Source organism: Pleurodeles waltl, chromosome 5, assembly GCF_031143425.1.
Source record: "Pleurodeles waltl isolate 20211129_DDA chromosome 5, aPleWal1.hap1.20221129, whole genome shotgun sequence".
In the NCBI taxonomy this organism is placed as follows: domain Eukaryota; kingdom Metazoa; phylum Chordata; class Amphibia; order Caudata; family Salamandridae; genus Pleurodeles; species Pleurodeles waltl.
The window spans coordinates 1,758,570,949-1,758,715,127 of record NC_090444.1 but is presented as its reverse complement, the minus strand read 5'-3'; the positions used below and the strand labels follow the sequence as shown (position 1 = coordinate 1,758,715,127).

The window sequence follows — 144,179 nt, the reverse complement described above, 5'->3', positions numbered from 1 at the left end:
TTTCTTCTTCATACATTTTTGCATTTCCCCATACCAATTCTCTTCCTTTACATTCTCTTTCATATTTTCTTTTTCCTTTTAGCTTTTCTAAAATCACCATTTGCTATGCTACACTGCCTGGCCCACACAGCTCTGCCCTTTTTCTGCATGGGAAGAGTAAGCACAGATCCAAAACCCAGGGACCACAGGCAGGCAATTGTAAAAACAAGCATTGGCAAAGCCAGTAGGTCTTGCCTATACAAGAGCTATTGGCTTCGTCAGTGTTTTAAGCCATGTTGCACAGCAGCGCAATCTGCTCTGCAACATGCCTCAATGTCAAGAAAAAAATCACTATGACGGAGCTTCCTTTCACTGCGTCTTAATTTTTTTAAAATTAAACCATGTTATAAAGCAGCCCCAGCTCAGTCCACTATCTAAAAAAAAAGTGGAGGAGGGGCTCAACATTAGGCAGAGGGGTATGGAGAAGCAATAATGAACATGGGAGGAGGGGTGAATGAGGAAAATAAAACAAGGGAGGTGCTGGGGAAGAGGGACGGAGCACCAGATGGGGGGCATGGCAAGGGGAAGCAGAAATAGTACCTCAATCATCGCTCAACCAGCGGATGGACACTAATTAATTTGAATCGATCTGTGAGTGGTCCATACTCCACAGAAAGGAACGGAAGTGACACTTGGCCTGCGCTGGCCAATTAGGAGGCTGCAAAGAAGAGTGACACTGAAGCCAACAAATGATAAGCAATTGTTAGACTCCAAGCCCTGTACTGTAAACAATAGTGTCTCACAAGCAAGGGCCCATGCAGCACATATGCTGTCATAGGCTTGACATGAAAATTGAGTGGTCTTATTAAGTAAACTAGAACATATGCAAGGGGGTGGGCCTTAGAGCTAATGGGCCACTGAGCCACTGCACCAGCTGCGCCACTGATAGCTACGCCCCTGGTTATCAGCACATTATTCTCATATCAGAACTATTTATTCGGTCTATGGTAGTTGTCTTTGTTTTTAGAAATCTCGATCACTAAAAAGTGTACCAGCAACATATTGGTGATTTGCTTGTCTTGTCTTTGTTAGATTTGACTTCATGAAGTGTATGCCATTCTTCCCAAAATGGTATAATTCAGCTACAGTCTCCTCTGGGCACACTGTCAGAGAGAACTGAGGAGCGCTCTAGCTTCAGGGTTATCTGACACCCCTTGTCTGTCTGGCTCATGCTGGCAGGCAGCCAGCTATCAGCTACTGCCAACTGATGGCTCTCTACAGCTCAGACAGAGCACATTGATCAGGCTGCACAAGTTGGCCCTGGGCCAGGGGTAGCATTTCACTGCACTGTCCAACCACTGTTGTAACTCTCCACCCTGGTGGAAGTGTCCGAGTCGCACCAGAGCACTATCAGCGCTTGCCTTCAGCCTGCATGCCTGCACCTAGCAGCCATATCCAAATGATTGTAATTTATTTTTTCTTTATTTCATATGTTGCCTCTTTTAGTTTGTGTATAGTCCTGATGAAGACCGGCAAGATTTTAAGTGGCTCCTCTTCTTTTTGGGTCAAAACATCAACAATAATTTTGTGTCTTGCCTGTATTGGTTTCCTTTTCCAATGAGGGAGTACAACAACGGAAAGCTGTTACTCCCATCTTATGAATGGACAATACATTGATTATTAGAAATGTATACAGAAAGGCTACAAATGAATTCTAAATGATTTATTGGATGTTTTTATATCTTTGCACAAGCACTTGCTAATAGTCATTTCATATAACAAAGGAGCACCCATTGTATTTTCAAATGATGTATATTTATGATTGTTCTCAAATATAGCTGGAAGAATTTTGCATAGATCTGGTTCTGTTGTTTTTGATGCTCTTTCTCCTCTTTTTAGGATTCGCCTGCACAGTGCTTGCGCTGTGCTTGTGAAATCTATTGTATTTAATATAAATCTTAAAAGAGACTCACATTCTACCCCCTAGCTTTTCTTGCATTTCATTGGTTCCTGTGTCTGCCACTTACTTTTCCTCCGTTTCTATTGGCTGTAGCACTATTTTTTGCATTTACCAATGCTTGTTCCTCTGTGTTTGCTCTCATCAGTGTCCAGAGGCCCCAGTACTGTGTTCATCTGCTTTGGTTTCCTAACTTCCTTTCTTAATTGATTTGCTATTTACACATAGTGCAAATCCCAAAGAACGTATAGGAGCGCTTTACAGGCATGGAGAGATTAAGTTATATGCACAGAAACACTGGCTGTGGTGCCTCACATGGAGGCTGAACCCTGATCGCAACTGCACTCACCAGTCCCCCCAGGGCAACGTGCACTCACCAGTTCCCCCAGAGGTTGAAGCAGGTACCCACTGTAGTTTTACTTCACAGTGCTTGTTTATCGGCGGACGTATAATCACACACTCCATGATTTCGTCATTTTAACTTTTGTTTTGCTCTTATACACACAAGACACAGCTCTGTCCATGATGCCCATGCGCTAAGGTATGTAAGCATGACGTCTAGGGTCTGAGATTGCATAGGCAGATAAAGACAACGGCTATGCCGCCTTTCACATCCTGCATTGAAGTGGTTCATAATTCCCTAGATAGTTTATGGTATGTTGAGTTTTTGGGAGTCATTGTATGAAATTGAGTTTGTCTTGGTTACAGTTCCAGCTTGCTAGTTCATTTGCACTACACCCATTTGAAGTGTCTGTGTTATAGGAAATGCAGAATCTATGTGCAGCTGCATTTCCAAGGGGAATACTACTGGTGAAATAAAGTTAGGAAATGATGCTGTTAGTCACTAACACCTCATTGCATAATGTAGTTATCACAGAATGAACACATTCATATTTTTAACTGCTGCACCATGCATATATGTCAGCTAGTCTTACTTATTGGTGTCCTCTCCTTTTGTCCAAGCTACTGTGATATTAATCATCTATAATTTTGCCCTAATGAAATAACCTTCCTCCAATTCTCCTTTGCCACTGCAGAGCTTCACTTTCCATACGCTGGAATCTATGTATTTTTAGTTAAATTGCTACTGTTTCTCTGAATGTTTGCTCCAATTTCTCACAGGATAACTTTGTTTAAAAGCCACCTTTAAGGCTGTTGACGCCCCAGAGTTCAGGGGGACTCAGGCCCAACTCACCATGTGCACTTGAGAACACAGACACAGGAAGCTTGGGTTGCAGAAAGGATGGCACGGAATGTGTTGGTACTTTGACAATCTGCATACTCAGCAGGCAGCCAGGGGCTTAAAGGACAGATCATAACAGTACCACATGTGATATCTCTCCTAGCAGCACCACCAGGACTCCTCTGACTCACATGGACGTTCCCCAACAGAGGTCCATGTTTAATAAGGGTGTAAGTGGACCAATCCTCTACATTAAAACAAAAACAGCCGAACACAGTGGGCGACGTATAAATAAGGCTCCCTGTTTTCTGTTTTACTGATTTTTACAGATAAATACAGACAGAAAACAAAGGGCCTGATTACAACTTTGGAGGAGGTGTTAATCCGTCCCAAATGTGACGGATATACCACCAGCCGTATTACGAGCTCCATAGGATATAATGGACTCGTAATACGGCTGGTGGTATATCCGTCACTTTTGGGACAGATTAACACCTCCTCCAAAATTGTAATCAGGCCCAAAGTGTTTTCTGTCTATATTTATTTTTTTTAATGGAAAAATACAGAAAATATTGTCTACTTTTGAGTGACTTTCCATACTGTTTTCATCAGTTCCAAGCCAGCCGCTGGGCAGATAGATGGCATGGAGCGTTAAAAACAAGATGGGATTTCCTTACATAGCAACAAGTGTTGACATGCATTTGTTGTATAATGCTAATATTTGCATGTGAGTGTATTGTTATGTTAAATTTGGCTGCCTAATTTGCTAAAACACAACAGGCGTCAAAGTATAAGCGCACATTTATTAGTTAAATAAATGTGGAAATATATCATTTTACATCTTCATTTATTCACAGAACAGAAAATAAATATGGATGAATACTGATAAGATGGCCCAAAAAATAAATATGGATAAATGAAGACAGAAATGTTAAAACAATAAATACCATAACACTGGGAGCCCTACATAAGTGTTACAGAAATGCCGCAACAGAACCGTAGCCAGCAGTGTTTAAAAACAGAAGCAACTCTATGAGTTTCGGAATAATCTAGGCGACGTGAAAAAAACTAAAGGTTTCAGGGAGCAGTTAGGCGACCCCACCCCCCAATACACTAGTTTATTTGTTTTGTAGTTTTATATAGTATGAAGTTATTGGAGCGCTTTTCATGAGCATCAGTTACACAAGGACACATTCCTTTTTGATAGGCACGGGGAGATTGATTTGCCCAGAATCACAGGATTTTGAGCTGACGCCAAAAATCGAAGGTGGGTCCCTAGCTCCAAAGTTAGCACCTCTGGCTGTTAGGCCACATCCTCCCAGGAATATCTAATAGAGAATGTTGCTATGTTTACTCTGGGGGAAGTTTTGTTCTTTTCAAAGGATAGCGTAAACAAGAACACAAAGAGAGGCCGGAAGCAGTCTGTACGCAGGACATTTTTTTTTTACTTCAAAACGGATGAGGTGTGTGGGTTCTGTCCCTCTCTTCGACCTGTCAGCACCTTTTGATACACTGATGGGGCTTCTGTGGGGTAGAGCTTCCTAAGAAATGTGCTGCTGCACCTACCTACCTGTGCCGTTCCCCATGATTGGGTTCTGCAGAACGACAAAATATTAAATGCTAGCGTCAAATCCACATTTATAACAGTTGCCTAATTTTCCCGCACACAACACGTTTCAGAATTACAGCCAGAGTCATTGCTTTAATGTTTTACTTCATGATATTGTCTTTGATGCTTTTAACATGAACGCTTTTTCTGTGAGGAACGAATTGCTGTTTCTGCAAAATCAGGATTGTTTAATATGCTTTTATTTTGACTTACTAAATAGTTATAACTGTGTGGTAGCTCGTCCACAGCCTAATTCCAGATTGAATCCACTCTCCCCCATAGTTCAACTATTTGGCATTATACAGAAACCATTTCTTTGAAAACACTGGTGAGCATTATAATGTGTACTTACAGAGTATTTTTATAGGCAGAATTCTCTGTCGCAAGTTTCTAACATTTGTTTGCGTGGCACTTCTCTTATTTCTGGTTGTCTGACAAAATGTATGATGTTTTTTGTTTTTTTGGAAGTTTAAGTTCAGGCAAGGGGATAAGTTTAGTTCAAATTTCTTCTGAATCTTCTTTTTAGAGAGCACACTATATTGGTGGTATGCCTGTTGTCAGGGTGTAATTTTGTGGAAATGTAATTTTATCCATTTAAAGGAAACTAAATATATCTGCTTGACACTGTTTTAAAGAAGCAAGCAGCCATTACTGTTGTGAATGTGAGTGAATTACCTGCCCAACTAATACTAGTTAACGTTTGCCCTTGGTCTGTCAACTCTATAATTTTGTGTGGAAATCTACCATAGCAATTGGAGATGCTGGAATAGGGTGGAGTGGAATAGGGTGGAGTGGTGGAATAAGGTGGAGTGGTTTAGAGTGGATTGAATTAGTGGGGTGGATTGGATTGGAGTAGAATGGGGGGATTGGAATGGGGTGGCTTGAGTGGAGTGGGGTAGATTGATGTTGGATAGGATTGGGGTGGAGAACAGTGGTGTGGATTAGATTAGATTGGGTGGGTTGTTTGGACTGGAGTGATAAAGCAGAGGTGGGGTTGATCGGATTGGAGTGGGGTAGATTGTATTGTGGTGGGGTGTTTGTTGGATTGGATTGTAGTGGATTAGACTGGAGTGGATTGCATGTAGGGGGGTGGATTGCATGGAGGTGGGGTGGATTGAAGTGTGGTGCGGTGGATGGATTGGAGTCCGGTGGTCTGAACTGGAATAGGGTGAGATGGATTGTAGTGGGTGGATTATATTGGAGTGGGGTTTATTGGAGTGGGGTAGGCTGGATGGATTGGATTGTAGTTTGGTGGACTGAACGGGAATGGGGTGGGTTGGACTGTGGTAGAGTGGGGTGGACTGAAATGGATGGGGTGGGCTGGATTGTGGTAGAGTGCTGTGGACTAAACTGGGATGGGGTGGAGTTGGGTGGATTGTAGTAGAGTGCTGTGGACTGAACTGGGATGGGCTGGATTGTGGTAGAGTGCGGTGGACTGAACTGGGATGGGGTGGGATGGATTGTGGCAGAGGGTGGTGGATTGGAGTGGGCTGAGGTGAATTGAGGTGGACAGGAGGAGGTTGGTTTGAGGTGGATTGGATTGGATTGCGGTGGGGCTCGAGGGGGTGGACTGGGATGGATTGGACTGGGGTGGATTGCATTGAGGTGAGGTAGATTGGATTGGGGTGGAGTGGACTGAAGTGGGATAGACTGGAGTGAGGTGGGGTGGAGTATACTGGAGTGGGATGTAGTACACTAGAGTGGGGTGGAGTGGGGTAGACAGGAGTGGGGTAGACTTGAGGGGAGTAGACTGGTGTGGAGTGAGGTGGATTGGACTGAGTGGGGTAGATTAGGGTGTGATGGGGTGGATTGGATTGAGTGTTGTACGTTAGATTGGGGAAGATTGAATAGGGGTTGGGTGGACTGGATTCAGGTGGGGTGGACTGGATTGGGTTGGGGTGGATTTAGCTGGAGTAGGGTGGATTGGATTGGAGTGGGATAGATTGGTTTGGAGAGTGGTGTACTGGAAGGACATGGGGAAGATTAAGGTGGTTTGGACTGGGGTGGATTCAACTGGAGTAGGGTGGATTAATATACACTAGATTGGACTGAGTGGGGTGGATTAAAGTGGATGGTATTGGAGTGGGGTGGACTGTATTGGAGTGAGGTAGATTGGGTAGCTACGGACTTGATTAGAGTGGGATGGATTGGAATGGAGCGGTGGTTTGGATTGGAAGGGGTGGGATGATTGGAGTGGGGTGTGTTGGACTGGAGTGGGGTGGTTTGGGTTGGATTGGGTAGGGTGGATCGGACTGCAGTTGGGTGGAAAGGACTGGAGTGGGGTGAGGTGGACTGTACTGGGGTCTGGTGGATTGGGGTGTGATGTATTGGGTTGGAGTGAGGTAGATTGGACTGGGCTGGATTGGGGTGGATTGGATTGGTGTGGGGTGTTGGGTAGAAGTGGGGTAGATTGGAGTGAGGTGAATTGGAATGGAGTGGGTTGGACTGGGGAAGGGTGAGGTGGATTGGATTGGAATAGGGCAGATTGTTTTGGACTTCAGTGGGTTGTTTGCCATTGTAGTGGAGCAGGTTGGAGTGGGCCAGGTTGTTTTGGATTAAAGTGGGACAGAATGGAGTCGGGTAGGATGAAATGGATTAGAGTGGGGCAGGTTGTTTTGGATTGAAGTGGGCAGATTATTTTGGATTGAAGTGGGGCAGATTTTTTTGGGGTGGAGTGGATTGGGGCAGATTGTTTTGGATTGTAGAGGGACAGATTGGAGTCTGTCAGATTGTTCTGGATTAGAATGGGACAGATTGAAGTGGGCTGGATTGGAGTGGGACAGACTGTTTTGGATTGGAGTGGGCAGATTGTTCTGGTTTGGAGTGGGGCAGATTGTATTAGGGTGGATTAGAGTGGGGTGGTGTGGGGTTGATTGGATGGGAGTGGGGTGGTTTAGAGTGGGGTGAATTGGAATGGAGTTGGGTGGATTTGGGTGAGGTGGATTGGATTTGAGTGGGGCGGACTGTTTTTGAATAGAATGGAGCAGACTGGAGTGTGGTGCATTGGAGTGGAGCAGATTGTTTTGGATTGGAGTGGGGCAGATTGGTGTGGGGAGTGGAGCAGACTGGAGTGTGGCGCATTGGAATGGAGCAGATTGTTTTGGATTGGAGTGGGGCACATTGTTTTAGATTACAGTGGGGCAGATTGTTTTGGATTGCAGTGGGGCAGATTGGAGTGAGGCAGATTGTTTTCGCTTGGAGTGCAGCAGATTGCAGTGGGACAGATTGTTTTGGATTGGAGCAGATTGTTTTGAATTGAAGTGAGGCAGATGGGAATGGGGCAGACTGAAGTGTGGTGCATTGGAGTGGGCAGATTGTTTTGGATTGCAGTAGGGCGTATTCGAGTGGGGCAGACTGATTTGGATTGGAGTGCAGCAGATTGCAGTGGGGCAGATTGCTTTGGAGTGGTGCAGATTGTTTTTGATTTGAGAGGACGAATTGGAGTGGGACAGATTAGATTGTGGTGGGTTGGGAGGATTGAAATGGGGTGGGTTGGAGTGGACTGGATTGGGGTGGGGTAAAGTGGGTTGCAGTGGATAGTAGTGGGGTAGATTTGAGTGGGGTGGATTGGGGTGGATTGGGGTGTACTGTATGATTATGTGTTAAAGCATAATTTCAGAGATAACACATAATAAAGAAACACTGTTGCTTTGCTATATTTAGAACAAGTGAATTGTCATCTTTTGAGAACAGTGCATACCAGCAGAAACTACAGAAAACTTGAGCGGAAAGTGAGAAAAGATGACTTGGCAAAATAAAAGAAAGCTAGTTAAAAAAAATACAACTTTGCAATGTTGTTTGTCCTGCTGGGTATGTTTTTGCCAGTCACAAGCCTTCTGTTTGCGGGGCACTAGAAGTTAAAAAGAACAAAATAATACCTTGATCATGTCAGGAGCAGAGGTCGGGCACTAATTAAGTTGAAATAATTAGTGCATGATCCCTACTCCTCACAGAGGAACGGAAATGATGCCAGGCATGCCTTGACAAATTACGAGGCTGTTAGGAAGAGTGCCACGCAAACCAACAAATGGTGAGTGACAGGCAGGCTCCAAGCCCTTTACTGAACACAACAGAGTCTCGCAAGTGAGACGCATGCACTAACGCATGCACTCGCAGGCTCAACCCTAAACATATTAGTCACAAAGGCAAAACCTAATGCATTTACCATTGCTTGTTTTTCAAATGTTGATGTGTTCAATGTAAGGGAATGTAGTATATTAATTGAGTTATCTACTTTATATGTTTTCCTAGGACCACTTTGTTATATTTACTGCACTGGACAGCAGGCCTGGTCAATCATTGGTGCTCAGTAGGAAGGCATGCCACTCAGTGTTGGTCTGGCCTGACAGATGTGCCAGCCTGAAAGAGCTGGTGTGTAAGCTTTTTTTTGGTAATGTTGACTGTGGGACTAAACATAAATGGCATACACACTGACCCTTTCAAGCTGGCCCATCTGGCAGTGCCAGACTGCCCGACTGGTGAACCAAACACTGTTTCCACTGCAGACTGATTCCACTTGTCTGGTGGCATTGACGTTCTTTATTGCTGTGGGCCATTGTGATTTATCAATGGCTACTGTCATTAATGTGCATTACTGCTTTGGGCCGGATATGCTTATTACTGACTGAGGTCATGATGCTCATTATTGTTGGAACCCATTGAGCCTAACTACTACGGATGGCCATTAACATATATAACAGTGAACCTATATGCATAAAAGTATGATCTATTGCAATGAGTGCAGATTTTGGGTGTCTGTGTGCATGCAATATACAAAAGTAAACCCTATCAACTTTGATAATGCTTGTTTTCATTTTTCTTGGTTTGCAAACATCCTTTTTATAAGTGGAAGATCAACTGCATATGAGCCCTGCACCCCTGTGGAACACCAGAAAACAAATCGGATTGTGCACGTAAACAGGTATGGGAATATTGATGTGGACATTCCCTCTCTTAGTTGCATTGAACAGAAATGCAGATTTTGACATGGGTGTGAGAGTTGCATTACATCATATTTCTGCCTGGTAATACTTACTGGCTTCTCTGTGAGCTGCAGATCTAACTCTCATGCTTTTTTGGGTGGTGTTTTGATTTAAACCAGTCGATCACAAGATATCAGTAGCTCCCATACCCCTTCAGAGTAGAGTTCATTTTCAAGTAGGCACAGGTTATGAATTTTCTTTTATGGATCAAATCTGTTTATTGATTTTTCAATTATAAAACATTGCATATAAACCACATCTCAGTTTGCCAATAGGCTCATAGTTAACTTACTCCATGTGTAACAATAGGAAAGAAAAACAAACAAATATTAAGTACAAGGTACAACTATGTTTCCCCACGGCTGGCTATTAGTGCAAGAATCAAACAATCTCAGGCTCCTTTACACTATAGTCCTGGTCCTATATGTACCTCTCCTTAACAGTTCGCTCCCCTGCACTCAAGTCAAATTCAGAACCCTCAAATAGGTTGGGCATGTGAGTTCTGAAAACTCCCCGGATAGAATACGCAAGTATGGTTGCCAAAGTTCTTTAAAATCCCGCTCCGCTGCTGAGAAGTCAGGGTGAGCTTTTCCATAGCGAGAATAAACCAGAGCTTGTGCAGCCATGAAATCGTTGTCGGAATCTGTTCAGTCCCCCACACGGATAGCAACAATTGTATGGCGGCGTTTAAAGCTAAAGCCATCTGCCGTCCCTTCAATGATCTCAGGGGAAAAGTGAGAGGGTTGGGAAGGCCCAGCAAGACGTATGCAGGGAATCTAGGGATCTGAGTGTCAAAAGCCATGTCAACAGTATCTATTATGTTCTTCCAGGACCGGTGTAGTTTGGGACAGTGCCATAATAAATGCACAAGCGACCCCCCTTCCCCACACCCCTTCCTGCAAAGACTAGATTTATCATGATCCCAAGCATGGATCCTTGTTGGGGTGTAATACCAGGAGGTGGCCACTTTATAGGCTGTCTCTGTACCTGCTGCGTTATAAGCCGTGTGGTGCGCCCTATAAAAAACTCTCTCCCACTCGTCATCCGATAACTCTCTAGCTCCTTCTCCCATCTCAATTGACCCTTAGTCTTGGGCAGGCGGGCCTCTCCTCGCAAGAGGGCATAGAGTTCAGAAACCACTCGCTTATCGCCCTTTTTCATGAGAATCCATTTTTCAAACGGTGTTAACGGCCTGTCTATTAATACCCTATTAGCTGGAAGCAGGGCCCAATGTCGAATTTGATAGTACATCATCCTATCCGCCTCGGTTAGACCATATGTCTCCCTCAGCTGGTCAAAAGGGATAACCCCCTGCTCGTCGAATAAATATCCCACCCTTTTACAGCCCCCCTCATACCATCGACGCAGTGCTTCAGGCTGTAGGCCCGGACCAAAATCAGGGTTCGCACCCAAGGGAGTCATTGGGGACGGAAAGGTCGTCAAGCCCGCTCTGCCGGCCACCCGATCCCATACCCTCATCGAAACCTCCGTGACCGGGGATATATACAACCCAGCGCTCTGTGACGACGCCTAAGCCAGGGTTCCTTCCATATGTGAGAGCCAGCCACTGCCTGATCCATGAAGCACCAATGCTTCTCAGAAGACGGGCGGCTCTATTCCAGGAGGAAACGCAATTGTGAAGCTTGGAAGTAACGAAGGAGGCAAGGGACCGCCAACCCACCCTCCCGCTTAGGACGGTACAGCACCTGTTGCAGTAACCGCGCCGCCTTCCCCTCCCATATGAATCTTAGAACTGCCGTTTGGAGGGTCGCTATCGTTCCGGACGGAGGCTCCAGCGGAAGGGCCTGAAACGAATACAGTATACGTGGTAGGATGGTCATCTTCACTGCCGACACCCTGCCCAGCCAGGACAATTTGAGCCTCCCCCATGTCTCTAAGTCGCGCTGCACCTCCCGGGTTAGTTTCGCGTAGTTCAACGACACCGTGCGGGCGACTGTGGAGCCCAGCTCGATCCCCAGGTATGGAAGCCCCGAGGAAGACCATATAAAATGGAATCGGGCCCTCAGGTCCCTTTCATGCTCAGCACTGATAAACTTGCCCATAGCCTGCGATTTTAGCATGTTCATTCGGAACCCCGAGACCCGTCCAAATTCCTCTAAGACACCCATTAGCGCCGGCAATGAGGTCATAGGCTCCGCCAAGGTAAGGCTGACGTCATCCGCATATAACGATATTAGATGCTCATCCCCCCAAACTTCACACCCATAATCTGAGGGTCATCCCGGAGCCTCTGCACCATAGGCTCCATATAAAGCGCGAACAAGAGGGGCAAAAGCGGACACCCCTGCCTGGTCCCCCTTTGGACAGCAAAGGGTAAAGAGAGCGTCCCATTAACTCGCACCGCCGCCCGGGGCGCCTGATAAATACAGCAAATCCATGCCATGAAGCCCGGACCCAGTCCGAAGCGCTCAAGCACCTTGAACAGGTACGGCCAGTAAACCCTATTGAACGCCTTTTCAGCATCAATAGATAGGAAGAGTGCTTCCCTACGAGAGCGTTCTGTTTTATCCAGTAGATGGAGCAGTCTCTTGGTGTTATCGCTACACTGCCTGTGCGGTATAAATCCCGCTTGGTCAGCATCCACTAGCCCCGGCATATAATAGTTGAAACGGTGTGCCAAGATGCCAGTAAATAGTTTGGCATCAATATTCAGGAAGGAGATCGGCCTGTATGAGGCGCATTCCTCTGGGTCCTTCCCCGGTTTCGGGATAAGCACGATAGTAGCATCTAACATGCTAGGCGTAAGGGCGCCCGTTTGACGAAAGGAATTATAAAAGAGCACAGAAAAACCATCGGGCCGGGTGACTTCCCGGTCTGCAGCCGTGCGATTGCAGATATAACCTCCTCTGCCCTTATAGGTTGGTCTAACGAAGTTGCCTCTTTTACAGTCAAGGGAGCAATTGCTATACCCTCTAAGAAGGATTCTGGAGTTGAGGTGCCGGGCTCCTCAGCCCTATATAGGCCTCGATAAAATTCCGCAAAAGCCTCCGCTATTTGGTCGCTCGTATGCGCTTCTGCTCCCGAGGGGGAGCGGACCATTTTTATCATTGACGCTGCACGCTGCGCTCTCAACCTATGCGCCAGTAGCCTCCCGCACTTGTTACTTCCTAAATAATACTTTTGTTTAAGGCGGGCTATCGCATACTCTGCCCTGTCCCAGTCCAGCCTCCTCAGCTGCTTCCTCAGTTTCTCGAGCTCTTGCCATATTCTAGGAGCGCCAGTATGCTTGTGTGAATGCTCCAACACCCTCACTCGCTGCTCTAGGTTCTCCCTGAGTCGTCTCCTTGCCTTATTGTCCCTAGAGGAAAGCAACATCACCTCGCCCCTCAAGACAGCCTTCAGTGCCTCCCACAGTGTTGCAATGCTTATTGTCCCATCATCATTAAAGCTAAGGTAATCTGTTATTGGCCTTCGGATCGCCTCTAATGTTGCACCGTTCTGGAGCATCGAGTCCCTAAATCGCCACCCCGGTGTGCCTACCCGCTCCATGTCCATATGAATCTCAACTGAAACTGGGGCATGATCCGACAGGGCCCGTGGCTCAATTGCTGAATCTCTAACCCGGGGGAGAAGCTCCTGAGTTGCCAGAAAAAGGTCCAACCTAGCATACGTTTTAGTTGCTAATGAGTAAAAGGAATAGTCCTTCAACGAGGGGTGCACACTCCTCCACAAATCTACCAGGCCAGACTCACTCAGCCACTGCCGGCCAGCATCCGACAAAGACCCCGTCTGCCCATACGATGGCCTGAACGGTCCAGGTCCCTGTCCATCACCAAATTAAAGTCGCCCCCCAGCAGTATGGCTCCATCCGGGGATTGGAGCAGCGGAGTCAAAGCCTGTCGTAGGAGGGTTTCCTGTTGGGAGTTAGGCGCATATAGGGAAGCGATCGTGAAAGAAAACCCCCCCAATCTAATCCTCATGGCTAAAAGCCTCCCTGGAACCTCGTGCAATTGTGATATCAATTCCCCAGGGAATGAGCGTGAGAGAAGTATCTCCACCCCTGCATGCTTTGATGGTAGCAAAGACCAGAACTGCCTGGGGAACCACTTAGAGCGCATACGGTAGGTATCTTTGAAGACAAGATGCGTCTCCTGCAGGAGACATATATGACTCCCGGATCTCTCTATGGCAGACAGGATGGCTAGCCTCTTGGTTGGGTTATTAAGCCCCCTAACATTTAAGCTTATTCATTTAATGGTCATAACCTATGTTGAGGGGAGCAAGCAAAAGGGCAGGAGCACACCAGAGGACCTCCCCCCGCATAAGGATATAGACCACCTAAAACACCCAGGTCCAGGGGTGCCTCTACAAAGAGCAGTATTGCAGGGAAACCCAACAACAAACAACGAACAAACACAACAGGTGCATAGAACACAATAGTCCTCGGTCGTCGATCGTCTCGAGGTGAAGTCTCCACGGGGCAATATATCCAAACATACCAAGTAACCAGGTCCATCGCCCCCGCCGCCCTGACCCTCTTCGACGATCAGCATGCCATTAGCAGCACGGCCAAAAGCAAACCCGGGCACCCCGAGCGTCTTCCCTAGGCTGAAGTTCCGGCGGCCACACTGTTCAAAGCGGTTCTCTCTCCGACCTCAGCTCCGAGGCCGTCAGACGCTGAAGCTTCCTTCTCTTCTCTTTTCTCCGCCAACGAGGAGAACCCCCTGACGGCAGGGTCGCCCCCTCGCAAGCCTCCCGGCCTATATCCTCCAGGCCCAGGACACGGCTGGCCTACAGGACGGATTTCACCTGCCGAAGCTGCTCCTCCCAGCGGAAGACCAAGCGGAACGGAAGGCCCCAGGAATAAGACACAATGTGCACTCTCAAATGATCCGTGATCGGTCTGAATTCTCTCCGCCTCTGCAAGGTCCGCACAGATAGATCGTGGAATAGCTGGAGTTCATGCCCTCGAAAGTTTACTTGCTGAAGATTGCGGGCCCGCTGTAGAATCTTTTCTTTAAGAACAAAGTTATGGAGAGAGGCTAGAATATCTGGGGGGCGGTCTCCGGGGCCCCCAGCACACCCAACCCGGTGGACCCGATCCAGGACCACCTCCTGTGTCTCGTCCGGGCCCAGCAAGGAGCAGAACAAGTCCACCACGTAGTCTCCAATTCCCTCCTTTTCCGCACCAACCGGGGACCCTCTAATACGAATATTTTGTCACCTTGAGCGGTTTTCCAAGTCCTCGACCACCTCCTGTTGCAGTCCTGCCACCTCTTGACCACGAGGGATCTCACTATCTTCTATCTGCGATACACGTTCACCCAAGGAGATGTCTTTGCGCAGCTCTTGAATATCGCCCCGGAGCGAGTCAAACAAGGAGGTCAAAAAGCCCTTCGTAACGGGAGAGCTCTCCTCTGTGTCCATCTCCGCCCGACCCTCCAGGGCCCTCGTCCCAGGCACGTCCTCGGACATAGTCCCCGATGTCAGGCGCGTCCCCGCAAGCATGTCCCTCACTGAGTGCTCCAGAGTTTCCGTCCGATGCCACTCAACAACTGCCTCCCTGTCGGGGACCGCACCTGGGTCCAGCGGCTAGGAGCCACCGCTCACGGAAATACGCCACTGATGCCTCTTCCGCCGTGGGCGCGGGCCCGCACTTATTTAAAAGTCAAATAATAGCGAGCAGTAATATAGAGCCAGCAGCTGGGCCCTCAGCTTCTATCGGGGCCCCGCACTCCACTAGGCCCCAAACAGCTACGCCCAAGCGAAGAACACCGGCCTGCAGCCCCCAATCCAGAGGCACATGTTGGAGCGCCCCTCTCCACCAGGGCGCCCAGGCGTCTCGGGGCCAAGGCCCACGGCGCAATCCAGCCGTTCAGGGGCCCAGAGTGAGCCCCCAGTACCCCCGCTCTCTCGGCGCCAAACTCCCGTGGGCCGCCGGGGGAGAGCCCGTCTCGCGGCCCAGGCTGCCTCTCAGGTAGCTCCGCAGCCTCGCCCCAACTCCGGGGCCGAACTCCGCTCTCCCGCGGGAGCGGCACAACCCCACCCAGAGCAGCCGCCGAATGGCAAGGATCCCTCGAGGGTGCTCCGCGACTCGGGGGAGCCTCTAGGCTTCCCCCAGACGGGCTGCAAGGCGCTCTTGTGGATCAAGGCGGCAGATCGCTGGCGGACCCGTCCTAACGCTCCGCCATCTTGGACATGCCCCCCACTAATTTTCTTTTAAAGTTAAGGGAAGGCTGTGTTTATTTTACATTGTTATGATCAGGCTGCAGACAGCAGGCCTTGATAAGGAGCAGTCCTGGAGTCAGATTTAAGACCCAGGGCACAGAGGTGAAGAATTGAAATCTGACAAAATGAAAATGAAAAGTCGCAGTATATTTTAGTTTACTTTTCATTTTAATGTTCCCAATTTTTTTCAAAGCGTTGCATTTACAAACAGGAGACCTCTTTCTCCCAGTGGCCAGTAGAACACTGCCATATTTATATCTTAAAAATACAGTCCTTTTTTAAATGGTAGAAATTTAGAGTGCAGAAAAATGTTCCATTTTTGTTCCATACGACTGGACTGCTTTATTTCCTTTTCATCAAGTTTAGTAAATGATATTGCCCAAGTGCTGTACAAATCTATAGTACAAAAACAATAATTACACGAAAAACACAGGACAAAAGAGTACTGTCAAGCAATGAAAAAGAGAAGTGGTTCTTTAGAGAAAGTATGACATTTTGTAGATTGGGGTCAAGTACAAAGTAGCACATAAGATGATCCACTGCTTAGCAATAAGAAGTTAGAAGGCTTAGAAGTGAGATTAAGCACTTGGATGGTGGACTTTTCAACAGGACCTGAGAAGAGTAACAAAACTGAGAGGTAGAAACATATATGGAAATAAGACAAGACATACAATGAAGCAATAACATTTATGGAGTTCTAGAAGGTAGTAGTGAAACTAGAAGGTATAGGATGCCCAGCTGAAATCAAAGCCAGCGGAGATAGGCATGGAAGGTGAGAATAAAGGCTGTAGAAGAGAGGCGCAAAAGTAGTGTGATGGGTCATTGAAAATGGAGTTAAGGGTTGTGAGATACAAAGCAGGGAGCATAAGTAAGAGAGAACAGTAGTCCATATGGGGATGTATCACAATAAATTAGAATGTTAGTTTTATGGGAAGTGAAGAGAGACTGTATTTTTCAAAGTTTGTGGAATTGTAAACTAAAGCCGTGCACAGTGGCAACTTGTAAGTGCCAGAACAGGGATTTTTGCATCTTAAACGTTAGGTTTAGTCGTCAAATAACCCCTGCCATTGGTCATATGTCGACAAGTAGAGAGGATAAGGAGCTGTCATTCACCTTAGTTACCATAACAGTGAAGAATAACTGGGACTTCACAGGAAATGGCAAAGAGAACTAGAATGAGTTTAAATGGGATTTATGAACAAATTAGTTTGAATCAAATCGTTAGTTCAGTATGTAGTATTTTTTATCATACTTTTTACAAATTCAAATTGTCTACAGGTCAATATATTCTAAAATAATGTAAAACAGCACATTGGTAGGAATTGCAAATATAATGCAGAATAGCAAGTGTGTTCCATAAAGGAAAATCTCTAATCTAAGGGCATAATTGGCATTTATTTTAAGAAAATTAAGGTAAAGTGTAAGCTTTAGGAAACCAAAAGAAGGTTTCTGATGAGAGAATGGGAATGCAAAGGCATGGAGCCTTAACACTCAGGCAGTAGAGATTAGCAGAGGCTGGAAGAGTCTTCTCAGCTCAAAGTCAGCAAGCATCTCTCACATCTGCAACCTTAAATCTCATCTCTAGCCTAAGGAACACACACTAATATAACTAAACAAAACATTAGAAAACAATGGAACATACATATCCATGCCCTTGGCTTTTTACTATTAACAGAATTGTGTGGTTCAGACAACTCTTCCCACGAGTCTCTATTCGTGAAATCTCCTCTCTTCATGGTGAGAACCTCACTGTCAGTTGTTCTAGTGCATAACAAATGCCTATTAACTAGCTAGCAGAAGACCTCTGGGAAATTACAGTATCTGCAGGGGTAAGAAAGAGAAAAACATCTTGTGAAAAACAACAGTTTAAATGTGAAAACAAGCCTCTTAGCTCTAACGTGTAAAGTCAATATTCAAAATGGCATTAGCATTTCAGCTAACTTAACTAATTACAATATGTTAGCTCAAGTGTAATGGTTAAGTGTGATTACCTATTACAAATTTTGTTTTAAATGTGTATATAGAAGGGGTGTGTCCAACGTGGCACCCATGTAAGACGTGCCCTCATGGAGCTCCGCCACTGTGATCTTTATCAGCAGTGGTCCTGCCTCCCCAAGGGGCTCCTTACCCCGCTGCAGCATCTGGGGACATCCCCTGAACACAGGGGGAAGCAGAGGGAATGGCTTCCCCGGTGGATGGACGTGGCTGATGTGATTTCCCTCAGTGAGAAGCAAAGCACTACTGCGAGCAAGATGGCAGCAGTGACTGGGCCTTGACCGGGCATGGACACCCGTGAGGCCTTGCTGCATTGTGCATCCCCCACATCAGCACCATGGAGACCCGCTGCCACATGGACTTGGTGCCCGGCTGGACGCCTTGGGGGTTCTGTGGCTGCCTGGGGCTCTGTGAGGAGGATACGCCGACGACAATAGCATCAGGTGAGGGGCACCACTAGGCCCCATGGCCCACAGACGCAGCGGTAGTCCCTCATGAGTGCCGGATACCAGTTGCCCCCCTGTGAGGTCTGTGGGAGGATCTGGCAGCAGAGATTGGGGTGGTGACCCTTCGTGCATTGCTGAAGTCGAGGACTCCTCTGCGTGGTGGGAACTGGGTTCCACCTGGAGGAAGAAGCAGCATGGTCGCTGACTAGAGGGGCGGAGGAGCTGTTGACCCCTTTTTGACTGGACTTACCTCAGGTCATGGAATGGGCCTGCCAGCCCAGGCTAACGAGGGGATTGCCAGAGGGCTTCAAAGCTGAGTGATGAAAGTGGCGGGGAACCGTCAGGATGCATGAACTGCTGGGGGTAGGGAAAGGTACTCCACTACACGCCATACGCACTGCAGCCCATAGAATGTCACTCTCTTGACCTCCCTGTTCCTCTAGATCCCAACGCCATGCCTGGGGCCCCACGGGGGATATCGTGCAAAGGTGATCAATGGCCCTCAGCTGACGCCTGGCTGGGCTGGGGCATGAATTGTTAGCAGAAGACCCCTGAGGGCAGAGTGCAGGTTAAATCTCTGGTTACATCAATAACAAACAGACTGCAAGCCACTGATTGAGTACCAGATGGCCACGTTTGTGCCTTGCATTAACTGAGTTGCAGATCTCAGCTGAAGGGAGTGTTAGGCGAATACTCGCACAGGGAAGACCTGCAGTGGGGTGCCCCCAGAAAGAGGCATGCCTCAAACTGGGGCCTGAAGTACTCGGTGGTGTGGGGCTGTGGCACAATGTGGTGCCCCGCTGGACCCCCTTGGACCAGGGACCTCCCCTCTACTGCTGCATGTTCCTTGGGCTAAAGCACAGATGACAACTGGAGGACCGGTCCAGCATGGCCCACATTTTGCACTCCCCGGGGCCTGAACATAATTCCTAGCCATCATGTCAGCGGCCCACCAGGCTCAGAAGGACTCTTCCATTAAAGACCTGCTTAGAAAGCCCTCCATGAAGAAAAGCGACCAAGCGGGGAATGGATCGCCCTGAAATAGGAACTGGCAGCCGATGTTAAAGGCATTAGAAGGAATATGGGCAGACTGGAACAGAGGGTCAATGCCTTGAAACAAGTTTGTGACTCCCACGATGAAGAACTGGAGGAACACCGCTGCAAAATTCTCGCTCTCAGGGATAAAACGACTGATCTTAACTACCAACTGAAGGATTTAGAGAACTGGTTGAGGTGCTGTAACATACGCATAAAAGGCACCCCCCTGCAGGCAGATTCCGGGAAGATAGAAGACTATGTTCTCCGGCTATTCTGTTAGGTGGCACTGGCACTAGCGAATCAAGAAATTATTCTAGATCGCACACACATAGCGGGACATCCTGCTCAATCCCCAGAGCAGCTGCAGGACATTCTTACTTGTCTTCATGACTACAAACAGAAAGAAGCCATCATGGCTGCAGTGCAAGACAAAAGCGCTATTGACTTCGAAGGTACTGAGGTGTGGCTCTATCAAGGCTTGTCCTCTATTACCTTGCAGCGCCAAATGGCCTTCTGGCCCCTCACCAGTATTCTTCGAGAGAAAGGGATTGGATATAAATAGGGACACTTATTCTGCATCACATTCATATGGAATAAGGAAACACAGAGCCTTCCTACTTTGGAGGAAGCTCACTCACTATTGAGGGGATGGCTTGCAGATCCGTGACCGCTCACAAGCTCAACTCGGTCTCTCTCCTTCCCCATCTGTAACAGATACCCACATCCACAGCTTGAAGAAGAAACAACTCTGCAAACCCTCAGCCCAAGAATGTAGTCAGGAACCGTCTCCCCTATTGCAACAGCTCCAGAGGAGGGACAGCGCCTCCGAACCAATAATGACTAGTGGAGGGCCTGCTTGGTCACTTGGATTCTGCTCCCTTGCCCCCCTCCCAAGGGAGATGAATCCAAGTGACCCATCCCCTCTGCAGACTTGTGGGGCCAGGAGCATCATACCCTTATTTGCTGACTCTTGCCAATGGAAGCAGAGCCCCTTTCCTCCACCTTTTGGGTGCTTCAGATGAGCTTCGCTGACAACACGGACCCTCAAACTTCACTCCTCAAGAATGTTCCCAGGCGGCTAACTACCCAGTTATATTGTTTATTGTTTGTCCTGGTTTTTCCCACACTCAACGGCTCATACCAGGTCAGATGCTAGTGGCCACACACACATTCAGTTAAATAGCCCACTAGCTCCAACGGGGGCACTTGCCTACCCACACAGCAGTAGCTCCACACACCTCCTGTCAAACGATTAAGATTTTGGCCCTCATTACAACCCTGGTGGTTGGTGTAAAAGTGGTGGTAAGACGGCCAACAGACTGGCGGTAATTACCACCAAATTATGACCAAGGCGGATAGATCTCAGATAGATAGCCACTTTACCACACCGACTGCCAGGGTGGAACCAACAGGCACCACGGTGGTAGCCACCTACAACCAGGCGGAAGTCAATGTTCCGCCCACCGTATTAAGACATACCAATCCGCCACCTTTTCCAGGGCGGTACCAAGGACATCAAAAGCCTGGCAGAAACAGAGCTCTGAAGGGAATGGACTCACCATTGGAGACACAGGCAACAACCATGCCGCCATGGAGCCCGAGCTGCATGTCTTCCCCATGCTCTTATACCTGTTGCTATACCACGAACACAACGGTGAAGATGACTAGCACACAAGGAGGGGGGGAGGGAAAAGAGAGTGACATACACACGCACAACACTCACCCGACATACACACCCCATACACACAACCAGATACACAAGAAAACAAGTTATTCGCCCTAAATCGGCTGAATAATGCAAGGACAAAATTAATATACTGAAGTGAGTGTAATAATATCAACACAGTATATAAATAACTTAGCCAATGTTACAGATATTTGCATGGCCACAAGCCAAAGTCCAAGGCCCCACTTGTCACCTGCATCAACACGGAGAGAACACTGCAGGGGCATCAGTTGGTAAATAGGCAGGCACCTCAGGGGGACAGGGGATGGGGGGGCACTTCAGCCGGGAGATGGAACAAGATCACTGGTTCTGGAGGGGGCAACATGCCCTGTGCTTGGTCTTGAGGAGTGCAAGGCCCCAGTCTCTCGAGTGGGTGACTTGTCCACATGCTCTGGAGGGGGCAACATGCCATGTGCCTGGTCCTGGGGAGTGCAAGGCCCCAGTCTCTCGAGTGGGTGACTTGCCCACATGCTCTGGAGGGGGCAACATGCCCTGTGCTTGGTCCTGGGGAGTGCAAGGCCACAGTCTCTCGAGTGGGTGACTTGCCCACATGTTCTGGAGGGGGCAACATGCCCTGTGCTTGGTCCTGGGAGTGCAAGGCCCCAGTCTCTCGAGTGGGCGACTTGCCCACATGCTCTGGAGGGGGCAAAATGCCCTTTGCTTGGTCCTGGGGAGTGCAAGGCCACAGTCTCTCAAGTGGGTGACTTGCCCACATGCTCTCTAGGGGGCATCGTGCCCTGTGCTCATGATCCTGGGGGCTGGGGTTGGTGGGTGTCTTACCCACTAGTTCTGGAGGGGGCATTGTGCCCTGTGCTCTTGTTCCTGGGAGGCTGGGGTTGGTGGGTGTCTTACCCAGTGGTTTTGGAGGGAGCATCGTGCTCATAAACCTGGGGAGTGTAAGGTCACAGTCTCTCAGGTGGGTTTCATACCCACTGGATTTGCAGGGGGCAGGCCGCACAGCAGCCCATGGAGGCAGGACTACATACCGTCCACCAGTGGTGACTGCTGCTCAGTGGTGGTAGTGGTGCTGCTGCAGCCGCTGGTGGGGGGAAGCTCCAGCCCATCCCCTGCAGCCTCGTATGGCTGCCCACTGGTGGTGGTGCTGCTGCTGCTGGTGGGGGGAGGCTGCAACCCATCCCCTGCAGCCTCGGATGGCTGCACAACCATGGTTGGTGGTGGGGGCTCTGTCAGAGTTCCTGCCCCAGGCCCCTTGCCCTTCCTGTCTGCTGGTGCTGGCTCCTTGGTCTTCCTGGCAGCAGCTGGGGCAGGCTCCTTGGTCTCCCTGGCAGCAGCTTGGGCAGACTCCTTGGTCTTCCTGGCAGCAGCTGGTTCAGGCTCCCTACCCTTGAGGCTGCCTGGTGCAGGCTCCTTCACCCTCAGGACATGTGTCCTGGATCCTTTCCCACCACAAGTGGGTGTGGTGACTACTCGGCCTGTGGACTTGGTGGCTGAGGTGCTTGGCTGAGTTTATGCCACCCTGGCCAGTCGTGCAGGATGGGGGGGGTAGGGAAGAGGTCAATGGTGGATAGGAAAAGATTTTCAAGGATATTGGGGTGGAAAGAGAAAGAAGGTTTGGGAGTGGAGAAAGAGGGAATGGTTGTAGGAGGTGTCTGCTGATCTTGGGTGCAGGTGCATGGGCTGGATGCTGTTGTGAGGTGGATGGCTGTTGAGTGTCTGAGTGCTTGCATTTGTGTACTTTAGGAGGGGGCAGACACAGTGGGAGAGGACACAGGGGACATGTGCATGGCTGTTGTGGAGGTGTCTGGAAAGTGAGGTGTGTGTTCTGCTAGGTGTGGTGGTTATGCTGGTAGTGGATGAGGATGTAGTGCATGCAGTTGTGAGTCTAGACGGAACTCGGAGGGAGGTGGAGGAGGAGGAGGGGGAGACAGTGGAAATTGTGGATGTTGGTGTGTCTGCATCTGGATGGTGTTTGTGTGAGTGCCTGTGGGATGATGTGTGGTGCTTGTATTTGCCCATGCCACTCTTGTCTGTTGTCTTGTGTACATGCTCGTCTGCCTGTGTGCTTGAGATAGGTTGGGGTTGAGGGGAATGGGATTGGGAAGAGGAAGTTGGAGGGGGAGGGTGGAAACATGGACAATAGCTGCCATCAGAGAGGAGGCCAGAGTCTGGATTGATCTCTGTTGGGCCACCAAGCCAGTTTGAATGCCCTCCAGGAATGGATTAGTCTGTTGCATCTGGGATACCAGCCCCTGTATGGCATACACAATGGTTGACTGCCCCTCAGAGATGGATTTCAGGAGGTCAATAGCCTCCTCACTAAGGGCAGCAGGGCTCACTGGGGCAGGGCCTGAGATGCCTGGGGCGAAGGAGATGCCCACCCTCCTGGGTGAACAGGCACAGGCAACTCAATGAGGGGCTGCTGGGAGGGCGGTGCTGGTACGGGGGTGGCGGCTGTACCTTTAGCTGGGGTGGTCACAGAGGTGTCCGCCGCCACCAAGGAGCTTTCATCGGAGGAGGTATCTGTGTCTGAACTGTCCCCTCCAGTCCTCGCCGTGGTGCTCCCCTCGCCCTCCGTCCCACTGGTGCCCTCCGCCAGATGATGCTAATGCACATAAGGACAGGGGGACAAAACAAAAAGGGGGGGGAGAGACAAAGGATACACTTGGTCAATGGCTCCACCCAACACCATCGTTGGCGTACACAGCACAATCACACACAGGATACAGGCCTTCGCACTATGCATTGCACTACCAGTGATATTGCTAGCCACCAAGCCACCAAGGCATGGGGAGGGGCACACACCAGCAAATCCAGCACACCTGGGACCCATGCAGCCTTGACCAGTAGTGGATGCCTACGAGCTAGGTAGCAGGATTATCCCTTCTGGACCCTTGCCACCAGGGGAGCTATGCTGCAATGTCATGCCTGGCCTAGGGGCACCCACTGACACACATCCCCCACCTGGATAACACCCTACCATGCGTAAGTTGTAATGATGGGCACTGTACTCACCCCCTTGTGGTTGCTGTGATGACCTCAAGCACCCATCCAGCTCAGGATAGGCCACCGCCAATATGCAGGCCATCAGGGGGGTCAGGGTTCGACAGGCACCCCTTCCTTGTTGGGAGGCCATCCCCAGCTGGGCCTCTGCAGTCTTCTGTGCCCAGTGTCTTAGGTCCCCCCACCATTCCGTCAGTGGGTGCTCGCCTGCCGTAGGCCCCCAGGGTCTGCACGTCCTTGGCGATGGCACGCCATATACCCTTCTTTTGATGGGCGCTGACCTGCAGAGGGAATACACACAGGAAAATAGTATTAGTCAGACAGTCCTGCCTGTTACACTTATGGCCCACCATACCCCTTCACATCACCATTTACACACACATGGTCCAGCACACAACCTGTACGCCGCCCAGGGGACATCCACCCACCCCCCCTTTACAGGATGCCCTCACACACCACTCCATGCATCCATGTACAAGCATCGTGCCAACAGTGTACTCACCTGTTGGTCTGGAGGCCCATACAGCAGTCCGTACTGGGGTAGGACACCATCCACCAGTCTCTCCAAATCCACCGAAGTGAAGGCAGGTGCCCTTTCCCCAGTCACACGAGCCTTGGTAGGTTCCAGACACAGCAGCACATGCAGTGTAGGTTCTCTCCTGTTGAAGGTCAGGTAGCAAGTGATGAATATGATAGAAAATGGCGGTCACGTCCATGGCGGTGCATACTGTCATTGCTGGCGTACATCACCATTGGCCACTGTAACCCATAGGGCCCAATATTAACCAATGAGGAGTTGCACGGTGGTTCCCGACCGCCTCCTGCAATGGCGCACAACGTCAGCAAAATTACCTCACTTCCACCTTTCCCTCCACACAGGACAGGCAGACGCCATTTCAGGGGGGGGCAGGCCCTGGATAATTACTGTGTCACTGTTTAAATTTGGACATACAGGACAATTCTCACTGACCCATTACAATTTGACAACAAGCATCGTACTGTTGTTGCCCCATTGTTCAGTTTGTGACCGGCTCCTCACTCTTTTGTCCCTTAGATTGCTACCGGTGTGGATGAATAGAAGATGGAGACATACCCACGTGTACAGACCCCTGGTGGACTTGGCAACAACGGAGGACAGGCACATCATCCTCACCTATAGACTTGACAGGGCCACAATCACAGAGCTCTGTGCCCAATTGGAGCCTGACCTGATATCTGCTATCCGTCACCCCACTGGGATCCCCCCTCTTGTGCAAGTTCTATCAGTGCTCCATTTCCTGGCAACTGGTTCTTTCCAAGTGACAGCAGGCTTGGCAACAGGAATGTCACAGCCAATGTTCTCAATTGTGCTGACCAGAGTGCTGTCTGCCCTGATTAAACACATGTGCAGCTACATTGTATTTCCCCAGGTGGAAGATTTGGCCACAGTGAAAGCTGACTTCTATGCAATGGGACATATCCCCAACATAATTGGTGCGATTGATGGAACACATATTGCATTTGTCACACCCCTGTCAAAATAAACAGGTGTACAGAAATTGTAAGAGTTTACACTCAATGAATGTACAGATGGTGTGCTTGGTGGACCGGTACATCTCCCATGCCAATGCTAAGTATCCTGGGTCGGTGCATAATTCCTTTGTCCTGAGGAATAGCAGCATCCCAAATGTGCTGTCCCAACTACAGAGGCACAGGATGTGGCTAATAGGTGAGCCCTGGTCCCCACCCAGTATATGGTGGTGTATGGGTATGGTGTGGGCCATATGGGATAGTGTGTGGCTAAATGTTGTCCCTCAATATTTGCAGGTGACTCTGGTTACCCCAACCTATCATGGATACTGACCCCTGTGAGGAATAACAGGACAAGGGCAGAAGTACGTAATAATGAGGCACGTGGGTGAACCAGAAGTATCATAGAAAGAATCTTTGGCCTCCTGAAGGCCAGGTTTCGGTGCCGCCATCTAACAGGTGGATCCCTGTGCTACTCACCCAAGAAGGTCTGCCAGATAATAGTGGCATGCTGCATGTTGCACAACCTTGCCCTGAGACGCCATGTACCTTTCCTGCAGGAGGAGGAGGCTGGAGATGCCCGTGTGGCAGCAGTGGACCCTGTGGACAGTGCGGATGAGGAGGCAGAGGATGAGGACAACAGAACAGCAGTGATCAGACAATATTTCCAATGACAAACAGGTAAGACAGTGTTACTTCACATTTCATTGTCATTATTTTGAAATTCTTTAGCACTTCTATGCTCACTTACTGTACCCTTTGGCAATTAATTTTACAGATGTTGGTGTCTCACAATAGCTCCTGGTGTGATCACTGCAGCCAACTACAGGTCTTTCATATGTGCTCATTTACTGTTCAGTTGAATTGCAATGTTTTTACATGGTTAAACATATACATACTTAAAATTATGATAAACTCAATACTTCTATTTTTTCCAAGGGTGTTTATTGAAGTGCTAAGATATTGAGGAGCAAGTGCAATGGGATGGGGTGATGATGGAGGAAATTCCAGGGTATAGTTCCAGTCTGTAGCACAGGTGCATTGTCCATGGGGTCATAGGAAGGGGAGCAATGGCAGTTCAAAGTGGACAGGGTGACAGAGTGGGCACAATCAGGAGAGTCTCATTTCCTAGCGGGGGTCTTGCAATAGTCTCTGGCTTCTGCCTGGATCGCAGGGAATGTTTGCGAGGTGGTTCTCCTTCTGCAGGGGGAGGGGTGCTAGTGGCCTGTGAGTCCTGTGGCGGGGCCTTCTGTCCACCAGCGGCAGCGAAGGTGGAAGGCAGTTTTGTTGTCTGGCTAGTGGCAGGGGCCCACTGTTGTGATGCTGCCTCCCTCATAACATTGGCCATGTCTGCCAGCACCCCTACTATAGAGATCAGGGTGGTGTTAATGGCCTGCAGGTCCTCCCTGATCCCCTGGTACTGTCCCTCCTGCAGCCACCTGTTCTCCTGCACATTGACCAGAATCTGGCCCATTGTGTCCTGGGAATGTTGGTATGCTTCCAGGATCATCTTCAAGTGCCTCCTGGAGAGTCGGTTCCCTGGGCCTGTCCTCCCCCTGGCGCACAGCTGTCCTCCCAGTTTCCCTGCTGGCCTGTGCCTCTGTCCCCTGAACCGTGTGCCCACTGCCACTGACCTCAGGTCCCTGATTGTCATGGGTTTGAGGTGTGCCCTGGGGTCTCTGTAGAGGTGGACACACTGCTGGTGGACGTGTCCTGGGGACAGAGGTGTGGGTATGCTGGGTGGGTGCTGTGGTGGTGTTTCCAGATGGGGGAGGCTCTGTGGTTGTCTGTGACTGGGCTTGGTTAACCGACTGTCCAGAGGTCCCTGATGGGCCAGGTTGGTCATCCAGATCCAGGCGACCAGAGTTGCTGTCATCACTGTGAGCCTCTTGAGTTGGGGGACTGGATATTGCTGGCACCTCCTCTCCGGTGACATTGCCTGGGATACCTGTGGGGATGCAAATGATGTGTTATTGTTCCTGTGTGTGACATATTGTGCATTGGTGGCTTGCCCTCTTTGGTTGTTATTGCCCTGGCAGCTTTCACTTGTGTAAGTTGGTATGTGGTGAGCTAGCTGATTCTCTCTTGTGTGCATGCTTTGGTGATAGGTGACCATGCAGGGCTGTGTGTGATGTCCATGCATTGATAGGGCATACAGGGCTTGGCATTGGGATGAGTGAGATGTGATGGTGAGTTGTGTGGGAGGTGGTGGAGTGATGGGAGTGAGGGTGAGGGTATGTGATGGCATGCAGGTAGGGGGGTAGTAGTAGTAGAGAGTTGACTTACCAGAGTCCAGTCCTCCTCCTACTCTGGCCAGGCCCTCAGAATGCATGATTGCCACCTTCCTGATATCATCCCTAGTTCTTGGGTGCTGTCCCACGGCGTTGACCCTATCCACGATTCTCCGCCATAGCTCCATCTTCCTAGCTATTGATATCTGCTGCACCTGTGCTCCAAATAGCTGAGGCTCTACCCTGATGATTTCCTCCACCATGACCCTTAGCTCCTCCTCTGAGAATCGGGGGTGTCTTTGTGGTGCCATGGGTGTTGTGTGAGTTGTGTAGGTGAGGGTGTGTTGTTAATGTGTTGGGGTGTGTGATGTGGGGTACGTGAGTGGTGTAAAGGTGTGAGTAATGTGTGGCTCTGGTTGTGTCAGTAGTCTTGCTGTCTTCCTCTGGTGGCAATTGTTTGTATTCTTAAAGGGTTGTGGGGAATGTGGGTGGGTGTTTTATAGTGGTGTGAGTGGGGCTGTGTGGTGTGTGTGTATAGGTGTCAGGTGTGTGTTGTTTGAATTGTCCAATGCGGTGTTGTTTTGTTTATGTGTGTATTTTGAGCCCAGCGGTATGTACTGCCAATGGTTTACCGCCATTGAATGTCCGCCCTGGTGATTTGTGGGTCATAATGTGATGGGCGTTTTTCTGTTGGCGTCACGGTGTGGGTTTGGATACCACCAGTTTATCACTGACCTTTGGTGTGGCGGATTTGTGTCTGTGGCTGAATAGTGGCGGGTTGGTGTGTGTATGTCATAATATGGTGAACGGATATTCGCGGCGGTATGTTGGCGGCAGTCAGTGTGGCGGTAAGTGGGATTTACCACCAATGTTATAATGAGGACCTTTTATGTCTTAATGTCCATGGTTTGAATGCCTCGATGAAACGGCTTGCACTTCTCTCCCTGCTTAGAGACTAAGATTGCGATGTCTGCCTCATTCAAGAGACACACCTCCTTAAGGCAGACTTGAAGCGTTTGTGCTCTAGTTGGTTTGACCACCAGTATTTCTCCTTAGGTCAGAGGAAGAAAGCAGGTGTAGCGATCCCACTGGCCACGTGCTTCCAGGGGGAATGGTTCAGACCCAAACTGAAATACCAGATAGAGGGGGTCATTCTAACATTGGCGGGCGGCGGAGGCCGCCCGCCAATGTTCCCCTTCCAAAATACCGCTCCGCGGTCGCAAGACCGCTGAGGGTATTTTGGGATTTGCCCTGGGCTGGCGGGCGGCCGCCAAAAGGCCGCCCGCCAGCCCAGGGCAAATCAACCTTCCCACTAGGACGCCGGCTCAGAATTGAGCCGGCGGAGTGGGAAGGTGCGACGGGTGCAGTTGCACCCGTCGCGTATTTCAGTGTCTGCAAAGCAGACACTGAAATACTAAGTGGGGCCCTCTTATGGGGGCCCCTGCAGTGCCCATGCCATTGGCATGGGCACTGCAGGGGCCCCCAGGGGCCCCGCAGCACCCCCTACCGCCATCCTGTTCCTGGCGGGAGACCCGCCAGGAACAGGATGGCGGTAGGGGGTGTCAGAATCCCCATGGCGGCGGAGCGTGCTCCGCCGCCATGGAGGATTCCCCCGAGCAGCGGAAAGTCGGCGGGAGACCGCCGACTTTCCGTTTCTGACCGCGGCTGAACCGCTGCGGTCAGAATGCTCGAGGGAGCACCGCCAGCCTGTTGGCGGTGCTCCCGTGGTCGGTGACCCTGGCGGTCACCGGCCGCCAGGGTCAGAATGACCCCCAGAGTGTTATGCCTAGACATTGACACAAAGGGCTACACTTTCACTTTAGAAAACACATATGCTGCAAACGACTGTCAGGAGGCCTTCCTTGAGGAGGTGGTAGGACGGATATTAGCTACTCCGGACACGGATATTATGATCGGGGGAGATTTTAATCTGGTCCCAGATGCTTCCAAGGACAGATCCGTGCAGAAGTTGCACCAGGCAGGAGTGCAGTAATACACACATTGTATACACTTGTATACATAAATAGGCATAAAAACAGTGAGAAACAGTGCAAATAGTGGAAATCACAATAGTTAGAAATGGGTCTGGGGGAGCACAAACCATATACTAAGAAAGTGGAATGCGAAAGTCGGTCCCCCACCTAGGCAAGTGTAGTGTGTAGAGGGGAGCTGGGAGTACTAGAAAAGCCCAAAGATAAGTACCACAACCCACCCCAGCGACCAGGAAAACAGGAGTAAATCACAGTAAGTTTCTCAGCTAAGACACAGAGAAGAAAAGAAGAACTATGCAAAACCCAGAAGAGACTGCAAGACACCAACAGTGGATTCCTGGACAAGAAGACCTGTGGAAGAAGGGGACCAAGTCTAAGAAGCACAGAAAAGTCTGGGAAGAGCAGGAGCCCCGGCTAACCCGGATGAAGGTGCAAAAGGTGAACCACCGGTGAAAAAGAAAAGTCCGCACTGCACCCAAGGAGACAAAGTTGGGTTCCTGGAGGGCGCAAGTGATGCCCCAGGGTGGATGGAGGATTGCAGTCGAGTTTGCGTCGTCGGAGTCGGCTAACAACCCTTGGCCCATGCAAAGCTCACGGTTAGCAGAAAATGGCGATGCTGGGGACCAGGAAGGACCAGGTAGACTCTACCCAGGAGGGGGAACCGGAGGGGCCCTCAGCAACACAGAGAGCCCACAGAAAACCAGGCAGCGCACACAGGAGTCCCTCAGGACGGGGCCAAGAAAGTTGCAGAAGAGGCCCACGCAGCACTACGACAAAGGCTCACACGCCGCCGGAGAACCACTCAGGAAGCTGTGCGTCACAGGATAGAGTGCTGGGGGCCAGAGCTTCAAGTTGCATGAGGTCTTACCTCCACCAAAGTTGGACACTTGGAAGAGAGGATCGTTGGGACCACTTCAGTCCACAACCCGTGATGCAGGATCGATGCTGCTCAGCAGGAGAGGGGATCCACTCAGCCGGTCATTGTTGCAGTTGGTGCCGGCAGAAACAGGACCTTCACACCAAGGGAGATTTCTTCTTTCTTCTGATGCAGACTGAAGACGGGCTGTCCTCAGAGGATGCACGACTGGGGAAATGTTGCAGTTGCTGAAAGGAGCCGGAGATACAGTGTTGCAGGAGGTGTCTTGGTTCTTTGTTGCAGCTTGTAGGGTTCTGAAGAATCCAGATGCAGTATCTTTGATCAGAAGTCGAAGTGTAGGATGCAGAGGATTCCTGCTGGGGTCTTCAAATCCAAACCTGGAGAATCATCCAAAGGAGAGACCCTAAATGGCCCTGGAAAGGGGAGCGGTCACCTAGCTGGATGACCACTTATCAGGAGGGGGCTCTGTCGTCACCTGCTGGCAACTCAGATGCTCCCAGAGTTCCCTGCCAACTTTGACTCCAAGATAGCAAAACCCAGGGACCCTCTGGAGGAGCTCTGAGCACCACACCTGGGGCGGTGATGGACAGGGGAGTGGTCACTCCCCTTTCCTTTGTCCGGTTTCATGCCAGAGCAGGGACTGGGGGTCCCTGAACCGGTGCATACTGGTTTATGCAAGGAGGGCACCAAATGTGCCCTTCAAAGCATTTCCAGTGGCATGGGAGGCTACCCCTCCCAAGCCTGTAACACCTATTTCCAAAAGGAGAGTGTGTAACACCCCTCTCCCAAAGGAAATCCTTTGTTCTGCCTTCCTGGGCTCGATCTTCTCAAGCAACAGGAGGTCAGAAACCTGTCTGGGAGGTGGCAGCAGCTTGGGCTGCCTGGAAACCCTCAGAAGGCTGTAATGACAATACTGGGGTCCTTTAAGGAGCCCTCAGAGTGCATGGAATCATACAATCAATGGTTGCAAAAGCCTTGGGGTATGATTCCAACAAGTTGGATACCAAACATGCCTGTATTCGGAGTTACCATTATGTAGCCGGACATAGGTAGTGACCTATGTCCAGTACATGCGTAAAATTGTGCCTCAGCACTCACGAAGTCCAGGAAAATGGGCCTGGAGTTTGTGGAGGCACCTCTGCTAGTGTAAGGGTGGCCTCACACACAGGTACTTTGCACCGTGCCCTCTGGGCTAGAAGGCCTACTGTAGGGGTGACTTATAAGTGATCTGGTGTAGTGAAAAATGGCAGTGAAAGGGTGTTTGCACCTTTTCACGCAGGTTGCAATGACAGCCCTGCAGAAGCCTTTGCATGGGCTTCCTATGGGTGGCAATATATATGCTGCAGCCTATAGGGATTCCCAGGAACCCCAATGCCCTGGGTACCTGTCAAAGCCCAGCTCACCTGAGTCCTTGTTCAGTTCTGATGGAGGTTGAAGACAATCCGACCCCACCCTGAAACCGCTTGTTCCAGCACACTAGTTTTTAAAACAGTGCACTAAGAACAGAAGCTCAAGGGAAGGGGGGAAGTGGATAAAATAAAATAAAGAGACAACAGCGTTCTTGCGTTTCCACTGTTGAAGTGCTGCACAAATCTGCGGCCCTCTCTGACTTCGGTAGAAACTGGTGCCTAATGAAACATAAACAAAGAACAGATAAGTACATCCTATTCCTAACTGGGTTCCTGACTATCCCTTTATTTATTAGAAATTTTCTTCTAAAAGTACCTCTTGGATCCTGGTCTCTAGTTTCCAGGTTTGGAATGTGTTACTGCTCTGGTATGTGCTTTCTATTACTCTAAAGCTTCTAAAACATTAAACAAATACCGTTATCAGAATTATCAATATCAAACATTCATCTTAATATAACTAAAGCCTAAATTGCCAATAGCAGACTCACTTTTCCCATATTTCCAGAATCTTTTATAAAACAAATACTGTACTTTTACGTCAAAATACAGCATGTAATTTGTGCAAGTCCTTGATTTACTGTTTGCCTTGCTGTTAATGGTTTCCACGGTTCGATTCTTAAAAGTTCCATAAAAAAATGTTTGCTTCACAAAGTTCCGCAAAGTATTGTTGTAACAAAGAGTTTGAATCACAATGTTCGTGGAAGGTATCTTGTTTCAAATTGTCTATACACGAATCCAGAAATTGTTGTCAAAGTTCTTTCAGGTAATAAAAGTTTTGCACTTACTTGTTGCTGGCAAGAGATACTGATCAGTCTAACCTTGTCTTCTTTCTATTTTGCAGGTTGCTTGTAGGAGAGAGGCTGAGGCAAGGAGGAACCGGAAACCGGAAGAAGGAAGAGCCAGCAGCTGCGCCCATTGAAGCCAATGAAAGTCTGTAGAGAGCAGGAGTGCCAGCGCCGAGGGATCTGTCCTCAGGTAAGCGGGAGGTAGACGAGCACAAGCACTGGGCGAGGCTCGAGGGCTGCCTTTTATAGACAGGGCTGGGTGTGGTCCTCACATGCTGCACATGTTCTTGAAAGGTGTGCAGAGCTGGGTGTGGTTTGAAGAGCTGGGTGTGGTCCTCACATGCTGCACATGTTCTTGAAAGGTGTGCAGAGTTTCAGTTATTATGCAAATGAGTTAAATTAACACATGGCCTAGAGAGGAGTGTTTTAAAGAAGCCTTGGTAAAAGCAAGGCCCAATGTGTAAACAAAACAGCACATTAAACAACATACACAGAAGCCTAGGGGGGGGGGAAGGTGAGATAACAAGAAAGGCTTTCAATAGTAAGTTTAAAAGGGAGCTATTACAGAACCCACTAGTGCAGTGAGAGGGGACATGCTCTTTGCTGTGCACAAACCCTAACAGTTGCCCCCCTCAAAGGCCCTCCTACAGGACGGGGTTTTCCTGGATTTTTTAAATAAAACCGTCTAATCAGCTGTGGGGCATGTACATATGATGCTGGTTCCCATGAATTCTCAGATTCATCATATCCTTTCCATTCTACTAAATAAAACAGACATCCACTAATTCTTTTTGAGTCTTTTATGCTTTTCACTTCATATTCTAGATTTCCCTTAATTGGTATGGGTGGAGGTGGTGGTTCAGGTCGGGTTTTTGGATTGTACGGCTTAAGCAAGAACACATGGAATGTAGTATTTACTGGATATTCTTTTGGTAAATTTACTGTTACCGGGTTTACTATGGCAGTTATACTAAAGGGTCCAATGAAATGTGGTTACAGCTTTCGGGATCCCTCTATGTTTAGGTTCTTTGTGGAGAGCCATACCTTGTCACCGATTTTATACATTGGGGCCTCAGATCTGTGTTTGTCTGCTTGTCTTTTCATGCTTTCCTTGTACTTTAATAAATGTTTCCTGGCTTTGTCTTGTATGTCACCTAACCTTGTTAGTCTATCCGTTACTGTAGGTAACAGAGAATCTTCTAACAAAATGGTTATAGCTCTTGGATGATACCCCTGCAAGAAATAGAATGGTGAGCAAAGTAGAGCTGAATGCTCAGTATTATTATAAACAAACTCCGCTACAGGGAGAGCTTCCAACCATTCACTAGAATAATCAGCCAATAAACAACGTAGCGTTTGAAGTAAGGTTTGGTTCAGTCGTTCAGTCTGTCCATCTGTCTCTGGGTGGAAAGCAGTGGATAATGCCACATCTATTTTCAGTTTTTTACATAATTTTTTCCAAAATTTAGAGTTGAACTGGCTCCCTCGGTCTGACACCACTTTGCTTGGCAAACCATGTAAACGCACAATTTCCCTTATAAAAATATCGGCAAATTCTGCCGCCGTGGGTAATTTCCGTAATGGTACAAAATGTGCCATTTTAGATAAAAAATCCACTATAACCAACACTGTTGTGAAAGATTTTACAGGTGGTAAACCTACAATAAAGTCTACGCTCACAGTGTGCCAAGGTTGCTTGGGTGTTGGCATTGGTATTAACAAACCGTCAGGGGCCTTATGAGAAGATTTATGTCTTGCAAAAATTGGACAGGTAGTGACAAATTGCTTAATGTCCTTTCTTATAGTGTCCCACCAAAAATGTTTTTGCACATTTTCCAGGGTTTTTACCCAACCAGGATGACCTGCCAACGGTGAGGCGTGATGCCAAATTATCACCTGTGTTTGTAATTCAGAGGTGGGCACTAACAGCATGTTGTCGTGATACAATAAACCTCGTTGTATTGTGTTATGGGAATCTTTTAACCAATCCTGAGGTGCTATTTGCATGTGTGCATTATATAGATCTGTGATGAAATCCTTCTGTTGTACTGGTGCCAAAAACTTTTGGGGAGGAATAATGGGTTCTCCTATTTTATCTTGTTTCATGTCTGAAGTATGTCCGTATCTAGATAACACATCAGATTGAATTTGTTGTGCACCTGGTCTATAGGTTATTACAAAGTCAAATGTGCTAGAAAAATTTAACCAGCGCATCTGACGTGGTGTTAGTGCTTTAAGTGATCCAAAAAACTGTAGGTTCCTATGGTCAGAAAAGATTGTAACTGGGTACTTGGCTCCCGTTAAATGGTGCCTCCATTCTGAAAAGGCTACTTTGATAGCTAGTAGTTCCCTTTCAGCCACAGTGTAATTTTGTTCAGCTGGTAATAACTTTTTGGAATAGAAGGCTATAGGATGTAACTGGCCATCTACTGCATCTCGTTGAGAGAGAACTCCTCCTAAAGCTACTTGTGAAGCATCCGCTTCAACAAAAAAAGGCAAGTCAGGATCAGGATGTTTCAGAATTGGGGCTGAAGTGAACTTTTGTTTTAGGAGTTGAAAGGCGTGTGCCGCCTCATCAGTCCAAAGAAATCGTTGCCCTTTCCGCAACAAGGTAGTTATTGGGGCCGCAATGTCTGCGAAATGTGCAATAAACCTCCTATAAAAATTGGCGAAACCCAGAAATTTCTGAATATCTTTTACAGAGGATGGTTCTGGCCAATCAGCAATAGCACTGATTTTCTTTACATCCATAGTTATTCCTTGAGGTGACAGGCAGTATCCTAAAAAGTCCACCTTGCTGACATTAAAAGTACACTTTTCTAACTTAGCAAAAAGATGATTTTCTTTTAACTTTGATAATACTGCACGAACATGTTGGGTGTGTTCTTCTGAGTTCTTAGAGTAAATGAGGATGTCGTCTATGTATACTATGACACAAACTTCCAGGAATTCGTGTAGGACCTCATTTATAAAGAACTGAAAGGCCGCGGGGGCATTACATAACCCAAAGGGCATTACTGTGTACTCAAATAAACCAAACTTTGTCTTGAAAGCTGTCTTCCACTCATCCCCCTCTTTTACTCGGACCAGGTGGTAAGCTCCCTGCAGATCTAGTTTAGTGTATACAGTAGAATGTCTTAACTGATCCAACAACACAGGTATTAGAGGAAGAGGATATTTATTCTTTATTGTAGCCTTATTTAGTTCTCTATAATCGATACACGCGCGCAGGGATTTATCCGGCTTCGGGATAAAAAAGAGTGGAGATGACACCGGAGATGTGGAATGACGGATGAACCCAGACTGTAGTAGATCATCTAGGTAGGTTCTTAAGTATTTGGTTTCTTCGTCAGTCAAAGCATATACTCTGTTATTAGGTAAAGGGGCCCCTGGGATAAGATCTATACGACAGTCATAAGACCTATGTGGGGGCAGCACACTAGCCTTTACTGGATCAAAGGCGTCTTTAAAGTCAGAATATTCAGGAGGGAGACTTGGTTCATCTTGTATAACACTAGCACAGTGTAATACTGTGCTCTGTTCTGTACCTGCTTCTTGATAGCAATTGGTTCTACAGAAAGAGGAATCCAAAGTAACATTTCTATTCACCCAATCAATTTTTGGGTTATGAGTTGTTAACCAGGGTACCCCGAGAATCAAACCAAAATTAGGAGTATCTATCAGATCAAAGCTAATCACCTCTGTGTGCCCGTTCTGACAGACCATAACAAGTGGACTTGTTTGTTTTGTGATTAATCCAGAGGTCCATTCTGACCCATCCACTGCACATACTGCTTCTGGACAAGGTTTTAGGCACATAGGAAGTCCTAAGTTTTCAGCTAACTTATTATCCACAAAATTTCCTGTCGCGCCTGAGTCCAGTAGGACAGGGAGAGAATGCCTCACTTGGGTAGTAACAATTAAAACAACCTGAATTATGAAATGTCTAGGTATGTGCGGTACCATGAAGGCTGCAGCATTAGAGGTTTGATTAAGATGTTTTCTCGAACAAGTAACCTCTCCCCTTGTCGAGCTTAATCGTTTCCCGATTCAGTTGAGGAGGTGGAGGAAACAGCACCCTTTCGTGGATTTTTAGGCTTTACTGGACATTCTCTGGCAAAGTGACCTGCCCTTCCACAATATAAACATAATTGAAGTTTTCTCCTTCTTTCTTTTTCCTCTGATGTGAGTGAACCTCTGAGTGTCCCTATTTGCATAGGCTCAGGTTCAGGGAGTTTATTATCTGGGTCTTTCTTCTCGTGTCTAATACAAGTTAACCGTGATTCCAGTTTGTATTTATCTCCCTTTCTTTCTCCTAGTCTATGTTCTAATTTCACAACTAAATCTACAAAGTCCGAATAGTCTTCTGGCAAATCAACAATATGAGCCAGCGCGTCTTTTAACTCGTCTCTCAAACCTTTATAGAAAAGGGAGACACGCTTTTCTTCTGGCCAGTGTGTCTCGTGAGTAAACGATTAAAACTAGTGAGATAGGTCAATAAATCCTTGTTACCTTGTTTAAGATTTAAAAGCTCATTATCACTTGCCTGTATTAAAGTGTGTTTTGCAAAAAGGCTGGTCATGGTATGTTTAAATTGATTCCAATTATGGAGGATGGGATCATCTCTCTCCACGAAAGGAATTGACCAATTGGCTGCTGTGCCACCCAAATAAGACAAGATGAATGCCACTTTCGTAGCATCAGTAGGGAACTGTTGTGGCTTACAAACGATGTGTAATTGATATTGATTGATAAAAACATGGAATTTGTTACTATCTCCATGAAAACGTTCAGGTGCTGCTAAGGGCACAGCATTAGGAACATTAACAGTGACCTCAACTGGGTGAGGCAAAGTTGTATGTTTTGATGGCGCCCCTGTCTCTGAGGAGGTTTTAAACAAAGGTGTAAAAGCTGTGTTCCACTGAGATACCCTAAATTTATACCTGCTTAAATCCTGTTTTAAAGAGGTATTCTCCATCTTTAATCTCTCTATTTCCTCTTGCATATGTTGCAAGATGCCAGACACTGATTCATTATGAGCCAAGTCCTCATTTAGGGCCTGCGCCATATCCGTGACGTCAATGCCCTCTATTTCTTCCCCGATATTCATCGTCCACCAGAACTGAATTTTTATTTTTTATTTAAGGCTTGTGCTTCTGTCAAAGCCCAGCTCACCTGAGTCCTTGTTCAGTTCTGATGGAGGTTGAAGACAATCCGACCCCACCCTGAAACCGCTTGTTCCAGCACACTAGTTTTTAAAACAGTGCACTAAGAACAGAAGCTCAAGGGAAGGGGGGAAGTGGATAAAATAAAATAAAGAGACAACAGCGTTCTTGCGTTTCCACTGTTAAAGTGCTGCACAAATCTGCGGCCCTCTCTGACTTCGGTAGAAACTGGTGCCTAATGAAACATAAACAAAGAACAGATAAGTACATCCTATTCCTAACTGGGTTCCTGACTATCCCTTTATTTATTAGAAATTTTCTTCTAAAAGTACCTCTTGGATCCTGGTCTGTAGTTTCCAGGTTTGGAATGTGTTACTGCTCTGGGATGTGCTTTCTATTACTCTAAAGCTTCTAAAACATTAAACAAATACCGTTATCAGAATTATCAATATCAAACATTCATCTTAATATAACTAAAGCCTAAATTGCCAATAGCAGACTCACTTTTCCCATATTTCCAGAATCTTTTATAAAACAAATACTGTACTTTTACGTCAAAATACAGCATGTAATTTGTGCAAGTCCTTGATTTACTGTTTGCCTTGCTGTTAATGGTTTCCACGGTTCGATTCTTAAAAGTTCCATAAAAAAATGTTTGCTTCACAAAGTTCCGCAAAGTATTGTTGTAACAAAGAGTTTGAATCACAATGTTCGTGGAAGGTATCTTGTTTCAAATTGTCTATACACGAATCCAGAAATTGTTGTCAAAGTTCTTTCAGGTAATAAAAGTTTTGCACTTACTTGTTGCTGGCAAGAGATACTGATCAGTCTAACCTTGTCTTCTTTCTATTTTGCAGGTTGCTTGTAGGAGAGAGGCTGAGGCAAGGAGGAACCGGAAACCGGAAGAAGGAAGAGCCAGCAGCTGCGCCCATTGAAGCCAATGAAAGTCTGTAGAGAGCAGGAGTGCCAGCGCCGAGGGATCTGTCCTCAGGTAAGCAGGAGGTAGACGAGCACAAGCACTGGGCGAGGCTCGAGGGCTGCCTTTTATAGACAGGGCTGGGTGTGGTCCTCACATGCTGCACATGTTCTTGAAAGGTGTGCAGAGCTGGGTGTGGTTTGAAGAGCTGGGTGTGGTCCTCACATGCTGCACATGTTCTTGAAAGGTGTGCAGAGTTTCAGTTATTATGCAAATGAGTTAAATTAACACATGGCCTAGAGAGGAGTGTTTTAAAGAAGCCTTGGTAAAAGCAAGGCCCAATGTGTAAACAAAACAGCACATTAAACAACATACACAGAAGCCTAGGGGGGGGGGAAGGTGAGATAACAAGAAAGGCTTTCAATAGTAAGTTTAAAAGGGAGCTATTACAGAACCCACTAGTGCAGTGAGAGGGGACATGCTCTTTGCTGTGCACAAACCCTAACAGTACCTAGATACCATATACTAGGGACTTACAAGGGGGCACCAGTGTGCTAATTGTGGGTTAAATACTGTGATAACAGTAACCAACAACTACATTTAAGGTAAAGAGCATAACTACTGGGGTCCTGGTTAGCAGGATCCCAGAAGACACAGTTAAACACATTGAAAAACAGGCCAAAAGCAGGGGTAACCAAGCTAGGAAGAGGCTACTTTCCTTCCCAAGGCCATGTAGATTTTGAAAAGTGTCGGGCTGAGTGAAAATCCTTGGGGCACTCTGCAGCATGTGTCTTTGGGTTCTGATGTGAACGGCAGTAGTCTGACACTGTGTTCTTCCGGTGAGGAAGGACCTGATCCAATCCACTGCTTTATCTTGGATGTTGGCTTTTTGTAGTCTAGCGCAGAGGGTGAAGTGTGAGACAGTGTCAAAGACAGCAGATAGGTCGATGCCTCAGTAGTGTAGTATGATGTATATGTTGTCGGTGGCTGCTAGGAGTTCAGTTTCGGTGCTGTGGTTGCTTCTGAATCCGGATTGGGATGGGTCCTGGATTTGGTGTGTCTCGAGGAATTCTGTGAGTTGCTAGTTGATGGCCTTCTCTGTTACCTTGGCTGGGAAAAGGAGCAGAGAGATGGGTCTGTAGTTTTTCAGCTCCCTTGGGTCCATTAGTGGGTTTCTTGAGAATTGTGTTGATCTCGGCATGCTTACAGTCTTATGGGAAGGTGGTGGTCTTGAAGGATCGGTTGGTAGTTCGGCAGAGCTCCGCTGCTATGGTGGCTCTGGCCAGGTTAAAGATATGATTAGGGCACGGATCCTAGAGTTCTCCTGAGTGGATGGAGTTCATGAGTCTTTGGGTGTCCTCTTTGTTGATGGGGGTCCAGGAGTTCAGGATCTAGTGAGGTGCTTGGTCCGTGGTGGTGAGAGGTGCGGGAGGGTTTGTTTCCTGAAGCCTTTGTAAGTGTCCTGGATTTTTCAGTGAAAGAAGGTGGCAAGGTTGTTGCATTGGTCTTGGGAGGGAGGGATGGATGAAGTGTCTGTCCCAGGGTTCGTGAACTCTTTGACGATGGTGAAGAGCTCTTTGCTGTTGTGAGTGCTGGTGCTGAGGCTTGCTTGAATGGCGGCTTTTTTGGTGGCTCTGATGTTCTGGTGGTGCGTGGTGACTGTATTCTTGGAGGCTGTGTGGTCTTAGGTTGATTTGCTGTTCCTCCATTTCCATTCCAGTCGTCTGCAGGAGAGTTTGGATTCTTGTGGGTCTGCTGTAAACCATTTAGGTGTTTTGCCATGTCAATTTCCTGCTGATTTTCTTAGGGTGATACGTTGTTGGCGCATTCTGATAACCAGCGGTTTAGATTGCGTGCAGCTTCGTTTGCATCCGCGGCGTCCAGTGGCAGGGAGTGGTTGAGAACGTTGGTGAGTTGTAGTTCTGTAATTTTCCAAAAGCATCTGCCGAGGTGGTGGAGGTCATAGTAGCGTGCATGGTTCTTTGTGAAGATGAAGTGGATGCACTTGTGGTTGGTCAAATGGTGTTCGGAGGTGTGAGAGATGGTGATGTTGTTCCCTGCTGAGAAAACGGGGTCGAGAATGTGTCCGGCTCTGTGGGTGGGGATATTGACGATTTGTTGGAGCCCGAGTGTTGTGAGGTTGTCCAGGAGGTTTGTGGTGTTGGGGTCATCATGGGTATCAAGGTGGAAGTTGAGGTTGCCGGGTAGGATGTAGTTGGAGGAGGTGAGTGCTTGGGGGGTGACAAGGTCGGCAATGTCTTCGCAGAATCGGGGTCCAGGAGACCTGTAGGTGAGGGTGACACAAAGGGAGGCGTTGGGGTTGGTCTGAATCTGGAAGTGTAGGGTTCATGGGTTGATGGAGACTGTGACTCATTGGTGGTTGTCAGGCAGAGGTTGTTCTTGTAGACTATGGCAATGCCTCCTCCAGGCCGGTTAGCTCTGTCATTGTGGTTGATTTTGTAATGTCCAAGATGGCCGTGGCGATGTCTGGGGCAGCTGTGGGGGTGATCCATGTCTCCGTGAAGAAGGCGACACCCGGGGCTGTTGAGTCGAGGAGGTCCTAGACTACTACTGCGTGCTTGACGAGGGGGGCATGTATTGAGGAGTATGCACTTGAGGTGGTTGTCAGTGCTTGGTACAGGATCGTGAGGTGGTCCTTGGAGGGTGCGGGAGCATGCACGGTATGAAAAAGGTTCATTAGTGTTCCTGGGGTCGGCTAGGTGGCTGACGATCTTCCCGGGTTGAGGGTGCGTAGAGTGCTGGCGTCGAACCAGCAGATGGGTCCATGGCGCTGGGCGTGGTCCAGGCACGGACGGGCGCAGATGGGCTTGCCTTCGCCTGCTAGCAGAGCCCCGGGCCTGGATGGCTAAACTGCAGACACTGACCTGGTACCCATCTTAACTCGGCTGTATAACTCTTTTAGCACGTCTGTACACTCACTGATACTATGCATCTAGCAACCATTACAGTTATGCCTAACCCGGGCAATGACCTCGCCTACTATTCTTCATACTGCCCTATCTCACTGTTAAATGTTAACGCCAAGATTTGTACAAGCATATTAGCCACCCCCTCGGCCCCATACATGCAACATCTAGTGGACCCTGCTCAAGCAGGGTTCATATGTGAACTAACTGTAATGATAACAACAAGATTTGTGCCATCTTCTTGACAAGGCCCCCCGGTCCCGTACCCCCTCCATTCTACTGTCTGTTGACACCAAAGGCTTTTGACCGGGTACACTGACCATATCTCCAACTGGTCCTCGATAAAATGAGCTTGGGCCTAAGGTTCTGCCGATGGGTATGGCCCAGCTACAAGCACAAATGGACAGCTGTCTGAGTCAACGGCCTGATGACTCAGTCATTTGAATTCACTAGGGGTACATGTCAGGGCTGTCCCCCCTGCTCTTTGCCTACTATATTGAACCCTTTGCTGAATAGGTATGCTTAAACAATGGCATTGAGGACTTGCAGATGGGAGGCAGAGAGCATAAACTGGCACTTTATGCTGACTATGTGATGATCATACTTATGAAGCCTCTTTAACCTCACTGATCATGGAGATGGAGCCATTCAGGAGAGCCCCCGGTTTTAAAATCAACTTTCTGAAGTTCCGACTGTCCAATATTGTTAACCTCACCCTGCCTAAGGCCGACCAGGCACATCTGGATCACCTTTTTGTCAGATCTAGGGCGATGCTCAATCTAGGGCCCGCTGCATGCATCCTTGGACCAACCTCACAAGCACTTACGCCCTCATGTCTTAACGTTAGATGTGGCAAGGCACACAAAGCTGCGTCGTCTGCTCTGTGGTGGTTGCGCTGTTGTATGTGCTGAATAGAAAGGTATGACTAGAACTATTATTGTATTCTAAAGGTTTGAAGAACCATTGTATTCAGCAGTTTTAGAACCTTTTGTTATATACTCTGTGCCCACTTTGGTTTGTTTGTTTCCTTTATAGCCTTGTAGTCTAGTTAAGACTATGTTTCCCAGGTCTCCTCAATGGAAGCCATCGTGGGCGTGGCAGGATTGAATAAAGCTGCCACGCCCAGTGCCTCGTGCTCACTGTTCTTCCGGATGTCCTCCGAGGTGGATCCCTCTCCCATTCAGCTAATCGTAGCCCGGTCTTGTGGCAGCTTTTGACCAACAGGCCAAGAAGGTCCTTCCCTGGTTGTCCAATATTTTGCACAAGTTCAGAGCAGGCCATGCTCTGCGTGGTAAGAGAAAGATCAATACAAGTGTGAGTGCAAGGATCGCATATGGCTGTATGCGTGTGTAGTGAGCGTATCACATGTTGCGGTACGTGGTCAGTGAAAAAGTGTGAACGAATCTTAAAGTGTGAATGATCTTGAATTATGAAGGAATCTTGGTACTTGAGACAGGAGTTTGGGCGCATAGAGTATTTGTGTTTGACAGCGCTCGATTTATGTGAGAAACTTACTCAGAGTTAACCTTTTGTTTGTTTGTTTTTTATATTATTGAGCTGTGGTGCAGGGCAAGAAGAGAACCAGATGCCTTGCCCTAAAAGAAATCAGTAAGAACTCATGAAGTTAAAGAGTCCACCTATATAAACATTTTCATTTGAATAGCGATCAAAGTGCACAGTGCACAAAAGCTTCAATTCCTGGTGATCCTTTGACTATCCACAAGCCGTGTGTTAGCATTGATCAAGAGGCTCTATAATGAAAATATTGTTTTGATTTCTTTGTTGTTGCTTTAATCTTTAACTTAACAGGTCTCCCACCTCACTGTTCCCTTACACTATCCCTTCCCCTCACCTGGCCACTCTAAGACTCAGTGCTGTTGAAGCATTTCAGATTTGGAGGTGCCTGGAGATGGGCCTTTGTCAGCATCGCATGCACCTCCTGAGTAAGGAGATCTCTGTTCTGACACTTTTCTCCTTCGCTTGGGCAGCCCAGGGGGTGACCTAGCTGGGCCTCCAGATACTCCTGATGCAAGGCCTGACTATCAACAGCAACTATGCAAAGCTACTGACCACTACCAGGTTTGATCTCTCTGCCTGGAAGAGACACACTCTCTCGTGGCGGGGACGGCTAGTGGTGGTCAAAATGACACTTCTACCAAAGCTGCTGTATGTCATGCAAACATTACCACTGTAGCCCCCTCCTTCTGCCCTGCAGTCCCCCTAGTGTATATATTTCACCAGTGACGCATGCTGCGATAGGAGTCTGGGACACAGTGCAAACCTGGCATAAGCTCTCCTCATGCATATCACCCCGGCCCCCTTTATAGGCAATTCTGACTTCCTGCCAGTGGCACAGGGCCCCTCTTTTGGCCCCGGCAGATGACGAGCTGCAAGAGGTTAAGTGATGTATTTGAGACCGAGGGCATTATGGATTTTGCACAACTCCAGAATCAATATGGTTTTCCCTCCAATGCTCGCTGGCAATACGTGGCCTTAATGCACTGGGTACTGCAACCCCAGGTTAGCTCCCACTTATGCCGTCATCTGACCTCATTTAAAAAGTGCCTTATCACCTGATCGTCTGACAAGCACATACTCTCCAACATTCGTAAATTTAGTATTGGCCCCCAAGAGCCCCCCAAATCCCCAGTGCATAAACGCTGGAAACTTGAGTGTGAACATACCTTTACTGTCAAGGAATGGGGCGACATCTGGCACAGGGCCACTCCCGGTATGGAGGCCTGAGGCGGGCCGACTCCATTCCCTCCTCTCTGGGGAGGCTGCTGCTGAAGCAAGTACTCCATTGCCAAGAGATTGGACCCTGCCTCTGCGACCTGTGACTGGACCTCAGAGGTAAGGTCTGATATGGAAATGGCTGGGCGAACCAGCCTTACTTCACACTGTGAGTAATGATGACTTGTGGAGCGGCCTGCCTATCTGTGCATTGTGTGGCCCTCCCTCGGCCTGGGTGGCTGGATGAGTTCAGCGCTTGTCCCTGCTGTGTGCCATGTGTGAGGAGAGACCTCTCACGATGCGATAACCTGGATTATAATAATCAGTTATGTGAGACTGGAGAAGGCACCCTAAAAAGCCCCTGACCCCAGCCCTTTGTTCTCTTTGCCCATATTATCCTACTAATAGTCTGGGGAGTGCTGAGCTGCTACAGCCGTAGCTCATAGGGGCCCTTGAGGTTGCAGCTCTGCACTCCAAGAGATGCACGGACTCCTGCTTGCCATGTTGTTTGGATGCTTTGCTGGGGGTGCACAAAAAAGCATAAGGAGTGGGGCTTAATAAGTCTGCCTTGTTATTGACTGCTGCAGTTGGGAGCACAATGTCTGACTGGTTTGGGTGCATTGCTAGGAGTCCCTGTTGGAGGTGGACACTTGTGTTGTTGTACCATAGCCTGTGCACTCCTTTGTGACTGGAGGTGGTCTCCTGCCAACAACGAAAGCGTCTTACCTGAGGACCTGTGTGAAGCCCTGAGGGGTGGGCTGCACAGCCCCTGGGGTGCTGGACTTGGGATATCCTGACGGGCTGCCCTTGGGAGACATCTGAAACCTACTACCACTTCTGTGGAGGGACCTTCCAAGCCCTGTTACCTTCCACATACCCTACTCCACGATACCGCCATAGGGTGCACTAAGTCTATGTGCTCTTGTCCAAACAGGGTTGTGAGACTTCATAGCACAGTCAATCAGATGGCTCCTCCACGCACACCTTAGATGACTGTATCCCACCCGTGAACCTGGCTGCCCCACTGGATAAGCTAGACCTAATACTTCATGAGATACGCAACTCCATATCATCCATTGAGCATCGTATTGATGCCCTGTCAGCATATCTGATGACCACTGCATGGTGCCTGGCAAAATGCACACAGCAGAAACAACACTGTCCGAATTTGCTCCCTAACAGGCATTGAGTTCTTCTGCTACAGCGCAACTCCAAAAACAATGTCAATACCTGCATGAGAGAGTGGAAGACACTGAGGGCTGGGCCCGTTGGAATAATGTACGCATATTGGGCATCTTGGAGGGTATGGAGGACCTCAACCCGATGCTCATCATTGAACTCATTGAACAATGCCTCCTAAAAACAGTTGCTCCTCCCTCAGGGCCTATCATCTTTGTACTAGAGTGGGCTCATAGGATGCCATCTTGGCATCTTTTCCCAGCACCACTGCAACCTATTTTAGCCCGGATACTTAATTACAGGGACTGTGGGGCTTCTATCCGAGTGGACAATGTCAAGGTATCCCTTTTCCCTGACTATAGATTGTAAGTGCAGACGCGCTGCACATGCTTTAAGGCCTTAAGTATGATTTAAGGTTCCCTGCCCTCTTAAACATAATACATGATGAACGTCGCCCACCCCTGTAGGAGAGACCACAGAAGGTGGAATGTGGACTGCCTCAGAGCCACAGGCAGCCGAGGTGATCAATCTCGCAGGCTGCATCCTCTGCACAACAAGCGTTAGAGTGCAGAGTGTCAGTACTGAGCAAGATCGCATTGCTTGGTTCACAGCAACGCCAGCTCTCTCCTTCAAGCTCTTTGGCAAGTGTGAACTCCGACTCCAACTCTAATCCCAGGATGGCGCTATACCCAACTGTGACACTGCAAACTGCAGACACTGTGATTTGATCTTAACAGAAGTTTTTTTTTCTTCACTTTATTATGTTTATTGATGTCAATATAACTGACTGCATTGCTCTAATGGATGTTCCCTCCTCCCCCTCTTATTTGCTTGTCTGGCTGTGGGTGGGTGCCAATTGGGTAGTTACTGTGCATCTAATTTGCGGCTGAAACTACAGTAATATGACTTTTATGTCTTCCTACAGTTGTTTTCATTTGGGGTTCTTGGGTGGCTGGGTCGGGGTGCATGCAATACCTGTTCCCTGCTAGAGATGGCACTATCTGATTCTACTTGGTCCCCCACCTCAAGTGATTGCAAATGGTTTACTTGTTTTTCATGTTTAGTTGGTTCAGTTTTGTTTGGTCGAACACAGTTTGTATGTTGAACCTAGTATGAGGTAACTGTTTTTTTTTCAACAGATGGGCCACCAAGTCTGGAGTAGCTTTTCTTGTGCCGGAAATGATACCACCACGTTAACTTATATTGTAATAGCAAGATGTCGACAATCTTACAGCACTACACAATACTGGGAAATAAAAAAGATGTTATTTTACCAACGGTATCCACAGCCCTGTCAGAGTGGTCCTACCTGCCCTGGTTTTTGGGTGGTGATTTCAATGCGGCCCTCGATACTACTTTAGACCATTCCCAGGCATTTCATTATTAACCACCACAGGGGTTCAGCAGTCAGTCTCTAAGGAACTACAAGATGTAGAGAAGCGATTGGGTATCCTTGAACAAGAGACAGCCTGTGACGCTTCACGACAGCCAGCCCTGCAAGCCAATAGAATACAACATGCAGAACTCCAAAAACAAATACGGCTGCTTGACTTCAAAACATATACCCAAAAGCTACATTCCAGGGCGGGCAGGGCGGGTACTCTTCTTGCTCATATGATTTGTCCACAGTTATCACCCACGCCGATCCTATCCATAACCATATCTACTGGCCCAAGTAGCGTTACTCAACTAGCCATTAATTTTTTTTAAACACATTTTATTACTTTTAATAAACAACCATCTGGATAGTACATTTGACATAATGGATATCTTCATACATTATTATCTCAGTTTGAATCTACATGTGCTAATAGACTGTCTGTCGACAAGACCAGATCCTCGGTGTTTGCGGATGTTCCCAATATGTCCACCTCTTGGCAGCTCCAAACTCTACTAGCTATTATAGCACAGAGTTAAAGAATGGCCAAGCGGGGGATGGGGTTTAGGTTGAGAACAGCGAGGAAGGAGACCTGTGGAAACAAGAGTTAAGAACACAATAGCAAGGTCATTCACATTAATCTTCATTAACTTTGTTTTAACTCTTTATGCTCTAATAACATGAGAGATCAAGAACTTTTCAATAACGTGACCTTTTTATAATCATATACTCTGAACATTGAACTTTCTCAAGTTAATCCTTAGAATAGCAATTACATCACAACAAGAGTCAATGAGTACATTTGTTCCCAAATAATTAACTTCTAGAGGATTCATGAATGATACTGTAGAATAGGCAAACTGACTAAACTTGTTTTGTCTAAAAAGATCACACTCTGTTTGATCTAAGTTTCAAGATTCAATTGCTCAGAAATTATTGCGCACCTTATTGCCAGACTGCGCATCAAGACTCAAGTACCTAGAATGATCGTGTGCTCTGCCGATCTGAACTGCAAGGGTTAATTGCCAAGAATGAATTGCGCACACTGTTGCTGATTCAACCATCAAGATTTAAATGCCTCGAAATGATTGCGCACTCTGCCGATCTGAACTGCAAGGGTTAATTGCCAAGAATGAATTGCGCACACTGTTGCTGATTCAACCATCAAGATTCAAATGCCTTGAAATGATTGCGCACTCTGCCGATCTGAACTGCAAGGGTTAATTGCCAAGAATGAATCGCGCACACTGTTGCCGATTCAACCATCAAGATTCAAATGCCTTGAAATGATCGCGCACTCTGCCGATCCGAACTACAAGGGTTAATTGCCAAGAATGAATCGCGCTCACTGTTGCCGATTCAACCATCAAGATTCAAATGCCTCGAAATGATCGTGCACTTTGCCGATCCGAGCTGCAAGGATTAAGTGCCAAGAGTAAATCGCACACACTCTAAATCACAAAGCCAAAAAACTCAAATGTTTCTAGAAAATGGAGTCGAGGCCTATCCCGAACTCCGCCTTACCACCCTGCTTGAAGATCAGCAAGATAATGAGGACAGGGCCAGGAAATGTCCAAGTAGGCCTCCGGAACAGGAGCCCTGGAAAATGCTGCTGCTCTGCACCGGGGCCTCTGAATAGTGAGCACGTGGAGCTGGGCTGGGTTCCTTAAATAGACTCAAGCCCCGCCCACATGCCACACCCAACCAGGCTGCAGGAATGGCTTGAAAATGAACAAAACATTACAAACAGCATTAATGACATTTCAAGATAAACACCTGCAATGCAGGTATCAACACACAATGCATGAATTATTACATTGCATAAGGTTTGTCATTTTGCATTATGTTGCCTGTAGAGCACGCACTATCCTGGTGTTGACAGTACTCCCCCCTCCAGAACGCGCTCTAGGGCCTGGCTTGTCTGGGTTTAGACGGTGAAAACGCTGCAATAGTCGTGGAGCATGAATGTCAGATGCTGAGACCCATAAGTCGTTCTCTGGACAGTACCCTTTCCAAGATATTAGATACCAGAGAGTACGACCTCTAAATTTTGAATCCAGAACCTGTTTTACTTCGTATTCCAATTCTCCTTGTACCAGTACTGGAGTAGGTTGAGACCGAGTTTTCTGGAAAGCTCTTTTCAGGAGAGAAGTATGAAACACTGGATGAATATGTAGTGATTTTGGTAACTGTAGTTTGTAGGTTACTGGATTGATCTGTTGATGAACTGTGTAAGGACCTATATATTTGGGATTAAACATATGTCTTTTCTTGAAATCAATGTAGCGTGTGGAAAGCCACACTCTATATCCTGGGTTATATTGCGGTCCCTCACAATGTTTTTTGTCATAATGTTTTTTATACTTTTGTTTTGCTTTGTTTAGATGTTGCTGGATTTGTTTCTGGGTTTGATGGAGTTGTATTGTTTTTGACACTGCTGGTGTAAGAGAAGACCGAAAAAGGGCGTCGCTCCAGTAGAAGTAGAAGATACGAGTTATTGTAGGCCAGTTCAGCTAACCAAAGCATTGATACCCAAGAATGGAGTGCTTTTTCAGCGTAAGCACGCAAATATTGTTTCAGTGTTTGATTGAGTCTCTCAGTTTAGCCGTCTGTTTGAGGATGATGACTGGTAGATAATGTAGATGTAACTTGCAGCGTTTTGCACCATGTTTTCCAGAAGTTAGAGGCAAATTGTGATCCTCGATCGGAAAGAATTACTTTTGGTAATCCATGATAACGGACCACTCGATTTAAAAGTATTGTTGCCAATTCACTGGAGGTAGGCAATTTCCTGCAAGCAATGAAATGTGCATAGTTTGTGAGACTATCTACCACTACAAGGATTACTGAGTGATGTTGAACAACTGGCAGTCCTGTAATAAAGTCTATTGATATGTGTTCCCAAGGTCGGAGTGGAGTTGGGAGAGGATGTAACAGTCCTTTTGGTTTTGAATGACTTGTGTTGGTACGAGCACAAACTTCACAGTTAGTTACCATTTGCTTGATGTCTTTTGTCAAAGTAGGCCACCAAAAATATTGTTGGATTTTTTCAAGTGTTTTAGGAATATCTGGATGACCTGCCGTAGGTAGAACGTGCAACCAATGAAACACTAATTTGCGCAACTTGGTAGTGAGAACAAATAAACATGCATCATGAAAAGGTAGGCCTTGTTTCATTGATCTTTTGGGGTCTGCTTGAGCCCATTTCTGCCATTTTTCAATGGTGAAAGAATTACGAATATTTTCAAAAAAATCTTCTGTTTTAGGGAGACAAAGGATTTTGTCTGGAGCAATGATAACTTGGGGGGGCTGGATTGTGGGTAACATAGTAAAGTCTAGTCTGGACAAGGCATCCGCTTTGCGATTGTCTTTGCCGGGACGAAAGGTTACCACAAAATCAAACTCGGCAAAAAACAACATCCATCGTAATTGTCGCAGAGTCAAAAGTCTAGCTGAACTCATGAACTGGAGATTACGATGATCTGTGTATACTGTAATAGTGTACTTGGCGCCTAGCAAATAGTGTCTCCACTCTTTAAAGGCATCACGGATTGCTAGAAGTTCTTTCTCAGCAATGACGTAATTTTGTTCCGCTTAGTTTAGTTTTCGAGACATGTAAGCTACAGGGTGTAGCTGACCGGTATCTTTGTTGCGTTGCAATAACACTGCACCAATTGCCACATCTGAAGCATCTGCTTCTACTATGAATGGACGTTCAGTATCTGGGTGAGTCAAGACTGGGGCGGTGGAGAAGGCTTCTTTTAAAGTTGAAAAAGCCTTGTCAGCTTCTGGAGACCATACAAATGGTTCTTTCTTTCGTAGTAACTTGGTGATTGGTGCCACTGTCTGTGAGAAGTGGTCTATGAACCTGCGATAGAAATTTGCAAAACCAAGGAAGCACTGAACATCTCGAACAGTTTTTGGGATTGGCCAGTCGGATACTGCTTGCACTTTTCTTTCTGCCATGACCATGCCTTGAGGGGAATGGATGACTCCTAAAAATTCAACGGTGGTAACATGAAATTCACATTTGCTCAATTTGCAAAATAAATGATGTTTCCGAAGGGCTGTGAGAATCTTTTGGACATGTTGTACATGTTCGACTTCATTATCAGAATAGATTACAATATCATCAATATAAACTATTGCAAATAGATCTAGATATTCTCTAAGGACATCATTCAGAAAGAATTGGAATGCTGCTGGAGCATTACAAAGTCCAAAGGGCATGACTGTGTATTCAAATAGACCATATCTAGTTTTAAAGGCGGTTTTACACTCGTCGCCTTCTCTCATCCTCACTAGGTGGTAAGCTCCTTTTAGGTCTAACTTGGTGTAAATTTTGGCTTTTTTAACTTGATCCAACAGGACAGGGATCAAGGGTAATAGGTATTTATTCTTTATTGTGATTTTTTTGAACCCTCTATAGTCTATACAAGCCCTAAGATCCCCATTAGCCTTGGAAACAAAAAAGAACAGGAGATGCTGCAGGAGACTTGGAAGGGCGGATAAATCCATTAGCTAGAAATTGATCTAAATAGTTTCTTAGATATTGATTTTCGTGTTCAGACAGGGCACATACACGACAACTAGGGAGTATAGCACCAGGAGTCAGATCAATTTGACAGTCATAGGGTCTGTGAGGTGGCAATGTTCCTGCTTCGTTTTCATCAAAAACATCAAGGAAGGATGAATAATCAAATCAAATCAAATCATTAGCATTTATAAAGCGCGCTACTCACCCGTGCGGGTCTCAAGGCGCTAGGGGGAAGGGGTTACTGCTGCTCGAAGAGCCAGGTCTTGAGGAGTCTCCGGAATATGGAGTGGTCCTGGGTGGTCCTGAGGATGGTGGGGAGGGTGTTCCAAGTCTTGGCCGCCAGGTAGGAGAAGGACCTCCCACCCGCTGTGGGGCGGCGGATGCGGGGGACGGCGGCGAGAGCGAGGCTGGTGGAGCGGAGAAGACGGGTGGGGGCGTAGAAGCTGAGGCAGTGGTTGAGGTATTCTGGTCCCTTGTTGTGGAGGGCTTTGTGTGCGTGGGTGGGAAGTCGGAAGGTGATCCTTTTGCTGACGGGAAGCCAGTGCAGGTGTCTCAGGTGGGCGGAGATGTGGCTGTTGCGGGGTATGTCGAGGATGAGGCGGGCGGAGGCGTTTTGAATTCGTTGCAGACGTTTCTGGAGTTTTGCGGTGGTCCCAGCATAAAGGGTGTTGCCGTAGTCCAGGCGGCTAGTGACGAGGGCAGGGATCATGGTCTTTCTGGTGTCGGCGGGGATCCAGCGGAAGATCTTACGGAGCATGTGGAGGGTGAGGAAGCAGGAGGAGGACACGGCGTTGACTTGTTTGGTCATGGTGAGGAGAGGGTCCAAGATGAAGCCGAGGTTGCGAGCGTGGTCTGAGGGGGTTGGTGCGGTGCCAAGGGCCGTGGGCCACCAGGAGTCGTCCCAGGCGGTCGGGGTGTTGCCGAGGATGAGGACTTCCGTTTTGTCTGAGTTCAGTTTCAGACGGCTGAGTCTCATCCAATCTGCGACGTCCTTCATACCATCTTGCAGGTTGGTCTTTGCGCTGGTGGGGTCCTTGGTGAGGGAGAGTATAAGTTGAGTGTCGTCGGCGTAAGAGGTGGTGATGATGCTGTGCTTGCGTACAATTTCGGCGAGGGGGCTCATGTAGACATTGAAGAGTGTCGGGCTGAGCGAGGAGACTTGAGGGACGCCGCAGATGATCTCGGTGGGGTCTGAGCGAAAAGGTGGGAGGTAGACTCTTTGAGAGCGGTTGGAGAGAAAGGAGGCGATCCAGTCCAGGGCCTGGCCTTGGATCCCGGTGGAGCGGAGGCGGGTTATTAGGGTGCGGTGACAGACGGTGTCGAAGGCAGCCGAGAGGTCGAGGAGGATGACGGCGACTGTTTCACCGTTGTCCATCAGGGTTCTGATGTCGTCTGTGACTGAGATGAGAGGGGTTTCAGTGCTGTGGTTGGCTCGGAATCCGGATTGTGAGGGGTCGAGAAGGTTGTTGTCTTCAAGGAAGTTGGTAAGCTGCTTGTTGACGGTCTTCTCTATGACTTTGGCAGGGAAAGGGAGGAGTGAGATGGGGCGGAAGTTCTTCAGGTCGCTTGGGTCAGCCGTAGGTTTCTTCAGTAGGGCGTTGACTTCAGCGTGTTGCCAGCTTTCGGGGAAGGTAGCAGATGAAAATGAGGAGTTGATGATGGTCTGGAGGTGCGGGGCGATGATGTCGTCGGCTTTATTGAAGATGAAGTATGGGCAGGGGTCCGAGGGGGCACCGGAGTGGATTGAGTTCATGGTGGTTTTGGTTTCTTCTGTGTTGATGTGGGTCCAGGCGTTGAGGGTGATGGCTGGGGGTGTGGGTTCAGTGTTGGTCGGCTGGGTCTGGTGTCCGAAGCTGTCGTGTAGGTCGGTAATCTTACGATGGAAGAAGGCGGCGAGGGAGTTGCACAGGTCTTGTGAGGGCGTGATGGCATTGGCGTTGGGGTTGGAGAACTCTTTTACGATGCTGAAGAGTTCTCTGCTGTTGTGGCTGTTTTTGAATACTGCAAAGGCAGCGTTACTTCTTTTTCAGCAGCTGTGGCTATGTGGGATTTGTGGGAATCTGTGAAACTTGGGGGGTCATTACAACATTGGCGGTAAAAGGCGCTTACTGCCGTGCAGAACACCGCCAACACACCGCTGCGGCTGCGGAATTCCGCCACAGCTATTATGACCCACATCTCGAAATCTGACAAAATTCAGACACCCACACAAGTCCGCCACACCAAAGGTCAGTGATAAACTGGCGAAAAAAACAAAACCTCCACCATCACGCCAACAGAAATACGCCCACGCTATCACGACCCACGAATCCACGCGGCGGTCTTTCAACTGCGGTATTCCATTGGCGGTACACACCGCCGCGCTCAAAATACACACACTCTTACAAAACACAGCCACATTGGACAATTCGAAATACACACACCTGATACACATACACACACCACACCCACACACCCAATACAATATAAAACACACACCCACATCACCCACAAACCCCTACTACCAAAAATTCAGAAAGAAGGCCAGAGAGAGACACCACCATCCACACAACTTCCACGCACAAAACACCACACACCACTACATATCACAACACTTATCACCACACACACCACCCCACACATCACCCACACCACCCCATGGCACGGCAAAGACACCCCAGGTTCTCGGAGGAGGAGCTCAGGGTCATGGTGGAGGAAAGCGTCCGGGTAGAGCCACAGCTATTTGGATCCCAGGTGCAGCACACCTCCATAGCTAGGAAGATGGAGCTATGGCGAAGAATAGTCGACAGGGTCAACGCAGTGGGACAGCACCCAAGAAATCGGGACGACATCAGGAAGAGGTGGAACGACCTACGGGGGAAGGTGCGTTCCGTGGTCTCAAGACACCACATCGCGGTACAGCGGACTGGCGGCGGACCCCCACCTCCTCACCCACAACTAACAACATGGGAGGAGCAGGTCTTGCCGATTCTGCATCCTGAGGGCCTCGCAGGAGTCGGTGGAGGAATGGACTCTGGTAAGTCAAACCTTTAACTATCATATCCCCCACCCTATCTGCATGCTATCACAGACCCCCACCCTCGCCCCCTCCCCTATTACTCCAACTCCTCACAAATGTACTAATAACACAAACCACACATCCCAACACCAAGCCCTGCATGACAGAACAAAGCATGGACACTCATCACTAAAGCATGCCCACTGCACATACCCATAACACCACCCTCAACCATCATCACACAAGCCCCCACACAGGAATGCTAGCACTGGGGTACACGGTCACCCACCCATTGCACACCATGGCACACACAGATGCAATAATCATGCTTTTACACCCCTGCAGGACCACTACCCAACGTCACCAGACAGGAGGGTCCAGACATCTCCACCCCACCCACAGAAGAGGCCCACAGTGATGACAGCACCTCTGTCCAACTGGATCTAGATGTCCAGCCCGGACCATCTGGTACCTCGGGACAGTCGGTTCCCCTCACACAGGCACAGCCCACCACAGACCTTCCACCCTCTGGTAACACCAGCACAGCACAGCACCCACCCAGCGGGCCCATACCTCCGTCCCCAGGACACGTCAATCAGCTGTGTGTCCACCACTACAGGGAACCCAGGATAACCCACCACCCCAACAACAACAGGGACCTGGGGGCAGTGGCAGTGGGCACACGGTCCAGGGGACGCAGGCACAGGAACACAGGAGAACTGGGAGGGCTGCCGTGCGACAGGGGGCGGACAGGCCAAGGGAACCAACTCTCCACGAGGCCCTCTCCTCCATCATGGGAGCATACCACCACTCCCAGGAGATGATGGCAACGGTCCTGGCCAAGTTTCAGGAGACCCAGCGCTTGCAGGAGGAACAGTATTTGGGGTTCAGGGAGGAACTCAGAACCATCAGCTCCGCCCTGGGCGCCATCGTAGAGGTGCTGAAGGAAATACTTAACACCAGGAGGGACACTGTGGCACTACAAGGGGCCCCTGACACTAGCATGGACGATGAACTACCCACCACCTCCGCCGGTGCTAGTGGACAGGAGCCACAGGACCACCACCCCAGCACCCCCCCCTGCAGACAGAGAACCACCCCGCAAGCTGTCCCTGAGATCCAGGAACAAGACAGAGCACGATGCCAAGACCCCCGCCAAGAAATGAGACCACCCTGATTGTCATCCCACTGTCCCACTTTGTAACCCTGTCTATATTGGAACTGCCCCAGCTCCACTTCCTATGCCCATATGGGCAATGCACCTGTGAGACTAATAGACTGGACTCTGCCATGGACATTCCTCCACCATCCCCCCTCACCATTTTACTACCCCCTCCAATTTTGAGCACTTCAATAAACACCCTTGAAGCACAAAACAATCTGGAGTCAGCCTGTGATTTCGAAATTGTGTATTAGCAATGACAGTGACAAAATGTTTTTTCAAATGTAATGTCAACATACCTATGTCACACATCTCAAGTCCATGAGGAATCTAAGCAGATGACACACGTTGGAAACCACACCTGTGAAACCGTAAGGGAAAATTACAACTCAGTGACCATACACTGGTTGAAATCGACAGACAGGATAGAGGTAGAAGTGTAAAAGTACTTGTAGTATGCAGGAATGTTTTCTCACCTGTGTGTCACTGGAAATATTGCTGGATGACTGAGTCCCTGTTGTCAATGTCTTCTTCCTCTGCTTCCTCCTCATCACTGTCCACAGGCTCCACAGCTGCCACAACACCGCCATCTGGACCATCTTCCTGCAGAAAGGGCACCTGTCGTCGCAAAGCCAAGTTGTGAAGCATACAGCAGGCCACGATGATCTGGCACACCTTCTTTGGTGAGTAGAATAGGGATCCACCTGTCATATGGAGGCACCTGAACCTGGCCTTCAGGAGGCCGAAGGTGCGTTCGATCACCCTCCTAGTCCGCCCATGGGCCTCATTGTAGCGTTCCTCTGCCCTGGTCCTGGGATTCCTCACTGGGGTCAGTAGCCATGACAGGTTGGGGTAACCAGAGTCCCCCAATAGCCACACCCGTTGCCTCTGGAGTTGACCCATTACATAAGGGATCCTGCTATTCCGCAGGATGTAGGCGTCATGCACTGAGCCAGGGAACATAGCATTTACCTGGGAGATGTACTGGTCTGCCAAACATACCATCTATACATTCATGGAATGATAACTCTTCCGGTTCCTGTACACCTGTTCACTCTGGTGGGGGGGGACCAAAGCTACATGGGTCCCATCAATGGCACCTATGATGTTGGGGATATGTCCAAGGGCATAGAAGTCACCTTTCACTGTAGGCAAGTCCTCCACCTGAGGGAAAACGATATAGCTCTGCATGTGTTTCAGAAGGGCAGACAACACTCTGGACCACACGTTAGAAAACATAGGCTGGGACATCCCTGATGCCATGGCCACTGTTGTTTGAAATGACCCACTTGCAAGGAAATGGAGCACTGATAGCACCTGCACTTGAGGGGGTATTCCTTTGGGATGGCGGATTGCTGACATCAGGTCAGGCTCCAACTGGGTACACAGTTCCTGGATTGTGGCACGGTCAAACCTGTAGGTGATGATCAAACTTCTTTCCTCCATTGTCGACCGGTCCACCAGTGGTCGGTACACCGGAGGATGCCGCCATCTCCTCACATGTCCCGGCGGACGGTGCCTATGAAGGACAACAGCGACCACAGAGTCAAACAACTCAGAGGTATGTACCCACAGTCTACCCAGAACACCATTCATACACAAAATGTGGCCTGTATTTGTGTTGTGAGACAAGGCCTAGGTATGTGTGACGCAGTTGGTAATTAGGCCATGTGGGCCCCTGAAATGGCGGCTACCTGACCTCTAAAGCGGGACAATGGGATGTGAGGTAACTACGCTGGCGTTGTACGCTGTCGCGGTAGGCGGTCGAAGACCGCGGCGCAATGCTGCATTGGTTAACATTGGACCCTATGGGTCCCAGGAGCCAATGACGATGTACGCCGGCGGTGATGGTACGCACCGCCGCGGACGTGACCGCCGCGGACGTGACCGCTATTTTCTAGCAGTTTAATCACTCGATACCTGATCTTCGACAGGAGAGGACCTACACTGCAAGTGCTGCTGTGACCTCGGTCTGGAAGAGACAATGGCTCGTGCGTCTGGGGAAAGGGCCCCTGCCTTCACTGCAGAGGAGTTGGAGAAGCTCGTCGACGGGGTCCTCCCCCAGTACACGCTACTCTACGGTCCTCCAGACCAACAGGTAAGTACACAGGGAGCATGTTGTATGGGCTATGTCTGTGTGGAGAGGGCTTGTTGTAAGAAGGAAGGGGGCACAGTTCTGCGTGCATGAAGGACTGTGAATGCATGTGCCACATGGCAAGGATAGGGATGTGGGCCACTCACTTTGACGGTGCAGTTGGTATTGACTTCTCTTCTTCCCCTGTACATGTCATGTAGGTCAGCGCCCACCAGAAGAAGGATATTTGGCGTGCCATCGCCAAGGACGTCCGGACCCTGGGGGTCCACCACAGACGGAGCACCCACTGCCGTAAAAGATGGGAGGACATTCGCCGCTGGAGCAAGAAGACAGCGGAGGCTCAGCTGGGGATGGCCTCCCAACGTGGGAGGGGTGCCCGTCGAACCATGACCCCCCTGATGTTCCGGATCCTGGCGGTGGCCTACCCTGAGTTGGATGGGCGCTTGAGGTCATCACAGCAGACACAAGGGGGTGAGTACACTATCATTCAGCGGACTTTGCGCGCAGTGAAGGTGTCTGGGTGGGGGAGGAGGGCTGTGGGTTTTCCCTAGGCAAGGGCGAGTTCCTCCGTAAGGCAGGCCATGTGGCACCCCACCCCACCTCTGTAGAGTGCCAAGTACAGGTATTCATGTCCCTGTGTCATCTATGTGTGCAGATGTCGTCCATAGCCTTGTAGGCCATTTCCCAGGAATTGCATCTGTAGAGCCCAACAGCGCGACGTAGTGCAGGGGGCTGCTGTGTCTGTATTGTCCGCCAACGGTAGCGGTAAGCCATGCACTCAACCTGTCTTTCTTCTGTCGCCCCCCCCCCTTTTTGTGGTCTCCCTTTTCTTGTGTGCATTAGCATCATCAGGCAGAGGTACAGTGGCACCGGAGCACGAGGGAGCTGCATCCCACATTGCCATGGAGGGCCACACTACGGACTCAGAATACACCAGTGGGACGGAGGGGAGCACCACGGTGGTCACAGGATCTGCAACCAGCGACACGGACTCATCCTCCGATGGGAGCTCCCTTGTGGTGGTGGCAACATCTGTGCCCCCCACTTCTACAGGTACAGCCGCCACCCCCCCTACCAGCACCGCCCTCCCAGCAGCCCCTCAGCCTTTGCCCCGTGTCCGCTCACCCAGGAGGGTGGGCATCACCTTCGCCCCAGGCACCTCAGCCCCTGCCCCTGTCACCTCTGCTGCCCTCAGTGAGGAGGCCATTGACCTCCTCAGGTCCCTCACTGTTGGGGAGTCTACCATTTTGAATGCCATCCAGGGTGTAGAAAGGGAGCAACACACAAATGCATTTCTGAAGGGCATTCATTCTGGTCAGGCTGCCCTTCATCGAGCCCTTCAAACTCTGGCCTCAGCACTGATGGCAGCCATTGTCCCTGTGTCTAGCCTCCCCCCTCAAACTTCCTCCACCCAGACCCAATCCCCTGTACCTCTGCCTATCCCAAGCACACCATCAGACCAGCCTGAACACACCTCATCACACAAGGGAAGCTCAGGCAAACATAAGCACCACACATCCCACAGGCACGCACGCAAGCATCACACGCATGCAGACACACCAACATCCACTGCCTCCACTGTGTCCCCCTCCTCCTTCTCTCCCTCCTCCCTCCCAGTCTCGTCTACACTCACACCTGCATGCACTTCCACTACAGCCACTACGTCCCGCACCAGCACACCCACCACCACACCCCGCTCACGTGCACTCACCACCCCCACTACCATTTACACGTCCCCTGTGTCCTCTCCCAGTGTGTCTGTGACGCCCCCTCCGAAGATACACAAACGCAGGCAGCCACCCACCCAACAGCCATCCACCTCACGACAGCCTCCAGCCCATGCACCTGCACCCAAATCCACTAAAGTTACACGTCCTACAACCACCACCTCTTCCTCCACTCCCAAACCCCCTCCAGCTACCCGTCCCAGTGTCTCCAAAAAACTTTTTCTGTCCATCCTTAACCTATTCCCCCCCCGTCCAACTCATAGGTCCCGTACTAGCACCTCAGCCAAAAAATCTCCGGGACCAGTGGTGCCTGTTGTTACAGGTTTGTGGAGTACACCGGCCACCAGGCCAGCCAGTGTATCACGGAGCCACAGCACAGCCAGTCCCCCCCTGTGAAGCACCAGAAGTTGGACAGTGCCCGGCGGGAGAGGGGGAAGACTCCAGCCAGCAAAGCCGCTCACAGGGGTCCCGGGGGGAGTGTCGACTCAGCTGTGACTCCTCCCAAGGTGGGGAAGGGGCAGAAGAAATCTCCAAAGTCTGGGAGGAGCAGCACGGCGGAGAAGACCGCCACCATCCCCGCTGGCCAGGAGGCCTCTGCCAGCCCCATCGTCACTGCCCAGGAGGCCTCCGCCAGCCTCATCGTCACTGCCCAGGAGGCCACCGCCAGAGTCACTGCCCAGGAGGCCACCGCCAGAGTCACTACCCAGGAGGCCTCCGCCAGCCCCATCGTCACTGCCCAGGAGACCTCCGCCAGCCCCATCGACAGTGCCCAGGATGCCAACGCCAGCCTCATCGTCACTGCCGAGGAGGCCACCGCCAGAGTCACTGCCCAGGAGGCCACCGCCAGAGTCACTGCCCAGGAGGCCACCGCCAGAGTCACTGCCCAGGAGGCCACAGCCAGAGTCACTGCCCAGGAGGCCACCGCCAGAGTCACTGTCCAGGAGGCCACCGACAGAGTCACTGCCCAGGAGGCCACCGACAGCCACAGCCCAGCTGGCCAGGAGGGCCCCGCAAGCCACAGCCCAGCTGACCCATGAAGGACCATCAGCCACAGCCCTGCTGGGCAATGAAGGACCGCCTTGGCAAGGACCGCTGAACAGGGCAAAGACCGCCATGGAAAGCACCGCTGAACAGGTCTGACACTGGCAACTCAAGCACCGCTGAACAGGGCAAGCACCGCTGAACAGGGCAAGGACCGCCATGGAAAGCACCGCTGAACAGGTCTGACACTGGCAACTCAAGCACCGCTGAACAGGGCAAGGACCGCCATGGAAAGCACCGCTAGCCCATGAGCGGCAGGGGCAGTGACGCAACAGGGACCGTCACAGGGTGAGTGATGCACTCTGGGCACCAGTCCCCCTCCAGAACCAGTGGAGAACAGCATCCACTCCGTCTGTCCTGCACAGGATGAAGCACTCTGGGCACCAGCCCCCCTCCAGAACCAGTGGAGAACAGCATCCACTCCGTCTGTCCTGCACAGGATGAAGCACTCTGGGCACCAGTCCCCCTCCAAAACCAGTGGAGAACAGCATCCACTCCGTCTGTCCTGCCCAGGATGAAGCACTCTGGGCACCAGTCCCCCTCCAGAACCAGTGGAGAACAGCATCCACTCCGTCTGTCTTGCACAGGATGTAGCACTCTGGGCACCAGTCCCACTCCAGAACCAGTGGAGACTTGCATCCACTCCGTCTGTCCTGCACAGGATGAAGCACTCTGGGCACCAGTCCCCCTCCAGAACCAGTGGAGAACAGCATCCACTTGAGAGACTGTGGCTTAGCACTCCCCAGGATGGTACAGTGGGCAAGCCACCCACTGTAGAGACTTGAGAGACTGTGGCTTTGCACTCCCCAGGATGGAACAGTGGGCAACCCACCCACTGTAGAGACTTGAGAGACTGTGGCTTTGCACTCCCCAGGATGGAACAGTGGGCAACCCACCCACTGTAGAGACTTGAGAGACTGTGGCTTTGCACTCCCCAGGATGGAACAGTGGGAAACCCACCCACTGTAGAGACTTGAGAGACTGTGGCTTTGCACTCCCCAGGATACATCAATGGGCATGGAGCCCCCTCGTGGATCTGGCGTGGTGCACTCATCTGGCTGAGGTGCCCCCCTTCCCTTCCCCCTGAGGTGCCTGTTGTATTTCGTTCTGATGCCCCTGCAGTGTTCTCTCCATTTGGATCGGGTATCTTGTGTGGGCCTCGCCCATGCATTTTGGGCCCAGTGGTCCATGGACTATGAATGGTGTAATACCTGCACTTCTAATCGTGGTGTATATTTTGATTATTGTGTATATATATATATGTACATTTGCTTACTGTATTTTGATATATTACAATGGTTCCACTCATTTCCTTTTGTCTTTGCATTCTTCCGGGGGTGTTACTGTAATGTGTAGATATGCATTGGTGTGTGTGTTGTAGTGGGTGAGGGTCGGGGTGGGGGTTGGGGTGTTGAGTGTGTGTGTCCCTGTGTTTTTGCCTCTCCCCTCCCCTATGTCGTAGGTGCAGTACTCACCGTGGTCTTCGCCGCCAGCGTTGATGATCCTCGTAGAGGAGCAGGAAGACTAGCGCTGGCAGGATCTGGAGTTCCGGCTCCATGGTGCCCTCCTTCCTCGTGGAGTGTGTAGAGGTGAGCGTTTTCCCTTCGGAATCCTGTTTCCGCCGTGTTTTTATCTGTGGTGAATCCGCCCCGGAAAAGGTGGCGGATTGGTAGGTTGTGATACTGTGGGCGGTACATTGTCTTCCGCCTATCTGTTGGCGGTTACCGCCACGCTGTTTGTTTATCCCGCCATGGCGGTCGGAGTGTTAAAGTGGCTGTCTTTGTTGGCGGTTTCCGCCACGGTCATAATTGCAATTTGTTTACCGCCGGCCTGTTGGCGGTCTTACCGCCGCTTTAACACCGTCCGCCAGGGTTGTAATGACCACCTTGATGCCTGGAAACATTTTTCTTTACACAGAAATGAAGAAAACGTGATTTTACTTTCATGCCAATTTATTAAAGGATTATGGTAACTTAACCACAGCATTCCTAGGATAATTCCATACCGAGGAGCATGGATTACATCAAAGATTATTTTTTCCACATGTTTGGTATCTTGATTTCCTCCTTTACAGATCACAAACAAGGGGAAGGTCTGCAGAGTCACCGGACCTCCAGCTAGGAGTTTTCCATCTACAGCTTGTATTATTTCTGGTGTTTTCTTCTTCTTGCATGGGATCACCCATGTTTGAATTAATTGTGCATCAATAACATTACCAGTAGCCCCGGAATCTACTAAGGCTTTCTTTAGATAAGTCTTTTGTTTTACCAGTACTTCTAGATCTAATTTTAAATGTCTTGACTCAAGTAAAACCTTTTTAGCATCTTGTGAAGGGTCCACGGTTATACCCAAGAGCAACCCTTCCTTACATCTTGGGTGTTCTAGTTTTCCTGATTGATCTGTGCATTTGTTACAACCTTCTTGGTAGGGGTTTGTTTACTTTTTGCTTTTGCTGGACATTCTTTAGCGAAATGGCCCTTTCGACCACAATACAGACATTGTCCGTTCTTTCTTCGTAGATCTTTTTCTTCTTTCGTTAAGGGGCGCCTGATGGTTCCTATTTCCATTGGTTCATGATTGTGGTCTCCATGAACTTGTGATTCTCTATGCTCATGAACACGCCAGGAATTGTTCTCAGTCTTTTTATGTGTTCCCCGTCGTTCTGCAAGACGATGGTCTAGTCTTAAAACAAGATTTATCAGATCTTGACAATCCGTGGGTTGAGGATCAATCTGTGCAAGAATGTCTTTTAACTCATCTTTGAGTCCTTGGTAGAACAGGGCTGATCTCTTTTCCTCAGGTCAGGCCGTTTCTGCTACCAGCTGATTAAAGTTAGCCAAGTAACAGACAAGATCCTTATTTCCTTGTCGCAATTCTAACAGTTCTCGGTCTGCGGACAGAGTAATTGTTCTTCAATCAATAACACTTTCAAATTCTCAGACAAAGTCTCTCCAGTTATAAAGCAAAGGATTATCTTGACGCACAAGAGGGATTGCCCAGGTGGCCGCGTCTCCAGTCAAATAAGAAATCAAGAAGGCCACCCTGCATTGGGGATCAGGGAAGGTGTTTGGTCTACAGGTGAAATGCAATTCTACTTGAGTCAAAAAGGATTGTACCTTCCGAGGATCACCTGAAAACCTTTCTAGGGGATCCAAAGGAATGGGTGTGGGAACTGTGAGTGATATGTTAGTTGGAGGATTCCCTCCTGAACTTTGAGGAGGAGGATTAAGCCAACCCGCACCCAAAGGACTTTGCTCCTTCTTTCCCACTCTGTCTTGTAACTGATCCACCCTTTCTGCTAGATTGGTTGCTATGTTTTTAGATTTGACTACATCCAATCGAAGCTGTGTAATTACCTTAAGTAACTCGTCCATTGTGGCCATATTGAAAACCTAGCACAAACCAGGAGCATAAAAATGAGTGGGCTCACTATTCTGTCAGCGAGACCGGATCCTCGGGGTTTGCGCCTGTTCCCAATATGTCCACCTCTTTGCAGCTCCAAACTCTACTAGCTATTATAGCACAGAGTTAAAGAATGGCCAAGCGGAGGATGGGGTTTAGGTTGGGAACAGCGGGGAAGGAGACCTGTGGAAACAAGAGTTAAGAACACAATAGCAAGGTCATTCACATTAATCTTCATGAACTTTGTTTTAACTCTTTATGCTCTAATAACATGAGAGATCAAGAACTTTTCAATAACGTGACCTTTTTATAATCATATACTCTGAACATTGAACTTTCTCAAAAAAAATACAATAAAAAAATAAAAAAGTTAAATACATGGTTTTAGAATAGCAATTACATAACAACAAGAGTCAATGAGTACATTCGTTCCCAAAGAATTAACTGCTACAGGATTCATGAATGATACTGTAGAATAGGCAAACTGACTAAACTTGTTTTGTCTAGAAAGATCACACTCTGTTTGATCTAAGTTTCAAGATTCAATTGCCCAGAAATTATTGCACACCATATTGCCAGACTGCGCATCAAGACTCAAGTACCTGGAATGAAAGCAGGCTCTGCCGATCTGAACTGCAAGGATTAATTGCCAAGAATGATTCGCGCACACTGTTGCCGATTCAACCATCAAGATTCAAATGCCTCGAAATGATCACGCACTCTGCCGATCTGAACTGCAAGGGTTTATTGCCAATAATGAATCACTCACACTGTTGCTGATTCACTCATCAACATTCAAATGCCTTGAAATGATTGTTCACTCTGCCGATCCGAACTGCAAGGGTTAATTGCCAAAAATGAATTGCGCTCCCTGTTGCAGATTCAACCATCAAGATTCAAATGCCTTGAAATGATCGCGCACTCTGCCGACCCGAGCTGCAAGGATTAAGTGCCAAGAGTAAATCGCACACACTCTAAATCACAAAGCCAAAAAACTCAAATGTTTCTAGAAAACGGAGTCGAGGCCTATCCCGAACTCCACCTTACTGCCCTGCTTGAAGATCAGCAAGATAATGAGGACAGGGCCAGGAAATGTCCAAGTAAGCCTCCGGAACAGGAGCCCTGGAAAATGCTGCTGCTCTGTACCGGGACCTCTGAATAGTGAGCACGTGGAGCTGGGCTGGGTTCCTTAAATAGACCCAAGCCCCGCCCACATGCCACACCCAACCAGGCTGCAGGAAAGGCTTGAAAATGAACAGTACATTACAAACAGCATTAATGACATTTCAAGATAAATACCTGCAATGCAAAAAGTTAATATGCAATATCAACACACAATGCATGAATTATTACATTGCATAAGGTTTGTCATTTTGTATTATGTTGCCCGTAGATCGCGCACTGTCCTGGTGTTGACACTATCCCATTCAAACTTTCCCTTTAAGTCCACCACCTCCTATTTCCCCCCCGCTCCCCTCTCCCCCTCCACCTCAAACTGTGCAGTCTTTGTAATCAATGGTCTACAGCCGTGTGTCTAGCCCCATAACTTATCCATTCAATGCAACCTATTTGTATTTTGCCTTGCCCCAGTTCCCTGATTTCCTCATCACTCATTACCTTCTTAGGGGGTGCCAGTCGGTGAGATGGTCGCTGGTGTTATCAATTTCCTGACCTCCTCTACTAGGATCGACCACCCTCTGGCTCTCTCTGAAGGACAACCTCACTTCTGCGCCTCCAGTGTCAGTACTGCCCATTCATAGTCCACCCATCTTAAGAGTTCATTTCGCCAAACTAGCCCATGTGGGCCCCGGGAAGCTTTACAGTTGGGGGCTATTTGGTTACTATAAAGCCCAAGTCTAGAAAGTTGCTGGTAACTTTAGTCTTGGTAGTATGCTGGAAGTCACTCAGCAGGCAGGAAGTGGGGTCTCTAAGAACGTCTCTTTCAACCAGTCTGGACAGCGAGTTTACTACCTCTTGCCAATACTGAGAGAGCATAGGACAATTCCAGAACATATGCAGAAACCCAGCCCCCTCTTCCTCAGATCTGGGACATTTGCTTTCCGACATCTGCAACATTTTATTCAGCCTACGGGGGGTTAGATATGCTCTGTGGAAGATGTAGAAATGTATTCATTTAAACCTGGCATTGCGGGAAATTTTGGGCACTCGCTCAATCATCATCTCCCACTCCTCATATGTAAAGTGTTTACCAACATCTGTTTCCCATTTCTGACGCAGGCGGGTCAGGGGTGGTGGTAAGCCACAATGTACCTTCCAATATAGGCAAGTGACGGCTTTCCATGTGCCCACCGCTGTCGCAATATATGTGCAGCCCGGATGCTAGGGAGGCTCTGCACTGCCTGCTTCCCAATGTTGCTGTATTTTGGTCACTAGGGCGCCGTGAACTAGGAAATAATGCGGACTGAGTTCAAACTCAGCAATTCGTTATAGTGGAGCAATGTCCCATCTCTGTACAGATCTCCAATTTGGTGTACCTCTGCTTCTTTAAGTTGTTGTAGCCCCAGTCTATGATCCTTGTGAAAAAGAGTTGTTAAGTAATCAATTGGAAGTTCTGCGGAGTAATGGCGCTTAGTCCCTGTTTTTTGGAGGCACCTACACCAGCAGTATGCCACTGCTTCCTGCTACCTGGTCTCCCATGGTCCTGGGTTTTTTAACACTAGGAGGAGTCGAACAAGTCAGGAATCAATAGGCGTTACGAATCGTCGTTCGCTTGGAGGGCACTGCTGACTCCTCATCCATTGCGCAAAGTACTGCAGCTGCTCCGCCATGTAATAGTCTTCAAAATTAGGTGCCGCAAGCCCCCCAGCGGACGTGGGTCGCTGTAAGGTGGGCAGAGCCACCCTTTAGCGCCTTGTGCCCCATATGAATGATAGGGTCATGGAGTCCAACTCTTAAAAAACAGCACAAGGAATTTTAATAGGTAAAGTAGTAAAGTAATAAAGTAGACGCAGCAATGCAATCATCTTCAACAGTGCCACTCTCCCCATCACAGACAATGCGAGCGTTCCCCAGAAGTCCATAGCCGTTCTCCCGATGTTACCCTGTATCACTTCAGAGTGGTCATGATAAACTCTCACTCCCAAGTATGTAATATGGTTCGGTTCCCAGCGGACTGTATCCTGGCCCACTGGAGGGGGGATGTCACAGCAGACCAGAAATAGGCTAGTTTTCTCCCAGTTGACCCAAGGGCCCCATATCTCACCGAATGTGCTCAACAATTGTTGTGCCCCTGCTAAGTCTGGCTCCCTGTCTTGTAGGAACAACAGAATGTCATCCGCATATAATGCAATATGTTGCCGTTCCACTAATATCCTAGGGCACCTGTAATCGGTTCCCAGGTGAGCGTAGAGTGCTATGGGCTCCTTTGCCAGGGCAAACAGTAGTGGTGACAGGGGGCATCCTTGACGAGTGCCTCGTTTTATCCCATAACTCAGTGAAATATATGCACCAGTTTTTACTCTGGCTTGTCCTGCCGCATATAGAGGTTGGACCCATTGCAAGAATCCATTACCAAGACAAAAACTAGTGATGACCTCTTCCAGGAAATTCCATTCTAGGCTGTCAAATGCTTTTTCAATATCAACTGACAAGATTGCAGCCTGTGGTGCCAGGACTTTCTCCAGTAGCAACAACAGCCGACATATATGTTGGGCTGTGTTACGACTCAGAATAAAGCCCGTCTGTTCTTTGTGGATCAGCTGCGGCATATGGGTCCGTAACTGGGCTACCAGTATTCTACTCAGAATTTTGTAATCTGTGTTGAGGATGGACAGCGGGCGAAAGGCCTTCAAGTCATGGGGTAGTTTCCCAGGTTTTAACAGGGGGACCATCAGTGCTTCCCTGGTCGTTGATGGAAGGACCTGTATTTGCTTAGCCTCATTGTACATTGCTACCAATTTAGGCACCACCTGGTCTGTAAAAGTTGCGTAGAACTCAACTGGGAGTCCGTCTACTCCTGGAGTCTTCCCTCGCGCCATGTGTTTTATGGCTGTCCTCACCTCTGGGAACGTAACATCCCCTCCTTATAATTCTGCCTTCTCATGCGTAATTCTAGGAAACGTGAGCGGTTCCAGAAATGCTTTAATTTCAGCTGGGGAGACCTGAGATTTACTTTTATATAACTCAGCATAGTAGTCATCTAAGGCCCCATTAATCTCAGTTTGTGTAGTCATAGTTAGCCCAGACACTACTTGAATCTCTACTGTTGGGTAACCTCTGACATTTGGAGATGCCAACCAGGCCATTAGTCTCCCTGCCTTATCTCCAATTGCATGAGTTTTTATCATATAATTTCAGTAGTCGTGACAGCGGAGACATTCCACCAGAATTGCCACTTGCTCTTTGGCCTGTAGTAGAGCCTCTCTATCAGCTCGTCCTTACACAAATTCAACCTCTACCTGTTTCAGCTTTGCTTCCGCAGTTTGAATTTCCCGAAGGAGAGTTCATCATACCTCCCCTGATTCTGCTATGCAATGACCCCTGAGGACCGTCTTAAAGGCAGCCCATTCCAAACGTCTGGAGTCAGCAGACTCTTTGTTCTCTTGGAAGTATTGTGTAATACATGACCCTGTTTGTCCCCTAAATGGGGGATCCAAAAATGCCTCTGGCCTAAGCTTCCACATGGGTATGGGAGGAGGGTCAATTCCCCGGTGCAAATACAGTAGTACCGGGTTATGATCTGATATGGTTCTAGTGAGATATTCTACATTGTGTATTTTCTGCTGTAGTGGAGGCGAACTTAGAAATGTATCCATATTACATGTAAATTGTACACGGGGGGAAAATATGAATAGTCCCGCCCTTGGGGGTATAACACACGCCATGTATCAATCAAATTCCAATTCTCTCCCCAGTCCTTAAATGTGTGAGCGAGCTTACTTGTCGATGTCCTATCTAGCGGTGGGTGGGACCTATCCATGTTGGGGTCACTGACACAATGGAAGTCACCTCCTACTAGTACTTCTTCTGTAATGTATGGTGCTAACTTCCGGGACAGCTCACCGAAGAAAATGGTCTGATTGACATTAGGGGCATAAATATTAATGATAGTGATATCTTTCCCATCCAGGTGACCCTGGAGCACCACAAAACGCCCCTGTGGGTCCACCCTGTGAGTAGTGTATTGAAACGGGACCCCAGGCTTGACCCAAATTAGTACCCCCCTAGCATATGCCGAATAGGTCTTATAGTACAGTTGACCCCTCCCAGTATAGGTTGCTTAAGGGAGTGCTGGGGCCAGCCATATATGCCCTGTGGCCAAAATTCCCCTATGTCATGGAGTACTGCAGTTTTCACCAACAAACAAAACAACAACATAACTCTCCAACTCCCCTTCTCCGGGAATGGTTGGAAAACCTTCCCTGTCCAAATTGTAATTACAGACACCACCAGTGTGATATCTTTTACCTCTTTGGTTGAGGGGTGGATGGGGACCATGCGCCTGGGCAGCCCGTTTTACCAGCCATCAATGCAGAATTTGCCAGCCCAGGAATGGCATGGTGTCCGTTATGGCGATCCTAATCTTTGGGGTGTAGTCCTCTACAGTTACTGTCCACATTTTGTCTCTTCCAGGGCAGACGTCCAATATGTTGCCTCAGTGCCCAAGATTCTTCCACTCTTATGTGAATGAGATGCGGCTATACTGTAGTCGTTGTGTCTGTTGGTCTCAGAGGAGATCATTTGCCGTTCTGGGTGTAACTATGGGAAGATCCAGCTCAAAGTCTGACAGGTCCGATGGGTCAGACTGGGTTGTTCCATTACTCATGGCAATTTCATTGTTCTCTTCTCGGTCTGTTGGGTTCTCTACACTGGGAGTAGGGCTGACCCGATTTCCCTTTCCAGAGGCCATTACATCTGCAAGCGCCCAGTGCCGGGCTTGCTTCGCCTCCTCAGCCGTGGGGAGGCTTCCCCGTGGCCCTCCCTTCCTCCGTTTGGTGCGCTGTGCACACGGCGTTTGCCAGGTCTGGGTGTCCTGTAAGTCCTGTACCGGCTGCATTTTGATCCAGGACCACACTTCTTGGGGGGTATTGAAGAAGAGGGTGTCTCCCTGTGAGACAGACCCGCAGTCGGGCCGGGTAGAGCATAGCATAGGTCAGGCCCATTTATCTCAGTTTCCATTTTACAGCAAGGAACGTGTTCCTACATGTTTGGATTTCTTTTGAGCAGTCTGGAAATATCATAATCCTATTATTGTTCAACATTATATCACTTTTCTTCCGAGCTTGAGCCAAGATTGTGTCCCTGTCTTTATAGTGCAGGAGTCGTGCTATTATCGCTCTAGGGGAAGCCCCCGGCAGTAGCGGCTGTGGAGGGACTCTATGTGCTCTCTCCAGCGCAAAAAACGCTGAGAGCCCAGTTGGTGCTATTTTGTCTTTGAGCCATGTTTCAAGGAAGGCAAGCATGTCCCGGCCCTCTGATTTTTTCGGTACTCCCAGTATTTGTATGTTGTTTCACCTAGAACGATTCTCTGCGTTGTCTGCCTTCTGTTCCAAGACTCTGACTCTGACTTTGGTCTCCAACTCCGATAGTCTTGACTGCGCCCATGTCATAGTGGCAGGGACATCCGCAACTTCTCCTTCCACAGTGGAAACCCTCTCAGCCAAGCAGCGGTGATCATCCTTTAGTAGACCAAACTCAGCTCCCAGAGTATCAATCTTCGTTTCCAATGCTTCACAGGAAGCCGTTGTCGCCTGGAGTATGTCACCAAGAGTTGGGCTCCCCGTAGCTGATCGGGACTCATCTAGTTGCTCTTGAGCCTCAGTCCCTGACAGGAGGTCAGTGCGATTGACTCCTGCTTCTCTTTTTTTACTCACCTTCCCCATGGCATCAAGTGCTTGCTATGGCCAACTTTCTTTTTGGGCTCGTGCCCAGCGATTCCTCCTTCTACAAGGTTATATGGGCCTTCTCCTGGCGTCATCGGTGCCCTGATTATTTGAGACCGTTCCACTATCCCTCTACAGTCTGTCAGGGGAAGGCCTGAAGTCCTCCTCTTTTCACCAGCTCCTCCCATGTATCTGCTGCTTGAGGAGCTTAGTGAGCTGTGCCCCTTCTCCCCTCTTGTCCAGCACACTTTGTATCTCTCGTGCAATTCCCTGCCAGGAAGAGTTAGTCTGCTAGGCCCTTGTCAGGCTCCGTACCAGGTCCTCCAGGGCCTGCTCAAGTCCCCCAGTTCCTGTTGTGGGGCTAGACGAGAGGCTGGATAGCCAAAGGATTAGTTGGTCCCCCCTATCTTCAGACGGGGGGTAACTCCTTCAGGGCTCGCTGGCCCTGTCCTGCAGCCCGTCTCTTCGCACCTCTTATTGGGCAGCAACCCGCCCGGGTCTCTCACTCTGCACCACGGACTGTCTCCACCCGGCTCCTCACCGCCTGGTCCCCTGCAGGTAGGCGCAATCCGGGAGGGGGAGTAGGTGGGAGTCTGCCATCACCCAACCCCCAGGTAGTCCCGGGTCCAGGGCAGTGTGTCCCAGGCAGGTCTTGCTCTAGCACTCCCAGATCTTGTCTGATCCCTCAGGCCTCCAGTGCAATTGAAGAAGCAGGTAGGTCAGCCCAGGGATCACTGTTCTTCTATAAACGAGGGGGGTAAATCTATCGCTCTCCACCAGCTCCACCGCGCACCCAGCTCCCCGTACCTTTCACTGGGCTGCTCCGCACCCAGGCTCTGTGTGGTATGCTGGCATTGATTCGCCATCCAGCCCCGCTCACGGGCTCCACCACTGGCCGGCCGCCTGCAAGGAGGGGGAGGGGGCAGGCAGGGGGGGCCCACTGGCGCTCAGCCCTCTGGTAGCCATGGGATGTCCCCCGCTTTGCTAACCTCCGGGCTGAACTTGGGCCGGGCAGTCGCCCTCAGCCGGTCCTCCACCGCACCTGGCACCCCCGTCAGCCAATGTTGTGCTTCCGCCAATCTGTTCTCTTCATTAGGGGGAAACCAGGCGGGCAGGGGTCAATTGGGTACCCCTAGTTCACCCCGCTGTCCGGGACCCCCGGTCTCTCACCTCTGTGTAGGCCTGCCCGCTCCGCTCCACAGGTCACGGCCCCTGCTTCCTTGTCGTCAGCAGTTCAATCGGTGCCAAAGCTCCCCCATCAAACCCCTGTCAACAGGGGGGCATTTCTGGGGCCGCTCCGACCCATTCCACAGCTGCCCTGCTCAGGATTATCGTGGCTGGCGAACAGGCCGCAGCGGAGAGGCGCTTTACATGTCTGCTTTCCCCGCGATCTTAGCCACGCCCCTCTCAATTAGTCATTAATGATGCTTTCCATTCCTATTATGCACATCTAAATGGAGGTGGCTCTCTGCCACTTTCAGAGGAGAGAGATGACTTCATGAGCTCCTTGCAACTCCTGCGAGTCTCAGGGGCAGTGTGTGGGTCCTTGGTGGCACCCCTCACACTGGAAGAACTGCACACTGTGATTTCAGGAATGGTGCATAATAAGACACTGAGTATTAATAGTCTACCTTTTGAACTTTATACAATAGGTCCCCCGTTTGGAGAAGCTCTATTTAAGTCTTTGGAGGCGGGAGGCTTACCCTCTTCAACTAGCCAGGCACTGTTCACCTCCCTACTTAAGTCCGGCCGGGCTCCAGAAGATCTGTCTTCTTACAGGCCTCTCTCTTTTGACCTCAGATTATAAGATCCTTAGCAAGGTCCTGGCCCATAGACTCAACCTTTACTACTGGAGTTGATACATGCAGACCAATGTGGCTTTGTTCCCGTAGGAGCAGCTCACTGAATATTAGACACCTTTACCAAGTTATGGAAACAGCACATGGCCCCTTTCCTAACGCTGGCTGACCATCGCTTGATCTACAGCAGGCGTTTGACTCCTTGGGCTTGGATTACTTGTTCTCAGTGTTGCAAATGTTTTGCATTCCTACTGCCTTCATTACATGGGTCACAGTACTTTATGCTAATCCAGCAGCTCATGCTAGAAAGGGCAGTCATATCTCTGCACAATATACAATATCCAAGGGTATGCACCAGGGATGCCCATTATCGCCTTTATTATTTGTGTTAGCAATGGAGCCTCTGCCGCAGAAACTCTGACAAGAAGCATGGTACTGGGATATTCCATATGGGCCTCAATCACACTCAGTTTCCTTACATGCAGATCACATGCTCATCTATTTCCAAGATCTCAGGAAGGATCTTACCCCTATTCCTAATATACTCTGCGTATTTAGTAGATTGTCAGGCCTGGGTGTTAACAACACCAAGTTATACACATTTTTTTCAAGGGGCTGCACCGCGTGATAGAGCCCCCTATGGTGAGCTTGAGGTCCCGGTGGCATATCATACTTTTAAATACTTAGGCTTTCTGGTATATCATTCACATACAGATCTCTTTGAGAGTAACCTGCTAAAGGCCATTTCAGCGCTGACACCCCAAATAAAATTCTGGGTCACCTTGCCCTTATTGGTGACGGGCAGGATGGCTCTTGCCAAAATGGTGATGCTCCCTAAATTATTATATAATTTTGCCAATCTTCCAGTAGTGATTCCACAACATATCTTCAAGACCTTAGGCACTCTTTTATTCAACTTCGTATGGTGCTCTGGTCGTCACTGCATTGGGCTTCGTACATTACATCTGCTGACAGATGGTGGTGGTTTGGGTGCCCCAGATTTTTTGTCCTATTGCCTTGCAGCTCAGTTGCAATGGTTCTTATATTGGCTGGCTGGAATAAATCTACCAGAAATAGGTGATACACTCATTAAATTACACACTGGGGGCCTACAGTCGTTGCTTCTACTGGGAAGTAAACTCCCCCTCTCCGACTTGCCCATTATGTGGCCTGCCAACTTGTGTGGGCACTCTTGCATCTGCTATGCTGCTTCCTGGGGAGACCTCTGGGGATCTCTCTGAAGATGCAATATTGATTTTGTACTGTGACTTTATTCAATCTCACTACTTACCCCGGGCTCTGTGCCAGATGTAGCAAAATTGCAAATTGCGACTTGCAATTTGCCAGTCCTTCCGACTCGCAAATTGCAAGTCGCAATGTACAATGCAGAACGGTGTCTCAGACACCGTCTGCGAGTCGCTATGGGGTCGCAAAGACCCACCTCATTAATATTAATGAGGTGGGTCGCATTTTGCGACCCCATAGCGGCTATGAGCACTCGCAAACATGGAGGCCTGCTGTAGTCAGCAGACCTCCATGTTCGTGACTGCTTTTAAATAAAGCAGTTATTTTTTTTTAAGTATAGCCCGTTTTCCTTAAAGGAAAACGAGCTGCACTAAAAAAAAAAAAAAAAGAAACCTATAGTTTCCTGCCCTGCCCCTGCCCTGAAAAAATAATTTGTGGTCCATTCACAAAGGGGAAGGGGTCCCATGGGGACCCCTTCCAATTTGCGAGTGGGTTACCATCCACTTCAAGTGGATGGTAACTGCGACACCATTTGCGACCGCATATGCGGTCGCAAATGGTATTGCATACCACTGCGAATCGCAAATAGGAAGGGAACACCCCTTCCTATTTGCGATTCGGAAATGCATTTTGCGAGTCGGTCCCGACTCGCAAAATGCATTTCTGCATAGGAAACTGCGATTTGCGACTCGAAAACGGCATTTTTTGCCGTTTGCGAGTTGCAAATCGTTTCGTACATCTGGCCCTCTATTCCTTGCATATACCACCATACTGCATTTCATACATCACCGTTCGTCCCCACAGGGAACAGAACTGGACACACATGCACTAGTACAGGCGATATACGAAATGGGCCTGGGGAGACACTTGGTTAAGTGGCTATGCAAAGGACTGCGCCCCCTTTTACATGTAGGACTGACAGCTCTTAGAGACCCTTGGAAGATTAGATCACCCACTTCATGATAAAGAATGGCATTTTCTTTTAGATTAAGTTCGTTCAGTACACGCTTTTCCATAGAGCACATCTGACTCCGTCCGCACTGTACACAATTTTTCCTTCAGTTGCGTCCAACTGTCTGAGATGCCATACAGAAGATGCCGATCTCTTACATATGATATGGGTGTATCCTAAGTTATCTTGTTACTGGAAAGGTGTCCGGGGCACGCTTAGGACCCTAACCGAGCACACGTCGGTGGCACTATGGAACACTGCATACATACTAAGGTTATATCACATCCTAAATCTTCCTCGACACAGTCCCTCTTTATAGACTTAGCACTTTTCCTTGCTAAATGTCAGATAACGCATAGTTGGAAGTCGCCTGTTCCACCCACGGACAGAGCGGACATGGGGTTCAGCTTGAGCTTTGGCCCTGAGGAAGGAAGAATACAGACTGCTACGCAAATGCCCGATAGCCGTGTTATGGGATACTCTGTTGGAGCAGTTTCAGTCAGGAGTACAGGACACCCCCTAACACCTCCCATATCATTCTGGGCTTTCACAACTTGGCCTCTTATCTCTGTTCTTCCCCTGATCATGGTTGTTGACATCAACACTGATATATTGGATCTAAGTTAGGCTGGGACTTTTTTTCCTAATGTTCTGTGCTGACTGGGATGGCAACTAGATTGTTTTGGTGGTAGAGGTGGAGGGTGGGAGATGGGTGGGGATGTTCTTTCTTCCCTTGTTCTGTTGTTCATATTATTATAATGGTGGCACTTTTATTGATTTGCATGCTTATGGAATTCTAAAGGATTATGGATCATGTAAGATATATAGACATCGGCTAACACTTATATGTCTGATCTTTACCAAACTGCTTACACGGCAAATATTGAACGTGTTGTAACGATTCAGGCATGCATAATTCAATAAAATGCAATAAAATATGTTTTTTTTTAAATCTACCTTTCTATTGCCATGCTGAGTCATCCACCAGACATAGTTGCATTTGAGAAGGCTGTCGTACTATACAACATTGACAAATAGGAGAACAGAAAGAGATACTTTTGTCCCAGCTTGACATCACAATAATTTGAGTCATTAATGAAGGTAAGCAAAACTCAGATTACAATAAAACTAGCAGATATGGGTGGGGGAATTCTTATGAAAAACACAAAGACCTTAAAGTTAGATATAAGGTACTAAGTGCAAAATGAATCTGATTGCATGGCAGTAATAGTTCATCCCAAACCTAGACTTCAAACACTGATCGCAAATTTAGGGAATAAAGAACTGAAGAAAGACTAACTGTGTAATAAAGCACATTACTTTTTATTCACAACCATTAATGTACACCAGCCCTGTACATATTATCCAAACTACGTGAGCAATAGAATAAACATTAGGATGCTCTGTAGACCAAACGTATGACTCCAACTTAGATCTAAGGAGAGCTCAACATTTTATTCAGCACTCTAAAGTTTGTAATAAATAATTTTATTAACCCTTCCTTTCTTAACCAATGTATATAGCAGATATTACTATTACTCAATTGAATCATACTAAGGGGGACATTCTGACCCCGGCGGGCGGCGGTCACCGCCCGCCTGGCGGGAACCGCCATTTGACCGCTCTGCGGTCAAAAGACCGCTGGCGGCATTCCGACCTTCCCGCTGGGCCAGCGGGCGCTAACAATGTTAGCGCCCGCCGGCCCAGCGGGAAGGGGGCCTGCAACATTGAAGCCGGCTCCAAATGGAGCCGGCGGTGTTGCAGGTGTGCGACGGGTGCCGTTGCACCCGTCGCGCTTTTCACTGTCTGCTAGGCAGACAGTGAAAAGCAGGCTGGGGCCCTGTTAGGGGGCCCCTGCACTGCCCATGCCAGTGGCCAGGGGCCCCAGGACACCCGTTCCCGCCAGCCTCTTCCTGGCGGTGTAAACCACCAGAAACAGGATGGCGGGAAGGGGGTCAGCAAGCAGCGCTGCCCTGGCGGATTTGCCCAGCCGGGGGAAATCCGGCGGGAAACCACCGGACCCGGTGTCTGACCGCGGCTTTACCGCCGCGGTCAGAATGGGCAGGGAAGCACCGCCAGCCTGTTGGCGGTGCTTCCTCCATTCGCGGCCCTGGCGGTCTTTGACCGCCAGGGTCGGAATGACCCCCTAAGTTCACTGAATGCAGAAGGATAGAATGCTAAGTTGGCCTTGCTAGAATTTGAACTTGTGTCTTCAGCTCTCTGTATATTTCACTGTGAGCCTTCAACTTACAGAGCTTACTGAGCCATCACCTATCAGCTGATGTACAGAACACTATCTACAGGATAAGAATGCTATATTTGGACTTGACGCTGTTCGACCAGGTCATGTCTTGTTTACAATGAATTTTGACTCATTCTACACAAGTGTTGGAAATTTGCCCTTCTGCAGGGTCATTCCATTTCTTTTTCCTTTTTGCTGAACCCTAATTTTGCTGGTTATAGACCTCTGTGCTCTTTACCCCTTCTAACCAGTAGTTAAGTACTTGTGTTTCTCCTTGCACATGGTGAACCTGACATACCCCTAATTGGCATGTTTAACTTACCTGTCAGTCCCTAGTGGATGGTGCCCAAAGTGAACCCAGGGTCAATAATTTAATGGTCAACAGTTGGCTGCAGCACTCATGCCCCCTGCAGTGACAATGCAAACATGACTGCAGATCTGCTACTAGTAGCCAGGATCTACAGGTTTACACTGCAAATTCAGCTTTCAAAATAACCCCTTTTGACAGGCCTAAAACCCTTTTAAATATGTTAAAATAATGCCTACGTAAGTATTACTGCCCATTAAGGCAGGGTGCATAGTATTTAAAGGATGAGTAAATATTAGTGTTCAACATGCCCATAGAGTGACCTCAAATTTATTTTGACTGCTGCTGTTTCATGGAAAAGCACTGGAATGCAATATTAAATATTAATACTGTATCTCTGGAATGGGACTAGCTAGAAAAATAATGGAACAACTGTTTTAATAGTTATTAAAAATTCAGTTCAATGATGAAGTTGGATATTTTCTAAATACTACAGGAAAGTACCTTTCAGAAAGTTACCTTTGCTCTGCCTGAATTATCTGGAAGCTGAACTCCATTTTACTCTCTAGCTTCTGACAGCCAGTAATTAGAACTTCAGTTGGTGGGAATCAGATGTAAACTTGCTCCCAGGTCACGAACAAGAGGCCTCAAGAGTGAGGATGTGATTTTATGCTTTTGATAGGATGGTGTGTGGGGTGGGCCAAAAGAATCAACTAAATTAAAGAGGTCTACCTTGTTACAAGGAGATGTAGCTAACACCTGGGCCTTCACCCTTCTTTCATCTCTAACACAACTGACTGACGTCCATCACAGTGGGCCTTTTTGCTGACATCACAGAGTCAAATCTTGCTGGACTGTCAAGACCTGCTTGACAGGTCTGCTGAAGTTTTTCATATGACATTTGTGGCGGACCTCAAAGGAGTAATACAGAATATCAAAATCATTTGTTTGTATCTTCTGTCTGGTTGCTGAAAACTCAGCTTTGTACTACTGAACGTCTGTTCCTGAGTTTGTTGGGGGTACAGGCACTGGCTAAAACTTGGCTTTGGTATTAAATGTGTGAAGACACTAGGATTACCATTGTACACTCCCCACTCACCCTCACACCCAGCCCATAGCGCCCAAGTTTAGTGTGGCTGAAGATTTCAGCCATCTTGAAAATGCCCAAAGTGGGTAGGGTTAGCCCCAGAAACCTTACTCTACTGGTGAGGGCATCCCACCCACAAGCTAGTGGCAGGCATAAATGTGGCCTCTCCAGGCACCCAATTCAGAACTCTCCAGATACCCACTTCAGAACACTCCTGAACCTGAAGAAGAGCAGAAGTGAACTGAACCTACTGTCTGCAACCCAATGAGAGCACTGGAGGACTGGACCTGTTCTTTCTCTTATACCTAGGACAAAAGAATGGACTGTGGGACTTAAAAGAATATAGTTAGAAGGGCGAACCTGGTTAGTGTATCCATCTCGTGCTCCATAGCAGTCAGCGGCAAATTGAGCCTAGGCGTCCTAATGCAACGAGCGACTACCATTGACACTTTGTGCTTCTTGGCAATATTTCTGCTTAAAGCTTTAAAAATTAATATCTCCGCTTCCCCTTATTGTTTTTTTGTCAGTTTGGTGTAATTCTGTTTATTAAATGTACTTTATTTTTCTAATTAATTTTGGCATTTTTTTTATTATTTAGCATTTCGACTTTATTACTGTTTTAGTACTGCATACATATTTTACACTTTTCCTCCAATGTAAGCCTGTCTGTTAAATTACTTGGGGTTTAGGCTTAGGGTAATTTAGTGACTTTAAAGGTCTCTCTGACAAGGATTGTGATTATTATTTGAGGTGGGTAGTTACCCGCAGTTTCTTACAACAAATCTTTTCTATGAAGAAGCAGTAGAAGTAATTAAACACTGCCTGGAGATTAAAGACAGACCACACACAGTCTCAAATTTGTTTGGGGCGACACTAGTAGAGATATTTACTCTTGTAAACTTCCATTGTGTTCCAAGATTATTTTCTCAAGCCAGTGTACTAAATAGCAGTCAGCTGCTCATATTCCTTTGAACTGGCAAATTTATATATTGCCACTTACAAGTAAAAATTATGTTTCAACCACAACCAAGCAAAGGAACAATCTGAAAAAGTAGATTAAATGCATTGGCGATGTGGTCTACCTCTGGTTCAGGGCAATATAACACCTTACACTATTTTAATATTGGCTGAATGGTTGTGAGAGCCCCAATGATGTTTTGGTCACCTCCAGCCTGCAAAGGATAATAGGACCTTTTCAGAGAAAAGGAAAACACACTGATGTTTCTCACCCCTCTCTGGCTTATGTGCATGAAAGTTGGTGGCGCTTGTCCTTCACAAATTTTTAACCTATTAGTCCAAGATGTTTTACGCCATAATTTAGCTAGTATTTATGTAATCTGTCAAGCTGTGTAAAACCTCTCTCATATGTGTAAGCCAGAAGGTCCCAATTTGGTTCCCCATTTAACAGCCTTGCTCCTTGCAACTTGTCTTTTCTCTTCCCCTCCCCAGTTGGTGGGGATATGAGGGACCCTACAAACATTCACTCATCTCTCTAAGTCTTGGGTGTCAGGTGAATATATTTCGATGAAAGGTGTGGACTTGCATTTTGGGAGTCAGAGGGTATGGACATCCCTGTTCCTCTGCATGGTTGGGAGCGGGCCATTGGTGTGACTGCCTATTCTGGGGGTATCCTTGATAGTTCCTTTCACCTCTGGCTGTCGGGCTGTACCTGCATCTGTGTAAAGCCTCAGCTTATGAAGTAGTGTGTAAACGACTGGTGGGTATACAAGTTCTTTCCTTTGGGCTGTGCTGCTGGGTGGCTCTGGTGCTTGAAAGTGGGGCTGGGGGCAATGTGGACATATGAGGGAACTTTGCACAAAGGTGTATCGAGGGCAAGCCCGTCTGTTCTTGTCCTTTCCCATCCTCACCTGGCTGCTCACAGAGACAACCGTGCTGTTGGTTGTCTCTGCCGTATGCTGGATGTGACATTGACATTTCCTCCTACGCATTACAGGTTCTCCAGGGAATTTTTAGCATCTATGAATGAGGTTGGCTGTTATTTCATCCCAGTGGGGCAGACAGAGGATGATGTCTACTTCTCAATTTGTGGGATCTGTAGCCTCCACCACTGGCTTGCTTGAATGTGGAGTGGCTATGATGGAACAGGAGGTTAAGAAACAACCACATTGCCCTGGTTCAAATCGATCTGCAGGTCAAATTTTTTTTGCAGTATGCCGTAATCAATGCTCATTCTCTTACAAAGCATACAGCAGAGACCCAGGATGTATTAATGGATGATAATCTGGATATGCTCTTTATCACTGAATCTTGGACTACTTCAGAATCCAATCCTTAATTATCCACTTTCCCTCTAGTGGAGTGTGCGTTAAGTTTAGCTGATAGTGTCTTGTGAGCCTCTTGATAGCACAAAAGGATGCATGAGACTATTCATCAGGAGATTGATTGTTTGTAAGTGGCAAGACCTGAATTGACTGGACCATAGTTGATAAGCAACTGGTTCGGTCTGCGGAAGTCTTGTGTCCTATCAAGATAGAGTTTTAAAACACTTCCCACATCCAGGGAACGAAGAGTTCTTTCAGCTGGAGTAGAGGAATTCGGAAAGAATGTAAGTAAAGATATGGTATGCTTCACATGAAAATCCAAAATAACCTTACGGAGGAATTTCAGATGAGTTCTCATAACCACTTTGCTATAGTGGAAAACTGTTTATGGTTTTAGAGAATAAAGTTCTTGGATCTCGCTAACCCTACGAGCTGATATTATTGCGACAAGGAAAGCTGTCTTACAAGAAAGGTGTTGCAGGGAGGTTTTGTGAGTAAGCTCAAAGGAATCCTGCATAAGATGAGAGAGTACAATATTAAGCTCCGAGGGAGGCGAGGGACGCTGAAGGGGAGGGAAAACCTTCTTCAACCCTTCTAGAAAATTCTTGATTACGGGGATTTGGAAAAAAGAGGTGCCAGGTGATCTTTTATAGATGAGAATTGCAAGCCAGATTTTGCCAGGTGGAGTAAGTATGGAAGAATGACATCTTCCTGGCAAGATGTAGGGTCCACATTCTTAGAGGAACACCAATGCAAAATCTCTTCCTCTTGAAGGCATATGCAAGCATGTTGAAGGCTGCTTAGCCTCTCTGAGGGCATCCATACAGTCCTACAGCAGATTCAAGTGTCCGTACTGCACTAGCTCAGGAGCTATGCTGCCAAATTCAAAGAGGAGATATTGGGGTGTACCATCTGGCCTCCGAACTTCCTTAGCAGGTCTGGTCTGCATGGCAGCTTGAGATGTGGATGGACGGACCGGTGAAGGAGGTCCACGAAGCACCATTGATGTGGCCACTACAGAGCTATCAGGATCATCTTGGCTCTCAATTGGGACAGCTTGATGAGGACTGACGGAATCAGGGGAATCGGTGGAAAAATGTAAAGAAATCTTCAGGACCAGCTGATCCACAGGGCATTCCCCAGTTTCCCTGGCGAAGCTTCAGAAATTTTTGTTTTCTGCAGTGGCAAACTAGTCAATGCCTGGGGTTCCCCGCAGTTGAAAGATATTTTGTACGATGTTGTTGTGTAAGATCCAGTCGTGGTTTTCTTCTAGAAGACTGCTGAGAGAGCCTGAGTATTGTGCACATATGGAGGGTGAGTTGTGGTGATCATTAGGACCCTGGCTATGAGCCATTTCCAGATTGTTTAGGCCTTGTGTGATAAAGGCCTGGACCTTTTCCCTTCCTGCCTGTTGACATAGTTTATGGTGGTTGTATTGTCTGTCTGACAAAGCAGGGAGTGGGATCTGAACAACAGTTAAAATGCCTTCAGTGCTAGATGGATCTAACGCAGCTCAAGGAGATTGATATGATACGTCGTCTTTCTCTCTCTCTGGATTTAGAGGTGATCCATGTGGGCTCCCTGTCCCAGCAGTGAGGCATCCACCACTGTTGTTTGAGGAGGAAACACCTGACAAAAAGGCATCCCTCAAAGTAGATTTGTTGGAGAGCACCACCATTTCAGGGACAGCTTTGCATGATGGGATAGGTCTATCCTGTCATCCAGTTGCCTGTCAGTTGGTTCCATTGGTCCTCTAAACATACTTGCAGAGGTTGCATATGGAGAAGGGCATTCAGTGTGAGGAAAATGCAGGAGGCACTCAAGCCGAGGAGAGAGGATATTGTTCTCACCGTTGGATGGGAAGCTATCATGAGAGTGTGACACTTCAGAAGGATCGATAAGCATCTCTCCTCCGAAGGGGACACTCTTGCCTGTATTGTGTCAGTGAAAGCTCCCAGATAATGTAAGGTTTGAACCGGGATGGATGTTGATTTTGTGATGTTGACATAAAGGCCTAACCTTTGAAGGAGACTGCAAGTCTAATTGTAGTGAAGCTGGGCTTTTTGAGACGTTCACGCCTTGATTAGCCAATTGTCTAGGTATGAGTAGGCAAATATTTTGTGCTTCCTGAGATCTGCAGCCACCACTGCCATGCACTTGGAGAATGTTCTTGGTGCTGACTTGAGACGAAATGGAAGTACTCGGTAGTGATAATGGTGATTCCCCACTACAAACCTCAAGAACCTTTGCCGCTTTCTGCTGATTGGAATATGAAAGTATGCGTCTTAAAGGTCGATCGAACAAAGCTAATCTCACTGATGTATTTGGGGATAGATCTGGTGTAATAACAGCATCTGGAACGTTTCTTGCTGAATCCACTTGTTGGCTGTTTTGAGGTTGAGGATGGGTGTGAATTTGTTCTTGTCTTTCTTTTTCACCAGAAAGTACCTGAAATAAATGCCTGTCCCCGTTGTTCATGAGGAACAGGTTCCACTTCTTGGTTTTGTAAGAGGATGCTGACTTTTGACTGCAACAGTGGGAGTTGGAGTCTGGACGCCCCACTACGAACCTTTAAGAACCTTTGCCACTTTCTGCTGATTGGAATATGAAAGTATGCATCTTAAAGGTCGATCAAACAAAGCTAATCTCACTGGTGTACTTGGGGATAGATCTGGTATAATAACAGCATCTGGAACTTTTCTTGCTGAATCCACTTGTTGGCTGTTTTGAGGTTGAGGATGGGTATTAATTTGTTCTTGTCTTTCTTTTTCACCAGAAAGTACCTGAAATAAATGCCTGTCCCCCGTTGTTCATGAGGAACAGGTTCCACTTCTTGGTTTTGTAAGAGGATGCTGACTTTTGACTACAACAGCGGGAGATGGAATCTGGACGTTTTCGGAGGAATGGATGGTAAAGAACTGGTGAACCTGAGACAATATCCATTTTGTACAATAGTCAAAACCCAGGAGTTTTTTGTAATGTTTTGCCACTCTGCCAGATAGGAAGATATGCTTCCCACCTCCGGAGTGGTTAACTGTAAAGGGGGAAATAATAACTCAGGGTTTTGACATGAATGGTTGCTTGCATGATATAGTCGGTAGGATCGCTGGTGCTGTTGCTGTCTGCCACCTTGTTGGCATCCCCACTGAGGGGTTTGAACCCTCTGCAAGTAATAATGGCGTTGATAGGGACAGAAAGATTTTCTTTGCTCTCTGGGTCTCTCTAAGACAACTGCCTTCAGATTCTCCTTTTCTGCTTTCATGCTTGCCTTCTCATCATTGTGTGCCTTCTGAACAGAGTAATACCGGAGAATGTCAGGTTTAATATTCTCTGCTGTGATTCTGGCTTGAGGGAGGTAAGGCGAAGCCAAGATTGCCTCCGGAGAGTGACCCCGTGGAAGAACTGATGTGCCGCTAGTAGGGAAGAATCCTCAGCTGCCCTAATGATTTGAATAGAAATTAGAACTCCCTCATTGAGGGTTTCCACAAAGAGTTCTCATTTCTCTCATGGGAGATGGTCAACAAACTTCTGCATAGAGTCCCTTAGAGCCCTGTCATACCTTCCTAAAAATGTGGTTGCGCTCACCATTTTCATTGTCGTTGATACCGTACTGCAAACCATCCAACCCACTAACATCTTTCTTTATCAGGAGGAACTGTTGAAGTGGGAGTAGTGGCATGGTGTTTCTTTGCCACTACTACAACAACAGAGCCTGGTATTGGATCTGTACAGAAAAAGGCATGACCCTTCTCCAGAGGGCAGCATTTTTGAAGACGTCTGGATGGAGCTGGCTTGACAGAGGCTGGTGTCAAGAAGAGATCCTTAGCCGGTTCTAATAGTCCTGGCACTAGTGGCCGCAAAGGTCTTGATGCTGACCTATACTGAAGGTTTAAAAAAATATTGATGTGAATGGTGTTGGGGTTGACATCGCAATGTTGAGTTTTGCAGCTCCCCTTGGATTGGATTAGTGTAGGGTGGATTGGATTGCAGTGGGGTGGATTGTGGTGGATTGGAATGGATTGGAGTGGATTGGATTGTATGGGTTGGATTGGATTGGAGTGGGGTGATTGGATTGGAGTGAGGTAGATTAAGGTGGTTTGGAGTGGGGTTAGATGGATTAGAGTGGTGTGGGAGGATTGGATTGGAATGAGGCGGATTGGGTAACAGTGGACTTGATTGGAGTGGGTGGATTGGAGAGGGGTGAGTTGTATTGGAGTAGGGGTGGATTGGATTGGATTGGAGTGGGGTGGGTTGGATTGGAGTAGGGTGGGTGGAGTGGGGTGGATTGGATTTGAGTGGATTGGATTGGGGTTAGGTGTATTGGATTGGAGTGGAATAGATTGGACTGGGCTAGATTTAGGTGGACTGGATTAGTTTAGGGTGAATTGGATTGGTGTGGCGTGGATTGGATTGGTGTGGCATGGATTGTGGTGGATTGGAGTGGGGTGAATTGGGATGGAGTGGGGTGGGATGGATTGGAATGGAAGGAATTGGAGTGAGGCACATTGCTTTAGCTTGGAGGTGGTTGTTTGGGATTGGAGTGAAGCAAGTTGGAGTGGGGCAGATTGTTTTGGATGAAAGTGGGGCAGATTGGAGTGGAGCAGACTGAAATGGATTTGAGTGGGGTGGATTGGAATGAGGCAGATTCGAGTGGGACAGATTGTTTTGGATTGGAGTGGGGCAGATTGTTTTGTATTGCAGTAGGGCAGATTGAAGTGTGGAAGATTGTATTAGAGTAGATTGGAGTGGAGTGGATTGGGCTGGAGTGGGGTGTGGTGGACTGTGTTGGTGTGGGGTGGAAGGTATGGGAGTGGGATGGTTTGGAATGAAGTGACTTGCGATAGAGTGGTGTTGATTATATTGGGATGAGCTAGATTGGAGTGGGGAGTATTGTTTTGGATTAGAGAAGGGCAGATTGGAGTGGGGCTTATTGGAGAGGGATAGATTGTTTTGGATTGGAGTGGGGCAGATTGTTTTGTATTGCAGTGGGGCAGATTTAAGTGTGGAAGATTGTATTAGGGTAGACTGGAGTGGAGTGGATTGGGCTGGAGTGGGGTGGGGTGGACTGTGTTGGTGTGGGGTGGAGGGTATGGCAGTGGGATGGTTTGGAGAGAGGTAAATTGTGATGGAGTGGTTTTGATTATATTGGGATGAGCTAGATTGGAGTGGGGAGTATTGTATTGGATTGGAGTAGGGCAGATTGGAGTGGGGTATATTGGAGTGGAACAGATTGTTTTGGATTGAAGTGGAGCAGACTGGAGTGAGGCCGATTGGTGTGGGTCAGATTGTTTCGGGTTGGAGTGGGGCAAACTGGAGTTTGGCAGATTAGTTTGGGGTGGTTTGAGAGAATTGAAGTGGGGTGGGGTGGGTTGAAGTGGATTGGGATGAGTGGTTCAGATTGGAGTGGGATGGATTGGTGTAAATTGGGGTGGATTGTAGTTGTAGTAGGGTGGAGTGGGGTGGATTGGGGTATACTGCCCATTTATATGTTAAAGCATAATTTCAGAAATTACACATAATAAAGAAACAATGTTGCTTTGCAGTATTTAGAACAAGATTATCGTCATATTTTGAGAACAGTGCTCACGAGCAAAAACAAAAGAAAAAATTAGTGCAAACTGCAAAAAGACGACTTGGCAAAATAAAAGAAAGCTATAAAAAATAAAACTTTGCAATTTTGTTTGTTTGTACTACTGGACACGTTTTTGCCAGTCACAAGCCTTCTGGTTGCAGGGCATTAGAAGTTGAAAAGAACAAAATAGCACCTCAATCATATAGGGAGCAGCGGATAGGCACTGATTAAGTTGAATCAATCAGTGCTCCACGGACAGGAGCAGGAGCAGAAATGACGCTAGGCCTGCAGTGGCGAATTACAAAGCTGTAAAGAAGAGTGCCACGCAAGTCAACAAATGGCAAGTGACAGGCGGGCTCCAAGCCCTCCACTGTATACAACAGTGTTTCGCAAGCGAGACACATGTACTAGCGCATGCACTCATAGGCTCGACTCTACGAGCATGTAATTATATTTGTCATATTCATATTAGTTCTTCAGGCATAGGGTATAATAATGAAAATACGTAGAAGAACGTGCCGAAACGTGAAAGTGGTGACACAGTGCTAGTGACAGCAAAAAATACGTAGCCCAAAAATGGCGATTGAAATACTATCTTTTTCATCTGTTTATTGGTTTGCAATATACAAAGTACAAATCACAGCATCTGTAGACAAATCTTACATTGCCTAATTAAAGTCCACACAGTGTCCAGGAAATAAATTGTAAGGTAATACAAGTATGTACGTGTAACAACAAATACACTGTCTAGCAGAAATGTTTATGCCATAATATAGGAATGGTTGCTAGAATATAAACAAACTCAATAGAACTGAATTGTGATGCACAGTCAATAGGATATTGACTAAGATAATAGGATGTTTTGCACTAAATCAGACCTTTGTCACTGTTACATCATGCATAGCGTAGTTTGCAGACCTGAGGGGAACGCACACTCCCCTAAATTCAACAAAGCCATTTGTGAAACCGTCTGAAACAGAGAGAATCTATGCCGCCATGGAAGACATCCAAGTGGGGGGCCTTTGGAAGCAGGCATAGCAGTGCAACCGATGATATGAAGGATAGAGTGGGACAGAAGGAAGCTGGCCTAGTGCTGCGCCGATCATCTTAGGTCTGAGAGAGCTATAGATTATATTGACCTCTCCAGTGACCACTGGCTGTTAGATCATCAATAATGTCACTGCCCACAAGTAGGACAGAATGCAGATGTAGAAAAAAATCTGACGCATTTCTCAGAAATAGACTAGTGAACAGAAATAAGTAAAACTTGGCTGCTACAGAATAATTAAGAACTGCATGAAACAGAAATTACAGGTTCTCAAGGCCCAGAGTGATCACGGCATGGTGGTGTGCAGACGGTGTGAGTCCGAGAGTGCAGAAAGTGACAGAAGGGCCAAAGTAAACTGGCCTGGTGGTGTGCAGATGGCGTGAGTCTGAGAGCCCCTTGGGTCAGGGACGGCTTTAGTGCTGGTTGCACCTGGTGTGACAATCTTTTTGGTGCCCCTCCACCCACCCACCATTGACGTCCTTCTTGGATTCTCTCACTACCAACCAGCAAAAGTGCCACTCATCTCTCCATAACCCTCTCTCACAAACATTTCATTTGATTTAAAGCACTAGTAAAGGCTGGCTTTACTAATCCGCACTGGTATCCACATACAATTGCGATCTGTTCTTTGCAGCAGGCATATTAACCCACTGTACTACTTTATGTCAAGTCAAAACTGCCACTAGACAAATCTCGGTCTCTCTCTCTCTACCAGGAACATTAATCACAGGGATTATCTTGATATTTTTGTTCCTGCCTCAAAACTGGACGCACAAGTAACTCTGCAGCAGGTGCTTATAAATCGTAAATCATTCCTAAACACAGCGCCCCCAGTGGTCATTGCCCCCCACCCTCCAGGTCAGCCCCCAATGCGGTCACCGGCCCATGGGTTATCAAACATATAAATGCTCACATGACGTCTGCGGGTCTCCATCAAATTTATAGCACGTTACAGCCAGAACAAAATCTATTTTTTGACGTATGAGTACAAGAGGGTGACATAGCTATATCTGACTTTTATCTGTTTACCTCTTTATGGGCCAGATGTAGGTAACAGTTTGCACGTCGCAAACAGTGAATTTCGCTGTTTGCGACGTGCAAACTGCACTTGGCAATGCACAAAACCCCTTTTGCGAATCGGTAACCTGATTACCGAATCGCAAAACGGGTTTGCGAGTCGCAATTAGGAAGGGGAGTCCCCTTCCTAATTGCGAATCGCAGTGCAATGCCAGATTGCTTTGTGGCTGCAAACGCGGTCGCAAAGCAATCGCTGTTAGGACCCCTTCCCCTTTGTGAATGGCATTAAAAACATTTTTCCAGAGCAGGCAGTGGTCCTATGGACCACTGCCTGCTCTGAAAAAAATGAAACGAAAACGTTTCATTTTGTAGTTTTGTAATGCATCTCGTTTTCCTTTAAGGAAAACGGGCTGCATTACAAAAAAACAAAACTGCTTTATTTAAAAGCAGTCACAGACATGGTGGTCTGCTGTCTCCAGCAGGCCACCATCCCTGTGAGTGCCCCGAGTCTCAAGGGGGTTGCAAATTGAGACCCACCTCATTAATATTAATGAGGTGGGCCTTTGCGACTCCATTGCGAGTTTCAGATGGTGTCAAGGACACCATCCTACATTCCAATTTGCAACTCGCACTTGACTTTGACTTTGAAATGGAACATACCTACATCAGACAAAAACAATCCTGCAACAGGACTGCTTGCATCCTAGATAATCTGATCAGCAATATGCCGTACATTAAAATCCTTAGTGCAGGTGGAACGGTCAATGAAACACTATTACAATTATTTAAAGACTTTATCAGACAATCAAGAGAGTAATGTCCAAGATGTTTATGAAAAACACAGGTGGGGATTTCTATATAGATTTAATTCCTGCCCCCACACTTGTGAGTGTCACAACCTTTGGGTAAGAGACAAACGAAGTCAAAGAAGTGAAAAAATGATATCCCAGAAATGGCATGTAATGGACTCACTGAATTTGGAAAAACAACATGTCCACAGAAACACAGTATGAAGCTCAAATACAGCTTTGCGAGAGCCCAAGTGCAAACAATACCCACAAATGACACTCTTCTCGTATCACGGGATTTGCATTTTACTCTGTGCTTAATTTGTAAATAAAAATGTGCTGCTGCCCAAAGCCCTCCTCTGAAACACACGGCTGCTGAAATTAAATGTGGGAGCATGGAATACTGAGGCAGCCTAATCCTGAAGCCATCTCGGACCTCTTTAATCCGTTTACAGCCACTCCCAGCCCCTTCAACTTACTTTTGCAGCTTTCTGCATTTTCCCTTTGTGACACTTCTTCATTTTTCTCTTCCTCCGTCTTCCACATATCTGTCTTTTGCTTGCAGTAAATGGTTGAGGCAGAAAAATAAGTGCTGATCCTCAAAAATAAGTGCCAGTGCCCCGCACCAGAAATCACTGGCTCAAATTAAGGACGATTTTACTTCAAAATCCTTTGATTGGTGCTTAGGAGAAGAAGACAAGAATTATAACACAAATGTCAGGTATTGACACAGTAGTTTTACAGAACATAATAAACTTGTTTTCAAACCCCTTCTTTAACCCCTTCACTGCCAGGCCTTTTCACCTTCAGGTGCCAGGCCTTTTTTTGGCTATGTGGGACAGTTTGCGCTTAGGCCCTCAGACCTTTTGTCAAACTTAAGCTACCTGTGCCACATTTGTGTCCTTTTTTTCCAACATCCTAGGGGTTCTAGAGGTACTCAGAGTTTTTTGGTTTCCCTGAAGGAGACCAAGAAATTAGCCATAATACAGCAAAAATTTCGTTTTTTAAAACAAAAATGGGAAAAAGTGCTGCAGAAGAAAGCTTGTGTTTTTTCCCTGAAAATGGCATCAACAAAGGGGTTGTGGTGCTAAAATCACTATCTTCCCAGCTTTCATGAACAGGCAGACTTAAATCAGAAAACCACATTTTTCAACACAATTTTGGAATTTTACTGGAACATACCCCATTTGTACTATTTTTTGTGCTTTTAACCTACTTCCAGTTAGTGACAGAAATGGGTGTGAAACCAATGCTGGATCCTGGACAGCTAAACATTTCTGAAAATTAGCAAAATTCTGAATTCAGCAAGGGGTCATTTGTGCTTTGTGTAGATCCTACAAGGTTTTCCTACAGAAAATAACAGCTGAAATACAAAAATATTGAAATTGAGGCAAAAAAACTGCCATTTTTCTCCACGTTTTACTCTGTAACTTTTTCCTGCCATGTCAGATTTTCAAAAGCAATATACCGTTATGTCTGCTGGACTCTTCTTGTTTTGGGATATATAGGGCTTGTAGGTTCATCAAGAACCCTAGGTACCCAGAGCCAATAAATGAGCTGCACCTTACAATGAGTTTTCATTGTATACCGGGTAAACAGCAATTTATTTGCATAAAGAGTGAAAAATAGGTATCAAGGAAACCTTTGTATTTCCAAAATGGGCACTAGATAAGGTATTGAGAAGCAGTGGTTATTTGCACATCTCTGAATTCCGGGGTCCCCATACTAGCATGTGAATTACAGGACATTTCTCAAAAAGACGTTTTTTTTACACACTGGCTTACATTTGGAAGGAAAAATGTAGAGAAAGACAAGGGACAATAACACTTATTGTTCTATTCTGTATTCACCCAGGTCCCCTGATAAAAATGGTACCTCACTTGTGTGGGTAGGCCTAATTCCTGCAACAGGAAACGCAACATGGACGAATCACATTTTCCCAAAGAAAACTGACCTGTTTTTTTGCAAAGTGAATAGCTGTGGCTTTTGGCCTCTAGCTCAGCCGGCACCTAAGGAAACCCACCAAACCTGGTCATTTTTCAAAACTAGACACCGAGGTAAATCCAGGATGGAGTGACTTGTGGGGCTCTCACCAGGTTCTGTTACCTAGAATCCTTTGCAAACCTCAACATTTGGCAAAACAAAAAACCTTTTTCCTCACATTTCGGTGATAAAAAATTCTGGAATCTTACAGGGAAGCCACAAATTTCCTTCCACCCAGCGTTTCCCCAAGTCTCTCGATAAACATGGTACCTCACTTGTGTGGGTAGGCATAGTGCCCGCGACAGGAAATGCCCCAAGACACAACATGGACACATCACATTTTCCCAAAGAAAACTGACCTGTTTTTTGCAAAGTGCCTAGCAGTGGATTTTGGCCTCTAGCTCAACTGGCACCTAGGAAAACCTAGCAAACCTGGTCAATTCTGAAAACTAGACACCTAAAGGAATTCACAATGGGGGGACTTGTGGGGCTCTCACATGGTTCTGTGTCAGGAATAAGGCCATGCGCGGTCAAGGTCCCGCCCGAAGCTCCGCTGCGCGGCACTGCAGCGCTTTATGCGCACCACTTGTCATCCCCTCTTGTGCCAAAGGTGGCCATCAGCGTCGTCTGACCTGTGGCAAAGCTCATAGAGCTGCAGGTTCAGGACATTGGTGGACAAGATGCACTTATCAGTGCTATTCCGTGAAGGGACTACAATTCCCATGTTTTTAGAGGCAGCAGCCATCTTGGGGTGTGGCAGGCCTATAAAGCCCAGCCACACCCAAGCACGTTGCTCACTATTTTGAAGACTTCGATGCAGTCAGACCTCATGGGGGTTCCTTTGAAGAAGAGTAGATTTCCTGCTGGCAGATGGATGGCAAATCGGAGTACCTTTGTTTCCATAGTGAATTCAGATATGAGTAGGCCGTACTCGTAGCGGTAAGGTCTAGATGAGCCAAATCTTGAAGGGAGTTGTACTTCCAAAAGGTAAAGCGCCCCTTAGCACAATGAGCAAAGCGTTTTCAGTTTTCAGAGTAAAGCTGCATTAGCGCGACGATTAAAGCGCTTCAGAGCACAGAAGTAAAGCGCCTTTTAGTACAACGATTAAAGCGCTTCAGCCCACATGAGGAAAGTATCCTTGGCACGGTAATTACAGCACTTCAGTCCACATGAGGAAAGCGGCCTTGGCAGGGTAATTAAAGTGCTTCAGTCCACATGCGGAAAGCGGTCTTGGCACGGTAATTAAAACGCTTCAGTCCACATGAGTAAAGCGCCCTTGGCACAACAATCAAAGCGCTTCAGTCCACATGAGTAAAGCGCCCTTGGCACAACAATCAAAGCGCTTCAGTCCACATGAATAAAGCGCCCCTTGGCACAACAATCAAAGCGATTCAGTCCACATGAGTAAAGCGCCCCTTGGCACAATTATCAAAGTGCTTCAGTTCACATGAGTAAAGCGCCCTTGGCACAACAATCAAAGCGCTTCAGTCCACATGAGTAAAGCGCCCTTGGCACAACAATCAAAGCGCTTCAGTCCACATGAATAAAGCGCCCCTTGGCACAGCAATCAAGGCGCTCCAGTCTACATGAGTAAAGCGCTCTTGGCGCGGCAATCAAAGCACTTCAGTCCAAATAAGGAAAGCGCCCTTTGCACAGCAATCAAAGCACTTCAGTCCACATGCATAAAAAGCCCTTGGCACAACAATCAAAGTGATCCAGGCCACATGAGTAAGGCGCCCCTTAGCATAACGAGCGGAGCGCTTCAGACGAAACAAATGAAAGCGATATCTGGCATGAGCAACAAAACGCTTTCAGTTCAATGAGTAAAAACTTTCCTGCCTCATAGTTGTGAATGTGAAAGTATTTTTGGAGATAAACAAATTATAGTTTTCATTGTATTTTGGAAAGCATAATACATGAAAAGCATATTTAATTCTTTGAGATTTTCTAGGTCATGATCAAAAGTTTATGTTATGAATGCATAGATGTTGCAGGATTGATATCCAGAGTATGATCATAGCCCAAAGCTCTTGATTCAAAGAAGGGGTTTTGCTCTTACTTCAAAAGGGGTCTCCATCTGATATCTAGGAGACACATTTAGTCAAGAGTCCATTGATGAGTTATACTGCTATGAATGAGTAAGTGCATATTTGTTCTAACCTTTTCTTTTCAGATCTCTCTCCCTGCTGATCCCTACTCTAATTCCCTTCCTCCCGACTGGCTTCATCATAACTCTGTGCTATAATAGCTTTCTGAGTTGGTGATGCCGGGAGGTGGGCCTTTTGTTCAGCAACGTGCAGATCTCGAGGAAAGGACACTGTGGCAGTTCTGTTACCCAGAATCCTTTGCAAATCTCACAATTTGGCCAAAACATTTTTCCTCACAGTTCAGTGATGGAAAGTTCTGGAATCTGACAGGGGAGGCACAAATTTCCTTCCACCTAGCATTCCCCCAAGTCTCCCGATAGAAATGGTACCTCACTTGTGTGGGTAGGCCTACTGCCTGTGAAAGGAAATGCCCCAAAACACAAAGTGGACACATCACATTTTCCCAAAGAAAACTGACCTGTTTTTTGCAAAGTGCCTAGCTGTGGATTTTGGCCTGTAGCTCATCCGGGACCTAGGAAAACCTAGCAAACTTGGACAATTCTGAAAATTAGACACCTAGGGGAATTCAGAATGGGGTGACTTGTGGGGCTCTCACAAGGTTCTGTTACCCAGAATCCTTTGCAAATCTCAGAATTTGGCCAAAAAAAAAAAAACCTTTTCCCTCACATTTCAGTGATGGAAAGTTCTGGAACCTGACAGGAGAGGCACAAATTTCCTTCCACATAGCATTCCCCCAAGTCTCCCGATAAAAATTGTACCTCACTTGTGTGGATAGGCCTACTGCGTGTTACAGGAAAAGCCCTAAAACACAAAGTGGACACATCACATTTTCCCAAAGAAAACTGACCTATTTATTGCAAAGTGCCTAACTGTGGATTTTGGCCTCTAGCTCATCCGGCACCTAGGAAAACCTAGCAAACTTGGACAATTCTGAAAACTAGACACCTAGGGGAATTCAGAATGGGGTGACTTGTGGGGCTCTCACCAGGTTATGTTACCCAGAATCCTTTGCAAACCTCAAAATGTGGCAAAAAAAACACCTTTTCCTCACATTTCGGTGATAGAAAGTTCTGGAATCGGAGAGGAGCCACAAATTTCCTTCCACTCAGCATTTCCCTAAGTCTGACGATAAAAATGGTACTGCACTTGTGCAGGTAGGCCTAGTGCCCGCAACAGTAAATGCCTCAAAACACAACATGGACACATCACATTTTCCCAAAGAAAACTGACCTGTTTTTTGCAAGGTGCCTATCTGTGGATTTTGGTCTCTAGCTCAGCCGGCACCTTGGAAAACCTAGCAAACCTGGACAATTCTGAAAACTAGACACCCAGGGGGATTCATAATGGGGTGACTTCTGGGGCTCTCACCAGGTTATGTTACCCAGAATCCTTTGCAAACCTCAAAATTTGGCACAAAAAAAACACTTTTTCCTCACATTCAGGTGATAGAAAGTTCTGGAATCTGAGAGGAGCAACACATTTCCTTCAACCCAGCATTCCCCCAAGTGTCCTTATAAAAATGTTACCTCACTTGTCTGGGTAGGCCTAGTGACCCTGACAGGAAATGCCCCAAAACACAAAATGGACACATCAAAATGATCTATTACAAAACTACCTCTTTTTGGTGGGGGTAAAAGGGCACCTGCGTTTTTGGTCCAGGGTGCGGCGGTCATTTAGGGAAACCTACCTAACCCAGGCATTTTTTTAAACTAGACACCCAGAGGAGTCTAGGGAGGTGTGGCTTGCGTGGATCCCCCAACATTTTCTTACCCAGACTCCTCTGTAAATCTCAAATTTAGCTAAAATAATCGTATTTTCCACACTTTTCTTTGTAGGATCACTGTGCTGGTACATATTTCCTACCAACCAATGTTTCTCTCTGTCTGCTGATAAAAATGACACCTTACTTCTGTGGGTTGCCCAGGTGCCGGCAACAGGAAAAGGCCAAAAACATGTAGCTATTGAGGGGCTAGCACAGGAGTTGATAAGCACAATTTTTTAAATACATTTTTAGGCTCACTTTGATTTGGGGACCCACACAAGTGAGGCATCATTGTACTTGGGAGACTGAGGTGAACGCTGGGTGGTAGGAAATTTGTACCAGCACGGTGATCCTACAAAGAAAAGTGAGGTAAATATGCTTTTCTAAGCAAATTCTGAGGTTTGCAGGGAGTATGGGTAAGAAAATGTTGGGGGATCCACGCAAGCCACACCTCCCTGGACTCCACCAGCTGTCTATTTTAAAAAAAAATCTGGGTTTGATAGGTTTCCCTAAATGACTGCCACACCCGGGACCAAACACGCAGGTGCCCCACCCCTGGAAAAAGAGGTAGCTTTGTAATAGATCATCCACATCCTTCTGTGATATTCCAAACACTAAAATTGTGAAAAGAAACGCACTTAGGTTATGTTAAAAAGACCCCTCACCCACCAACCAAGTTGGTTTGCATGCTTCATCATCGGGGTCCAACCGAGACACCTGTCACGGGTGTGCTGCGACGCCTGATTACAGTGGAGCAGGTTTTGTCATTTTTACCACACATACTGGTTGGATTTGGCACAAGGGTGAGTGATGGTTCAGTAGACCAAATTTTACTAACAAGAGATTTCACAAAAATGAAATGCATTGTTAATAACTGAAATGCCAAAAAACGGAACCAATGACTCACAGCTCGTGAGCTGTAAAGCTGCGTCAATGCACCAATCGCTTTACAGTCCATTCACACACCTTTCATACATGACATGCACAAGACCATTAACGCTGCCAGAAGCTGGCCCAGCACATTACAACACTTGCATTAACAGAGAGCGCCATTCAAGGGCCCATCACTTTCTTACTCCCACATGAATGATACAGCAATCACATCCGCTGATGGGAGTATGTGGACTGACGTTTGGCTAGCAGTGTGTTGCAGTGGCCAACAGCAAGTCACTATCTACACCACCAGCCAAGCGCCGCTCCACGCAAACCGCCAGCCTAGCACCACTCCACACACACCGCCAGCCAAATGCCACTCCACGCACACTGCTAGCCAAGCACCACTCCACGCACACTGCCAGCCAAGCGCCATTCCATACACACCGCCTTCACTTTTTTTTTTAAACAACAAAGAAACCACTAACTTATTATAAGTAAGTACAAAACTAGAAACACAAGAACTCTAACTAAATACATGGCAGTAATGCCAACCGTGAAACTGAACATATGAAAATATAAAACAGGCAGTTTATGCTCACAGTATTTCCCAAAAGTTATTTTTGGTGTGGTAACTCCTGAAACTCCGGAAACAGCCGGCCACACACAGCCCAGGTTTTGAAGGACAATCGGGCAGTACATCCGAGTATCCCTCCAGATACCTTTTCAGGAACAGACTCTACATTTCTTAGTGGGAAAGTCTTTTTTGGGAGTGGGAGGAATCTGATCAGGAAAGTGGCGACCTTTCAATCTAGCCACATCCTCCACCACTGCTACTTTAGGAACTCTTGCATGATCCACCACAACAAGGCTCACCATAATAGACTCCTGAAATTTAACAAATTTCATCCCAGACTCAGGGGAACAATCCTTGAACACAATAAAAGTATTAAAAGTTGCTAGATTAAACAAATGAATCACCAACTTTTTATACCAAATGTAAGACTTATGAACAGCAGTGTAAGGTTCCAACCTCTGATCTACTCTATCACCACCACCCATGTGCTTATTGTAGTCTAAAATGCACACAGGTTTTCGCATTTCAGCAACTTAACCCCAAATAGCCACAGGTGAAGTACTCTCATCATGGACGGTAGTTAGCATGTAGACATCCCTCCTGCCTGCAAATTTCAGAGCTAGCAGCTCATCATTCCGCAAGGCACAGCACTGTCCCCTCTCAAGTTTTTTACAGACAAGCTCCCTTGGATAGCCTTTCCGGTTAGAGCTGATTGTGCCACAAGCAACAGTGTCCACTCTAAACAATTCCTTGAACAACTGCACTCCAGTGTAGAAGTTATCTGCATACAAATGGTGACCTTTGTTAAACAGTCGTCTACCAGGTTCCCACACAATTTTCTCACTAACCCTAAAAGTGGGCAGACAACCAGGGGGTCAATATTGGAATCCCTACCAGTGTAGACTGGGAAATTATAAACATATCCTGTACTAATTTCAGACAGCATATACAATTTAATTCCATACCATGCCCTCTTGCTAGGAATGTACTGCCTAAAAAACAAACGACCCTTGAACAGGACCAAAGACTCGTCCACACTTAATTCTCTGCCTGGAACATACACCTCTGAAAACTGATCTACAAAGTGATCATGGATAGGCCTAATCTTAAAAAGATGGTCATAATCAGGGTGATCTTGTGGCAAGGCTAAAGCATTGTCAACAAAATGCAGCATCTGATGAAGAAGCAAATACCAATTACGAGTCATAGTTACAGGAAATATAGCCGTTGCCATCAAGGGACTAGTAGACCAATAGGAAGCCAGTGACGGCTTCCTTATCAAACCCATCAAAAAAGTCACACCAAAGAACTTTTTCATTTCTTCCAGATTTGTGGGAATCCACTGGGTAGCTCTAGACTGAAGCCTAAGTCTGGCAGCGTTGTCCCTCAAATACTGCTCTTCATACAAATTAGTCTGCTCAACAATCTCTTCCAAAAATACATCTCCCATAAACAACTCAAAGAAATTGACAGGCAAAATGTTTTCCATATTCACTTTACACCCTGGGAGATCAGTAATGGCAGGCAACTGTGGCTGCTCCATTTTTGGGGCAACCCAGATGTCAGGTCTTCCAATGGGAAACCTTTCAGCCCCAGGCTGCTGCACTATTTGCACCTCAGTGTCCTCCTCTAAAACAGGCCCTTCATCTGCACTGAGAGTGGCTTCCTCATCAGATGATTCCTCTCGGACAGAAGACTCACTGACAGAATCTCACTTCCTCCTCTGCCTCACATGCAGAGTCAGTCTCATAATCATGGTCAGAAGACAACTCAAAAAGCATGCCAACAACCTGCTGAGCGGTCACTCTGCGGCTAGCCATGATCCTTTCTAAGAAGCGTAACTTGACAAATGTGCCAACAACAACCAGCACTGTCTAAAATAAGTAATAAACAAAGTGTTGCTTTATCACAAAGAGTTATGTACTCAAAAACTATACCACTCACTTGCCTGAAAAAACTAGACTCACCAGCAACTACTCTGCACAGACACAGCAATCACCAATGATATCCCACTAAATTAAAAAAAGAAAAGCAAATCGACATCAGACAACACAAATACCATTGTGCACAAATCTAAGGACAATTTCACACACAATCCTGCGTTTAGTACACCACCTATAAACATGTCATTCATGCATGGCAACAATACTCCTTTGGAGTAAATTGTTTTTACTTACCTAAAACATGCAACTATGCAAACCGCAGGTCAACCACTGTCAAAACCGCAACGAGCCACAGCAAAGGAAGCAAAAGCTTTGAACTAGAACAAAAAGGAGAAATAAACTGTTATAATCACAAATGCAAATACTGCGCCAGTTGACAAACACCCCGCCACCAAACATTTAGAAATATTCCCTGGTGTCTAGTGGTCTTTGCCCCCCCTCGGAGACAGATGGGCCTAAAAAAACTAGATCAATCAGACCCCAATGGGGGCAGAAATGGCCACCAGTACTGTGCTGAATCCCTTGCCCAAGGGGCCGTCCCCACAAAAAAAGAAAAAAAATCCCTGGCGCCTTAGTGGCTTTTGCCAGAGAGGCCTAAAAAAAAATAGGGGGGACAGAAACGGTGATAAACATTATGCCCCCTTAGGGGAGCAACCCTTGCCTAAGTGGGCGCTCCCCGACACATGAAACATAAATTAAAACAAAAAAAACAAAATCCCTGGTGCCTAGCGGGCATTCCTGATGCCCGATCGCATTGTATCGCTAGCGCTTCCCTCAAGGGCTTAGTGCAGGACGTAATGGTTACGTCCTGGGCTCCCGAGCGGTGTGCCCAGGATGTAACCGCTATGTCCCAGGCACCCAACGAGTTAAAACCAACTAAATGCAATCTAAGAGTAAGGATAGATAAGGTGGGATTTGTTTAGAAGGCTTCTCTCTCCTTTCACCACGAATACCAAGTTCGCCATGACAAGTGGCTCTATGAAGAGATGGGCTATAGTCAGGCTTGGGTAGGTGGGGGAGGGGTGTGGATATCCTCTCTGTCATCTAGTCGGAGATGTTCACACTTCTGGCATGGGGGCTTGAAGCCAGCAGGGGCGGCCCCTCCGCTATGGTAGAGGAGCGTCGTCCCGCTGCTGAAAGCAGAAAAATAAAGGTATTTTATTATCCCTTTATTTTTATGCTTTTGTAGGGCGTGACAGGGCCAGGCTTCTCCACGTCCGCAAGTGGAGGAGGGGTAGTGGCGCGCTTCTAAGTGTGCATGCCAGTTTGGGCGGCCTCAGACGCACAGCCATGTGCACTTGGAAACTCTCCACCTGGTGGTATTTTACAGCTGGTGGAGACTAAGTACAGTGCACCACTCACTCTCTAAGCGGCATTTCTGCCCGCTCAGCCAATCGCGGCACTTCTTTCATACTGTGTAACAGCATGAGAGAAAAGACTCCGGATTGTTTCGGGAGGAAAGAAGACGAGAGGCAGCTGGAGCGGCAGATCACAAACAGGCAGGTAAGTTTTTTTTTTTTTTTTTTTTTTACTGCCCCCAACCCCCTGCTCCTTGTACTGACACACCATCCACCACCACATCCTGGCAGCATCCGCGACTGGAAGCCAGTGAATTCAAATTTTGACATAGATTCCACTAGTGGTTGTCATTTTGCTATAAATTGAGGTTGTGAATGGGTGAGATTATGTGTGAGTAGTTCCATTACTAGTACTACACCACGGCCCATATTTATCAAGCCTTTGCATTGTCCTCGCATAGCACTAGGTGTTGCGAGTGCAACTGAAAGTCTTTAGTAATATTAACAAAGCCATGAAAGGGGCAATTTGCGCTGCCTTGCGTGGCTTTGTAAAGAAATGTAACACAACACTGCTGCTAGTACTGCGTTACATAATATTTCGACATGGGACACGTTACATGGGTGAAGCATGGGTGTTCTGATGCGTCAATCTATGGATTAGCTAGTGGAAATGCATCAGATTTCCCCCAGTGAGGTGAAACAAGGAAAATATCTTCATTTCTCCTCGTTATTCCCTCTTTCCATGTGTGCTGCATTACTCTGCACACACAAAGGGGAACATGCCTCCTAGGAATATTTTTGTGCAGGAAGGTGTGCCTTCCTGCACAAAAACAATCCTACCTGTAATGCAGGCACCCTTGTACTATGGTGCAAGGGTGCCTGCATTGGCTCTAGACACCACTCAGTGCGCCAGCGAAAGGAGAGTGCCATAATGCTCCATATCTTTGTAAAAATAGAGCATTTCTGCTCTCTCCCTTTCACGCAGCGCAGCAGCTTTGCTTGCTGTCGTGTTGCGTAAAAGATTATTAAATATCCCCCGCAGGACTATGGGTAGTGGCTCCTCTTTCTTCTAAAAGAGACTGTGTTATGGCCCAATCATGTGATGTCATACCATCTAGAATATATGGCTTAATACCAAACAGTGTTATCTTCAGGAATTTTGAAACTGAGTATCCCAGGACTCCCTTGATGGATCCCAAGGTCTCTTTGCAGAATGTTTGTATTAAGGTGCATGACCACCAGAGGTGTATGAAGGAGCTTCTTTCCCTCTCACACCGCCAGAATTTGGCCGAACTGGCTGGAAATAATACAACTCAGTTAAACTGATGGTAAGTACCATTGATACATTCGTTTATACGCCGATTCAATCCATGTTTTGGAGGCTATAAAAGGCGTTTGGTGTAACTGACCAAAGGCACGTTGATTATTTACCACTGATGTCTTTTCCAAATCCCAGTTCCAACTTTTACCGTTTTACAGTGTCTGATAGGTGGTAGAAATCAAGCCCCTGGTACCCCAAGATGTGTATATATACTTTGTAAAGGGTGTGAGGGGTGGCTTGCTGCCTGTGCTTTCAAATGTTGGAGTCCAGTGTCATAAGTGATAGTAGAGCAGGCTACTAGTTCCATGAGTAGTATATTCTTGTTAGCACTGATCGAATGATTTTATTTTCCCTTCCCGCATTAGCTCACACAATCTCCTACGTTCTCCATCAGCCTAATTACTGCAAAGTTCCCATTTCAAAGCCGGTGTACATGATCGGAATATTGAGGGAGGGGGCAGGGCTGGCTTTAGCGCTGGTGGCGCCCAGTGTGAAAGTCTGTTTTGGTGCCCCCACATGACGTTCTTGACGAATTCCCTGACTGCCACCCTCCAGCAGCGCCTCTCATCTCTCCATAACCCCCCTCTGACATACGTTTCATTTTTTTATAGCTCAGCTCATAGTTCACTCACACTCAGTTCTGTGATCTGCATGGTACACTTCCTTTGCAGCAGGCACATAATCCTCTGCGCTACTATGCTGAGTCAGAACTGCTACTAGAGTAAATTCCAATCTCTCACCAGCAGGAACATTAATCACCAGAGTTATCTTGGTCTTTTATCATTGCATGAAAACTACTGGATGCACAAGGAAGTACACATGCTTGTAAGCCAATAGTTATTTGTAAACACATGCCCCTCTGGCCTCCCAGATAAATTTCAATATACATTTGTTGACGACTTTCATGTGTCCGAGCAATGATATATAGTGGGCTCCAGTGTATGAGGTCCTCAGTGAAGTTTTTGTAAAGAGAGGGACAGCATATAGTGCAGTTGTTTGCAGGATCTGTATTTCAATGGGAGGCACAGACACACTGAGTATCCCTGATTTTGGTTTGCTTACTTTGAACCCAGACACCACTTTAAGGTATTCCAGTAGTTTCATTACAACCGGCATGGATACACTACGATAGAGGTCTCCAACATTTTCTGTAGTAAGATCTACTTTTTTTCAATGAAAATGACTGTGACCTACTATTATTAATCTTGTAACAGTGACCACATCAGACAGGATTTCCTTAGTGGCCATTCTATGCAAGACTACCAGCAGTGATCATCTTCATGCATCAAGTAGTATAAAAAAAGGCTTTGTCAATTTGGAACGCCTTTACATGGCTAATACATCACAGACATAGTTGCAATGCCAGAGCATCAGGGTAAAACTGTTATTAATAAGTGTCCCAATAACTACAGGATATATCACTCAAATATCAGCTTTAAATATATTTTGGAAACCCAACCATTTTCTCCAAATATCAGCTTATGAGTTCTGAAAATACACACATTTTTGTCTCAAATACACACTTTATAATTTTGGTTTCCATATATTCAGCCAAGCAAAAGCTTCAAATTTAGTAGGCTGGGCTGCACACTGTAGGAGGCTGGCCTGGTTTGTAGTGGGTACCTAAGGTACTTACACCTTATACCAGGTCCAGTTATCCCTTATTAGTGAAATGTAGACAGTGTCTAGAAGCCAGGCTCTCTAGGGGTAGTGTGGATGAGCAGCCAAGGCCCAACTAGGAGAAATGCAAAGCTCGTGCAATACCACTGTAGTCACGCAGTACTCACACACATGAAAGAAAATACTCACTGTTACAAAAATAAAGGTACTTTATTTTGGTGACACAAATGCCAAAAATACCTTAGAGACTATACTCCCTTAGGAGGTAAGTTATATACACAATATATACACTAGATTTCAGAAATAGCTGTAAAAACAGTTAGAAACCGTGCAAATAGTGAAAATCACAATAGTTAGAAATAGGCCTAGGGGGAACAAAAACCGTATGCTAAAATAGTCAAATTTGAAAGTCGGTCTTCCACCTAGGCAAATGCAGTGTGTAGCAGGGCGCTGGGAGTGTTTAAAAACACCAAAGGTAAGTAATAGAACCCACCCAAGAGACCAGGAAAGCAGGAGTAAATCACAGTAACTTTCCTAGAACACACAAGAACACATGATAAAAGATTTTGCAAGAACCAGAAGAGACTGCAAGACACCAACAATGGATATTGGACCTGAAGACCTGAGGAAGAAGGGGACTAAGTCCAAGAAGCACTGATGATTCCAGGGGGAACAGGAGCCCCTGCTAACCCAGATGAAGGTGCAAAAGAAGAATCACCGGTTAAGAAGAACAGTCACTACTGCACCCAAGAAGATGAATGTGGGTTCCTGGTTGGTGAAGAAGATGTCCCACGCAGGATAGATGATTGCAGTCGGGTTTGCGTAGCTGGATTCTGCCAACAAGCCTTGGCACACACAAAGCGGTTAGCGGAAAATGGCGCTGCCTGGGACCAGGAGGGACCTGGTGGCCTCTTCCCAGGAGGGGGAGACAGAGGGGGCTCTTAGCAACTCAGAGAGCCCTCAGAAGACTAGGCAGCATGCAGGAGTCCCACAGCACTGGGACAAAGAAGGTGCAAAAGGAGGCCCACACAGCACTATACAAAGGGATCCCACACCGCCGGAGAACCACGCAGGAGGCTGTGCGTTGCAGGAAGGAGTGTTGGGGGCTGGTGCTGCACGATGCACGGAAGAACTTTGTGGAAGGATGCCAACAAGCTTTGGCAGCTGCAAAACATGCGGTGCACAGGGGTACTGTCTTGCATGGGAGGCAAGCTCTTACCACCACCAAAGTTGGACAGCTGGACTACAGGACCGTCGAGACCACTTCAGTCCACCACCCATGTTGCTGGATCCACGCACTTCTTCAGGAGAGAGGACCCAAGCCACAGGTCATTGCTGTAGGGGGGTGCCTGCTGAAGCAGGGAAGTGACTCCTTCACTTCAAGGGAGATTCCTTTGTTCTTCTGGTGCAGGCTGAAGACTGGCTGTCCTCTGAGAATGCACAGTTGGGAAACAGTTGCAGTTGCTGGCAGGAGCTGAAGATACAATGTTACAGAAGTCGTCTTTGCTTCTTTGTTGCAGTTGTAGAGTTCCTGGAGGGTCCAGCTGCAGTTTCTTCGGTAAGAAGGTGAAATAAAGGCTGCACGAGATTCCTGTTGGAGTCTTGCAATTGAAATCTGAAGAACCACCCAAGAGAGACCCTAAATAGCCCTGAGAGGGGGATTGGTCAGCTAACAGGTAAGCACCTATCAGGGGAGGGCTCTGACGTCCCTTGCTGGCTCTGGCCACTCAGATGCTCCCAGAGTGCCCTGCCAACTTGGAATCCAAGATGGCAAAACCCAGGGACACTCTGGAGGAGCTCTGAGCACCACCCCTGGGGTGGTGATGGACACGGTACTGGTCACTCCCCTTTCCTTTGTCCAGTTTCACGCTAGAGCAGGGACTGGGGGTCCCTGAACCGGTGTAGACTGGATTATGCAAGGAGGGCATCATCTGTGCCCTTCAAAGCATTTCCAGAGGCTCTGGGAGGCTACCCCCATGCCTGTAACACCCATTTCCAAGGGGAAAGGGTTTAACATCCCTCTCCCACAGGAAATCCTTTGTTCTGCCTTTCTGGGTTGAGCTGCGCAAGCAACAGGAGGGCAGAAACCTGTCTGTGAGGTGGCAGCAGCTGGGGCTGCCTGGAAGACCTCAGAAGGCTGTAATGGCAGTACTAAGGGACCCTCTAAGGAGCCCCCAGAGTGCATGGAATCATACAACCAATGCTTGTGAAGCTGTACATAGGTAGTGACCTATGTATAGTGCATGCATAAAATGGCATCCCCGCACTCACAAAGTCTGGGGAAATGGTCCTGGACAATGTGGGGAAACCTCTGCTAGTGCAGGTGTGCCCTCACACACAGGTACTCTGCACCCAGCTTTTAGGGTTGGAAGGCCTGACATATGGGTGACTTATAAGTGGCCTGATTCAGTGTAAATGGCAGTGAAAGGGTGCATGCACCGTTTCACACAGGCTGCAATGGCCGTCCTGTAGAAGCCTTTGCATGGACTCTCTATTGGTGGCAAAAGAAATGCTGCAGTGCATAGGGATCCCCTGGAACCCCAGTGCCCTGGGTACCTAGGTACCATACTCTAGGGACATATAAGGGGACACCAGTCTGCCAATTATGAGCGGAATACTGTGTTAACAGTATCCAACAACCACATTTAGAGAGAGAGAGCATGATTACTGGGGTCTTGGTTAGCAGGTTCCCAGTAGACACAGTCAAACACACTGACAAACAGGCCAAAATGGGGGTAACCGTGCTAGAAAGAGGCTACTTTCCTACACACACACAAGATCTACTTCCAGGTAGCTGAAGAGCTATCAGTAGCTCATGAGCTACTTGTTGGAGAAGACTGCACTAGGATCTGAAGAGGTAAGAAGGATTCGATCTGCAGAGACAGGCTTTGTGCTCCTTGCCTCCAAAACAGTTGTCACTTACCTCCCTGCAGGTTTTGATGTTAATGACTAGTGGTTCATGTACCAGAGTGAAAAGCAGGGTCGAGAGCGGGCAGCCCTGTCTTGTGCTCCTAAGTAAGGGGAAGGGTGGAGAACGCTGACCATAGATCCTCACTGTGGCTACTGGTTCTTGTACCCTGCCAAGAGCCAGCCTTTTATTTCTTAACCATATTTTAATTTGAACACAACTACATCTAAAAATCTCCAGCTAACCAAGCCAAGCACTCTAAGGGAGCCTGATTCACATATGTAAACTTACACTTTTATGTAAATTTACTATTTTTCCTATTCACAAAGGTATTTCATGAGTTGTATCTTTATGGTTGGGAAGTCTATGCACATAAAAAGATAGGACAGTCCAAGCTTTTTATGTATGGAGCAGGACATTTCTATCTTTGTATGTGCGGAGTCTCCCACGAGTGCGGTAACTCCGCAGTCATAAAGATATTACTTGTGAGATACCATTGTGAATAGCAAATAATTGTAAACTTACACAAAAGTATAAATTTACCTTTGTGAATCAGGCCCTCTGTGTTGAGGAAAAGCAGGAGCGGGATTTCTGGGATTTTCTTTTTGCTGGCTTTCTCTTTTAAATGGGCCAGTGTTTAATGCTGCCACTGCCCTGCCTGTGCCTGATAAATCATACTTGATCAGGATTTATGAGCTGGGGCATCAGAAGCTCAAGACAGTTTGCCAAAAATGTTAGAAATATTATTTTGTCTGTATTTAGCAGTGAAATCGGTCTTGAAAAGCTACACATTTCTGGATCTTTTCCTGGCTTTTGAATTAAAGTAACATCTGCCTCACTCATGATAGAGGTAAGGCCTGTGGTTCTTGTAAAGGTGTTGAATAGGGTAGTTGATGCTTTGCCCAGTAAGGACAGAAAGGTTTTATAGGACGTTCTTGGAAAGGAATCTGGTTCTGGGAATTTACCAGTAGAAGTAGTTAAGAACTAGTTGGACCTCAGCTAGTTCTAGAAGTCTTTCAGGTGTTTCTCTGCAGGCGCGGCCTGTCCCCCCACCTTTTGCCCCTCATGAAGAGTGTCTGTCAGGCTGAAAAGAGGTCAGCCTGACAGACACTCTTCATGTTGTCATGCGTGATTTGCGCAGTCTCCTGGCTGCCTGAACTGAACTTTGCTGGGCTGAGGAGGCCACAGCTCCTATGGGTGTGACCTCCTCGGCTCAGCAAAGGTGCCTCGAGGCCTTCCCCTGGGTGACGAGGAAAGCGTCACCCATTGACTTCGACCTGGGCGCTTCAGGTTTAAGCCCTGAAGCGCCCGGGGCGAGTGTCAATCAGTAACACTTCATCACAGAGTGGGGTGGGGTCAGTAGTCTCACTGACCCCATCCCACTCTGTGACGAGACTGGGACGGCCAATGAGGGAAGTTAGCAGTCCCAACCCTCCTGGGATGTCCGAGGCTGAAGGTAAGTGTGTGTGATCTTTTAAAATGAATGTTTGGTGCATGCGTGCATGTTTGAATGTTATGAGTGTTGTTAATGGATGTGCGTGCGTGCGTGAAAGATTGAGTGTGTGATCTTTTAAAATGAATGTTTGTTGTGTGCGTGCATGTTTGAGTGTTGTTAATGGATGTGCGTGCGTGCATGCGTGTGTGAAAGAATGAGTTTGTGTGTGTGATCTTTTAAAATTAACGTTTGGTGCGTGCGTGCATGTTTGAATGTTATGAGTGTTATTAATGGATGTGCGTGCGTGTGAAAGGATGAGTGTGTGTGTGCTTCCCGCTCGCCCACCTCCCTCCTAAAGCTGCCGGCCGCCACTGTTTCTCTGACTGATCTGAGAATGCCTGAGAATTACAGGCTTTTAGGTGGGGTCTCTTTATCTTAGTTTCCCTCGGCTGTATAATGTTTCCTAATGTTGGTATCCTCAAAATATCGCATTCAGCTGCCCATCCTGGACCTTCATTGGACTCCCTGGGAAAGGGGGTTATAAATCAAGAATTGAGCATTACCACAGGCCTTTGCGAGTGAACATATCTTTGCAGATTTACCCTCCTATTGTGGTGCAGTGAAATCAAGGTTAGTAAGCATCTGCATTCCACAATCCATTGCTGGCAGAAAAAGATTTATTGCAATCTCACACTGATCTTGTTGAGTAAAAAGCCCAATACAGTTTGCATATTTGCAACTCGTGAATATCACGGATTGCAGTTATACAAACATCCTGATTTGGCTCAGTATACACTGCACAGGATTATGGGCATGCAAATATTGTGTCTAGGCATTATTTTCGCAGCGGTACAAGCAGTGCTTAATTTGTAAATAAAAAGGTGCCGGTGCCCAAAGCCCTACCCTGAAACACGCGGCTGCTGCAGTTAAATGCACGAGCACAGAATACTGAGGCAGTGTAATCCTGAAGCCATCTCGGGCCTCTTCAATCCATTTAAAGCCACTCCCTGCCCCTTCAGCTCACTCTTGCAGCTTTCTGCTTTCTACCTTTGTGACACTTTTTAGTTTTTCTCTTCCTTCGTCTTTCCCATATGTCTTTTGCTCGCTGTAAATGCTTGAGGCAGAATAAGCCCTGGCCCTCAAAAATAAGTGTTGGTGCTCAGCGCCAGAAACAACAAACACAAATTAAGCACTGGGTACAAGTAAAGCCTGCGATATACTGAGTACAAGCCTGGGTGCAGATTGCACACCTAATAAGTATGGATCAATTTTTAAGACACATGCAATTACCACACCACTGCGAGGTCCTGACCTTGGAATGGGCGATAACACAGATAGCGCTCATGCTTTCCACCATTCCAGTTTGCCTGCACAATTTGCGCCATGTTTTATCTGCAAAATGGTGCAGACAAACACCCTCAGCTGCAATGTAGGTCCATGTTGGGATCCCAGTTTAGACCAAAAAGGACTTTGATCCAGAGTCGGTACCTAGCCATAATGAGGGTTTTAGTAGGATATCTGTATGGGCAACAACCCCTTGAGGGCTGATACCCCCCCAGAGGTCTGAAGGAGACCGTGCAGATACCCACCTTAATTAACAACAACGCCACCCGCCCCTCCCCCAACCGCACCCTCGCAGCTCTGGCCCACCCTGGGCTTTTTTCCTTTATAGGATCGAGCGCCAAAGCGCTCTGTCCCTGGTGTAATCTCTCTGTGAGCTTTTAACCATGCCCAAGTCACTCCCATAAGTTTGGTTGGTTTGTGGGCTTGCCTTTTAAAATCTGCTTGTTTTAATTAGTGAAAGGCATGCATACGTCATGCCTTTTCCGGTGTTTAGCCCGCCTCGAGCGCACCGGCCAACTACTGAAAATATATGAGGCTCCATGTTATGTGTATGGTTTCTGGTCTACATTTTGTATTTATTTCGCAGTACGAACTCATTGGGCAGTAGTGAAGCGCTTTGCACGACATCGACCCTGTTACATGGATATTTGCACTTTTGCCAGTTATATGGATAATTACACTGTTGCTTGTTACATGGATATTTGCTCTTTTGCTGGATATTTGCTCTTTTGCCGGTTATATGGATAGTTGCACTGTTGCTTCTTACATGGATATTTGCTCTTTTGCCGGATATTTGCTGTTTTGCCGGTTACATGGATAATTGCACTTTTGCTGATATGTTTCACTGCAAGCGAACTTCTGTTTTCTTTTGTGTGTCTGCTTTGCGCTGATGGCGGCCGTCGGCTCGCTTATGTGAAACTCTTACTTCACAATTTATGTGGCAAGAAAAGTCCGGTTAGTTATGTGAAACTGTTTTACTTCTCATTTTCAATTTATGTGGCAAGAAAACGTCCGGTTAGGAGTTTACAATGCTAATAGCTCCAACTCGAGCATGTGTGAGACCCATTGGATTGCAAATGCTTGTTAATTTTGCCACAGTTCCTCCTCTAGGAAGACGCCCCTCCCACCTGGCATAGGGGGGCAGGGTATCCAAACTAGCTAGGTAGGTTTTCTAGGTTACAAATTGTAGGTTAGGTGGGGTGTATTCAGTGGATAGGCATTGTAAGTTAGACAGTGGCGTAACCTAACTTGGGGGTGGGGGCTGCCAGGTACATGGAGGGCCCCCCTCCTGACACAGACAGGAACTCTCAGGTACTATGCTGAAGAGGGGCCCTGGAGTTTGGGGAATCCCCCAGACCGCAGGGGCCTATGTTACACCACTGAAGTTAGGTATGGCTGGTATACTAGGTTACTTAAGGTAGGTAGGTATGATAGGCAGACAGGTATGCTATTTAGGTGTGGTGTGGGATAACGCTTGTTCTGATATTTTTTAAGTTTGGCCTAAAAATATCTTTCTAGACTTCTTGCTTACAAATCATAACATTATAAATGATAAGGAAAAAGGCTATTTTAATAACGCATACTTTTAAGCTTGTTGATGAGTGTTTTATGTACATGTAGGAGTGTTTCCACAATAATAATAATCATAGTAATGTAAGAAGGGGGCCTTTGTTGAACAGACTGCATTGGCAGAGCTACGCTGTACCCTCAAAGGCGAGTATTATGAAATTGAGATAGAAGATGAAATTCACATGGGGAGTGCTGAACTTAAAAGGCATACATAGCAGAATATTGCAGAGTAGGTACGTTTTTTTAAAGGGGCAGCATTACCATTGACGTTCAAGACAGCCTGTATGCCTACATATCTTTAATTTGTGAACAAAAAAGCTGTAAATCGAACTTCATGGGAGCAAACTAAACCAAGGGAATGGTAACGTGATGTTATTTTATGGCAGACTTCGGCACACAAACCGAAAGCTATACATCAGCAATCAAAATGTTGTGTCAGGAAAGCGAAGTACATCAAAGAACCCAATCTGAGTAAAGCTAGGCCATGTACCCGCAGTTTAACCAAAGGACTACATGATCCTATCATCACTGGGAACACAAATAGACAATTTGATCATCTCTCAAATGTTGTGCCTTTGAGGAGAGCTCATCCAAGCAATGACAAAACATGAAAAACACATGAAAGCCGATGGCTGGAGAGGGCTGCCTCGAGGCCCACTCTTTCTTTATATATTTCTTTTTAATGTGTTGACGATGAGCTCTCACAACAAACAGCTGTTGTGAGACCTAAAATGTAATCCCAAGCCCAACATACTTATGCTGAAAGCATAAATTGGCTTCAGTTTAGGGCTGTAAGCCTAACTTCAGACAGTTCTGACAGATATCAGAACTGTATGCCCACATTGATATTTGCATTTTGGTTCAAGCAACCATCATATGCTTAAATGCACAAAATAAAACATTAGAATTGGGAAAATATTTTATTTAATGCAACATCACTTTCAACATATTAAGAAAGGCCAAGCTGAGCAACAATGAAGGCTTTGAAAATTTTGATGAGAGATTAGGTGGGTATACCATGCTGCCCAGTATGAGAACTTGTTTGGGAAAAGTTGTGCCATAACTTACATTTGGAAGAGCCTCGGAAAGAAGGCTCTGTTCGCTTACAGACTCTTTGGAAGGGAAAATGTGGATAAATGTTCTATATTAACCTCAGAGAAAACCCCATATTAGCTATTAATAGATATCTAGGCATACTACCATTGATGTGGCATCAAGAATTTTACTTTGTTTTCAAATTCATTAAATCAGAAGAAAAATAGACCATGGCCAAAAGGTGTTCTGAGAAGAGAAAGAGCTTTGGGAGAGGGCATATAGTATAAAATGAGGAGCCATATAGTAGTGGTTCACAGTAAACTTGACATTTTTATCCATATACCCCGTCAGGAATCATGGCTGGGGACATTGCTTACTGCTTGGAACTTGAAGAGCACAGGAGAGCGATACCCTAGACCCACACGCGCAGAGCCTTCCCCAAGGATGGAAAGCCTAGTGACCTTCACAGATTGTTGGCCTTGCCTGGACTTACGCACACTTTGGGTGCATGTTGAACGAATTACATTACAGCTTCCTGACAACGAATTACATTTCCCAGAAAAATTGTCTGGAGGCGTAGCTACTATCTTGGACATTTGGGTATAAATTCCCTTCTGGACCCACAGTGTCTCTGCTAGGCAGTGGTGATATAATGATGCTGCAGCCGGACCTTGCTACGCTAGCATTTCCATTGCTAAAGACCAACTTGAGTTACATTGAAGGGCTTTGGAATACAGAGAAGTATTTCTCAAAATTGTGTTGCTAGTAGAGACAAACTATGAACTATTTGAATATATATGAATTTTTATGAGACTGTGAGTTTATTGCATTTCACTTGAATATTTCGTGTGATGGAAAAGTAAGGACTATTAAGCCAGGACTACATACTCATGTTATGTTTAAGTGCTGAAGAATAAGGCATTACAGGTCTTGTATGTTCACATGAATTGCTAGACAAGGAATGGCAGAATAGTTAATGATTGTAATAAACTTGCCCTGCTGCACAAGCTGAGGAGAAATTATATCTCATTTTCCGCAGGGAATGCATCTTGAAGTAGAGATATTGCCAAAGTATATCCATTCATTATTTCAGATAGGTGCATATTTTTCATGGCAAGTTATAAAGATAGCACTTTGCATTTTGATACCCACAACAACCTGCAGACGTCATTGACCAGCAAAAGTGACAAGCCAGTATGGTAGAATACAGTGTCTTTCTCTTTTCTCTTATCACATTCCACTTTCCTTGTTTCTACCACTGGCCCTCATATTCCTCTGTATGTGATAGTTGGTGGAAGTGGCAAGAGACAAAAGTGTGCATCACTGTCAGTGGATTCCAAGCACAATATTAATGCATCCTAACATACCCCCGACACTGGTGCAAATAATCCCATCTGGTCCACCTGTGTTTGCTCAGAAATAAATTGTGTGGAGTTCCTAATAAGGATCACTGCTGCATGCAACCTTCATGAGTAAGTACGGTCAATTGATTCCGCTCTATAGATCTGCATTTGTTCTTGACTAGGAATGTTCCCTGAAGCATCAACAGATGTAATTTCTATTTCTGAAGTGCCACTCTTATTTTACTATCCATCCCAATGACATTAGCATTCATTTTCCATGTCATGATTTTAAGGTCTGGCCTCATTATCTGGTAAATTGCCATAAAGTGATTACCATTTGAAGCCAAAGATAGTGTCCAAGATCAATATTGGCTGAATCACACCTGGCCAATTTAAAACAGAAGTCCTAATCCCAAACCCTCCCTAACCTCACAACCTTATGCAACAAGTGGAAAACCATACGTCCCCAATGTTCAAGGAGCCTGCTTGAGGTACTTGTTGCCTAGAAATCTTAGCCATAATTGCAACTTATTGCAAAAATATCCTAGCACTCCAGTGTCAAGATTTGGCCCTAGGGGTTGAGATATTTACTCCCCTTCTCTCCACTTGCAGTCAAAAAGCATAGTAAATATGTAAATAAGTGTGTCAATATATACCTTATTTTTCTAAATTGTTTTGAGATTTTATTTGTGTTGTGGTTTTGTTGTGTTTTCACTTTATTACTCTTCGCGTACTGCAAAAACACTTTAAATTTTGCCTCTATGTTATTCCTGACTGCTTTGCCAGAAGGTTAATCAAATGTCTTATTTAGTGATGTTTGTGGTCCCCCTGACAAGTATTGTATTTATTATTTGAGGTGGGTTCTCACTCCCCCCATAACTAATACTCCAGTCTGTTACATTGGTGTTCAGCGGTGGGATTTATTGTTACTTTTTTGCAGTGCCATTCAGTGCTTGGTGTAAAACCAAAAATCCCTTGTTGTATTCTAACGTCTTTAAATGTTCCTTTAGTTTTAATCAGGCATTTTTTTCTTTTTCTTAAATTTCACTCTTGGCCTCATATTTTGCATTTGTGATTTTTGCAAGAATGGAAGATGATCTCAGCAACATTGAAATCTTCAATGTGGCAGAGCTGAAAAGGCTGTGCAAAAAGAAGGAACTGAAGCTTGCCAATGGCTCCAGGAAGCAGTGAACCAGATTGCCCTCTGAGCACGAGAGGAGGTCTGCAGTCTGCAGAACAGGAGCAAGGGAGTGATGAAATGTAGTGTTGGAAAGTGGGTTATTGGTAAGGGCAGGTAGGTACTCACACTTAGCAATAGGCCACAAACCCCCAGTAGGTCCAGTCAAGGTTTCAGTAAATTAATCCTTGCTCATCCCTTGGTAACTTGGCCCAGGAGCAGTTAGGCTTAATTTAGGAGACAGGTGTGTAAAGCATTTAATATCAACAAAACAGTAAATAAGTAAAACACAACACACAATAAAAATCCAACACAAATTTATAAAAATAGAAAATATTTTACATCTTTAAAATGACACCACAATGACAAAAACCCAGTGTAGGGAACCAGAGATATGATTTTTTAAAGATTAAAAGGAAAACTAGCGCTTAGAAGCAGATACCGCTCAAAGGGTTAAAAAAGGTCGCACTGGACAGAGACAAAGTCCAGAGTTCAGGTCACCCACAATGTAACACTGTTACACTTAATTTCAGAAGTGTTTGTTGATTCAGGAAAGTGGTCCACAGCACCATTCAAGGGTTCACAGGCTTTGGATTGCCTCTTGAGGTCTGGGACTACAGCTCCCACAATACACCTCTTCAGTTTATGGAGAGTTTTACAACATTTGCACCAAACATCTCTAAACTTCTGGATGTTCTTACAGAGGTCCTTGAAGTTTCCACAAACTTGATCCAAGGTTCCAGAAGCTCTGGGTTGCTCCTTGGGGGTTGGGACTACAATTTCCAAATTGCACCTGGTCAGATTCCTCAAAAGGCCACTGGACGCTGGTCAGCTGGGCTCTTCTTGCAGAACTTGATGGAGGGGACTCTGGCCAGCTCTTTTGTACTTGTAGCTTACAGGGAGTCCACTACCTGGAGTTGCAGAGGCAAGGCAAAGTCCTTTTCTTGGTGAAGCCCAAAGTGTGCGGCTGGTGCAGTCCTTGTGAGTGTAGTGCAGGCCACGGGTCCAACAGGGCAGTCCTTCTTCTCCAATATCTTCTTCCAGCAGGGATCTGAATTGTGGGGCAGCTCTGCCATATTTATCCTTGCTCCCAGGTTGGGAAGCAGGTGGTGCTCGTGTACAATGGGGTACAGGTCACCACCTTCTGGGGTGACCACTGTCCCAAGTGGCTTTCCCTCCTCTGAAGACCAATTTGGCTAGTCTTCCCCCATCCTTCTCTGCCATCTGCTGCAGCAGTTCTCCTCCCACCATATAATTCCTTTGTCTCAGTCCAGGCCACTTAACACTTCATTAAGGTAGCTTGGCTCAGGCTACCAGAGGCTGACCAATCAGGAAAGGGCACTACAGGGCTGAATTTGGTAACTTTCAGAAAGAGTTCTAAAACTCTTTCTCAGTGCTAGTTATAATAAATTCAAGCTTGGCAAGTTGTTGGATTTTTTCTAACATGTAATTTTATACCAAAAGTAGAAATATTTACCTCCTCTCTGTCAGAAATAAGGCTTTACTATTTTAAAATAAAGTCTCCCAATGTTAGTCTATTGAGCCCATTGACTACAATGGGGAAAACAAATGTAGCTGTTTTTCCTTCACCAGGTCTTAAAAAAATAAATCTTTTATAAAGTCCCTGCTTATGTTTACACTGCACCCAACACTTGGGGTATCTAGGGCAGACTTTAGATGTGGCTTACGTGCAAAAATAAGGTAGTTTGAGACTTTGGAAGAACTTGTAATTTCACTTGACCTGCCTTTACAATAACACTGGACACCACTGTGGCGCATCTATAGGTGCACTAACTTTACTGGAGTCCCTAAAACTACATGCCCTACCATGTACTAGGGATTTATAAGTACGTTGTCAGAGCTAATTATAATCAAGCCTAATTTGCATATACCATTTTAAACAGAGCACTGGCCCTGGGAATGGTTAGCAGTGGCCAGGGCACAGTCAGGGTCGGAAAACACCAGTATCAGCTAAAAATGGAGGCAAAAAGTGAGGGTCAGCTAAAAATGGGGGCAAAAAGTGAGGGAGCTTCTGCAGTCATTCCAGTTTCCCCACATGGAGGATGAAGATGAAGATGAAGTGAAGGACAACAAAACTGTTTCCCCCATTTCTTTATTGAGTTTTCAGGCAATGCAAATAGCCACTCTGATTGTTAAGCATGAAAAGCATTGCCTGCAGTAGTACAGTTGGAGCCAATGTCACTCGTTCAGAGTCAAAGGCATTAGTCAAATGGCGAGTCATCATTGTAAACATGGGATATCAAGAATAAACCGTAAACTAACAGACAACATAAGGGCTACTTCAGAGCATCTGACATAGTATCGTTGGTATGTGAATTACTATGTGGCCGCCCCATCGAAATGAACATGATCTTGTCCCCTGGACAGGTACGTATTGGTGCGCCTGATGATGGGGACTCTAAGCCAGAGTCGGGGTCACTCTGAAAAATGTGTAATTTATCATCCCAGTCAGCCTCTATGAGACATCGATGAAAGCCCTGGAACTTCTCTCTGTGTAATGCTTCAGAATCTGCCATGGCCCATTGCCGCATTGCTGCCTGCAACAATGCTGACCCAGGGAGCAATGTTGCCTTCCAACACATAATGATTGTGAGTTTAACTAATAGGAGTGCGAAGTCAATAAAGCACGTTGTTGCTTCCTGCGCCCTCCGATGACTAAGGAGTCAAAGGAAACACAACTCTAGCCTACACATGTCGGAAGGACCTGTGATTCTGTGAATTGTTGCACAGACCTCCTCCCAAAAGTGGTGCATTATAGAGCATTCCCAGAGAAGATCATCCTTAAGCACTGCAGTATCTGTTGCCATTCGTTAGGAGCCAACAGGCGGTACATGCCATATTCCCACCGACTCTTAAGGCCGGCCAATAAATCTGTCCTAAGATCAGAAATGGCTCTTGCAATCAATGTGACCAGATGACGTCCCTCCCCCTGTGTAGACAGCACCTGAGGCAAGGAGTGTATGATTGGCTCAGTGGCCACTGCGCCCCAGAGGTGTTTTTATTGCAGCAACTAGTTGCCAGTCCGACTAGCTGCTGCTAGTTGAAAAAGCCCGAGGAGGTGTTGGTCCCCAGAGTCCGGGGAGGTCTGTGTGGCCCGCCTATATAATTTTTTAAAGGTAGACCCGGGGAGGTGGTGGCCAGAGGGCACGAGTTATAGTCCAACTCCACACATGCAGCCAAACCCACACTGTGCACAGCCAAAGGCTAAAGTGTTATAGGACAGAGTGGATTGACGTAGTGTGGAGTTTTATACAGTGGAGTGGCATAGACTTTGATAGCATATACTGGAGTAGTGTATAGTGTAGTGGTGTACAGAGGAGTGGGGTAGAGTCGATTAGCATATAGTGGAGTGTCATCCAATGAAGTAGCGTAGAATGAAGTGGCGTACAATGAAGTACCATACACTGGAGTGGAGTAGAGTGGAGTAGCGTACAGTGGAGTGGCATACAGCTGGATAACATACAGTGGAGTGTTGTGGAGTGGAATGGCATACAGTGCGTAGAGTGGAGTTGCATAGAGTGGAGTGGCATAGACTGGAGTGGCGTAGAGTGGATGTGCATACAGTATAACAGCGTAGAGTTTAGTGACATACAGTAGAGCTGCATGCAGTGTAATAGCATAGAGTGGAGAGACATAAAGTGGATTAGCATATAGTGGAGTAGCCTACAGTGGAGGGGCACAGAGTGAAGTGGTGTACACTGGAGTGGCATATACTGGAATACCCTAAAGTAGAGTGGTGTGAGTGAAGTGGTGTACAGAGAAGTGGTGTACAGATGTATGAGACATTTAGAAGGAATTTGTGCAGAGTAACAAAAAACAGTGACTTGCGCTGCCTTGAATTTCTCCAGATTTACCAATCAAAGCAGGGCTACACATGGTGGCCTTGTGTTGCTATGTAAATCTGACTTAAGTACTGCATTGCCCATGCAACACCATGCGTAACACAACGGTACCATAATACAATAATAGAGCTAGGCCTTAGTTATATTTTGCGCCCATGTATACTATGGTACATGGCGATGACAAGTCAGTATATAATTGAGTATTGGCTGTTTTTAGAAAATGAGAAGGCAACCATATTGTGTTTGCTTCTCTTTGGCTGTGTTCTATGTTGGGGCCTTAAATATAGGTAAGTAGTAGGGTTTATTGTAGTTCCCTATCTATTACTACTTTATTGAAGTGGTAATAGGAAGGGAAATGTATTAATATTTCTTCCATATTTTAAAGAAATTCATGGAGTACTGCGCTAGTGTCTAGTAAGTTTTCTATTTAGCAAATGTTTATTTTTTTAATTTTGTGCAGTACTTTTTAGCCATTTCTGTGGAACTCCATCCACTTTTTATTAGAGAATTAAATATGTCAAAATTTGTAAATACACTGTATCACACTATAATTGTGAAATGTAAGTGTATTCCACGGTTTTATTTCAGTTTTGTAAAATTAATATACTGTAGTGTTTTTTCAATTTTGTAAGTTTTTTAAGCACTGCAGTACTTCCTAGGTAGTACCGCAGTACTCTGTAACATTTTTGTTAGGCTATTTAGAAACTTATTAATTTTGCCTACCTATTACTACTTTAGTAAAGTAGTAATAGGTAGAGAAAAAATATAAAACTGTATACTTACCTATATGTAAGGCCCTAATCCAGAGCACTGTGGCCACAAAACAACATGGCTGCCTAAAGTCAGTCATTGTCTAATCAGATAATGACTGTCGTTGCCTTGTTACATGGTAGTTTCACAATTTTTTTTTAAATTCAGCAAAGGTACTGTTGTCACAGATATCACTAAGTTAAGTGCCTTACAGCTTAAATACCTGTAGGACCCGAAAAGGATCGTCTGTGCACCATAATTCATAAACCTGCCAACTTTCATGCAAATCTGTTCAGCCATTTTCATGCTACATCAAATACAGTAGTCTATGGAAGAAGGCATTGGTGGGAAAACACATTTTGGGAACCCCATTTTATCTTTGCACCGCCTTAACGATTCACCACAAAATTCACATCATCACAAAATGTAAAAAATGCTATAGGTATGAAAATTTTAGTGGTGATTCGTCAAACAGGTAGAAAGTGCTTAGGGAAGAAAAATCTGAGGAATTCCTATCTCTGGAAATCCTAACTATAGCCACAGAGTTGCAATTAGATTTAATGTGACTTCTTTCTTTTTAACTTTTGGGTATGTATGTTTTAATTGGTTTAATTGGTTTCTGTTGGCAAGTGACCATAAATTGGTCTTTCCGTTGTTCATGTACTAAATCTGAAACTTAACATATGCAGTCTGGTTTGTTTTTTGGGCTTCCTAGCTACTTTTACTAGGATTGTGCTACGTCTGAAGCAACAGATATCACTAAGTGTGAGTCCCTTATAACTTCATAACCACTTTCCTAGGGGCTCACTCCTAAGTCACTTTCCATTTTATTGCACAGGAGTGCATTCTTTGGCTTGTTGATCACAGATATTTTTGTGTGAGCCAGACAGCATGCAAAGAAATCTTATGTATATTAAGATGTGTTCTGTTTGTTATTTATTTATTGGTTTCCATTAGCATCAGACACTTTACATATGCAGATTAGTTTTTTTTTTTTGGCTTCCTTGCTACTTTTAGTAGTATTGTGATATAGAGATCACTGTGATGTTGGTCCTTTTAACTTCATAACAATGCTTACAATAGCACAAAGGAGCATCTACATAGTCTAATGTACATTGCTGTGAAGTTTCATTACAGTCTGTTCAGCCATTGTGCAGCTAAGTCCAATACAAAAAGTGTATGCAAAATGCATTGGGGTCAAAACCTATTTTGGTACCCTCCTTTTTTGCACCCCTTGAACAGTCACTGCAAAACTTTCCATCATCTGCCAATGTAGGAGGAAGAATAGGTCTGGAAAGTGTTATGGCAATTTGTCAAATGGGCGCATATTTTATTGACAGACAAAAATCAAAGGAATTTCCAACTTTTACATAAATTTACTCTATTTTTCTAAAATGGTTTGGGGGGTTTTCTTGTGTTTTGTTTTCACATTATTACTGTTTGAGTACTGCATAAATACTTTATACATTTTCTCTAAGTTAAGGACGACTGCTTTTGTGCCAAGCTACCAGAGTGTTAAGGAGAGGTTTATTTAATTCCCCCAGACAAGCAGTGTGTTTATTATTTGAGGTGGCTTGTCACCCCACCTCAACTAATACTCCAATCTCTTACACACAAAAATACAAGGACAGGTCATTCAGTTCATACGAAATAACATGAGTATGTTCAAGCAGACTTGATTTTCACATTGCAATGAATAATGACATGAATAAATGTTCATTTTATATTTCAATATTTATTTATACATAAATATGCAACATAAATAATTCAAGAATGGGAATACCTAAAGGGAAAAACATGCTAAATATAACAGAATACTGAATGTAGAGGGCCTCCAGCCTCAAATACCATGTGGTGTGGGTGGGCGACAGGGGGTCTCACCGCTGTCAAAGACTTGGTCACAGCAAGCATTGGGACCACACGATCCCTGTCCGCTGCACTGACAGGGGAACTTCAATCTCTGGGACTGAGCTATTGGGCTCAGCTCAGGATGCTGCACTATTTAGGTATTTTCATCGACTCTCTGGGAACATCTACACAAAGCAGCTACTTTGATCTGTGCTTTTATTCTTCATCTTTTCAAAAAAATATGTTTTCAACCCTTCAGTTTTAATTTCTGTAAACTAAGTCTTGATTTTTCACCTCAACAACTGTTCTTCCTTATCTATGGCCCCCATTATGACCTTGGTGGGCGGCTGCAGCCGCCCGCCAAGATCTGACCGCCGGGCGGCCGCCAATGCGGCCGCACTCCCGCCGCGGTCATTATGAGATCCCCACTGGGCCGGCGGGCGGAAACCTGGTTTCCGTCTGCCGGCCCAGCGGGGATCTCGGCCGCAACACAGGAGCCAGCTCCAAACGGAGCCGGCAGTGTTGCGGCCGTGCAATGGATGCAGTTGCACCCGTCGCGCTTTTCACTGTCTGCATAGCAGACAGTGAAAAGCTGCATGGGGCCCTGTCAGGGGGCCCCGCCACTGCCCATGCCAGTGGCATGGGCAGTGCAGGGGCCCCCAGGGGCCCCGCGACTCCCCGTACCGCCAGCGAACCGACAGGAAAAAGGCTGGCGGTCGGGGACTCGTAATCCCCTGGGCAGCGCTGCAAGCAGCGCTGCCCAGGCGGATTATCACCGCCGGGGCAAATGTGGCGGGAAGCCGCCGGCCCCGGCGGTGCGACCGCAGCGCTTCCGCCGCAGTCAAAATAGCCATGATTGCACCGCCAGCCTGTTGACGGTGCAATCGCCAAAACAGCCCTGGCGGTCTTTGACCGCCAGGGTTGTAATGACCCCCTATGTGTTGAAGCCCGTTCTTTATTGCCTCCTATTAACTGTCTTATATTCTCCACGTTAATCTATCTCACATACCCAAAAATAAACATTCATAATACACGAAAGAAACCATTGAACTTTGTATTTGAGGATTAATATGACCATCAAGACAAAATTAGCATTGCTCCTTTCTCTGCTTTCATGTGTAAGCATAAAAATCAAGTTGATTGCTTCTGATTTATGCAGTAACATATAGAATGCAGACATATTCCCACTTCTGATTCTTCAGTTAACCTCTCCTGTACTGCTCACAGTTCTATAATGCATGCACCTTCTTTTTTCATAAGTAATAATTCGATTTCTGCCAGGTATTAATGGCTGAATGTGAATAATGCCAAAAATGTAAAAAATGTTTGGTGCATTTACTTTTCCTGATAATGTTGCACTGCCACTGCCAGGAACACAGCTTAAGACACCAATCCTATACTCTGTGGTCTACTCTGGCTACGAATAGCAGCAGTAATTAATGCCTTTTATAAAGCCATACACCAAAATAATCTCATATTCCTGTTGAAGCCAGATATGTTTTACTTCTGCATGCTTTACATCACGGTAATCCCATTGTAATTACCTTTACTTCACGGTGTGTTGCTTTAGGAGTACTTTGCTTTGTAGGTAAAGTGATGTTACCTCTAACACAACCCATCCCTGAACGCTAAAAATTTCCTTACCTCCCCAATATACTGCCAAACCATGAACCCTAAAAACCCTTCCTACCCCTACACACTACCCATCCCTGAACTGTAAACACTCCTTACAACCCCTATACTACACCCAACCCTTGACCTAAAACCTCCTTGTTACCCCTGTACCCTAGCAATCCCTGAACCCTCCTTACTACCTCTCTACACATCTCTGAACCCTAAACATTTCATACTAGTGCATCCATTACCCATCCCTAACTACAAAAAAATACTGATTACGATTATACAGTACCCTTCCTTGAACCCTAAATACCCCTCCACTGGAGTATGGGGTTTGGGAGAGACTGAAAGAGGTAAATTATTATAGGGAGTATATTCATATAATCATGTAAACTCGTCCCAACCATAGGCTATAAAGTGGACTCCATCTTCTAATGTCTTCAAGGATGTTTTTATGGCATTCGGGTCAATTAGCTTTACTCCAGCCACCTAATTGGTCAGTTATGTTGAGGCTGAGGTCTCTGATAAAGTTTGAAGCCCAATGAAAAGGGACAAGAGCCTGTATCTGTGGCAGACCCTGGGTGGGAACAGTGAGATTAAGGATATGTGATTTTAATATGTTGACCTTAATGCCTGAAAATTAATTCAAAGTTGCCAGAGGCAAGCTTGACTGCACCAGTCTGCACAAGTACCATGCTCAGAGTATGGTCCTCTCGCTGCTACCCCGTTGCGCCCCTCCATGCCCTCAACCCCAGCTGTTGCCCTACACGCTGCTGCCTCGCTGTACCATTCAACACCAGAGGAGCGTTCTCGTGAACTTCCTGCAAGATTTCATGCTGTTACCCACACCCAACCCTCACAGCACTTGCACCGACAGCACCCAACATCCCATTCTGTCGCACTCACACAGTCCTGCAACCACCCACACAAACCTTCACACTTGCATGTTTGCTCCTTAACACCCGGTCTTTCACCAAACACACCACAGAGATCTGGGGCCTGCTGCATGACAACACTCGGACCTACTTTTCCTCATGGAAACCTAGCTGAACCTTGTATCGAGACCTGACATTGCCACAACCATCTCCCCTGGTTACAAGATTGTCAGGCAAGACAGACTTCACAAGCCCAGAGGTGGAATTGCCATCATCCACAAGAACACTATCAGCTTCACCACCTCCAGGGACACGTCATCCTCCCATATGGAATACCTGTTTATGGAACACCTGTTGTTCAGCTCCATATCACAGCCAACGACACCCTAAGCACCACTCTCATCTACAGACCACCAGGAACACGCACCAACTTCACAGACACCATCACAGACTTTGTTGAACCACTCATCATAGACATCAGCAATTACATCCTACTGGGAGACCTGAACTTCCATCTGGAAGACCACGCTGACCCCAACTCAAAAACAGTCATCCGAGTCATTGGTAGCCTGAGCCTTACCCAAGTTAAGGAACCTACCCACATTGCCAGACATATCCTGAACCCTATTTTAACCACACCAGTCTCCTATTTTAACCACACCAGTCTCCTGGACAGCATCACTGACAAGGACTGCAACACCACTCTCACCACCCATTGACCTGAATACAGCAGCAGCCTCCTCAAAGCCATCAAGAATTTCAACAATTGATTCACCTGCTGCGCCAACTACCTAGCCCCCTTCAAGCACAGCAAGACAAGACCGCAGACCAGTTGGTACACGGAGGAACTCAGACTGATGAAACCACAAATGGAGAATGGGTCAGAATGATACACACAGGAGCATGTTCAAATCTGCATTGAAATTCTAACCCAAATTATTCGTACCACCAAACTCACCACTCTGGTGGACCACATCAGTGCCAACACCAAAAGAAGCAAAGACATCTTTGCGATTGTGAAGGATTTCCCTTCACCATCAGCCACCTCCAACTTCATCACCCCATCTCAGGACCTCTTTGACAATGTCTCTCAATTTTTCAGCAACAAAATCACTGCCATATACATCAACCTTAACCCACAACCAGACCCGACAAATCAAACCAAATGCCTCCCGATCTTATGCAAAGAACCAATGCTAACCACATCACTCATCATCACACCAGAAGAAACTGCTGCCACAATGCAGCCCATCCACTCAGCGACCCCATTGGATCCCTGCCCTCACCACACTTACTCCAGAGGACTGTAACCCATCAGCGCCATGCTCACACCCATGCTTAATGCTTCCACCTCTTTCCCGACCTCCTCAGATGCTTCGAAAGATGCAACTGTCCTCCCATTGCTGAAGGAGGTCTCCGCACACTCTTTAATGCTTTTCAACTATAGACCGATCTCCCTGCTACCATTCCTGTCCAAGGTCTTTTAGAAAATCATCAACAGACACCTCACTGAATTCCTCAATGACCACCAACTCCTCAACACCACTTAGTCTGGTTTCAGACCCAACCACAGCACGACCACAGCATTTGACATGGTCACCCACCCCATACTCATTCAACACCTTCACAACATTGAAATCAAAGGAAGCTGGTAGGACGCAGTAAGTCAGCCTGGCACTGTACACCTTGGACGCCTGCAACCTCATCTGCAGAGTTCTGCAAGGAACCTGTCCTCGACCTTCTTCAAGGCAAACATGATCCCTCTAGCCAGCATCATGCATTCTCATGACGTCAGTGTCCTCTCCTATGCTGATAAAACACACCTCATTCTCTCCCCTACATAAAAGACACCCAGTACCGGGATCAAGTTCTGCGTCACTGAAATCATCCATTGAGTGAAGACCAGCTGCCTAAAGAAAATACCAAAATTGGGGTCTTAGGGGAGAGCACTTTACAGTGGGAATCCACCTGATGGCCAACAAAGCTAGGACCGACACCCACTCCCCAACATCCACGTCAAGAATCTTGTGATCGTCATCAGCAGCAAACTCAACATGACCTCCCAAGTCAATGCCACCATGGCCTTATGCTTCCATACCCTTGTAGATGCTGAGGGTGATTTTGTGATGGCTCCCAATCACTATCCGGAAAACCACCATATGCACCCTGGTTCAAAGCAGGCTGGATTACAGGAATACTGTCTTTGCTGGGATCAACAAAATAATTTGGCAGAAGGTTGCAGAATATTCAGAACTTGCAGCAAGATCCTCTCTCCACCTCCAACCTAGCACTCACATCTCACCACACCTGAAGGATCTCCACTGGCTCCCCATCCACAGACAAGCACAATTCAAAGTTCTCACCCACACTTTCAAGGCACTACACAATACTAGTGGAGCATACCTCAACAATCGCATCTGCTTTCACAAACCTGGTCACATCCGCTCATGTGGCTCCTATTTGCACACATCCCACGCATATGGAAAACCAGATCTGGTGCTTGAGCCCCTTCCTACATCGCTCCTAAAGTGTGGAGCTACCGGTCACTACACATAAGAGCTTCCAACTCACTTCTTGAAATCTGCGAAAGCTAAAGGCCTGGCTTTTCAAGTAGTTCCACTAGGCCCTAAGCATGGCTAGGCTCACACCTGCTTAGTGCTAGGATACCCTCCCGGAGATAGTGCATTTTACAAATCTGCATAATATAACAGACTTTCACTAATTTGCCAGGGTTAATGTAAGGAGCAGGTAATCAACAAAAAAGTTCATCTTCTGGGTTCTGCCCCAAAATGGAGCACCCTAATTCTAGTCTGAGTGCCTAATTTTTGTGGCCAGGGCCCTAATACCAAAGCAAATAGGAGGATTGATAGGGGGTACTCTTTCTGGTTCCTCATGCAATTACGGTGGGATTAGTGCACTGACCATTGGTGCCAATAACTGCTGTAAGGAATGTACAAGCCTCCATAATTATATCGCTCATCGCAGGCCCAAGTATTATATTCAAAACCGCCCTCTGAAAAGCTCAACTAACCCAGTCAAATGCTTTCTTGGCATCCAAAGCCAGTAGGTATATTATGTCTATGCACTCTTTCTACCAGATGGGAAATGCGCCTAATGTTATCTACTCCCGGTCAATGGTGTATAAATCCAACCTGTTCTGGGACTGTCAGACTGGGGAGGAGAGGGTCTTAACGTAGTGGAAGAATTTTGACCTAGAGTTTTATGTCTGTGTTCAAAAGTGCTATTGGATGTAAGACGCACAGTTGGTCGGGTCCTTACCTGGTTGGCGGTAAGTGTAAATTCAACTTTACACATGGTGAGGGCAAACTACCTTACCTACAAAGTAAAGACCGGTGAACTAAAAGACTGAAAACGTACAATTTTAAATCCTGGTTATAATGTCGATGTAAAAGAATCCGAAGCAAAGCTAACATACCACAACCAAGGTTTGAATCTACTGCTCTTGCATGGGGACAAACTCCGCCTTTTCACCTTTAGGAAGTACCTGAAAACTCACTATTCCCATCTGTTCTTCAATTAATGTCATATTTTTTGTTCCCCATCCTAATGAAAAACTTATTGCGTTACGTTGTTTGAAATGCGATGTTATTTGTGCGATTTCTCCTGAAAGGGACAGAATATTCTGTGTTATGTAATGTGTCAATGTTTATTTTACACGGTGATATAGTGCACTGCGTTCTCTTTAAAGCGCTTAATGCCTTCTGTTTTCCAGTCGTGCTACATAAAACAGTTAAACAATAAATAAACAGAGTGTGCTAGCCCGTTCCTGCTTGTTTTAGGATTTTTCTAGTTCTTTCCATTCAAATACTTTTTGTGTAACGTGTTTATCTCTTTTCAAAGCCCAGCAGTATCAGTTATTATTTAAGGTATAGTTTTCAAAAGCCCCCTTATTTGAAAACACGAGTGCTGTACAATTGAAAAGACTCTTACAAGTAACATTAGAGGAACCATCGACCTTTGGTGCAATAAAACAAATCAGTTGCATAAATAAGGAGGTTGAAGGTTACAATGTGCTCCATACTGGGGAGGTGTAACCTTAAAAGGAGAGAGTTTAACTGTTGATGGAAAGACATTAGGGGTCATTACAAAATTGGTGGTAAAAGCCGCTTACCGCCGTGCAGAAGACCGCCAACACACCACCGCGGCTGTGGAATTCCACCACGGTCATTATGACCCACAGCTCGGAATCTGCCAAAATTTAGACACCCACACAAGTCCGCCACACCAAAGGTCAGTGATAAACTGGCGAAAACAAAACCTCCACCGTCACGCCAACAGGAATACGCCCACACTATCACGACCCACGAATCCACGGAGCGGTCTTTCAACCACGGTATTCCATTGGCAGTACACATCGCCGCACTCAAAATACACACACATATACAAAACATTACCACATTGGACAATTCCAAATACACACACTTGATACACATACACACAATTGCGACAGAAGGCCAGAGAGAGACACTACAATCTACAACCAAGCATCCACAGGCACACAATACCATCACCACCATAACATCCACACACCTCACACGACACACCACTAAATATCACCCCACATATTACAACACACACCACCCCATGGCACGGCAAAGACACCCCAGGTTCTCTGAGGAGGAGCTCAGGGTCATGGTGGAGGAAATCATCCGGGTAGAGACACAGCTATTCGGATCACAGGTGCAGCACACCTCCATAGCCAGGAAGATGGAGCTATGGCGAAGAATAGTGGAGAGGGTCAACGCAGTGGGACAGCACCCAAGAAATAGGGATGACATCAGGAAGAGGTGGAACGACCTAGGTGGGAAGGTGCGTTCCGTGGTCTCAAGACACCACCTTGCGGTTCAGAGGACTGACGGCGGACCCCCACCTCCTTCTCCACAACTAACAACATGGGAGGAGCAAGTCTTGGTTATTCTGCATCCTGAAGGCCTCAAAGGAGTAGCTGGAGGAATGGACTCTGGTAAGTCAAACCTTAACTACTATATCCCCCACCCTACCTGCATGCCATCACATGCCCCCACCCTCGCCCCCATCACTCCTACTCCTCACAAATGTCCCACTATTATAAACCACCCATCCCAACACCAAGCCCTGCATGCAACAACAAAGCATGGACACCCATCACCAATGCATGGCCACTGCACATACCCATACACCCCCCTAAACCATCATCACACAAGGTCCCACACAGGAATGCAAGCACTGGGGTACACGGTCAACCACCCATTGCACACCATGGTACACCCAGATGCAATAATCATGCTTTTACACCCCTGCAGGACCCCTACCCAACGTCACCGCACAGGAGGGTCCACACATGTGAACACCACCAACAGAAGAGGCCCACAGTGATGACAGCAGCTCTGTCGACCTGGATCTAGACGACCAGCCCGGCCCATCTGGGACCTCGGGACAGTCGGTTCCCCTCACACTGGCACAGGCCACTACAGAGCTTGCCCCCTCTGGAAACACCAGCACAGCACCCACCCAGCGGGCCCATACCTCTGTCCCCAGGACACGTCAATCAGTAGTGTGTCCACCACTACAGGGAACCCAGGCTAACCCACCACCCCAGCAACAACAGGGACCTGGGGGCAGGTGCAGTGGGCACACCGTTCGGGGGACAGAGATCCAGGGAAACAGGGGAACTGGGAGGACTGCTGTGCGACAGGGGGAGGACAGGCCCAGGGAACCCACTCTCCACGAGGCCCTCTCCAACATCATGGGAGCCTACCATCATTCCCAGGAGACGATGGCAACGGTACTGGCCAAGTTTCAGGAGACCCAGCGGCTGCAGGAGGAACAGTATTTGGGTTTCAGGGAGGCACTCAGATCCATCAATTCCACCCTGGGCACCATCATAGGGGTGCTGAAGGAAGTCCTCAAAACCAGGAGGGACACTGTGGCACAACAAGGGGCCCCTGACACTAGCCTGGACGATGAACTGCCCACCACCTCCGCCGGCGCTAGTGGACAGGAGGCACCACCACAGGACCACCACACCAGCACCCCACCCCCTGCAGAGGGAGAACCACCCCGCAAACGGTCCCTGAGATCCAGGACAAAGACAGAGAATGATGCCAAGACCCCCGCCAAGAAATGAGACCGCCCTGAATGTCATCCTTTTGTCCCACCTTGTCACCCTGTCCATCCTCAAACTGCCCCAGCTCCACTTCCTATGCCCCTTTGGACAATGCACCTGTGAGACTTTCCAAGGTGGGGAAGGGGCACAAGAAACCCGGCAAGTCTGGGAAGATCAGCACGGCGGAGAAGACCACCATCAGCCCCGCTGCTCAGGAGGCAACCGCCAGCAGCCCCACTGCCCCAGACAGGACTGCCAGCAGCAGCCCCGCTGCCCAGGAGGCTACCGCCAGCAGCCCCGCTGCCCAAGATAGGACCGCCAGCAGCTGAAGCGCTGCCAATGACACCACCGCCACAATCACCACTGCCAAGGACACTGCCGCCACAACCACCGCTGCCAAGGACTTCGCCGTCACAAGCACTGCTGCCAAAGACACCGCCGCCATAAGCACCGCTGCCAAAGAGACTGCCGCCACAAGCACCGCAGGCCCATGAGCGCCAAAAGCACTGACGCTACTGAGGCCGCCACAAGCAGGATGAAGCACTCTGGGCACCAAGCCCCCTCCAGAACCAGTGGAGATTTACATCCACTACCTCTGTCCTTGGCAGGATGAAGCACTCTGGGCACCAAGCCCCCTCCAGAACCAGTGGAGATTTACATCCATTACCTCTGTCCTTGGCAGGATGAAGCACTCTGGGCACAAAGCCCCCTCCAGAAACCAGTGGAGAATGTTATCCACTTGTGAGACTGTGGCTTTACACTCCCCAGGATTGAACAGTGGGCAACCCACCCACTGTAGAGACTCGTGAGACTGTGGCTTTGCACTCCCCAGGATTGAACAGTGGGCAGCCCACCCACTGTAGAGACTTGTGAGACTGTGGCTTTGCACTCCCCAGGACTGAACAGTGGGCATGGGGCCCCCTCGTGGATTTGGACTCAACCGGCTGAGGTGCCCCCCCTTTCCCTGCACCCCGAGGTGCCTGTTTTAATTCTATCTGATGCCCCTGCAGTGTTCTCTACGTCATGTTCGGGTATCTTGTGTGGGCCTCGCCCATGCAGTGTGGGCCCAGTGGTCCACGGACTTTAAGGGTGGAATACCCTGGACTAATATTCTTGGTGTATATATTTGTAAATAGTGTATGTATATTATTTGACTACTAAATTTTAATATATTACAATCGTTCACCTCATTTCCTTTTGTCTTTGCATTCTTCGAGGGGGGATGGGTGGTGTAACTGTAATGTATCATGCTGTATTAGTATGTGTGTTGTCGTGGGTGAGGGTGGGGGTGTTGCGTGTGTGTGTCACTGTTTTTTCCCTCCCCCCTCCCCTGTGTCGTAGGTGCAGTACTCACCGTGGGCTTCGCCGCCGGCGTTCGTGCTCCTGGTAGAGGAGCAAGAAGATAAAGGCTGGTAATATGTGGAGCTCGGGCTCCATGGAGTCCTGGTTCCTCGTGGGCTGTGCAGAGGTGAGCTTTTTCCCTTCGAAGTCCTGTTTCCGCTGTGTTTTTGTTTGCAGTGAATTCGCCCCGGAAAAGGTGGCGGATTGGTAGCTTGTGATACTGTGGGCGGTACATTGTCTCCCGCCTGTCTGTTGGTGGTGACTGCCGTGCTGTTTGTTTGCACTGCCATTGCGGTCAGAGTGTTAAAGTGGCTGTCTTTGTTGGCAGTTTCTGCCATTGTCGTAATTCAATTTTTTTCCCGCCGGCCTGTTGGCGGTCTTACCGCCGCTTTAACACCGACCGCCAGGGTTGTAATGACCACCATAATGTTGGTGTTCAGTCTCAAGTCCTTTGGAGGGAGTTCCATAATGTGATGCAGCCCCTGAGAATGAGCATAGTATGGCCACATTCTATGGCTTTCTAGTGTGATAAAGTGCCTCTTTAGCCCCCCCACTTTTTGCCTGGTATTTGATGTGTTTTTAAAGTTGTTAGTGCCCAGGGCCCCTGCTAACCAGGTTCCCTGGGCCAGATCTCTTTACCAAAACTGTTGTGATGCATCGGCACAATTGGCAACACCTTTAGCTTTCACTGTAATTCCCTAGTAAATGGTACGTAGGTACCCAGGGCATGGGGTGGTAAGGGTAGGTCTCTAAGGGCAGCAGCACAAATTGTGCCACACTCAGGAACCATGAATCCAAGTGCACCCAGCACTGCTATTGCAGGTTGAGTGTTGTGGTGCAATCCTAAAATGTAAAACTGACATGGCACACATCCTGCGTGAACTATCCACTACACACTGCATACAATATAGATAAGCCACCCCTCTGGCAGGCCTTCCAGCCATAAGGCAGTGTGCCCTATAATGCATGTGTGGGCATAGATGCATGAGCAATATGCACGTACTGTGTCCTTGCCAAACCTGGGACATAGTAAGTGAACAGAGCAGCCATTTTAAATGCATGTGCTAGACACTGGTCAGTACGAGTTTCACAGCTACATGATGGCCACTCTGAGCCCTGGTTTGTTTGGTATCAAACAGCTCAGAACAATACTTCCAAACTGGTACCAGTATTGAATTTCTTGCTAAAGGTACCCAGGGACCATTTTAAAGCTCCCACCACCAGACAAGATTCTGGAACCCTGGGGTGAGAGCCTTTGCACTCTGGGTTCAGAAAAAAAGCCCTTCCTGGGCAGAGGTGTTACACCTCCCCCTCCAGGAATGTGCACTGCCATGCCAGTAAGCTTCAAAAGGCTTGCTGCCCTTGAAACGGGACCCCTAGCCCTGCTGCTAGCAGCAGATGGCCCCCCTTGTTGCAACCCCCACTTGTGGCAGGAGCAATGGTGGGAAAATACACAATAGAAAGGAGGAGTGGACACTCCCAGCCTGCACCACCCCTAAGGAGTTGCATGCAAGGGGACCCTTCTATTTCATTTTCCTCCATCTTACATGGTAGCACAATAGCCAATCAGGGATAGGGAAGTGACCTCTACCCACAGCAAGTAGTCTCATAGTGGGTATAGCCACCCTAAGGTCGATGACCCATTGGTTACTACAGGGAGTGCAGAATTATTAGGCAAGTTGTATTTTTGAGGATTCATTTTATTATTGAACAACAACCATGTTCTCAATGAACCCAAAAAACTCATTAATATCAAAGCTGAATATTTTTGGAAGTAGTTTTTAGTTTGTTTTTAGTTTTAGCTATGTTAGGGGGATATCTGTGTGTGCAGGTGACTATTACTGTGCATAATTATTAGGCAACTTAACAAAAAAAAATATATACCCATTTCAATTATTTATTATTACCAGTGAAACCAATATAACATCTCAACATTCACAAATATACATTTCTGACATTCAAAAACAAAACAAAAACAAATCAGTGACCAATATAGCCACCTTTCTTTGCAAGGACACTCAAAAGCCTGCCATCCATGGATTCTGTCAGTGTTTTGATCTGTTCACCATCAACATTGCGTGCAGCAGCAACCACAGCCTCCCAGACACTGTTCAGAGAGGTGTACTGTTTTCCCTCCTTGTAAATCTCACATTTGATGATGGACCACCGGTTTTCAATGGGGTTCAGATCAGGTGAACAAGGAGGCCATATCATTAGATTTCCTTCTTTTATACCCTTTCTTGCCAGCCACGCTGTGGAGTACTTGGACGCGTGTGATGGAGCATTGTCCTGCATGAAAATCATGTTTTTCTTGAAGGATGCAGACTTCTTCCTGTACCACTGCTTGAAGAAGGTGTCTTCCAGGAACTGGCAGTAGGACTGGGAGTTGAGCTTGACTCCATCCTCAACCCGAAAAGGCCCCACAAGCTCATCTTTGATGATACCAGCCCAAACCAGTACTCCACCTCCACCTTGCTGGCGTCTGAGTCGGACTGGAGCTCTCTGCCCTTTACCAATCCAGCCACGGGCCCATCCATCTGGCCCATCAAGACTCACTCTCATTTCATCAGTCCATAAAACCTTAGAAAAATCAGTCTTGAGATATTTCTTGGCCCAGTCTTGACGTTTCAGCTTGTGTGTCTTGTTCAGTGGTGGTCGTCTTTCAGCCTTTCTTACCTTGGCCATGTCTCTGAGTATTGCACACCTTGTGCTTTTGGGCACTCCAGTGATGTTGCAGCTCTGAAATATGGCCAAACTGGTGGCAAGTGGCATCGTGGCAGCTGCACGCTTGACTTTTCTCAGTTCATGGGCAGTTATTTTGCGCCTTGGTTTTTCCACACGCTTCTTGCGACCCTGTTGACTATTTTGAATGAAACGCTTGATTGTTCGATGATCACGCTTCAGAAGCTTTGCAATTTTAAGAGTGCTGCATCCCTCTGCAAGATATCTCACTATTTTTGACTTTTCTGAGCCTGTCAAGTCCTTCTTTTGACCCATTTTGCCAAAGGAAAGGAAGTTGCCTAATAATTATGCACACCTGATATAGGGTGTTGATGTCATTAGACCACACCCCTTCTCATTACAGAGATGCACATCACCTAATATGCTTAATTGGTAGTAGGCTTTTGAGCCTATACAGCTTGGAGTAAGACAACATGCATAAAGAGGATGATGTGGTCAAAATACTCATTTGCCTAATAATTCTGCACTCCCTGTACAAGACACTGCCCTAAATGCCCACTAAATGCAGTATTTAGTGGGCACCTCTAGGCCTGCAGATGAGATTCCAAGGACACAAGAAGGCAAGCTACAAAGAAGACCCAAGACTCAAGAACTGCAATTCTGCCACTGAGGGTTTGCATGGACATCAGACAGACTCTACAAACCCCAGAGGACCTCCACCCTTCTGAAAATTATCAAAAATCTCTCTCCAGAGTGAAGGCATCACTCCCTGCAACAAAGAAGCAAAGGACCTATGAAGTCCAGTTCACTGACCGGCTGCTGATTAAGGAACTGGACAAGAATACGGACCAAATTACACACAATGGACCCGAAGGATAAATCCTGAAAATGTTCCAAGTTTGGGGGCACTGCGACCTACAGTGGCTGAATCATGCAATAGCCCGGGGTACTGGACACTAATGCTGGACACCCAGAAGAAAGGTCCACTCCGGACTCCCAAAGGACCAGGAGCAAGCCCCAGTCAAGGGACTTCAGGACACATAGGAACCACCCCCCAGAGTGGCCCTGGTGACCTGCACTGTACTCTCAAAATGACCTGCGTTCTGGCTCCAAGGGCTCCTTTGCACACAGCACTTGTACTACCCTCTGCACCCGGCCTCCCTGGGCCCTGCACCAGAGAACCAGCTGTGCTCTAAGGAACCCTCACCCCTTGCTATCTCTACATTCCAAGGGGACCCACCAGACTCACCTTGAAGTCCTCCTGGGCAGTGCTTTTGTAAGTGGTCCCCGCAGTGGTCAGGCACCAGCTCCAAGGAGTTTTCATCAGTTGCTCCTGCCAGAACCCGGAGTTGCCTGAATGTCCCCAGCTGGTTCACAGGACATCTCAATGACCTCGACCTAAAAATAAAAGGAGTCCTTGGTAAACCCATTGCCTAGTTTTATATGTGTGGTTAAAATTTTCTCCCATTGATTCCTGTGGTGCGTAATTATGCACAAAAAGACTATTTTTGATAAACTGAAAAATCATAATTTAAAAAGTACTTACCTGTTTTTGATGATCTTGGTCCTAATTTTTTTTTAATAAAAGTCTGAAGTATTGTTGTAAATTGGTCTTGAGTTATTCTTTTGAGTGTGTGTCCACATTTATTGATTCTGTGAGTACAACAAATACTTAGCATTTCTCCAAGATTGGCCTAACTGCTAGGCCAAGCTACCATACAAATTAGAGCATTAGGTGGTTAGTTTTTACCTCTGTAAAGTAAGGTGGGGTTGCTTCGTCTCTCTGCACACTGCACATCATTTTTGTTCTTGACATAGAACTCCAGCCTCCTACATCAAGGAAGTGTGAACCCATGCTTAGTAGTCCTTGTTGGACACTGGAGGTTTTAAATAGGTTTGGGAAGATGGTGGGTTGAGATGTTGAGCCTTGCTGGAGACATCCCAGATTGAGCTTGGAGTGTGCTGCAGGAGGAATACAACCACAATGCCCTATGCCTATATACTGTACATGATTTGATGCTCCACTCCACATGGCACACCCCGGAGTGACATCACCCATTCTCCCCTGGTGAACAACATATTTTGCTCCCCTGAGCTGAATCAGTAGTGCTTCCAGTATCACTGTGGATTCACCTCATGCTGCCAAACTGGTGCATGACCCTGTGCTTCCCTGCTGGACTTCCCTTTGTGCACCTTACTGGAGATCATTCTATGCTTGGCTAATCCACATCCCTTTGTGACCTTGCTTTACGTGGCTATGTATTACTATTGTCCTATGTGCATTAGTGGCAGTGAATGTTACTCTTTGTATATTTGTTGTACTTTATGAAAGTGTGTGCTGGTTTCAGTACATGATGTTACTCAATGATCATGTTCCTTAGAATAGCCTATTGGCTTTGTCAGTGTTACGTTTGCAATTTTGCTGCACCATCTGTATAGCAGAGCTTTCACTCACACTACATTGTATTGCATACATTGTGAGTCGCATCTGAAATACTCAAGAGAAAAAGTTAGTTCATTGTTTGCACTTGAGGCAGTGACTAGTCCTTTCTATAGAAGTTTGAGCAAGCCACTCATGTCCTTGAATAGGCCACCTTTTAATTTTGGGCATACATTAGCTTTACTGCGCTAATGTATGTTATCAGATGTCAAATAGAAAAGATAAGGTATGCTGTAAATACGACATGTTGACAACAGTGACTCAGTAAAATTGAATAGGCAAGCACGGCAGCATTGGAGAGAATGAAATTAATAGTTTTTACTTATAGATTGATGCTTTAAAACATACTTGGTTGTGGCTAGACATCATTGCTATCAGAATGTTTTTCATCTAACTTTTTTTAACTGATTTAGTGGTTTTCCAGGAATACTAAAGTTTCCTGAAAATCCACACTGGAGTGCCACCAAATACCTCTCGACTGGACAAGGCAGGGCAAGTGAGGTGTTTGTAGCAGGCAGGGGCGGTTCCTACTAAAGGGCAGAGGAGCGTCGCCCGCCTGTCCTGCTGCGAGTGCAGTAGGCAAACACAAATAAACAAAATGGAATAGTAATGCCATTTTAATTTGCCACCGGCTCATCAGCATGAGTGTGAGGGGAGAGGGTGGGAATGAATCCTGCGATTGCAGGATGACGGCCAGGTCTTCAGTGCTCATGTTGAATTGGTCGGCTGTTTTGCGATGGCCAGCCCGGCATGTGCACTGTAGATCCAGGAATCCCAGGGGGATTTCCGACACAGGCCCCCAGTCTCAAAATAAGTGCTATGTTAGCCTGCTCCAACCAATCCGGGACCTGCTCTCATGCTGAAAACAGCATGAGAGCAGCTACAGGATGGGTTTGATTTGCGTTCCACTGAGCAGGAAGGAAGTCCTTCCCTTTCTCGCTTATGGACACTAGTATCGGGGGAGAGAAGTGCTGCACTGGGCGCGAGCAGCATTAATGGTGAGTTGTGCGGCATCGCGACTTTCATATTTTTGCATTGTTAGCTGCCACTGGTGGCGGGATGCAACTGAAGTCAGTAGAGGCGAACTTTGTTTCAGAGATTGAGGACAATTTGCTGGATGCTTGCCTCTACACGCGTTTGTGTCAAGCACTTGGAATGTATTGATGGTCAAAATGGCTTTTAGCGTGGTGACATGTTCCAATCGAGGGGGTCTTCAGAGGTATTCCAAGGTGGATGAAATCACCTCATGTGTGGTTTAAATCCTTTAACACCTGAACAGGGCCTCATATTAATGATTCCGTCCTTGGTCTTGTCCAGACTTAAATATGAAACTGCATTTCTAAAATCTGTCTTGCTTCCCTCACAATAGATGTACTAGCTACAGGTCAACTAGTCTTGGAGCACCCAATGACATATGGGAAGAGGAAGTCAGTAATTTTGTCATCATTCTGACCATCTTCCCAACACCATCCTACTCCATCCTGATCCTTCTTGCAATATTCTTTTCCCCAGCATGGGTTAGGGATTGATGAGAAAGAACCCTCTCCCCACACCCCCACACACATTTTCTGAGGCCAAATTGGACATTAATAGCTGAGGGGTTGTTGACAACTGGCTTTAGTTTTATGGGGGTCCAGACCCAGTTGAGTAATGCAGCACAGGCCCAAATTTGGAAAGGCATTGCATTACATTGCAGTGCAGTGGGTGTCCCCACCTGGTGGGGTATACTGCTGCAAGCGCTGGAAGGACCATTGTCGCTGGGACCGAATTAAGGCCCAAGACATCATGAACTTGTCCTCCCAGCCACATTCTCGGCATTCCTGCATGACACCACTGTACGAGATAGTTCTGAAAGCTGCTTGGCTGACCTTTCATGCTCAGCTGGAAGAGTGTGAGCAGCAGAGAGATAGTAAGTGTGTATTAGCACAAACTTTTTAGGAGTGGTGTCCCGACATGTGTTCACTGTGAGCTTTTTTATATCCGAATTCTTTAAGGTGTATATAATTCCCTATTCACTTCCATGAAGAGGTCGCTTACTCACCACCATTTGGAGATCTCCATCCAAGTGCGGAGATCCACTCTGAGTGGGGAGATCTCCTATTCACTACCACACGGAGATTCCCCCAGAAGTGTGGAGGTTCTGCCACACGAAAAAATACAATTGTAAGTTACTTATACTAACTATACAGTCCTAAATCATAATGATTCTGATTCCATCCATTAAACCGAGGTAATGGAGACAAGCAAGTCTACATTTTTTAGTAACTTTACACTTAGAAATGGTGGACAGCCAAAAGTAGGAAAGTAGGAAAGTTACTGAAAAATGTAAGAGTAAAGTTAAACATGTAACTTACTCACAGGTGTAATTTATCTTTGTGAATAGACCCGTTTGACTTCAAGCGGTTGTTGGGTGTTTACCCGTCCACTACCCTCTTTATAGCCCACCAGGAGCTTGGTCTGTATGTGGAGGATCAAATTAGCCTTGCTCCTCTGATACTATGGTGTTCAGTATGGCTAAATGACGAGGCTGACTTAAACCGTTGTATTATTACTGATTGCCGGTTGTGTCACCGTGGGTCCAGCATTCCATGGATCAAACTCAAACTATTAGAGAGACTACTCTGGCCATCGGGGGCCCCTGTTTTTTTAAAAAATCCTGTTATCAATCACCTAAAATGATAAGAGGTGGTTAAAGGCTTGTTTTCTGGCTTACAAGAAAGGACACTGGGAAGCAGTGGAAATTATAAAACCTACCGTCAGGGATTTTTATCTTAACAGTGGGGATGTTGCCCCTATATGGCGATTGGTGAGAACCCTTGGGAACAAGCGCTTTTAGCCCAGTTGGGCTCAATTAAGTGGATGTTGTGTTTCCCACTGGGCCAATTTGCATCTGCTGGCATTTTATTGTGCCACTTTTATGGCACTTTTCCCTGGCCATTGCTGCACTTTGTATTCTGTAGTAAGTTTTATTGTTTTGTCAAACAGTATCTGCTTCCATTGTTACGCCATCAAAAGATTTGTAGATGCAGCCCTTCGTTGGTCTTTTTGCAGCAACTCGAGGGGTATTGGGTATGTAAGGCAGTTTTCTCCTTTCTAAAAAGAGTGGTGCAGCTGCAAAAGTTAATATGTTATTCTGATCCTGTTGCGTAAAGGGTTTGAGTAAGCATGAGCTTATTATTGATTTTTAAATTTGATTTTGGCTTTTTGGCTGATGCACTTTTGTTTTAGCCACCGGTTTAATATGTTTTAACTTTTGTGATGTAATTTTAGATATATGTTTTTATAATGTGCTTTTATTGTGCATATGTGATTTGCTGTACTGTGAATGAGATGATGTGCTCTTTTATGATCCATTTGTGTGTGATCGAATAAAGAAAGAATTGAAGAATTGAAGAATGGACTTCAAGCAAAATGTATTTAGAGGTAAAATTTCTGATGCATCTATACTTAATTTATATGCAATTAAGAATTTTAAAAAATGATGCAAGGAATACTTGAAAAAATCTCAGCTGCTACTAGTTACCTGTTCTTGGGTTGCTTGTGTTCCAGTTCAGAGAGGACATGGCTTAGCAGTTTGGAGTGGACTGTTTCTATTGCAGCATGAACAAGGCTGATTTGTGTATGGCTGGGTCTAATCTGAGGTAGCCTGGTGAGCAAAAAAACTATGAGTTTGCATGCTAACCTGAGTGGTTGGCAGTGGTTATGCTATTTGCAAATATTCCTTCCATCACCTTTTGTTTGTTTGATGAGCTGCCCTAAGTGGCCAAGGGTATGTCTAGGCATGGGTCCCGTGCTCACTGTGCCACTGGGCCCAAGCTGCACCGCATTGAATAGGGTCAAATAGGCTGAAACTGCTCTTGGGCTGCTTGTATTCTGGTTCAGAGAGGACCTGGCTTGCCAGTTTGGGTTAAACTGTTCCTATTAGAATGCTGCCACGAACAACTGACAATGGTTTAACTATTTGCAAGCATCCTTCCAATCACCTTTGGTGTGTTTGATTTAATTTCTATCCAGATACCCTACAAAGGTCAACCTCAACAAAGAAGGAATGCGTGTTGACTCAGGGTAAGATATGTATTAAAAATATTATTTTGCAACAGAAATCCTTTCCCTTTAAACCAAAAGCTTTTAATATCCTTTTCTTGTTTAAGTTTAGTTAGAAAGGGATTCGATACCAAAATACCTACAGGGAATCCAGGAGGCTAGATGTTTTTGGGAAGAAGATGTTTTCTTCCACCAGCCTGGCATTCTGGTCTGTGAACAATGCATGCCTTTAAGGCCGCCACTCCCACGCAGTTGCGCAGGTGCTGCCATCAGTCCTGGAGGAGGCCAGTGCTGTACTGTCTCAGGCTGTCACCGAGGTAAGAGACACAGTGAAGGTCACCATATGTTGTGGTCTTGACAGGACCAACTCACTGGGCAGAGTGGTTTCGTTGACAGTGGCCCTGAGGTGCCACGCCTGGTTGAGGACCACAGGCTTTTCCGGGAATGTCCTCTTCTCTTATGGACATACTATTTGAGGGTTCCCGTCTCTTTAGAGATAAAGCAGATTCAGTGCTGGAGCTCTTTAAGGAAGGGTGCGATACTCTCAGATCTGGTGGGTCAGCCAGCGGTCTGGTCAGTCCACCACCCCCACACCTGAGCTTCAGCCTCCAAACTCTCCTAATCTGCCCTCTTACTATCATGGGCACCCAGTTGGCGGCATGATTCGCAATCACCTACCCCACTGGCAGTGCCTAACATCAGACAGGTAAGTTTTGTAGATTTTCTGAAAGGGCGACTCCTTCCCTTTGTGCTTGTTCCTCCCTCCATGCCTCCAACTTACAACAGGATCACCTATCCCTTCCCTGCCAGGAAGTGACGGCTCTCTTGGTCAAGCGAGCCATAGAGAAGGTTCCGACACCGAAAGTAGGTTGTGGTTGTTATTCCTGCTACTTTCTGGAGCCCAAAAAGGACAGAAGTCTTCATCCTATCCTAGACCTGTGCTCTATAAATTTCTCTTCAACAAAGAGAAGTTCAAGATGCTCATGCTATCTTACGTTTTGTCTGCCCTCGACCCGCGAGACTGGATGGTAGCTGTGAACTTGCAAGACACGTACTTTCATATTCCTGTTCTGCCTGCCTACAGGCATTACCTGCAGTACATGGTGGGCAACAAGCATTTTCAGTTTGCTGTGCTCCCCTTTGGCCTTACCAGCACCCCTCGGTTGTTCACTAAGGTGATGACGGTGGCTGCAGCTCATCTGTGGAGATTAGGGGTACCAGTCTTCCCCTATCTTACCAACTCGCTGTTGAAGTCAGCCTCCCCATGGGCTGTTTTCTTCCACCTCCAGACTATGGCAGACCTCCTGCAATCTCTGTGGTCACTATAAATGTTCCAAAGTGTCACCTGACTTGCTCTCAGACCCTCCCTTTTATCTGAGTTGTTCTGGGCATGGTGCAGTTTTGGGCTTATCCTCCCGAACGGCGAGTCCAGGATCTTCAGGTTATGATACTGATGTTTCAGCCTCTATCCTGGATTTTGGTGAGACTGACTCTGAGGCTACTGGCCTGATGGCCACCTGCATTCTGCTTGGTACACATGCTTTCAGGCAAATGTGGGCTCTGCAGTGAGACTTCAAGTTCCAGTGGGCATAGCATCAAGGGAATCTTTCTGAAATGGCACAGATCTCAGAGAGAACAGCGAAAGATCTTCAGTGGTGGCTAACGAAGCATGATTGGGTCAGCGACAAGACTCCTCTTCTTTCCCCAACTTGATCTGACAGTAGTGACAGGTGCATCACTCTTGGGATGGGGTGGCCATCTGGGCGAGGTGGAGATCAGAGGCCTCTGGTCTCCGGAGGAATCCGGACTCCACATCAACCTGTTGGAGCTCTGAAAGATCCGACTGCCATTGAAAGCCTTTCTACCCTGCATCAAGGGAAGGCAAGTGCAGGTGTTCAAGGAGAACATCAGTGCCATGTGGTACTGCAACAAACAGGGTGGGGTGGGGTTGTGGACTATTTGTTAAGAGACTCTCTGCCTCTGGACATGATTAGAATGTCAGGGGATTTCCCTGGTGGTTCAACACCTGGTGGGCTATCTGAACACTAGACTGCACAAACTCGGTCGAAGATGCCTAGAGGATCACAAATGGCATCTCCATCTGGAGGTGGCCCAAGGTCTCTTTCAGCAGTGAGGAGAGCCTTGATTACCACTGAGAACATGCAGTGTCAGAGTTTGAAAGGCAGCTCTGGCTTGGAAACACTTTTCATCTTGAGTGGAGCTCAGGCCTACTGTGAGCCTTTCTGCCTTTACTTCTCCTGCCCCGAGTTCTCAAGAAGATCAAGAATGACTGGGTCCAAGTCATCCTTGTGGCTCCAGACTGGGCACAGACAGTTTGGTATGCCGAGATGTTGAGCATGTCTATCGATCCTCCAATTAGGTTGCCGATTTGGGAGGATCTTCTGTCGCAGCAGCAGGTGAGGGTCCTCCACCTGAACCTGCTGAGTCTTCGCCTTCATTGTGGAGATTGAGCAGCTGCAATTGACAGCTTTTAACCTTCCTCCTGAAGTCTCTGATGTCATCTTGACAGCCAGGCATCACTCTGCCAAGATGGTATACACCTGCTGTTGGCATGGTGTTCAGAAAGACATATTGATCACCTTTCTGCCTATCTTTCTCAAGTCCTAATTTTCATTCTCTGCCTTTCCCAGCAGGGCTCTTCTCTGGGCACTCTTAAGGGCTACCTTTCTGCTATCTCTGCTTTTTTGCTGTGCCTGATCAGCTATCCCTCTTCAAGTCTTCTGTTGTACATAAGTTCTTGAAAGGTCTCCAGGACCATTTCCTTCCTTCTCCATTTATCATGCCTCAGTGTGATCCTAACCTTGTCTTGATTTTTCTGATGTGCGTGCCCTTTGAGCCACTTCATGATTGCCCTCTCACGGCCTTCCTCGTGACAATGACATCTATCTGGAGTGTCAGTGAGCTTCAGAATTTATCATCCAAGCCTCCTTACCTCACTATATGCCCTGACAAGGTGGTGCTTCGCACATGGGCCTCTTTTCTTCCAAAGGTGGTTACTTCCTTTCACATAGGCAAATCGATCACTTTGCCTACTTTTTACGCTTCACCACATCCCTCCAAGGAGGAGAAGCAAATCCACTGTCTCAACTCCAAAAAATGTTGTCATTCTACCTTGACTGCACATAAGAGTTCCAGGTGGAGGACCAACTCTTTGTGGGGTATGTTGGAGGAAAGAAAGTTTGGGCCATGCAGAAGCAGACCATCTCCAGATGGATCATCCTCTGTATAAAGATCTGCTATACAGTGGCTAAGAAACATCCCCTTGAGGGCTTGCAAGCTTATTCCACCACTGCGTTAGCATATAGCGTTACGGTCCTGGACATCTGCCAGGCAGTAACTTGGGCCTCATTGCACACGTTCACAAAAAACTACTGCCTGGACAGTCAGGTGTGTCGGGATGGGCATTTTGTTCATTAGGTCCTGCAGGACTTCCTCGTCTGAAATTTGTCTGCAGAACTACCTCCGAGTATAGTATTGCTTGGGTATCTATTCTAAGGTAAGGAATCTTCAACTAGAAGTCTTTATAAAATGAACAAGTTACTTACCTTTGGTAATGCCTTATCTGGTAGACACGCCTAAAATGTGGAGTGGTGCAATAGCTTCAAGGATACCAAAGTGAGGCTTTTTGTTTTTCCTACTGATGCTCATGTGCAGTTAGCCAAATTTTATTTACAGTTCTCATCAGCCACTCCGCCTCCCAATTCAGAGTAATGATGCTTGTAAATGTTTTGTAAACAATTGTAGAATGGTGTGGTACCTTCACATCTTGCTTGTAGCCCAGATAGATTAAACCAAATCCCTGAATACTTTGGGCCATCTTATGGGTTATTCCCAGTTGTATCACAATGGCGTGAAACCCCTGACCTTGGAATGCTTGGCCATTGCCTTGTTTTATATGAGGTTAATAACCTCAGAAAGTTCTAGCTTGACACCCCATCTCCCCCCCCCACACACACATAAAAGCACTGCTGAATGAGTCAGTCACTTATCTCACTACGCTCTCTGGTCATCTGTGTAATATATTCTGAAGAAAACATTCCCTATCATAAGGTTAGTTTGAGAGACAGGATATAAGAACCAGTTTCAATGAACAAGTTGCCTTACTTTAAAAAGTTTAAAAAAGTGCATTTGTTTTAATTAGAAAGTATTACACAGCATTAGTGGAGAAGTGTGGCACAATGGTTAGAGTGGCAGACCCTGATGCAGAGATCTGGTCTGGGACCAGGGTTCAATTCCTGCCTTGGTGGGTCATAGGCTCAATTCCCTTGAACCAGATAATTCCCGCCTCCGTGCCTAATCTAACTAATGGGTCGCATTCTGGGCAATAGCTTGCTTAGTCTCCACAATGGCCCTGACAGTGCTTGGATGCCTGGCTTCACCCAGGAGTGGGTGCCTCACAGGGAAAAGCCAGGAGGGGTTCCACGGTGGTATGTGTGCAGTGCCTTGAGATCCAAACGGGTGAGTAGTGCGATATACAAGTGTGAAATTTTTAGCAGTACAATAACATCAGTTGATTACAGATTTTGAAATGACCAAGCATAAAAATTCTGCTATATTAATAATCAGCTTCATAGTTCAAGTTGAGGAGTTTCTTGGCTGAGAAAGCAAATCTGACATCTATGTGCAACACACAGTATGCTATTGCAGAAGCCCACAACATCCAGTAATGGAAGTTGGTCTCACTGAAAATGCATGAATAGTCTTCAGAAATCTGTGTCAGTTGTGATTCTTCAGTACATGCATGGATGGCCCTCAAGGTATAAGGAAGTGCACTTCAAAGAATATTTTTTGGGGTTGAGATGCTGAGTATCTTCAGTCCTAGCTCAATGAAATATGTATATGTAATCAGATAGAGGAGGGAAGAGTCTTAAGTGTCTAGGATGGTTTATTTTGGAGATCATACTAGTAGAATGAGGCTTGCGATGAGTCAGAGTGGAGATAAAGGATAGATTGAGAGACGTATAGAGTGAGACAGAGTAGTGCATTGG

General features: G+C 47.0%; 1 long non-coding RNA gene across 2 annotated transcripts; it reads left to right on the top strand.

Annotated features, from left to right (window-relative positions):
• The first annotated feature begins 38,892 nt into the window (after positions 1-38,892).
• LOC138296748 (uncharacterized) lies at positions 38,893-85,098 on the top strand. 2 transcript variants are annotated; one of them, XR_011203889.1, is made up of 3 exons: positions 38,893-39,023; positions 42,911-43,166; positions 83,660-85,098. It is a non-coding gene; the product is annotated as an uncharacterized lncRNA (long non-coding RNA). The 2 variants fall into 2 exon arrangements; XR_011203890.1 differs by lacking the exon at positions 83,660-85,098 and adding an exon at positions 83,325-83,620.
• Positions 85,099-144,179: the final 59,081 nt, after the last annotated feature.